This window comes from Suncus etruscus, chromosome 3 (genome assembly GCF_024139225.1).
Source record: "Suncus etruscus isolate mSunEtr1 chromosome 3, mSunEtr1.pri.cur, whole genome shotgun sequence".
NCBI classification, from domain to species: domain Eukaryota; kingdom Metazoa; phylum Chordata; class Mammalia; order Eulipotyphla; family Soricidae; genus Suncus; species Suncus etruscus.
Genome location: NC_064850.1, coordinates 114,464,018 through 114,585,903, shown reverse-complemented (window position 1 = coordinate 114,585,903; position 121,886 = coordinate 114,464,018). Strand labels below are relative to the sequence as shown.

At 43.4% G+C, this 121,886-nt stretch overlaps 3 protein-coding genes across 3 annotated transcripts; 1 reads left to right on the top strand and 2 right to left on the bottom strand.

Moving 5' to 3' along the window:
- The first annotated feature begins 47,940 nt into the window (after nt 1–47,940).
- On the top strand, nt 47,941–69,629 carry TMEM184C (transmembrane protein 184C). Its single transcript, XM_049770090.1, has 10 exons — nt 47,941–48,189; nt 53,833–53,963; nt 55,051–55,087; nt 56,216–56,421; nt 61,090–61,164; nt 62,419–62,512; nt 64,510–64,622; nt 68,052–68,151; nt 68,524–68,695; nt 68,874–69,629. The coding sequence occupies exons 1-10, from the start codon at nt 48,067–48,069 to the stop codon at nt 69,095–69,097; spliced, it is 1,275 nt and encodes a 424-aa protein (XP_049626047.1). The 5' UTR covers nt 47,941–48,066; the 3' UTR covers nt 69,098–69,629.
- A 4,672-nt stretch (nt 69,630–74,301) lies between these two features.
- Nucleotides 74,302–74,798, bottom strand: LOC126003814 (small ubiquitin-related modifier 1-like). Its single transcript, XM_049770167.1, has one exon. The coding sequence runs from the start codon at nt 74,675–74,677 to the stop codon at nt 74,309–74,311; it is 369 nt and encodes a 122-aa protein (XP_049626124.1). The 5' UTR covers nt 74,678–74,798; the 3' UTR covers nt 74,302–74,308.
- Nucleotides 74,799–74,931: 133 nt separating this feature from the next.
- Nucleotides 74,932–99,554, bottom strand: PRMT9 (protein arginine methyltransferase 9). Its single transcript, XM_049770030.1, has 12 exons — nt 99,366–99,554; nt 97,383–97,531; nt 96,593–96,829; nt 95,434–95,601; nt 92,737–92,839; nt 90,843–90,949; nt 89,335–89,527; nt 87,436–87,619; nt 84,694–85,333; nt 77,436–77,589; nt 75,434–75,556; nt 74,932–75,288 (listed from the first exon to the last, which is right to left on the bottom strand). The coding sequence occupies exons 1-12, from the start codon at nt 99,552–99,554 to the stop codon at nt 75,073–75,075; spliced, it is 2,463 nt and encodes an 820-aa protein (XP_049625987.1). The 3' UTR covers nt 74,932–75,072.
- Nucleotides 99,555–121,886: the final 22,332 nt, after the last annotated feature.

The following is a 121,886-nucleotide window of genomic DNA, read 5'->3' as shown; positions in this document are numbered from 1 at the left end:
CATGGTGAACTTGACACTTCCTGTCTCTGAATTTCCAATATCAACTTAGCCCCCTCACCCCTTCCCTGGTCACCATTTCAAAGGGCCCAAAATTACTTTCACTGGGCATTTTCCAAGATGTTTACAGACTGTGAGTACAGCAGCAAATTTTTACTGTGTGTATATAAATATATATAGAAACAATTGTACATTTCTTGTACCCAATTTTTCTGTGACTATCTCAATAGAATATATTTGTGTGATCTATGCTTATGTGTGGTGGTATCTATGACTTCATGCAATCTACTAATAATGCCCTGGAGCTGTTCCAAAACACACATTATGAGTGACATCTAGGTATCTGTTCTTCATCATAATGTACCTCAGTCACTTGGCATTGATGTGTTCATAAATTGTGTGGCTGTGTCACCATTACAAATGGAATTTTAAAGACAGCTTGAAAAATAAAAGAGAGAGACGTGTTGGCTCTAGGGTTGGGTGGGTAGATTGGTTGGTGGTTGGTTGGATAAAACAATATTCAGAGTTGTATTTTCTTCCCTGTACTGGAGCAAAAGTTGTTAAACTTTAAAGTATTGTGATATCCCAGTCCTCAGTTCATCACTCCATGTGCTAATGAGATGGACTTGTGGTCTGATGTTTCTTTTGTGGGTTTTTTTGTTTGTTTGTTTGGATTTTAGGGTTTTTTGGGTGTGTGTGTGTGTGTGTGTGTGTGTGTGTGTGTGTGTGTGTGTGTGTGTGTGTGTGTTTAGTTTTGTTTTGTTTTGTTTTGGTGGGGCCATAGCAGCAATACTCAGTGGTAACTGCTGGCTCTACACTGAAAAATTACTCCTGTGGGACTATATAGGATAGTGGGGATCAAACCTTGATTGGCCACATACAAGGCAAGTGCCCTAACTAGTGGTCTGATGTAATCAGATTGCTGGTGATAGTCAGCTAAGCTGATGTATTGGCAATAGTTTAGCAGTCTAGTATGAAATACCTGGTTTCCATTGTTCCAATTGTAAACTAAGAAATAATTCTCCTTTAAAAAAAAAGTCCAAAAGGGATAATACAGCAGGTACCACCCAGATAACAGTTCAGGCTAGATCCCCAGCATCCTTTATGATCACCTAAACCACCACAGTCATTCCTGAGTGCAGAGCTAGAAATAAGCCCTGATCATCATTGAATCTGCCCCCAAAATTAAAATCAAATAAGTCATAAATCCACACCATTCTGTTTAGACCTTGTCTTTTTTCTTAATGCTTTGTTTCTTGAATACCAAAAACACATGTTATAGTTCAGAACATCATAGATTTCTGAATAACCATACGACTTCCATGTACTTTGTTTCTGGACCTGTAAATCACTCTGATTCACTAGTGGGACTATTTACAGCTTCTAACTATGTCACAGCTTCCCAAATAAATCTGTAGAAATAAGCCTGAAGCCAAGGTCTTGCATTAGCAGTGGCCTCTGAGTATGAAATAAAAGTTTACAGAAGCATTCTGAGTGTCTCTTCATTTTCCTATAGTTCTTCATTTAAAAAAAAAAGTTGTTATAGGGTCAGAAAGATAGTACAGGGGTTAAGGACTTGTTCTGGATGCAGTCGACTGGGTTTTATCTCTAGCAACTCGTGAGCAACCCCCCCAAAAATGAAAAGTCTTTGGTGCATGATGTTTGCCACCAACCTTTCTCTCTGAAAGCAATTTTACTTTCAAAAAAAATTATTTGGGCCTGGTCAGTGCTTATTTCTGACTCTGTGCTCAGGGGATCATTTCTGGCAAGGTCAGGGGAACATGTACAGTACTGGGGATTGAACTGAGTTGGCCATATGCAAATTAAGTGCCCTATAGGCTTGTATTATCACTCCAGCCCCAAACAATGATTTCTTAATAGTGCTCTGTTCTCATCACACAGCACTCTTTTTGCTGAACTCTATATTGAGCAAAGTAGCCCCTGCGTACCTCAGGTATGGCTCAAACACCCTCACTCCAAGGAATCCTCCATGCCCTACATGCACCTAACATGATCGTTGCAGTTCCGCTGCCTCCTTCCAGTCACACCTTAGTCAAGTATGGATGCAACTTTTACTCATTATGAATTAACAACAATATGAATGAATCAATGGTGTAATTAATATTTATTCATAGAGTAAATAGATGAATGAATAGATAAAAGAATGATATTTGGATGAATAAATGGCTGAATGAGCAAATGAAAACAATGACTATTTGAATTAATGTACAAATAAATGAAAGGGCATTCACTTTATCTACATTTTTATGTTTTCTTTGGGATATGCTGGACTGAAAGGTGCCCACACACATTGGCCGGAGTTGTCTACTCTCTTTGGTCTACTGAAAAACATGTTCATTTCTTTCAAAATGGTCCACATAGACATGGTATGTGGTCCACCCAGAAATGGACAGTGGTCCACCCAGAAGTGATGCTGTATTTGCTCGTTTAGCCACCCTGAGTTCAGTCAAGTTGACATATAAAATGAATCATTGCTCAATTTTTTTCTCATTTTGCTTTTAGGGATTTGTTTGGTTTTGGTTTAGGACTATACTTTTATTGGCAAGATTCAGGGTCTACACCCCAGATCTGTGATTGAGAGTTAACTCCTGGCAGTGTTCAGGGAAATATACAGACCTAAGAATTGAAAATGGGCCTCCTGGGGCCGGTGAGGTGGCGCTAGAGATAAGGTGTCTGCCTTGCAAGTGCTAGCCAAGGAAGGACAGCGGTTCGATCCCCCGGCGTCCCATATGGTCCCCCCAAGCCAGGGGCAATTTCTGAGCGCTTAGCCAAGAGTAACCCCTGAGCATCAAACAGATGTGGCCCAGAAAGAAAATAAAAGAAAATGGGCCTCCTGCATGCAAAGTGGCCAAAGAGCCTGGTCCTATTTCTCTATCCCCTTGTCTGATTCTCCCTCTTCTTTTGTCAGCACCACAATCACCAGCCCTGAGAATCTGACTGGTTTCCTGTTCTGATCCTGCTCTGTGACTGCTATAGAGGAGTTTGCATTCCTCATCAAGGCATCTCAGGATCCTCTGCATGTTTTGCTAATGATATAACTTAAGGGGTCAGAGACCCCTTAAGAAAGATAGTACAGGGGTGAGCCCCTTGTCTTGCACATGGCTAACCCAGTTTTCATCCCTAATACTGTATATAATCCTTCACTACCAGGACTGTCAACACTGCCAGGATGACTTGATCCCTGAGCACAGAGTCAGGAGTAAATGCTAAAAACTGTGTAGATATGGATCAAACCCTAAAACCAAAAATAATAACAATAATAGTAACATTAAGAAATTGCCTTTCCAACTCTCATTCATTGCTGGTGGGAATGCTGTCTAGTCCAGCCATTATGGAAGACAATATGGAGATTCCTCAAAAAGCTGGACATTGAGCTTCCATTTGATCCAGCTATACCACCCCTAGGGATATACCCTAAAAACACAAAAATACAATACAAAAATCCCTTCCTCACACCTATAATCATTGCAGCACTATTTACAATAGCCCAACTCTGGAAACAACCAAGATGTCCTTCAACAGATGAATGGCTAAAGAAACTATGGTATATATACTCAATGGAATATTATGCAGCCATCAGAAGAGATGAAGTCTTGAAATTTTCCTATACATGGATGTACATGGAATCTATTAAGCTGAGTGAAATTAGTCAGAGGGAGAGAGAGTCTCAGAATAGTCTCACTCATCTATGGGTTTTAAGAAAAATTGAAGACATTGAAATAATTCCCAGAGATGAGTGCCAGAAGGACCAGCTCAAGATATGAAGCTCACCACAAAGAGTGGTGAGTGCAGTTAGAGAAATAACTACGCTAAGAACTATCATAACAATGTCAGTGAGGGAGGGATATAGAAAGCCTATCTCGAATACAGAAGGGGGTGGGGAGGGAAGAGATAAGGGCATTGGTGATGGGAAGGTTGCACGGTGAAGGGGGGTGTTCTAAAGGGGGGTGTGACTAAAACCCAACTACAATTATGTTTGTAATCATGATATTTTTTTTTTTTGGTTTTTGAGCCACACCCGTTTGACGCTCAGGGGTTACTCTTAGCTATGCGCTCAGAAATATGGCTTGGGGGGACCATATGGGATGCTGGGGGATCGAACTGCGGTCCATCCTACACTAGCTCTTGCAAGGCAGACACCTTCAGCGCCACCTTCCAGGCCCCATAATCATGGTATTTAAATAAAGAAATTATTTTTTAAAAAAATAATGAATTGCCCTTCCCGTGGGACAGGCCTGGGATGTTGAGAGCCTGGGCACTACTGCCCAACACGATTTGGAGCATATGAAGAAAGTCAAACTTGAGGGTCACATAGATGAAAAACCCAGTAATCCCAGAAGCAGCACCTGATGTGACCCCAAAACTAAGAAAGAAAGAAAGAAATAAAAAAAAAAAAACCATGTTCTCCCTTAAACATGTACCTCACTTGCCTGCCTCTGTATTTTCACTCTGGCTTGCCTGTATCCACTCTGGAGAAGCCCACGTTCTCCCTTGGACACATTTCATCTTTCCAAGCAACTATCATTCAATTAATAACTCTCATTGTCCCTATAGAAAAGCAAAATCAACTATGCAGCATTATCTTGAAGGGAAACTGAAGCTATTAAAAGAGGCCATGTTATTGGAGGTAGAAGTTGAAAGGTGTGAATGTTCCCACAACACCAAACCCTATCCCTAATTTTTTTACTTGTTAATTGTGCTTTAATTCTTGCAATCAGATATGATACAGTCAAAGACGAGTGTAAACTTTTCATGAAAAATAAAAAGTGGGGCCTGGAGAGATAGCACAGCGGCGTTTGCCTTGCAAGCAGCTGATCCAGGACCAAAGGTGGTTGGTTCGAATCCCGGTTTCCCATATGGTCCCCCATGCCTGCCAGGAGCTATTTCTGAGCAGACAGCCAGGAGTAACCCCTGAGCACTGCCGGGTGTGACCCAAAAACCAAAAAAATAAATAAATAAATAAAATAAAAAGCACATTAATACAGTTAGCCCAACAGCTTATTCCCTTTAAATAAAAGTCTTGAATGTGATTAAAGCTAATTTCTCTTCAGTGTAAAAACTTTGAGGTATGAACAAATGCAGGCAATCAGATACACGTTAATGTACAATTTCCAAACTTGCACAGTGCAGCATTTTAACAATGTCAATAGTCCCATTTCAGCTCTGAATCAAGCATAGTTCTCATATTGATTGTGAATAAAAATGTCACAATATAAAAAAAATATCTCTTGCTTCACAAAAATTATCTCCATCATCACGTAGTCCAGATCTGTTTGTGATATCTCTTCAGACTTCAAGCAAAGTTAAATCAGAGCATGAACCTGCCATTAAGAACAGATTGTTTCTCAAATTCCAGTTATCACTCCAATGGTTATACTCAGTTTCTTAATTTTCATATGAAAAGGTTGTTTCTCCTACATTACACTTGAAGCTCCTCTCATGTTTTCTTTCAAGAGCAACAGAGACAAGTCTATGTCTATATTTAGTCAATACTGATCCTCTGATTTTTCCTTCTAAAATTGAAAGAAGACAAAACACAATTCTTAGAACCAGGGAAAAAACAAGAATTGGGTACATTAAAAAATTGTAACTGCCAAGTCAGACTTTCCCCATAACCTGAGGAAACCAGAATCCTAATCTCCTAGTTTCCCAAGCCTTTCTCTCACTATGCTTCAGAAGGTCCCATATTTCTTCCTAGGGGATAAAAAGTTAGGACCAGCAAAAATCAAGTTTAGATATAATCAGACAAATCCTGAAATCTTCTTAAAGGTGGATGGCAAGTTCCATAATTTTTTTCTTTTTGGTCCTATACCACAATGCCCTTATCTAATTTATCTACATGGAACTTATTGTCTTATTATTCGAATCTGTGTCTGTGATAGTAGGTACAATGTATAACTGGGAAGCGTGAGAGATTCATTCCTGATGGAGGAAGTAATAGCCTGGGGCAGACTCTGAAGTATCACAGCAGACTCCAGGCACCTTCAGGGATCAACTCTAGCTTACTGTCTCCATTGGTCATGATATATATTTTTGTGTTTTCTTATTTACTTTAATAATATCTTTAATTAAGCAAGCATGATTGTAGTTGGGTTTCAGTCATAAAAAGAACACCCCCCCTTCACCAGTGCAACATTCCCGCCATCTCCCTCTCCCATACCTCCTGCCTATATTTTAGACAGGCATTCTACTTCTCTTACTCATTAACATTGTCATGATAGTTGTTAATGTAGTTATTTCTCTAACTGCTCCCACCACTCTGTGGTGAGCTTCATATCGTCAGCTGGTCCTTTTGGCCCTCATCTCTATTGTCTCTGGGTATTATTACAATAATGTCTTTTATTTTTCTTAAAACTCATAGATGAGTGAGACTATTCTGTGTCTATCTCTCTCCCTCTTACTTATTTCATTCAGCATAATAGATTTTTATAATGTTATTATGCTATGGAAATTGCTAACAGTTCGGGTCTTCAGAGTTCTCACCATAACTAAGCAACAGTAAATATATGTAAATATAAGCCATCACATTGTTTTATTATAATGTCTTTATTGGAGGGGGCTGTAGGTGTCGTGTGTCTCAGCTCTAGTGTCCCAGTCTAGTGGGGATAAAATCCTTCACGAAAAAGAAGTGGGTACACTAGTGGATGAATATGAAATATGAAATAATGAAACCACACAAAGTATGTGGGGCCAACACATCTTCTGGCAGGAGTATGACAAGCTTATTTTCTAAACAGGGGATTTGATAGGAGTAAGCCAGTCAAGGTGCAAAGTTTAATAATACTTAAGCATAAGGGAGTCAGCTATAAAAATTCTGAGTTGCAAAGGAAAAGGTCACACACAGGGCAGCTTTTAACAACCAACCTCAAATGCAAAAACAAGGGAAACTAAGAAGTACGAAAAAATCTAGGAATGTGGTCCCAAATAAGATGAACTCTATTGTTTTGTTTTGTTTTTTTTTGTTTTTTTTTGGGGGGGGTTTTTTTGGGTTGTTTTTTTTTTTTTTTTTTTTTTTTGGTTTTTCAGGCCACACCCGTTAGATGCTCAGGGGTTACTCCTGGCTACGCGCTCAGAAATTGCCCCTGGCTTGGGGGGACCATATGGGACCCCGGGGGATCGAACTGAACTCTATTGTTTTAGAGGTCAAGGAAGGGCTCCATTCCCCATTAACCGGTGGGTCTGGGTCCAGGAAAGTGACGGGTATTGAACTGCATCTTACTTCTTTCATCCATGTTAGCTCCAACCTCCATCCTGGAAAAAGACCAAAAAGACCCTAATTCTCTCTGGTCAAAGCCTTATCTAACCTTTCCAAGACTCCTCCCAGGAATGGGTGGGGTCTTGCAGGTAAGATCAAATTACCCAGTTAGAATGCTTCATTCGGCTTGGCTCAGCTCTGCTCTGCTCCAGTCTGGTAAAGCCACGTAAAAACAGCGGCATGGAAAAGGCAAAAGCGGAGAGCCTGGGATCCGCCCTCCAAATCAGGAGAATGAAACAGCTCAAGTTAACCTAGCTGAAACCCCATGGAAGAAAGCCACGTGGTGAGAGCAGCGTGGGACAAACCAGCGTCTGAACTTATGGTTTTAGGTAAAGAGTAGTCACATATTTTACACATAGTTGGTGATGGAATAAGTTTTAGTTAGTTAGTGGTTTAAACATTTTAGAAAAGGTTTTAGAAACATTTTAGAAAAAGCTTAGCCCATTTAAAGATCTTAAAAAATAACTGCCTGCATCTAACTTTAATCTAAGTCATGTTCTTGTCAATTTAATGTGCTTTATTGTTTTCCATAGTTAATGTTTCCATTGGTATAATGTTCTACTGTGTATTTTAATGTATTGAGCCTGTTTTTAAAATGTATGTTATGCATTTATGCTGTAGTATTTGTGTTTAGGAAGGTTAATAGGAACAAAAGTTCCCCCAAGGAATAGTTTATATAGTATTAAAAGTATAGGAACATGAAAGTTCCGGGATAGTGCTTGGTAAAAAGCATTAAGAAAATATTAAGTTACAGGTGTATGGTATATTTTGCAGAAATGTTATGTTTTTGAAAAGGGCTGGTATGTTAATTTTCACTTTATTACGTTGTTGCTTTGAAAATATTACCTGTCTTTGACTAAAGGCAGGGTAAGAATTACAAAAGTTCATTTATATTTCAGAGAAGGGGGAGATGTGACTCCACCCTGGATTTAGGTGTATCTACCTAAGACCCACCCATTCCTGGGAGGGGTCTTGGGAACCAGATATTACATGTAGCCTTACCTGCCAGACTGCTCCCATACCTGGGAGTGGTCTTGGGAAGATTATATAAGGCCTTTGACCCAGGGGATTAGGCCCTTTGGTCTTTTGCCAGGATGGAGGTTGGAGGTGACATGGATAAAAGAAGTAAGATGCAGGGCTAGCTAAGAATTGCATGCATAAATGATTGCAGCCACATCTGTTGGCCAGGGCAACTGTGAGTGAGTTCAATACCCGTCACTTTCCTGAACCCAGACCCGCCAGTTAATGGGGGATGGAGCCACGTGGCCGGGGTTTAAGAACAAAGTCCTCCATCTCCACCACCCAAGCCCATCATAAGGGCTGTTTCTTAAGGGCTGTTTCTCTACACACCAGCACTTTATTTTGGCCTGTCTAACTTTTCCAAAAGTGATAACAATAAATTAAATGAGGGTGTGATGGCAAACACCACTTTTGCAGTCTTAATTCCTCAAAAATTCATGGCTGTGGTTCCACTCAGGATGCGGCATTCCTGCTGACTTACTGTCTGCTGGGAAAAGCAATTTCAGGAATGATCAAATTTCATAAGTACACAGTTAAGTATTTAACCAACAAGTTCTTCCTATCATCATAATTCTTCCTCCGCAGGTCAGGGAAACTATGTGAGTACTCTTCCAGTTTCTAAGAATGTTCATCCCAATGAGTCATAAGGAGAACTGAGATCACAGGATAGGTCTATGACCCCCTGGAACATGGATCTGAGCCAGAACCCCTTTTGCCACCTGCATACCATATGTTTCCACTGTGAGCACAGAACAAGAAGGTTACTTCAAGTCTCTGATATGTATTTGTTCAGACTCTGCTTTTAAGAGTTCTCAAAAATTTTTTCTTTTACATAGTGTATAATTATGACTCTTATTTGTCACAATTCCCTTTAAGAGGGAGTTGGGAGCATACTTATTCTCTCAACTTGCAAGTGGAAATAAAAGTGCCTTTCTTTAAAGATCACAGATGCCCCTACAATTGTCTGACTGGGATATAAGAATTGACCAAGATCTGGAAACTGGATAAGAGCCAGTGATTTTCCAAAATGGCAGCTGATATCAGTGTTCTCAGCAACTATTCTCTTAATAATTTTTTTGGGTTTTTTTGGGGGGGCCACACCCGGCAGTGCTCAGGGGTTCCTCCTGGCTATCTGCTCAGGAATAGCTCCTGGCAGGCACGGGGGACCATATAGGACACCGGGATTTGAACCAACCATCTTTGGTCCTGGGACAGCTGCCTGCAAAGCAAATGCCACTGTGCTATCTTTCCGGCCCCTCTCTTAATAGTTTTGTTTGAATAAGTCAAGCAATGATCTGGCTCTGTCTTAGTTCCTTGGCCTCCAGGAAAACCATGATTCATTTGATGTTACATGTCTCCTGCCTTCATGTCTCCAAAACCTGGCTATAGCTCTAGTCTTTCTGCTTAGAATACGAGTTCTGTCCACTGTGCCTTTGAGCATTAAGTATCATCACTCACCTTCTGCTCTGTAGTCATGGTTAGTGACCTTCTGGAACCATGTTTATGCAGCATGAGCTTAGGAGCACTTCTACAACCTCCATTCAAATAGAGAAATTGCTCTCAAAATCAATTCTCAAACAATGTTTCAAACACTATATAACTGCCATGGGTTAACTGCCATCCACAGCTTCCTTAACTTGCAGACCTACAATAGAATTAATTCCAAGACCACATTCCCAGGCTCCTCCCAAAGATGAGCCATGGCTGAGTTTCTAGACTTGATTAATTCCTAAACACCATGGAATTTATCAACTAAAATATCTTTTCCCTGAGACTCCCTAGAAACCTAGCTCAGAATTTTTTCAAAGCTCTTAAGTAGTCGTGATGCTTCTACCAGCTGATATAAGGTCTTTGTTGTCATCTCTTGTCAAGTCACCAATCTTACGAAAGAAGCTCATGAGAGAGAAAAGAGAAAGACAGAGAGAAAGAGAAGAAAAGTTAAAAAAAAAAAAAAGTGCCTGACATAAGGACAGACTAAGGTAGGTGGGACAACAGGAAGTTAACAGGAAAAATTGGAAGTAGAAAATTTGTATTGGTAAAGGGATGAATATAGAAACATTGTGTGACCGAAACTTAACTAACAACAACTTTTTATCTCTGTATCTCATAGTGATTAAATTAAAAAATTAATTAAAATGTAAGGAAAAATGAAGCTTATTCTACTGTCTGCTTGCTAAAGCTATCTTCAGTATTCCTTATCTCAGACACATGTGGAGTGCGTAGGACATAGTTTATTGGAAAATTATCTCAGGATAAAGAGAAAGATAGGAAATGAAGGAGAGGGGGGAGTTGACTGAGAACAATTTTAGCTAGTAGGTAATCATTGCTCAGTCTCAGTGTAGATTCTCAGAGGAGTCATATAAATGCACCTAAGAAATATTCTCAAAAAAATTGCTAAAAAAAATGCTGAGACATACGTGTCTCAGCTCTTTTTCTGTTATTGCTTGAGAGTCAATCCCTTGGTGCTTATACTTCTGACTCTTAATAGGTTCCTTTGAACCTATTTTCAAGCTTGAAAAGTACATACCCCTTTTTTCTCTTTTTTGGAAAATAGTATTTTTAATGTATTTTACTATATTAAAAAATAAAAGGAGATAGTAGGATTTTTATAGAGATATAGACAAGCTTTTGATTAAATTTTATACTAAGTAATAATAAAACTTACTAAACTGGTAATAAAATAAAACTTTGGAAACTCAATAACAGTTAATAACACTGCTTTCTCCCCAAGACAGCCAAGAAGATGCCATCAAACACAATCTTCAGGGCCCAAACCCAGAGATCCATTATAAAAGACCTTGCTCCCTGTCTGTTTTTCTGCCCAAGACAGCCAAGACACCATCGAACATAATCTCAGGGCCCAAACCCAGTAAGGGCCCCACCCAATATGGTGGAGTCAGAAGAGCGCGGCCGCTCCGCTTAGCTCACTGGCTGCATGCATCTTCTTTTTTTTATAATTATCTTTATTTAAACACCATGATTACAAATATGATTATAGTTGTATAATTACAGTCATGTAAAGAACACCCCCCCTTCACCAGTGCAAATTCCCACCACCAATTTCCCAGATCTCCCTCCTCCCCACCCCCCCCACACCTGTACTCGAGACAGGCTTTCTATTTCCCTCATTCATTCACATTGTTATGATAGTTTTCAGTGTAGTCAGCTCTCCAACTGCACTCATCACTCTATGTGATGAGCTTCATGTCATGAGCTGCACCTATCAGCCCTCATTTCTCTTGTCTCTGAAATACTGTTAAAAATGTCTTTCATTAAACACCACAAAAGCACCACCGGGAGAGTAAATAACCCTGAACAGAGTCTATAGTTAATCCCATGACAATATACTCCAAGGACGGAGAAACCCCATATCTCTTAGGCCAAGTGAATTCCTTTTCAAATGACCCCAATATTTACTGTGCCAGGGCAGGAGGGAAAAAAAAGCAAAAAGCACAAAACATTGTTTATTTTTTATATATTATTTTTTATTTTCATCAATTATTATTATTTTTATTTACATATCTATTTTTGGTCGATTTCTTTGTTTGGGTGTGGTTATTGAAGTTGTTGTCCCCAGTTATACTTATTTTTTTTTCTTCTTTTCTTTCTTTATGTGCTACGCCATGTTTCTTTTTTTTTTTTTTTTTTTTTTTTTTTTTTTTTTTTTTGTGGTGCTTATCGTTATCCTCACTGGATATTTGACGCTTCTTTTTGTACTGGTGGAGTGTTTCACCTTCTTTTTCTCCTTCGTCTCTCAAATCTATGATGAGAACCTCTAGAAGGATTCTGCCCATTTTTGGCGTATTAGACTTTACCCCAGTTTATTACTTTTCTCTACTTCAAACAAAACCACATAACTTGAACTAGCTAGTCCTGCCTCACAGTTAGAGGGGGAAATAAGGGAGGCACCAGGACCAAACAGGTGCAAGACTACTAAGTAGTAGGCTAGGTACAGAGGGGACCACATATTCTAGCAGCCCTGGGGGTGAGGGAAGAGGATATGGGAGGTAGGACAAAAATGGAGGTGTTGCGAGGACAAATTGGTGATGGGAATCCCCCCTGATTGTATGTAAATATGTACCTAAAATGTTATTGCCAACAATATGTAAGCCACTATGATCAAAATAAAAATTATATTAAAAAATGTCTTTCATTTTTCTTAAAACCCATAGATGAGTGAAACCATTCTGTGTCTTTCTCTCTCCCTCTGACTTACTTCACTGAGCATAATAGATTCCATGTACATTCATGTATAGGAAAATTTCATGACTTCATTTCTCCTGACGGCTGCATAGTATTCCATTGTATATATGTACCACAGTTTCTTTAGCCACTCATCTGTTGAAGGGCATCTTGATTGTTTCCAGAGTCTGGCTATTATAAATAGTGCTGCAATGACTATAGGTGTGAGGAAGGGATTTTTGTATTGCATTTTTGTGTTCCTTAGGTATAATCCTAGGAGTGGTATAGCTGGATCATATGGAAGCTCAATTTCTAGTTTGTGGAAAAGTACATACCCTTTCAAAGTTACTTTGAACTCCTTATTTTGAGCTCTTCACTATCAAAACTAATCATAAAGAAGAGAAATGTGGCAAACACTGTCACCATGTCTACATTTGTCCAGCTCCATATACTCACTTTATTCTTAAAAGGATGTCTAATCATAAAAAATCATGGATATACTGGTCACACAGCAGAAAAATCAATCTCAAGAGGAGAGGATGAGCCAAGTCCCCACTCTGTCAATGCCACTCCAGCTATATCCATCACCCACAATCATTGCTTCTCCAATAGCCCTGCTTCACCACTCCTCAACAACTCTCTTCAGAGACACCAATCTGACCAACAATCTAGGTATGCTGGTATTCGAACTGACTTCACCAAGACTTTATTGGAAGGAGTGTGGGCACCCTCCCCCCCTAACTTCTCATATGACCTGAAGCCTGGCAACCAAAACAATACCTCATAAAAGCTACAGTGTCAGCAACAGTGCATTGAATTCCTGGACTTTATGACCACATCTGTGGCTTTGCGCAACAGCTCCATTTTTTTTTTAATACTGTCATCCCCGTAGAAACACACCAATTTAGATACCAACGTGTATCTGAAGCTACCTAATGTTCAGGGGTAAAATAAGCAACAGAAAAATCAGCTAGTAGCATGAACTTACCAACCTCCTGACAATGACTTAAGAACCTCATTACAAAATACAATAATTTTCACAAATATTTTGTTGCTATGCTTTTATCTGCTTGCTTTTCTTTCATTGTTAGTTTTTCTTATTTTATTTTTTCTAATAATTTTTCTTCAACTTACCTGGAAACAAACATATTATGATCAACAATTCTGTGATACATAGTCTTTATATATTTATATTTATATATAAATTTATTTAAATAAATAAATTATATTTATTATTATATTTAAAATTATAAATAATTTATATTTTTTTAAAAGAAGAGAAATGGCTACTTCTAGTAGGTGATTACACAATGGCACCAGAAAGTCTCCCAAACTAAACAGTGAACCCATCTCACAGCTTGAACTTGCCAGAAATGACCTTCACACAATGAAACTGGGACTCCAAATGCAAAACTCCTAAAAGAGGAAACAATCACACCCAACTCAAAACTTAAACAATTTGGAAGTTATCCTAATAGAGGACAGCAGAGAAAGTGCATGGGTGACACATTAGCTTCAGCTAAGGAGTGGAAGGAATCTCAGAGACCAGTAACTAGAAACTGGTAGTGGTTCCATATTAGTAAAATAAGGCTAATTTAATAAAAACAGTAAGTATGGTGATTTAAAACTACAAAAATGTTTGTTAATTGTCTTGCAAATCACAACTCAACTTAGGCCAGAATAGCTAATTTTTTCTAAAATCTGACCTGTGCCTCCTCCTAGCTTCCTGATGGTTGATAGCATTACTTGACTTGTCTGTCCACCACTTTACTGCTCTGACTTTACACAATGTTGTAGCCTTCTATCCATATTTCCCTTTTATGATAAAGACACTAGTGGCTGGGAATGGGTCCAACCTAACCCAGTATGACTTCATCCTAATGAAACTAAATCTTCAAAAATCTCCCTTCCACATAAGGCAACATGCTGAGGTTCCTGGTAGACATGGATTTGACAAACACAATCCATATTAATACTGTCTTCAAAGACAAATAACTAACCAATTTACTCTCTCCTTTAGGCCACATGGGTAAGTATCTTCAAAGTTCAACACTTCAGCTCTCATTGCAAGCTTATCATGGTTCATACATTAGATGACTAGTCAATCAAATCTTCCCCTACATAGCAAAGTATATGATAAACCATACTCAAAGGCATCTCTCATTCAATGCTTTCTAAACTCCTTTTTCAAATGAAAGTTATCTAGTTTTGTGTTCAGACACATAAAATGAATCAAAGACTATTCTGGTAGGAGGAGAATTGACTGAAAGAACTAGGGTCAGATTATAAGAAAAGAAGCTATGTATTACTGCATGTCTACTTTTATTTAGTTCATGAAATGGTTGTAAAGCCCAACTAACATAAAAAAACCTATATGCAGGAACTAAGAGAAGACATAGAGAAAAGATGATGAATTTAAGGTCTACAAAGGAAATGATTGTGACCATCTTTAACACAAAGGATACAAACAGAACAAAAGTCCCAAAATGACCCTTTCTGGCAAGCCCAGAAAACAGAATGAAAGATAAAGGGAAAAGAAAGGAAGAGCTGGACCAGAACAATAGCACAACAGGTAGGGTATTTGCCATGCATGTGGCTGACCTGGGTTCAATCCCTGGCATCTTATTTAGTTCCCTAGGCCTGTCAGGAGCAATTTCTGAGCATAAAGCCAGTAGTAATCCCCAAGTGCCGCCAGGTGTGGCCCAAAAAATAAAAAGGAAGAGCCTTATACACAGTGCTTCAGAGTAGCAGTTAGGGGTTTTTTTTGGTTCCTATTATGGATTCAGGGATGAAACTCTCTCATTTCCTGGGTCAAGCTTGAGGCAATTAGCTACAAAGGGCAGGCAAGTTTACAGTGAACAACTCCAAGATCTTCAGTTTCCCAAATAAGTAGATAAACAGAAGACTCCAGTCTCCAGACTCACGGATCTAATAGCTCCTATAAGCTCCCAGCATGTACTCAAGGCCAAATAAAAGCATTCAATATAAATAAATCAATAAAAATTTCATCTTTTGATCTTTAAAAAGAGAAATATTTATTTATGAAGAAAAATAAACAAAATGACATTTAAAGGAAGGACAACCATCCCTCCCACAAACAAGACTTTTTATATTTTTAAATGAAACATTAAGTCATTTAAAGCATCTTTCTGCTTTGCCAAATCAGGGAAATATCATTCAAGACTCCAAGAGAGGAACAGGAAGATGGTGGGTGTAAAGGGATAGTTTGTAACTAATGCATTTGGGAGGCCAGTGTTCTATCTTTGGCACCACATGATCCTGTTGCCTAGAATAACCCCTGAGCATCACCACTACATACACCCCTCAAAAAAATAAATAAATGACAATCACAATAATAAAATGTTCCAAGTTCCTCATATCAGAAGGTCGCCAAACAGCTCTGCAACAATTCTATGGCAGATATGCCGATAGGTATTTTGTTCAACCAACATCCACTCATGCACCTCTAGGGCTTGGTTTTCTCAGAGCACCAGACCCTCTTATGCAGGGGTGCTCTCTCCCATATGCTGTTAGATGACTTGCTCTCTATTGGCAAGGAAAGGCCAATCTACAATAAAAAAAGCTCTTTTGGGAAGGCTGTGAAGGTCAAGATGCAGGAGTTCATAAACTTGCTGTTGGATGAGGCTGTCTTGCCACAACCACCTTCCTGCTGTAGCCTCACAAGGGAGAGAGGGACAGGTTCTGGTTTCTTTTCTTACAAAGGGGCTAATTCCACTATGGGGCTTTTAGGACCCTCCTAATGGTCTCATCTCTTAATACCATCACAATGGTGCTGACATGAGAGCTTCCAAAGCTGAATTTGAGGATCAAGCAAACATTTAAACCTCAAGAGGGGTTTTTTATTGTTTGGTCATGGACCACTTGCAAAGTTTAATGAATAATATGATTACTTGCTTTCTTAGAGAATAATAACCAATTATCAGAAAACAGCATTATTATGGGCCTAGATAGAGATAAGGTGCTTGCCTTGCACACAGTTGACCCAGGTTTGGTTCCTGGCATTAAATATGGGTCCCCAAGTCCATTAGGAGTCACCTCTGAGCAAAGAGCCAGGAGGAAATTCTGAGAAGCAAAAGTGGCCCCAAAAACAGAAAAATGAAAAGACAAATCCGTGATAAGCTAATATATGGCTTCTGCAATAATACATTCAATAATAAGACCTAGAGCAGTTTATATTAAAACAATTATAAATATAGGCGATATTTTAAGAGGTTTACCAAAATGAGAAAATGTTGTCTTTATTGTAAATGATAGTAGTCATAGGTCCCTCTACCACCACTGTGATGTGTTGCTTCAATGAGTAAGGAAAAGCTCATTGTCAGATGGAAAAGTGGAATAAACATGCTTCTTTTCCGTCCACATACTCAAATTCCCCTGATGCAGAACTCCACAAGGAGTCTCATTTTGGCTCCCAAAGTTCACCTTTCCAAAAAACAGAAATAAAGCTTATTTTAAAGGGCACAATCCAGGGATCAGAGCTATTGTACAGCAGAAAGGATGTTTTCCTTGCTCTTAGATAACTCTGGGTTGATCCTTGGCACCCATATGGTCCCCTAGAGCCAGCCAGGAGTTATTCCTGAATGCAGACTAACCTCTGAGCACTTCCAGATATGGCCAAAAAACAAATAAGTAAATAAAGGGCACAATTTTTTCACACAATCTTTTCTTACATCACACAAAATTGCTACAGGGCTAACCCTTTGACCATTCCAAATCCCTTTCTTTATCTGATAGAAGATACTGTGGATCATTTGAGAACTAGGTGCCCAAGTACTTTGCAAATCATACAACTTTAAGCACTTTAAGCATGTTATTATTACTGTCATTCTATGTCACTGCTGTGATGATCATCAGAAATTTGGTGTAAAATAAACCATCTAAAATTACCAAAAACTCCTGAGTACCTAGAGTTCTATAATCACAAGAAAAAACAAAGATATTTATGTCACAGCAATATGAGGAAAATATACTCTGATTATTCCTGTAAAAGAGTAAGAGTAATAATTGCCTTATTACTTAAGAAAATTTGCTCTTCCTTAAGGAATGCAATTGCAAATAAAGTCTCACAAAATATAATTTCTTAAGAAGGGGCCGGAAAGATACCATGGAGATAAGGTGTTTGCCTTGCATGCAGAAGGACGGTGGTTTGAATCCCGGCATCCCATATGGTCTCCTGAGCCTGCCAGGAGCGATTACTGAACATAGAGCCAGAAGAAACCCCTGAGTGCTGCCGGCTGTGACCCAAAACCAAAAAAAAAAAAAAAAAATTCTTAAGAAATTATGTAAAAAGCAATAGTTATCAAAACAGCATGGTATTGGAATAAGGACAGGTCCTCAGATCAGTGGAATAGGCTTGAATACTCAGAAAATGTTCCCCAGACATACAATCACCTAATGTTTGATAAAGGAGCAAGAAATTCTAAATGGAGCAAAGAAAACCGCTTCAACAAGTGGTGTTGGCACAACTGGCTAGCCACTTACAAAAAATCGAACTTAGACCCCCAGCTAACATCATGTACAAAGGTAAAATCCAAATGGATTAAAGACCTCGATATCAGAACCAAAACCATAAGATATATAGAACAACACACAGGCAAAACACTCCAGGACATTGAGACTACAGGCATATTCAAGAAGAAAACTGCACTCTCCAAGCAAGTGAAAGCAGAGATTAACAGATGGGAATATATTAAGCTTCTGCATCTTAAAGGAAATAGCACCCAGGATACAAGAGCCACCCACTGAGTGGAAGAAACTATTCACCCAATACCCATCAGATAAGGGACTAATCTCCAAAATATACAAGGCACAGACAGAACTTTACAAGAAAAAAACATTTAATCCCATCAAAAAATGGGGAGAAGAAATGGACAGACACTTTGACAAAGAAGAAATATAAATGGCCAAAAGACACATGAAAAATGCTCCACAATCATCAGGGAGATGCAAATCAAAACAACTATGAAGTACCACCTCACACCACAGAGAATGGCACACATCACAAAGAATGAGAATAAACAGTGTTGGCAGGGATGTGGAGAGAAAGGAACTCTTATCCACTGCTGGTGGGAATGCCGTCTAGTTCAACCTTTATGGAAAGCAATATGGAGATTCCTCCAAAAACTGGAAATCGAGCTCCCATACGATCCAGCTATACCACTCCTAGGAATATACCCTAGGAACACAAAAATACAATACAAAAATCCCTTCCTTACACCTATATTCTTTGCAGCACTATTTACCATAGCAAGACTCTGGAAACAGGGGCTGGAGAGATAGCATGGAGGTAAGGCGTTTGCCTTTCATGCAAGAGGTCATCGGTTCGAATCCCAGCGTCCCATATGGTCCCCTGTGCCTGCCAGGAGCAATTTCTGAGCATGGAGCCAGGAGTAACCCCTGAGCACTGCCGGGTGTGACCCAAAAACCACAAAAAAAAAAAAAAAGACTCTGGAAACAACCAAGATGCCCTTCAACAGACGAATGGCTAAAGAAACTGTGGTACATATACACAATGGAATATTATGCAGCTGTCAGGAGAGATGAAGTCATGAAATTTTCCTATACATGGATGTACACGGAATTTATTATGCTAAGTGAAATAATTCAGAGAGAGAGAGAAACACAGAATGGTCTCACTCATCTATGGGTTTTAAGAAAAATGAAAGACATTCTTGCAATAGTAATTTTTAGACACAAAAGAGAAAAGAGCTGGAAGTTCCAGCTCACCTCAGGAAGCTCACCACAAAGAGTGATGAGTTTAATTAGAGAAATAACTACATTTTGAACTGTCCTAATAATGAGAATGTATGAGAGAAATGGAAAGCCTGTCTAGAGTACAGGCGGGGGTCGGTGGGGAGGAGGGAGATTTGGGACATTGGTGATGGGCACGTTGCACTGGTGATGGGTTGTTCTTTACATGACTGAAACCCAAACACAATCATGTATGTAATCAAGGTGTTTAAATAAAATATATTAAAAAAGAAAAAAAGAAATTATGTAAAGAAAAATAAGGAACAAAATTGATAGTGTTCCAAATGGGATCAGAAAGTCTCTTTTTTCTTGGTGGTGGTGTTCTTGTTTTTCTGGGGTTTGGAGTCACACCCTGCAGTGCTCAGGGGCTCAGTGCTCAGGGGTTGCTTCTGGCAATTGTAGATAATTGAACAAGGAATTCCCATGAACAAGCAAGTGCTCAGTCCTGAGATCCAACACTTCTCCCCCTGCCCAGGAAGTCTCTTCCCACACTAAGGTGAGCACTGGGGATTAAAGGGTGTCACTTCTTGGCATTGAGGCTCTGTGGAATGTCTGTGCATTCAACTTTCTCATCAAACTTGTTCTGGTTTCTTTCCCCAGAAATGGCTTCATCATACTCGTGTTCCCAGAAATGCTTTTGTTTAAAATGAAATGCTCTGTTTTGTACATTTTCATGTTCAAGTGTTTTTTCTATTTATATTGGTGAAGTCAGGTGGAGTAGGGAGGAGTGGGGTGGAGGGGAAATAAATGAAGATTTTGCTTATTATTTATATTTAACTTTCTCAACAAATCTTTATACTTTTCAATAAGCTCAATATGTTTCTTTGTTTTATTTATGTTTTGTTTTATTTTATTTTGGAGTCACACCTGGCTGTGCTCTGAGGCTATGCCCAGCTCTATGTCTGGATGACTTCCGGTGGTTCTTGGACCAATCAGTGCCAGGATGGTCCTGCCTGTTATCTAGATGTTCTACTCTCCATCTGAGGTCATTTCAGCATCCTCGTTCCCAGCCTGCACCTCAAAACTCTTCCCATCTAGGCCCATGACACAGTTCCAAAGCTGCACCCACTTTGTTTGGTCACTTGTCTCAATTGCAGCTCAACTGTGTGTGGGGGGGGGGGAGGGGGTAATTGGTCTCATTCTGGTTTTCCATAAAAGAACAGAAGATGGGGCTCGGAGAAATAGCACAGTAGTGTTTGCCTTGCAAGCAGCCAATCCAGGACCAAAGGTGGTTGGTTCGAATCCCGGTGTCCCATATGGTCCCCCGTGCCTGCCAGGAGCCATTTCTGAGCAGACAGCCAGGAGTAACCCCTGAGCACTGCCGGGTGTGGCCCAAAAACCAAAAAAAAAAAAAAAGAAAAGAAAAGAAAAAGAACAGAAGATGGCCGCTGAGTGAAGACAGATAATAGAGATAAAATAGGATGGAAGCGGCTAGATGCTCAAAGATAGGTGACAGAGGGACAAATTCTAGCTCACCGAGTCACAGGTAATGATAAAGATCGCCAGAGACTTAATTGAAGGAAATGAAATGATCCACTCAGTTTTGGAGGGTGAAAGCCCCCACTCCATCTTCATAAGGAAAAGTGAAGACTATTAATCAGGCCCTTCCTTCTCTCCTGAACTACCCCTTTCGTCCTTCCTTCCTGTTCAACCTCAGCCTCTCAACTCTACCCTGTAAAGAGTCTTCTTAAGGCATTGCAGCAATTGCCCCAAAATGACTGCAGGAATATTGGTGAGTAAAAGTGATTAAACAATGACTTTGCATCTCATCTGTCCTTTTCTTAGCCAAATTTATTATGTTAAACTAGAGCATACATTTTCAAGTATAACTTTTTGAAGTGTAGAAATTAGGGGCTGGAGAAATAAATAGCACAGTATAGGTAAGGCACTGGTCTTACACCTAGGATTGATCCCCAGCACCATATATGGTCCCCTGAACCCCACCAGGAGTAGGGAGTGCAGAGTCAGGAACTAGCCCAGAGCACTTCCCAGTGTGGCAAAAAAAAAAAAAAAAATTAAAAGTTAAAGGGGCTGGAGAGATAGAATGGAGGTAAGACATTTGCCTTTCATGCAGAAGGTCATTGGTTCAAATCCCAGCATCCCATATGGTCCCCTGTGCCTGTCAGGAGCAATGTCTGAGCGTGGAGCCAGGAGTAACCCCTGAGCACTGCCGGATGTGACCCAAAAACCAAAAAAGGGGGGGGGGGTCAGAAGGCTAAGTGAGTTTGGGAACCTACATCCTAGATAATCATATGGATATCTACCATAGAGGACAGTAATCAAAGTCCCCTTCGTCACAAGCACAAAGGTTTGGGCGAGCGCGGTGGCGCTAGAGGTAAGGTGTCTGCCTTGCCAGCACTAGCCTAGGACGGACCACGGTTCGATCCCCCGGCCTTCCATATGGTCCCCCAAGCAATCCCCTGGCGTCCCATATGGTCCCCGAAGCCAGAAACGACTTCTGAGCACATAGCTAGGAGTAACCCCGGAGTGTCACCAGGTGTGGCCCCAAAAACCAATAAATAAATAAATAAATAAATAAATAAATAAATAAAAATAAGGTGTAGAGTTTAAAGTATAAAGAATTTACACCCTTTTGTCTTGCTGAGTTATCACCACTATCTAGTCCCAGAACTTTTTCTATACCCCCAAACTGTACCCCAGACCCCTTAAGCAGTCAACTGTGGCAAGTACAAGGCAGAACCTGGGCAGAAAGGTAGATAATATGGCAGGGAGGGCACTTGCCTGGCAAGTGACTGGTCAAGGTTTGATTCCAGGTATCCTATATTGTTTCACCATAGGAACCCTTGACTTTCCTATTAGTGGCTGAACCAGGACCAGCATCTGTGATCCAGCTGCCTCAGACATTCAACTGCATTATTCTTTCTTTCCATGGAAATTTTAAGCAGTCCAACAGCAGCTGGCAGCCCAGGGTAGACAATAGGCAGCCCCTTTGGGGGGCACCCCCCAGGCCACAGCTGGAGGCCTTCTGGGGGGGGGTCACTGTGCTCCAGGACACTTGCATATGTTAGTCTTGATTGGAGGGGCTGGGGGTAGCCAGTTCTTCTCTGGGCTGCATCTCCATCCTTCCTGACCACTATTTTCAAAAGAGAAACCAATGGACCAGAGACAGCGCAATGGGTAAGGCACTTGCCTGCTAAATGGCCAACTCGAGTTTAATCCCTGGCACTCCTTCTTCTCCCCTGAGCCCCACCAGGAGTGATTTCTGAGTGCAAAGCCCATAGTTACCCCTGCGTATTGGTAGTTATGACCCTAAAACAAAATCAACAGAGGGAGGCCAGATTTAGCGAGTGTGGAAATGGGATCACTTCTCATGCCACGAGAAGATTATGTCTTGAACATCCATCTAAGTCACCGCATATTGCTGAGTCAGTCACACACCCAAAGCTGTAGAGACCCCCAGGGCCACTGGAAAAGCATCCTTTTAAGAGGGATAGAAAGGCTTTGGCCATCCCATCTGGGTCTACAGAGTCAGGGCTGGGGCTTAGGAGTGGCTGGAGCTGCCATCTAAGTTTTCAGCTAAATCTGAGATTTCTCAGGCTACTAACACCAATGCTGACTCTGTCTAAGAAATATCCTGAACACATTTGTGACTTTAATTTTCTTCTCAGCTCTTCCCTTCTCTTCACCATCTACCAATTTCCTCTTTTCCTGAGTAACCCAAGCTAAATAAGACTCTTATTTTACTATTTTCAATCCTTACTCCTGTCTGCTCCCATGTGTAGTTCACTGAGCTCTGATTCTGACGACACTGTCAAGTAGAGTCTCAGTGTTTTCCTGCTTCTGTTTCCAACTAGGGCCACGTTGCCTGTACAGTTGTGTTCTGTGATGACTCGCTGAGATTTAATCATACACACAAACACTTCAGTCATTCGCTAAACAATTCCATGTGAGGATGAAAGGCAGCTCTCAGGCCTGCAGGGAGCACAAAGGCCTGCGTATTTTTCTCATTTAGAAGCTTCTGGAATTGTAACAGAATACAATGCACTCTGGCTAGAACTCCACAGTGATACCTTTTGAAATAATAACAATTTTGTTTTTACAAGGCCCATCTGCCTCAAAGGTCCTTTCAGAATTTCAAAATGTCCTTTCGCTGACATTTCAAAGACAGTGAAGCTTGAGAGAGAGGATTGCAGGCTGGGTGCTCACCTCCCATGCAACCAACCCAGGTTTAACCCTCAGCCCACCAGGAGTGATCACTGAACACAGAGCCAGGAGTAAGCGCTGAGCACTGCTGGGTGTAGTTCAAACTAACTCTCCCAAAAGAAAAAAAAAAGTCATGATTTAGGGTCTAGGATAGTGGCTTGGTCAGAGAGGGCAGGCCCTGCATGAGTCACAGCCTGGATTCTGTCCCCAACACCTCGAAACCAAAAAGCTCAAGATCCTAGGGACAGTGATGGGATATTGGTACATTGGAAACACAATGCTGTTTCCTTAGATGAACACCACTCACAACCGTGTTACCCCAATAAAATACACACAAGGTGCTAATTATAATACCACAATAAAATATCTAAAGGCAAGCCCACCGGGTTTTAATAAATACATCTGAATTTTTCCATAGAAACGAATATTATCAGAAGGAGAAACACAGAAGGAACCACCCACATCAGGCAGTAGAGGTGTGGTATGTAAACATCTAAATCACAGAACCACAGAACCATCAGCAGGAATTCCAAGCAACAACAGTCAAACTTAAAAATGTGCCTGTAGAGGTTGGAGTGGATACTACAGCAGGGAAGGTGCTGGTGTTAGATTCAGGAATCCTATATGGTCCCGTGAACCCTGTCAGGAGTGTTCCCTGAGTGCAGAACCAGGTGTAAGCCCTGAGCACCAAAAGGTGTAGCCTGAGAGACAAAACAATAACAACAGCAACAACAAGATGTGCCTGCCAAGGAGGCATCGTAGGAGAAAATCTGGTGACATTGGAGCAGGAATCGATGCTGGACAGTGTATGCCTGAAATTTAGCTATTAAGATCTAAGTCAATTGTGATGTTGTAATTTTTTAATTTTAAAAACATTATTACAAAGATGGGACTGGGGCAATAAATAGTACAGTGGGGAGAGCGCTTGCCTTGCATGCAGACAACCCTGGTTCAGTCTCCGGCTCCTAATATGGTCCTCTGAGGATACCAGGACTGATCTCTGCATGCAAAACTAGAAATAGGTCCAGAGCACTGCCAGGTATGACCCAAAAATAAGAAGGAAGAAAACCTTAAACTATTTAGGACAAGACAAGTGGGGGTAGTTTCTAAAGTAGTATTCCTAAACTTCTAAAGAACTTTTAACCTGTATTTCCCATATGAACAACACTTTGGGGAGGGCACTTGAAACAATCCAGGGGGACAGTAATACCCTTGAATAAAGTTGGAGATTTCTTCTATTTCCTCACTGAAGAAGGTAGACCTCCAGAGGGCACTGAGAGATATTTTTTTTTTCTGAAAAGAAGGGGGTAGACTTAAGATATTTAAGAATCTTTGCTCTGGGCACTCAAAGCAAAGGACATTTTAGACTACAGAAAGGGACAGGGAAGGTGCCAGGTGATCTAGTTAGCATCATTGGTCCTTTTAGATCTCACCTGCTGAAGAGACCATCAAAACAGACAATGAGGCCACCAGAAAACAGCTCAGCTTCACCACTGCTCTGGGAGAGACTGGCAACTAAGTTATTCTAGGTAGGACCAGTCACTGGGGTCAGATCTCTGGAGCCCTGTAGGATAAAATCAGATGGGGTCCTTGCCTTGCTAATGACCTAGCGCTCCCCCAACTATGTTCAGGTTCTGCCACTGCCTCAAGGGAAATGGCCTAGCTTCACAACTGATCTAAGAGAGATGCTTGCAGTTTATTGACCCAGCTCCACAGTTTCTCCACAGCCACATAGGACACCTCCAAACTTCATAGAGCCGACAGCCAAGTAGAAGCACTGGGTTTAGCTGGCAGAATATGTAGAAGCTTACTAAGCTCAATGAGCAAAAAACAATAACCCAGAACTAGCACCTAAGTGCTCAATAAATCCTCAGACAATGTGTGTAATGACACCATTATAAGACATATGTTGTATTAAGCTATGTAAAGTAAATTATCTTTTGCTTGCTAAGAGAGCAGGCTTGGAGAGTGGGAGGAAAACTGGGGACATTGTGGAGGGAAGGTCACACTGATGGCGGGATTGGTGTTGGGACATTGAATACCTAAAACAGTATATGTTGTGAACAAGTTGGGAAATCACTGTTTAAATAAAGTTTCATACTGAAAAATAAAACATGAACAATGATATCTAGAAGGGGGCACGGCCTGGTAACTTGCTGTTGCTCACACACTTAATCATCTGACAGTTTCTCTTTGACCCCCAGCTGGTAGCTACCCAGAAAAGCAGCAATTATCAGAAAGTAGCAATTTGGCAGTTGGAGTACTAAGAAAAGCCAAAGGGGCAGAAAGCTGCTAAGCTAGGGGCCAGGAGAAAGTCTGGGGCCCCTAAAAACAAGCCTTAGCAATAGACCAGCAAGCAGAAGAAACAGAGCAGGAGAGACAAAACCAGTAGAGTAGAGAAGATGGACACAGGACCAAAGAGGGCTCAGGGTGGGGCCTGGACAGAGAACTAGTGATCCAAGGGCTGGAGCCATAGTTCAGTGGGGTAAGGGACCTGCCTTGCACACGACCTATCTAGGTTCAATCCCCAACCTCCAAGCACCTCTAGATGTGCTTCCTGAACACAGAGCCAGAAGTAAGCCCTCAACACCATGGGGTATGCCCCCATTTCCACCCCCAAAGAAAGCCCTGGGAGATTCAAAATTGCCTACTTAAGGCTGCTAACTAGAGTCCAAAGTGACAGCACAGCTTTGCCTTGCACATGACCAAACTGGATTTAATCTCCAGCATCCCATATGGTCCCCTGAGCCTACCAGGAGTGATTTCTGTGTGCCAAGCAAAGAGGAACTCCTGAGCACCCAAAAAAAAAAAATCCTTGAGCAGGTATGGCCCAAAACAGACAGACAAAATGCTGCTAAAGAAAAAACTTTATGAGCATCTTAGGTTTTGTGAGCTGATCTTTCTTTCACACACCACCCAAGAACCCACAGACTCAGAAACTACACCAGTTTGCAGTGGCAACACCTCTAAGAAAGCAACACCTCTAAGAAAAGAGAACTTTCATATGAATGTTTTGTTTTGTTTAGTTTTCAATTTTGTTTTCCATGGGGTCACTGCCAGCAGTGAATTTTGTTTGTTTGCAGAGAAAAAAAAATGTTATCCTCACTTAAATTTTTAATCCATGTTAGATTTTCATGGTTAATCCATGCTACTAGTGGCTGGATAATGCTGAGAAGGGAAACTGGGTACTTTTTATCTTGTTGTAGAAAAAATTTATTTAACAGGCTAGTGAAAGCTTAAAGGACTGAGCACATACTTTGCCTGCAGAAGGCCCAGATTTGAACCCTGGTATTACCTGATATGATGAACACTGTACACTTCCAGGAATGAACCCAGAGCACAGAACCAGGAGTAATTCCTAAGTACTGCCAAATTTGGCAACCCAAAAAACAGTTTTTAACAATGCTGGCTTTGTTAAAAAGTGAAAAAAATCTAAAACACTTTCACCAGTTCTCGTTTTTGTGATCTATTCCAAAAGACTTAAAACATTCCTATGAATACACACAATGTGGATGTAGTCTGGAAAGTCAAAGATAGGCTATGAACTTGGAGATTCATGAATATACACTGCACAGCAGATAAATGGTACACTAAGTGTTCACTTTATGGCCAGGGCCTTAGCACAGAGGGGAGGACATTTGCCTTACACATGGCTGACCTGGGTCCACTCTCCAGCATCCCATATGGTCCTCAAAGTACCACCAGCAGTGATTCCTGATCTCAGATCCAAGAGTGACCGTTGAGCACAACCACATGTGGCCCAAAACCAAATTAAAAAAAAATAATGTGCACTTAATATTAACAATATATAAAAATATAGACATCACAAAAGGACTTAGGGGAGAGTAAAAGAGCATGTATGGAGCCTGTAGTAATACCCATACAGTATACTTCAAGGGCGGAGAAACCCTGTATCTCTTAGGCCAGGGGAATTCTCTTTCTAATCTCCCCCAATTTTTACTGTGCCTATGCAAAAAAAAAAAAATAGCACAAATTAATTTTTTAATTGTTGTTACTTGTTTTTTCTTTTATTTTTCTTTCATTTTTTCTTTTTTATATTATTTTTATGTTTTCCTTCCTTTTTCCTTTTGTTTTCTTTTTTTTTTTTTTTTTTTTTTTTTGGTTTTGGTTTTGGTTTTGGTTTTTGGGTCTTATCAGGCAGTGCTCAGGGATTACTCCAGGCTCCATGCTCAGAAATCGTTTCTGGCAGGCTCGGGGGACCATATGGGACACCAGGATTCAAACCAATGACCTTCTGCATGAAAGGCAAATGCCTTCCCTCCATGCTATCTCTCCAGGCCCCCCTTTCTTTTCTTAAACTGATTTTTATAGTCTCTAGAAGGACTCCTCCCATTTTTTGCTTGTTTGAATTTTTGCCCCCCCCTTTTTTTTCTTTTTTTATTACCTTCAAACAGAACCACATAACTTGAGCCATCTTGTTCTGCCTCACAAATTGAGGGGGGAATAATAGAGGGCACCAAGACAAAACAGTCATATGACATTGAGTAGAAATAAAAAATGATCAGATTTAAACCCCAAATCTAAAGCCAACTACAACAGAATCGATACCCAATCTACAACAAGCTAGACACAGAAGAGACCACTTAGCAGCCAGGGGGTGGGGGAGGCAAAGGAGGGGCGATATGGGATGCATGCTGGGATCAGGGGTGGAGGGAGGACAACATTGGTGGTAGGAATGCCCGATTAAATGTCACTATGTACCTAAAATATTACTGTGAAAGATTTGTAATACACTTTGGTCAAAATAAAAATTATTAAAATAGGGGCCGAAGAGATAGCATGGAGGTAAGGCATTTGCCTTGCATGCAGAAGGTCAGTGGTTTGAATCCCGGCATCCCATATGGTCCCCGGAGCCTGCCAGGAGCGATTTCTGAACACAGAGCCAGGTATATAACCCTGAACGCCACCAGGTGTGGCCCCAAAACCAAAATAAATAAATAAATAAATAAATAAATAAATAAATTATTAAATATATATTTATAAAAATATAGTTTGAGGGGGCCAGAGCAGTGATGCAAGCGGTAAGGCATCTGCCTTGTCCCTGCTAGCCTAGGACAGACCTTGGTTCAATCCCCGGCATCCCATATGGTCCCCAAGGCAGGAGTGATTTCTGAGCACACAGCCAGGAGTGTCAGCCCTGAAGGTCACTGGGTGTGGCCCAAAAAAACAAAAAAACAAAAAAAAGAAAGAAAAGAAAAAAAAATATATATATATAGTTTGGGATTCAAAGTCTAGATTCCAAAGCTGATCTTATCAAGTATGTCACTGGCAGCGACGAAAATGGCCAGGAATGTCACCCACTGCAGACGTGGGAGTTAAATACCACAGAGTAGTTTCTTTTTTCCTTTTTTTTTTTTTTTATAATAATATCATTATTTAGGCACCATGATTACAAACATGCTTGTAGTTGGGTTTCAGTTATAGAAAAGAACACTCTCTTCACCAATGCAACCGTCCCACCACCAATGCCCCCAACTCCCTCATCCCCCACCCCCTGCTATTCTTTGAGACAAACATTCTATTTCCCTCTCTCACTACCATTGTCATATAGTTGTCAGTGTAGTTATTTCTCTAACTGCATTCACCACTTTTTATAGTGAGCTTCATATCATGGCTTGTCTTTCCAGTCCTCATCTCTATTGTCTCTGGGTATTATTACAATACTGTCTTTTATTTTTATTAAATCCCACAGATGAGTGAGAGACTATTCACCTCAGAGGAGTTTCTACTAAGGTGGACTTAGCTGTGTATAAACCTTGTCCCTGACCAAGGGCAAAAAGACATTGTCTACCCCACATGGATACTTGCTACACCCCCAACGCTAAACACAGTTTTCATTGAATTCTCCTCTACAGCTCTGAACTCAATATTTTCATTTTATTCATAGAAGGAGAAAAGGTTTCAGCCACTGGAAAGCTGGAGTGCAGGATTCCAGATAGGAAAATGCCAGCACTGCCATCAGGGACCCTGCCAAAGAGCCCCACACCCAGGACTTGTGTACACAGCATTAACATTCCCAGGTCTCATCCAGTTTGCATAGGACAAGGAAGCAAGGCCAGGGAGAAAAATGCACCTAAGATAAGTGACAGAACTGGGGCCCAAGGGTGCCAGGTCAAGAGTGCAGGGGAGGGGACGGGGATAAAAGGGAGGGGCTAGTCTGGGTGATAAAACAGCAAGGTGGTTGTATTGTTCAAAATCGTCTTAAGTCGGGCCCGGAGAGATAGCATAGCAGCGTTTGCCTTGCAATCAGCCGATCCAGGACCCTAGGTGGTTGGTTCGAATCCCAGTGTCCCATATGGTCCCCCATGCCTGCCAGGAGTAACCTGAGCAGACAGCCAGGAGTAACCCCTGAGCACTGCCGGGTGTGGCCCAAAAAACAAAAAAAACAAAAAAAATGGTCTTAAGTCAAAGAATGATGCAGTGCCGGCCATGTTCTGATATTCTGATGGTTCCTTTTTCCTCCCTCATTTCAATTTTCAGCATCTTATAGGCACAGGCACTCAGTGAAATTTAATCATCCTTCTCCCTATCCTCCTTCAGGCTTGGCGGCCCCCTAGGTGAGGGCCAGCCTTTATCTCTCCTCTAGTACACAGAGGATTCAAAGCCTAAATTCCAAAGCTGATCTTATCAAGCATGTCACTGGCAGAGGCAAGAATGGCACAGCCAGATACTCACCACCACTGCCTTGCTAACATTAGCTTTGAGGCATCTCAATTATTTGGCCTTTTCTGGAGGATAAGGGGAAAGATATTGTGCTACATCTGGTTGTATTCAGGGATTATTCCTGGTTCTGTGCTTAGGTGTTACCTCAATGGTACTCATATACAAGGATGAGGACTGAACAAGCATCAGCCAATAGGTTTTGCATGCAAGGAAAGTGCCTTTATCTCCTTCCAGTAAATATTTTCTCCAAGTCCTGTTTTTCATTTTTATCATTAAAATGTATTTTAAAAAGTAGAATTCAAGGGGTTATAGCAAATAGTATAGGGAAGCAAATAGTTATAGCAAATAGAGGGAAAGCATTTGCCTTGCACGAGGTCAACCCAGGTGAAATCTCTAGCATCCCTTATGGTTCCCCTCAAATCCGCCAGGAGTAATTCCTGAGCACAGAGCCAGGAGTAGGTCTAAGCATGGCTGGATGTGGCTAAAAGAAGTGAAATGAAATAAAATAAAACTTTAAAAGAATTCAAGTTTTTGGTTTGGTCTTGAAGCCCGTGTTTGGCCTTTAATATGGTCCACTTCCTTGTCTCTCTGTTTCTTTGCTGCCTGTTTTTGCTCTGAAATACATTTGCCCTCCTGCTCTTCTCTCACAGCTAAGTAAATTTCATTAAAAAAATTACCGTGCTTCACAAAAAAAAGAAAGGTAAAATAATCAAAGATTTGGGGATGTAAACAACAAGCCATTGGTACAGCTCTAGCAAATGAGAGACCTGCATTCAGAATGAATTGATTGCAGGCCGAGGGAAGCACACCACATATTGAAAAAATAAAATTAAAGTATCTTCCCACACAAAATTTCCCCCTTAAAGAATTTCTGATATGATCTTTTCCTATTTCTTTTTCTCATTAATCTCAATAATTCTTCTGTCATTTTTCACCTTCCAAAAAAAATAAATAAAATAAAATAGTGCAATTATCTCCCAATCTGGCAAAATAGAATAGCTTATGAATTTTTATCTTCTTATTTTTACAAAGGAGTCTGTGGATACCAGCTAAATGCCTGAAACAGTTAAGTGTATGGGTGGGTCCTATAAAAATAAAGCTAAATAAAGAACTGTTGATGGGAAAAGGGGGGGCAGGATCCTGAAAGTACTTAACTTAAGGGTACCGGGGTCCGTAACTATGGCAGGGTTGGGGAAAAGAAGCAGGTCGGGGATTTAAATTAAGAAAAGAATGAAAAGAATAAATTTAAAAAGTGAAGAGGGTTGGGAGAGGTCTCAAAGGGCTACGTACTTATAAAAGCTCTGGGTTTCAACCCTGGCACCTCATGGCTCCCCAGTACCCTGAGTATGCCCTCCCACCCCCAACAAAAACAAAAAAAAAAGAATAAAGAGAAGATTCAACACAAAAGACTCTTGAAATCAATTCTAGGTCATTTCATTTAACCTAACAGACATACTTGACTGGTGCTTTATTTTTTTTTTCCCCTTTTCTTGTTCTTAAACTTTTCAGAGCTTTTCTGATTATTTTTTCACTTGTAGGGTTTGTTTTTTTTTTTCAATTATAAGTGATCCCAATTTTTCAGTTTATCTCCTAGTAAATTCCACTTAGTAAAGTAAAACTTGTTTGTTGCTCAACTTCTATTTTCTCCATTAGCTACAAAAGACTGACCACTTCAAACGAAAAAGACTTTTTTAAAAAGATACCTGAACTGCACAGTGAAGTGTTTTCATCATTTGAGAGGAGACTATTTGGTTTTTCAGAATAAGTGGAAGCTCCCGAAGTTCCCAGGGTTTCTTGAGATGCTTTTTCTATTCCGCAGGGAGCGTCCGTCTCTCTGCTCTGGCTTCCACACTGGCCAAATGACCAGAACCCACATCCTCACAGGGAATAACCTAAAGCAGTGCTTCTCAAACAGTGCTTCCTCAAACAGCTCCTGGGGTGGGGGGTGGGGGGGAGGAGCAAGGATCCGTAAAGTGGGCACATTTGACCTCAGCAAACACTGTCATAACAAGCTAAGCCCTGTGTTTATGTCTCTGTATGTCTCTGGAGCTGATGTGTCCTGCTTCAAACCCCGCTTCGAACAGCTATGCATTGCAAAACGTGCTCATTGTAGCCATTAATCCAGACATCACCTCTGATTAAAAAATCAGATCAAATTATTTTATATATATTTTTTGCAGGTTAAAGTTTTTTTAATAAAGATACTATTTACAGTCTCGCGGTGGGGGGGGCGGCAAAAAATGTTTTCTTCTTCCTAGGGGAGCATGACAGAAAATAATTGAGAAGCACTGACCTAAAGAGACTGACATTTTGTCTGTGGTGTAGACCAGCTGGGTCTTACTGGAAAATGCATGCCAGTAAATATGTCCCAGGGACTCAATCTCAAAGCTTCAAATTGCTCATGTAAGCCCAGCTTTCCTGTTTGTCTTCTGCAACGCTGTGTCTGTTTTGACACCAATAGAGTAATCAGAAACAGCTACCACGATACTATCAAATAGAGGCTGTTGAAGGCAGAATTTTCTTCACTTCAAAGGACAGGTCACAGGGTGTAAGGACAGAGGGGGTAGGGTCCTGCCAGTCTGGTATAGAAATGGCCCCACTTCCACCCCAACTCTAGCCTCTTGCAACTCTAGGTAACATTTCCCACAACTCCAGTCATAAATACTGACTTTTGGGAAAAGCAAGAGCAGGAAAGAAAACTAGGCTTTATCAAAAAAAAAAAAAAAAAAAAAAAAAAGATTGTTTTTAAAGTTTCAATGTTTATATAGTTCCTAAACCCCAATCTCTAGTCATCCTAATTGCTCTGATTTTAAAATAAAAGGGAATCTCAGAAATCGTGGTGTTTTAAAAAATAATTTTATGGACATTGGGAAGGGCGAAACAATTAGACAACAACTAGAAAATATAAAAAACCGGGGCCGGAGAGATAGCATGGAGGTAAAGCATTTGCCTTGCATGCAGAAGGTCGGTGGTTCAAATCCTGGCATCCCATATGGTCCCCAGAGCCTGCCAGGAGTGATTTCTGAGCGTAGAGCCAGGAGTGGCCCCTGAGCGCAGCTGGGTGTGACCACAAAACCAAAAACCAAAAAAAAAAAAAAAAAGAAAATATAAAAAACCAAACTTTTTATGGTTTTGAAATGTTTGATTCTTGCTTTTTGTTTGTTTTGAGGGTTTTTGTTGTTATTGTTTTGGGGGGTTCAGGGTTTTGATTTTGTTTTTTGTTCGTTTGGGGGTTTTTTGGCCACCAAGGAAAGAGTTATAACTAAGAGGACTAAGTCAGATATAATTTTAAAAGAATGATAACAAGCCGTTTTTTGCTGGATATTATTTTTAAATCATCATGGATATGGAATTCTTTATTTTCAGCAAAAGAATTGTGTGTGTGTGTGTGTGTGTGTGTGTGTGTGTGTGTGTGTGTGTGTGTGTGTGTGTTAAAAAGAAGAAATGTTAATGATTAACTAAGGCTTTAACTGACTTTTCAAGGACCCGGCCCAGTGAGTTTCCATTGTGGATCTACAGCACACCCTGGTGGTAATGAGTTATTTCTGTCGTTGCAGGGGCTAAAGGTAGTAAGCTTATGGGGACACAATTTGAATATAAATGCCTTCAGAAAATAAACCAACAAGGTGGGGGGGTGGACTCGTTATTATAAATAATAAATATGGGTAGTTGTCATAGTTTTTAATGGCATACATTTTGATAATAGTTAGATAAAGTTACTGATGACATAAACTGATCTGATTACTCACGTATTTTTCACAATCATCCCCTAGTAATAAATTTTCAAATGATCCAAACAGCATTTCCAAAGGAGGGTGTTTAAAGGAGAAGATATCTTTCATAAATAGAAGGGCATAATTTTCTGAATCTGAATTCCCCTTTAGTGTGTTGAGTTCACAATAACAACCATTAAAAGTTCAAAATCACCATTAAAAGTTCAAAATGAAGGGCCGGTGAGGTGGCCCTAGAGGTAAGGTGTCTGCCTTGCAAGCGCTAGCCAAGGAAGGACTGTGGTTCGATCCCCCGGCGTCCCATATGGTCCCCTCAAGCCAAGAGCAATTTCTGAGCACTTAGCCAGGAGTAACCCCTGAGCATCAAACGGGTGTGGCCTGAAAAACCAAAAAACAAACAAAAAAAAAGTTCAAAATGAAGGCCTGAGAGATAGCACAGCAGTGGGGAAGGCTTCTTGACTTACATATGGACCAGAGTTTGATTGATCCTTGGCATCGCATATGGTCCCGAACCTGCCAGGAGTGACTTCTGAGTGCAGACCCAGGAGTAATCCCTGAGCACTGCCAGGTGTGGCCCAAAAATAAATAAACCAAAAAAAATGTTCAAAATGAAGGTGGGGCATTGGGTGGCTTAAAACTGGGGGGTCATGAAGAGGAGGCTTCTGGGGGGCTTCCAGCAACACTGAGCTGGCCCAGCCATGAGTGTTGCAGAGAGTGGCTAATGGTGTTACACACACACACACACACACACACACACACACACACACACACACACCAAAAGTAATTTTTAATTAAAGATCAAAAGGGAAAGCATTTGTCTTGAGACTTTCCATTTCTATTCCCATAAAAGAAGTCATTCTAAAACGAATTATGTGCACCAAAACTGATGTGCAAAGAAGTCTCTGCAAAACAACAAAGGGAAGGGAGGGGGAAATTATATTTATATATATATATATATATATATATATATATATATATATATATATATATGTACTTCTATGGCAATTGGGCTTGGGCATGCCTCTTGGATATGTCCCCTTGTCATACCAGTATAAAAAGAAAAAAATTTGAACTGTTGGGAGGGGACCAGAATAGTGACCAGCTCAGGCCTGCTGGCTGGAGGGGGAGGGAAGATTGAGATAAAGCATCGGAGAAATGCCGCCTCTTTACATCTATTTTCTATTCTATCTTCTCTCTTCTCTCTCTCATCTCTCTCTTATCTCTCTCTTCTCTCTTCTCTCTCTCCTCTCTCTCTTTCTCTCATCCCCAGGCTGCACAGTAGCAGCGGCAGCCTCAGATACCATGAGGAATTAAAAGTTTCTTTTTTCTTTCTCTCTCAGTCCCAGGCAGGCAGACCGTACATGTTGGTGTCCCTCGGTGCACAAAGCCCTACCCAGCAGCTGGGCCTCAAGGGCCCCTTTCAGCTTTCAGCAGCACCAGGCCCTGGCAGCTTTGGGGATCTGCAGCCTGAAGCCCTGCAACCCTGGCAGCCTTGGGCCTCTTGGCCTTCTGTTATATATTTATAATATGCTTCCATATATATTATATATACTTACACATACACAAACATACACACACACACACACACACACATCTCCAATGACCAGAGCTTATTCCTGGCTTTGTGCTCAGGAAACCCCCCAGTGTTACTCTGGGCACTAAATGTAGTATTGTGGATCAAACCAGGGTTTGTCTCCTGCAAGGCAAGAGCTTTAACCCCAGTACCATCTCTTTTTTCCAAAATGTATATTTAACAGTTTTCCCCTGAAAAATTGCAATGCTCAGGCTGGAGCAGTGGCGCAGCAGTAGGGCTCCCTTGAGAGCTGTTGACCAATTTCCCTGCATCCCATATGGTCCCCAAAGCCAGAAGTGGTTTCTGAGCTCATAACCAGGAGTAACCTCTGAGCGTCACAGAGTATGGCCCAAACCACCCCCAAAATTGCAATGCTATTAAGGGGATCATATGTCATGTCAGAAATTGAACCCAGGCTGGCCATGTGCAAGGTAAGCACTCCCCCTGAAGTATTGTTGCTCTGACCTCTGGTTCCAGAATGTTGACTAACAGTTATCACAATATATTATGGGCTTATAGCACTTTATATCCATTCTTTTCACTATTCCTTTCAACAATTCTATCAGAGAATTAGTGTAGCCATTTTACAGATTAAAAAACTAAAGCTGAAGGATCTGAGGTAACTTATTCATGGTCACTCTGCTGGTGAGTGAAAAAAGAAACTTAACCCTCCTCTGAAGTTCATGTTCAGAATCTGGGGTCACATCAGGACTCCATGGGAAAATATACTTGTAAGGATCATAAGAATGAGCTCACAGTAGACCCATGATCTTCCTTTCGTCATTTTCCCAGAAAGGTTTAAATGTGCTTTGACTTTTCTCTTGCTCATATCTGCTGTGTTCTTTTGAATACATCCCTGCTTCTAGAAAAGACCAAGAGGCAGGAACAAGATAGGAACATCTAGACCTTACTCTAGCAGGATATTTTTATAACTTTAATGTATAGATCCCTTTGGATATCTGGTGGAGCTTCTGGCAGTTTTCCAAAACAATATGTTTTAATATATTACAAAGTCAACTAGTGATTTTAAAATTTTTCAGGGGCCGGAGTGGTGGCGCTAGAGGTAAGGTGCCTGCCTTGCCTGCGCTAGCCTAGGACAGACCGCGGTTTGATCCCCCAGTGTCCCATATGGTCCCCCAAGCCAGGAGCAACTTCTGAGCACATAGCCAGGAGTAACCCCTGAGCGTTACCGGGTGTGGCCCCAAAACAAACAAAAACAAACAAACAAAAAAGTTTTCGAAATATTTTTTAAAAACTGATTTGTAATATGAACTCATTCATTCATGCATTAAATAATAAGTTCCAGAGTCTGACTTATGAACTTTTTGAAGTGGTAGTGAGTATAAAAATATTAATACATGGAACAGAAGACATAGTACAGTGGGTAGGGTTCTTGCCTTGCACATGGCCAACCCAGTTTCAATCATTGGTACCTCATGTGTTCCCCCAAGCACCACCAGAAGTGATTCCTTACCCCTGAACACCTCTGGACATGGTCCAAAAACTATATATATACTTCATTAATGCAGTCAAATATGTTAATACATGTAATATATAATTACATGTATTAACATATTTGACTGCATTAATGAAGTATATTGCCAAAACGAATGACATATGGCTTATTTTTATAATCAATGAAAATTTCAAAATCAATTTTATGTTGTTTCTGTTGAGTTTAGCAAAGACTTCTATTTTCATCTGTTCATATTCTTTGAGGATTTTTTCCGTTGTCTGATATCATTTGCTTTAAGGCTCTTTTCCAATCTCTTCTGTTATATGGAGTTGTGACGCATTTCATCTTCCAGCTCACTGATTCTGTCTTTAGCTGCTGTTACTGTTGGAGAGGCTTTCCATTGAGGTTTCAATTTTTCAGTCCTATTATTTCAGTCTGGAGTTTTCTAATTTTTATCTTCATATTCTCTTGATTTTTATTTGAGGTTCATTCAACTCAGTCCATGCTCTCTTTGATTTCCATGGGGATCCTCCTATTTCTTCCCCAAACTCCTTATCTGAGAGGCTAAATAGGTGATTGGCACTTTTCGGGTCATCAGAGCTGCCATCTTTATTCTCTATGCATGGTGTTGGCCTGCATTGTTTCTTCATTGTCACGCTTGTACTGTGGTGTTTCTCCATGTTATGATGGGGTTCATTGGCTAGAAGATATATGCAGCCACAAAACTGAGTGCTCCTCTCAGTTTTCGTGGGTACTTTGTGGGTAGGAGACAGCTCACCTCTGAAGAAATGACCTCAGGGAATGATCTGGGGGTGGAGGGTAGTTCAAGGTCCAGCACACGTCAGAGAAGAGAAGAGGCAGCTTACAATGTCTGCCATGTACCAAAGCACACAACAGGAATTAGGCTCTGCCCTTCGTGGGTGGAGATAGCTCATCTCTGAAGAAGTGCCCTCAGGGAATGATCTGGGCAGGATGATTCAAGGTCCAGGACACAGCAGAGAAGAAGTAGCTTACAATGTCTGCCATGTATACATCAATTTTAAATTTAAAAAAAAAAATATATATATATATATATCTTTTCATCCAAAATTATGCATTCTTCACTACCCTAAGTAGGCTTTGATTAAATGTGTTACTCAAATCTTTTCAAAATATAAGTCATTTTTACATATATGAAAGGGTTGGTTGGGAAGACAGCTCAAAGCACTGAAGGCAAGCCTTGCATGTGCAAAGTTCTGGGTTTGATTCCTGGTACCTCTGAGTACCAGAATCTCTGAGCATTACTAGCTGCAATCAGTCCCCCAAAAGTTTTTATGTTCAAAAAATTCTGACAACAAAGTGTATAGACATGGGGCCAGAGAGATAGCACAGCAGTAGGACATTTGCCTTGCATGTGGCCAACCCCTGACAGACCTGGGTTCGATCTCCAGGTTCCCCAAGCCTGCCAGGAGAGATTTCTGAGCACAGAGCCAGGAGAAACCCCTGAGCACAACCAGGTGTGACCCAAAAAAAAAACATATAGACATATATAACTGCATATGTATACATATGCATCCCTTTGATTAATTTGAGATCTCTGTTTTAATATAAATGGTCTGACATGAAAGGCATATTCAAAAATAAACATTATTTGGGGTAATGAGATGGCCCTGATTCATTGTATGTCTGAAACCCAACTATGAAGGATTTAGTAAATTTAAAAAATTAAAAATTAAAAAAAAAATTAAAAATAAACATTATTTGGGCCCTAGAATCTATTAAAATAGACCTGCTAAGTCTAGTGACATTAATCAACAGACAAATGTTTATCAATTTCAATGATATATCGTAAGATATTAAACATTTGACTATATCCAGAAAAGAGATTCTGTGCATTTTCAGAAATTCAATGACAAAGAGTTTTGTATTAATTTGCCTTGCATAACACTGTTCCTGGTTCAATTTTCCATCACTGTCTATAATCTACAGAACCCCACCAGGAGTGATCCCTGAGCACTGAGCGAGGAATAGCCTTTGAGCACTGCCAGGCATGGCCCCAAAAAATAATGACAATGACAGCAATCATAATAAACACACCATCCCTCTTTCAGCAAAACTAAACGAAAAGAAAACCCTCCTCTAAGACTGTCACTGGATGCTAATACACACAAAGACACAATATGCTGATTTAAAAAAGCAAAATAATCTGTTTCTGAAAGGATGGGAGATCCCCTCAAACATTTGAGCTCTTTAAGGCCCTGAGGGGAGGTGATGGTGAGGGAACAGCCACAAAACATAATGATTCTTGAATTAACTGTCATTGGAAAGAAAACAACTCCTTAGCTTCATTTTGGTAGTAGATAGTTTTGCTTAAAATTTTATTCTTCTGGGGTGGAGTGATAGCATAGCAAGGAGGGCATTTGCCTTGAACACAGCCAACTCAGATTTGATATCTGTCCTCCCATATGGTCCTGAGCCTGGCAGGAGTGATTTCTGAGCACAGAGCCAAGAGTGACCCCTGAACACTGCTGGATGTGGCTCACAAAAACAAACAAAAATTTTATTTATCTAAATGTACACTGCTAGGTATTGTACATTGTGACTGAAATTCAGCCATGAATAACTTTGTAATGGTGAAAAAATAAAAACTTAATTTACTATGAACAACCTTTAAACCATGGTGTTTAAATAAAACCTTATTTTTAATTTTCACTCATCTTCAGTTTCAAATTTTGTCCCTACCCTGCCTGTTTTTGCCTCTTTTGAAAAACACTTGTCTCGAATTTATGGGTGGATGACCAGTTTGAAGCTAATGCAGACCTCGGAAGTGGGTATCATCCTCCACTGAGGCTGGAAGATCATTTCAGGAGGCCTGTCCTGCTCTATTAGCTTTTCCAAATGTGGATGACAGGGGTGCTGAAGACAACAATGGAAAAGAATTGGAAGAGTCAGCATCTTTCCTGGCCACTGACTGGTGTAACTGTTGCTAGGAGGAACCATTCTGAACAGATGGTCAGGATTGAACCACTGCTACCTGTGCTTAAGCCCTGCAATATCAATGTAGAAGGTCACCAGATCCCTTCCACCCACAGTGATGAGACTCAAGCTTGAGAACATCTGAAATAATTGGGCCAAATCTGCACCCAATCAGTTATTCCAGAGAAGCAGAGAGCACCCTAGTCTCTGTGAGTGAAATTGGAGTGAGTCCCAGCCAATTTTTTAAAGAACTCTAGTAAGTAAAACGATGAAAAATATTAATATTTATATAGGGGCAGAAATAAATAGTACTGTTTGTCATATAAATTTAGGCATATTTATGTCCCACACACTTCATTTCCAGTTTATTTCCTCTTCTGGTCAAAAGCAAAAGTTAGACAGCAGTGGAAACATCAGGGGAATTAGCATATTTCAGGGAGAGTAATATTTTCAATACTGTGTTTCTCTTGGTTGGGATGGATTTCTTCCATGTGTCGCTCACTCTAAATCTATCCTCCATCCGTGTTTGTTGAATTCTGGTGTCTTGGACGCGATTTGTTGGGATTTGGGGTTCACACTGGTGATGATCAAGGCCTATTCCTGGTTCTATACTCAGGAATGAGCCCTGGCAGTGCTGGGGACCCATATGCAATGCCAGGGACTGAATCTGGTTATGCTGCATGGAAGGCAAGTGCCTCCCCTGCTGTACTAACTTTCCAGCCCTGTTTAGAGATTTGTCAATAGACTTTCCTTGGCCTCTGGTTTATGGTTGGGTTTGACCAATAGGAGGCATGAGTAAGAGAGCAGAGAAGTGTGATTGGGCCTAAGTGTTTATTGTGTCACCTGACCTGCCTGGTTTCTGCCCTCCATGAATCATTGCTCTTCTCCATTGGTCCACCCTATTTTCAGGCTTAGCTACCTACTTCCTCCTTTTGACCCTTCTCTGCTCCTTCCCAAGTGGTCTCCCTACTCCTTGCCCCAACCTTCCTACGTGTTCTCTTTAGCTCTTTTCAGACCTCCCAATATGACTGACTACATATAATCTTGGCTGAATTCTATCACCACCTGGTGGCTTGATTGAGCCTTACAATCATTATTGAGAACTCTGACAATTAATTATAATTCAAAGTGTTTGATAATGGCAAAATAACTTTTGATATGAAAAATAACAAAATGTTTTTCTCCCTTTATCTTATGCACATGTTCGTTTGTTTTGAATAAAATGAAGACAAGTTATCTAGAATGTGTCTTTTTTTTTTTTTTTTTGATTGTTTGGTTTTGGGCCACACCCCGTGACACTCAGGGGTTACTCCTGGCTTGTGCTCAGAAGTCACTCCTGGCAGGCTCTGGGGACCATAAAGGTTGCTGGGGGTTAAACCCAGATCCGTTCTGGGTCAGCAGTGTGCAAGGCAAATGCCCTACCGCTGTGCTATCACTCCGGCCCCTAGAATGTACCTTTAATATTTTCTGATGAGCCAGGAGTAAGCACTGAGAAAATCCAGCTAAGGTTCCAGAACTTAAAAAAAAAAAAAAAAAAAAAAAGGAAGGAAGAAAGAGTTGGAGACATAAGACAGGAAGTAAGGCACTTGCCTTGAATGCAGCTATTCTCTGGTACCGTGATAGTCCCCTGCAAACAGCAATGATCCCTAAGCACAGAGCAGGAATAAGCCATGAAAACAGCTGAGCGTGCTTAGGGCTTATTCTAAAAGCTCCCCCCAAAAAAGAATAGTGCCCCAAATTCTATCCTGAGCATAACATGATCCCCTGTGAACAGTCAGGAGTGACCTCCAAGCATTGAGTCAGAGCCAGGAGTCCTTGAGCATTGCAGATGTAACCACAAGCCACCTGCAAACAGCAACAGCAACTTGTGAGCTCCTCTAAGTGCTGATGGGGAAAATATCTGCTCTCAGGAGGAACAGAGAGTACAGGAGGCTGGAACACCACACCACACCACCACCACCACCAACACCCACACACACACACCCAAAACCTTCTCTTCTTTTCTGCCGTAACAAGACATAACTAGACACACAGACACCTTGGCTATGTGTCAGAAGCAGGCAACGCCAGAAGTGAATCCTGAGCTCAGAGTCAGAAGGAAGCAAAGTCCTGAGCACTTCTGGGTGTGGCTCTCCCTCCAAAAAAAATCCTTTTTAAGGGTTTTCTCCTGTTGTCTGATAGAACTGAATATCATCTAAATGAATCTGAAAATAAACCATCCCAAGAAACAAGAGGAACACTTCCCACCAGATGGGGCTACTGGAAAGATGTAATAATTCATAGAAAATTCATTTACTATTTACAACAAAGTTGTTTTCTGTCTTCACTGAAGCAGCTGCACTTGTGACCCGGGGCCTCACTTACCCCCCAAAAGATTATCTGGCAGCTGGAGAACATTTGGAACCTTTATCATAAGGAAATTAGAGCACTGCAGTCCTTTACAGATGTGAGGAGTTGAGGGAAAGCCAAACATCAAACGCTGTCATGATATAAGAAGCAATGATAGCCAAACATCAAATGCTGTCATAACGTAAGAAACACAACATGTAGGGCACTTACCTTGCACATTGCTGACCTGGGTTCAATTCCCAGTGTTGAGTCTGGAAAAGAGGTGACTTTTTGATTTGGGGTGTAACCTTTTAACTTTGGATTCCAGTGTGTAACTTTTGATATTTTTACATAGTATGTTCTCAGTTTTAATAGGAATAGTGTTCTCAGTTTTAATAGGAATAGTGATTTTTTTTAGTAATAAATGGGATTTCAACTTTAGTCATAGGCTGCAGTTTCAAGGTAAAACTAGGCCCAAGGAGACAGCTGATTCCTGAGATCAGGCTGTAAATCACAAAGGACATTCCAAGGAATATTCGCAAGGACATCTTATTTTCCACCAGATACCTTGAAGGGAGGGGAAACCAACTAATCATCTTACATTCCAACAGGAGAACACCTTGACCCTCGCAGAGGAGATCCCCAAAGAGGACAGATGGTCCTTGAAGATTAGGGAGGAATAATTGCACACAGTCACTAAAAAGGAATAACACGTAAGTATAGATAGGATAACACATAGGTATAGAATAAGGGTAAAATCTAATTTAATACTATTCTTGCTTCTGTCCCTGGCTTGCTTGATATAATGAACAAGGCTCCCTTCCCCTAATCGCTCAGGTCAGTACGCTGTCAGGAGAATATGTCCTCCACCTTGTGGATTGGGGGACCGCCCAAAGAGTTTAACACGTATCTCTGCATACCATCAGTCTGGGAGTTGGGGTAAAATGTCACGAAGGGGTCAAATAGACAGAAAATTGTGTCTTTTCTGTAAAAACTCATTGGATGATTCAAACTGTATAAACCTATGAAATGCTTTGACCTGTATGTTTATTATCATATAAATTTCCTTAAATGTTTGTAAATTTGGATATTTGGGATCTCACTGCAGACTGAATTCCCAGCTTGTGTTAACACCCCAGGATCCTGGAAAGGGAATAAACCTATGTGTGATTGCCTCTTCCAAGGTTTGTGTCTCCTCAATTAAGCAGTGGCCTTTCCTTGAACCTTGGCATCCTGAACTGGCCTCCCCGAGCTTGGCATCTCCAACCCCAGACCCCAATCTGGGTCCAGGCTAGTTTTGGTCATCTTTAACACCAGTACCCACTATGACTTCCTGAGAACTTCCAGGAGTAATTCCTGGGCACCTCTGGCCCCAAAACAGAAAAGCAAAAGAGAGTTTAACAACAGTTCAAAAGCTCTGGCAAGTTAAGCTGGACCAGGCTAAAGCACTGAGCATCAACTCAGGCTCACAAATCGGGGTCAAGCATCTCCTGTTTTTCTTTTATTCTTCACACTCAGCAGACCACCAGGGAAGTAGGATAGATGACACCTTACACAATTGTGTTCTGTCAAGATCTTCCAGGCCTTCCCCACATTCCTGCAAAGCTCCAATCTACAACTCACAGAACTGTGGTTAGCACAATTGTAGACCCCCTGAGAGCTAGATAGTAGGGCTAAAACCCATGCTTTGCATGCAGTCAACCACAGCTCAGTCCTGGCAATGCATAGACTCTCCACTCTTCAAAATATCACCAGGAATAAACTCTGATCAACATCTAAAGGGGCCCAAAAACCAGAAACAAAAAGGAGGAGAAAAGTATACAAAATTTTAACCCATGGTGTTTAAATAAAAATAAATAAATAAGAAATAAATATTTGTTTGTTTGTTGTTGTTTTGGGGGTCATACCCAGAGACACTCAGGAATTACTCCTAGCTATGTGCTCAGAAATCACCCTTGGCAAGCTCAGGGGACCATATGGGATGCCAGAAATTGAACCACCGTTGGCCCTGGGTCAGCCGCATGCAAGGCAAACCCCCTACCACTGTACTATCTCACTGGTCCCTATAAATAAAATTTAAAAACATAAAAAATAAGTAGAATGGAGGTAGCCATTATAGTAATGTAACCTTAGTAGGTATATAAGGTGGTTGTCTTGCATGCTACTGACCAGGAAGGGACCCATGTTCAATTCCCAGCATCCCATATGGTCCCCTGAGCCTGCTAGGAGCAATTTCTGAGTGCAGAGCCAGGAGTAACCCCTAAGCGCCTCCAGGTGTGGCCCCAAAACAAAACAAAACAGAAAAGTTCTGCATTAAGACCTCAGTCTTAGGAATTAATAGAAAGGGGAAAAATGTTTAACAGAAAGGAAAAGGCAAAAAAGTGTAGCAATTATTCATGACAGGATGAAGAAAAGGGAAGCATTTCATTAAAAAACAAAACCTTAGTCGTAGTTATCTGATAGTGTTAGTTATCTGATCACTGTAAGAACAGAGAATAAATGGACATAAAAGAATCAATTCATTATACTCACGAAGACTTTCTTGCTTTTAATGCCTTAACCTCATTACTGTCTCTCTGTCCCACCTGAAGATTCTTTCTTCCTGCTAGTGAACTTTCTATTAGCTTGGGCAGGTTTCTTGTTTGCTTGTTTGTTTGTTTTTTTGTTTGGGTGCCACACCTGGTGGCACTGAGGGGTTACTCTTGGCTCTGCACTTTGAAATCACGCTTGGCAGGCTTGGGAGACTATGTGGGATGCCAGGGATTGAACCCAGGTCAGCGGCATATAAGGTAAGAACCCCACCAGCTGTGCTATTGTGCTGGAGATGGTTTCTGTCCTACAGCCATCAGTGGGATTTCAATGAATCCACTTCAGGGAGAGTGGGTTGCATGGGCGGCAAAATATAAAATAATGAAACTACACACAGAGTATGTGGGGTCAACATATCTTCTGGCAGGAGTGTGACAAGTCTAATCTTTAAGCAGGGGGCTTTATAAGGGAAAAACCCAGTCATAGGTATAGAGAAGAATGTTTACAATCACAAAGTTTAACAGCAAACAATACTTGAACTATGGGTGTGAGCCATAAGGATTCTGAGTTACAAAAGAGATGGTTATAACTCAAGGCAGCTCTTTGCGAGCTTACTTCAAATGCAAAATCAGGGATTATTAGGAAGTAGAAAATATCTAGGAACATGGTCTTCATTGAGCTGGACTCTATTGTTTTAGAGATCAAGTAAAGGAAGGAACCAAATCCCCTAAAGTGTGGTTCCCTTTTTCTAAGAAGAGTCAATAGCCCAGGATCTGCATGCTGACTATGCCCTTGATTACCAGAAACTGCAGCTGCAGGGACATATTTGAAAAAGAGAAAAAAATATAATCATTGCTTTTAGGTGCTAAATACTATCCAGAAAAGGGGTTCTCATAGTAATCTTTGGTGCTGGAATTTCTGAGCCAAATTATTTGATAAAGGTCATAATTTTGCCTGAAATTTTACAAAGGAGAGATAGCCAAATAATGACAGAAAATGTAATACCAAGCATAGATTTATCTCTTCAGAAATTGCTCAACTATCCACGCAGTGGAAAAGGCGTCCACAGTGGGCCTTTTGAGGAACCCCGTGGAGGTTATTTCAGTTCTTCCCACCAAGAAAATCTGGGGATACATCTGATGGGCTGAGCTCCGCTAAAAGTTTATGCATGCCATGGCACTATTTCTCCACCCCATTGGGCAGAATTTCTTTGGGGGGGGCGTCACACCCGGCAGCGCTCAGGGGTTACTCTTGGTTCTACACTCAGAAATCGCTCCTGACAGTTTCAGGGAACCATATGGGATGCCGGGATTCGAACCGCCGTCCTTCTGCATGGAAGGCAAGGCAAATGTCTTAACAACATGCTATCTCTCCGGCCCCATGGACAGAATATTTTAACTGCCCTTAAAATCCTCTATCCTTTGTTTCTCCACCACTCCCTGGCAGCCAATGGCAGCCATTGACCTTTCAGAATCCCACTTCTGCCACTAACTAGCTCAATAAACTCAGGACATTACTTACTTTCATGAACCTGTTACATGTAAACCTATGTTCTTAATGGGATTTTTGTGCCTATCCAGTTCAGGGAAAAGACATGATGCAGGTCCTTTCCTTCTGGAAATGACATTGATAACACAGGACACAGTAAGGTATCTAGTTGAGAGGTAACTTTGGGGTGCGGGGAAGTACTACCCCCACTTCCTTTTACTTTTTCTACAGTTGGTTTAGGAAACTTTTAAAATTCTGTGTGCTGAGCATGTAGAATAGCTCAAGCGACCTGAGCACATGCTCTGCATCTAGGAGGCCTGGGTGTGAAACCCATATCACATGGGTCCCCCAATATCACAGGATGACTGTGAGTGGCTGCTTTAACCTCATTACTGTCTGTCCCACCTGAGGATTCTTTCTTCCTGCTGGTGAACTTTCTATTGGCTTGAACACTCCCTGACAGCCAATGGCAGCCATAGACCTTTCAGAATCCCAGTTCTGCCACTAACAAACTCAATAAACTCAGGACATTACTTACTTTCATGAATCTGTTACATGTAAACCTGTGTACCTTGTGGGATTTTGTGCACAACCAGATATAACCTCCCCCCACAAACTCATAACAACAAAAATACCCACAAAATATCAAATTTACTGTAGTATAGTTTTAATCGATAAAAATGGTAGTTGCAATGCCAAGTTTTTTTTAACTTAAAGGGTGTGCTTAGGACTTAACAGGTCCCTAGTGAGTGAATATCCAGTATTTGCAGCTGCTTCTTAAATTAAGCTCTCCTTAGCTTGAGCTGCCTGCAGCATCGAAAGTAACTAAAGGACCTCCCTCTAGAATCTAGCAATTGATATAAAATTAGGCTGGCAATTCCCTCTTTGCTTCAGTTTCCTTCATCCACCTCGTTCCCACTTCTACGCCGAGAAGAGAATAGCGAATCTTTTGTGCTGAAAAGGATTCGACTGGAAAGTGCCTTTCATGCAGGCTCTCTTAAAGCTGGATGACAACCAGAAGAGAACAACAAACACCCTTGGCATTCTGTTCTTCACCTAGTACCAAACAAGCCTGGCAACGTCCACGATCCTTCTTAGACCCCAGGGCAACAAGTAAGGCAAATAAGAGGGCATCAAGTCTAACCGTTTCTATCCACATTCCTTCATTTATTTATTCATTCATTTATTAAATTTCCCTCCCCTTGCTGTTGCTTTGGGCTTACTCCTGGTTCTGTATCCAGGGATCACTCCTGGCAGGGCTCAAGAGACCCTATCTATCTTGGAAGCACCCAGCAGGCGCCTGGGCAGGTAGGGTCTACCAGTAATCTTTCCAACTGCACAGATTCAATCACTGTCCAAGATACCCCGCCCCAGGCCCCGCCCCCCTTAGACCGGCCGGAAAAGGCGGGACCAGAGACCCTATCCACGAATCCCGAGCCAGGCCCTGGCGACGGGGGCGGAAGCGGAAGTGCAGGTTGGGCGTTGAGTTCCGCCGCCGGGATGTCCCTAGGGGGAGAGTGAGGCTGTGCCCGGGCCGGTACCTCCGCGTTTCCGCCTCTCTGGTCCTGTGCATCCGCAACTCCCAAGCTCGATCACCCCGAAAGGAGAGCTCGGGGGTAGGGAGGGAGCTGCGGGGCCCCCGGGACGCTGCTGTGCATCGGGCCATGGTGCAGGTGGAGCCCTGGGCGGTCCCCAGGTGAGAGATCTGGCCGAGCAGCGGACGGGATGCGGCCCGCGCGCGGCTCGGGTTCCTCCTAGAGCCCGCCCCCCTCCGCCCCCTCCCCGGCGCCCGTAGTATGTGCGAGCCCCGGACGGTTGCCGAGCGGAGCTGCGCCTGCCGGTCTGGGTCCGAGCCCCTTGGTTCGCGCTTTCTCCGCGCCCCCCGCTCGGCCACGCCGGCCCTCGCCGCACCATGCCGTGCACTTGCACCTGGAGGAACTGGCGCCAGTGGATCCGCCCGCTGGCCGTGGTCATCTACCTGGTGGCCATCGTCGTGGCCGTGCCTCTCTGCGTCTGGGAGTTGCAGAAACTGGAGGTAAGTTGGGGTTTCGGGGGGGGGGGGGTTGTGAGACACACATTCTCCGGTTTCTACCTTCCTGCCCAGTACAAGTCGCAAGTTGGGGTTTGGGTGTGTGTGTGTGTCCAGTAAAAATTGGAGGTAAGTTGGGGTTTGGGGGTGTGTGTGTCCAGTTTCTACCATCCTGTCCAGTATAAGTCGCAAGTTGGGGTGTGTGTGTGTGTGTGTGTGTGTGTGTGTGTGTGTGTGTGTGTGTGTGTTTATCGCAAGTTTGGGTGTGTGTGTGTCCCGTTTCTACCATCCTGCCCAATATAAGTTGCAAGTTGGGATTGGGGTGTGTGTGTGTATATCTGACACACACGCTCCGGTTTCCACCGTCCTGCCCCAGTATAAGTCGCCCACACCACTATGCTCGTCCCGGCTCTAGCCCAGACTCCAAGTCCTGTAAAAAGCCTCCACCTGGTAGTTAGCCCGTCTGAGGACACGCTTGCCTGGGTGGTTAGTCACCGTTTCTTGTTGGATGGGTGGGTGGGTTGGTTTTGTTTTAAGCGTGCGAGGAGTTTGGAATAGGTTCTGTTCAGGAAACTTCTAAAGAGGAGCATTGTTTCTGCAAGACTTCACTAGTTCCCCCCAAATCTAAGGTCATTTTAGTCGCCAAATCAGGTCGCTTCCCGTTTCTCTGCCTTACCTAGGTGGGGAAAACCATCTCAAAATCCATAGACGCTCCTAAGTAGCATCCTAGGTTAAAGGGAATCGGATTGGTTTAACTTCGTTCTTGATTTGGTTTTGAGTGCGTTGTTTGCTTTACAAATATATTCTTCATCCAAAAAGACTTTCCCCAAATTCCTTTCTTGTTACTGTTTTTAATGCCATGTTACTGTGACAGCAAAAATTACATAAATATATACAACAGGCTAAGAAAGGTAAATATTTTCGGTTGCATACTGAACTTTAAAATCAGAGTTAACAGGCAACCAAAACAGAAAGCAGGGCCAGATAGATAGTTCAGCGTATACAGCAGTGACCCTGCTGGCAGCCAACCCATCCAGAACCCACAGTTGCCCCATTTTACCCCACTCTGAGCCTCCTCAGTTTCTGGATTTGCTCAGATGTGGGCCACACTATAGCCTTTCTAAAGCCTTTGCGCTAAATATTTTACCTCCCTGCAGGTCATGTTCTCATTTCCTTCAAGTCTGCTTAAATATCACTCCACTAAGTGCCCAGTTTAAAATGACCGGTGGGGCTAGAGCAGTAGTACAGAGCAGGGAGGGCACTTGCTTTGCACGAATGACCTGTATTTCATCCCTAGCATCCCATAAGGTACCCCCCCTCCAGCACTGCCACAAGTAATTCCTGACTACAAAGCCACGAATAAACTCTGAGCATTGCTAGGTATGGCCCCAAAACAATACCAAAAAAAATTACCCACTTCTCTCATCCCTTCTCCACGCCTTCCCTGTCCTTTTCAGGACTGGCTGTCATCACCATCTAATATACAGATTGGTTATTTCTATTCCCATTGTCCAGCTACCTGACACTGGAGCTATAAAATGGCTAGCTAAATCCCCATGATAATATTTGGGCTGTGCTTTGTACGTTGGGGTAGACAGGGCACTCACTCTCACGGTGTTTCACAGAAACCAGTGAGTGATATAAAACCATATGCAGTGCTGTGGAGGAACTTAATGGCAGGACCATCTCTGGGGGCATCCAGAGGACTAGCTCTGGAAAATCCTGTGGGCACAAGGGAAGTTAGGGAACTCTTTTCACTTTACCCCAGGTTTTAGCTAAAACATTGATGACCTGAGTCTGGCTGGCAGATAAAGAAATACGAACGTGAACTGGGCAGGTCCTTCCTTGGCAGTGAAGAAGCAGCACTTGACTATGGAGTAAACTAGGTAGGAGCAGCATCCTGAGAAAGGGTGGTATCCAGGCCCATGGTGAGGGTCTGGGGTGCCAGTCCCTGGGGTGGTCAGTGTGCAGGGAGGGAGGGACACCTTGGAAACTTCTGTCCTGCCACTGATATGCAAACAGCCAAATCTGTAGGCCAGAAAGTTGTGCGACCTTTGTGGCCATAGGAATCGGTCTAAAAGAACTAGCAGGGCTAGAAACCATAACAGATAGTGGTGGCCACAAGAAGTAGAACACCCACGGAATGTTTTAGAAAGATGAAGAAGTGTAGGTCATTAGGTAAATGTGAGGTAAAGGAGAATCAGGGTTTGAGATCCATGTTCTGTTCATGTGTTGGGCTTGATTTGGGAGTTACCATACTCAGAGCAGTTGCATCTGGGCTAGAAGATGTGGAGTGAAGGGAGGATTTGGCCCTCGCATTTATTGTTTGGAAGACTAGAGGTACTAGGGTCACCATCTGTGCTAGTGATATACATTGTTTCTGCACCTCAGACCCCAGCCGTCTCTCCAGTGTCACAGTTCCACCACTGTCCTCTGTAATAGTTTTATTTCGTCCTACCCATGGTGGGTTGTCTGAGCAGCAGCCAAGGCTGAGGGTTGGTCTGTAAGCGCCACACTGTTCCTTACTCTTAACACTTAGTTTTGGGGACATAGCGACTGTACTTAAAGCTTATCTGGCTCTGCTCTCAGGGCTCTCTTGGGGGTGCTGGAGGACCCTGTGGGATTCCAAGGATCGAAGCTGCCTTTTCAGGTACAAGGCCAAGTGCCCTCCCGGACATACTATTCCTAGCCTTGTGCTCAGGTATTTTATTTAATCTTCTTAAAAACCCTGTGGCACAACTGAGACTTGATTTTTAGGTGTGAAACTGAGGCATAGAAATAAGCCATCCTCCCCACTGTCCAGCCAGTCTTGTATCCGCCTCTACAGAGGGTACCACTATGCCCTGTGCACTTTATAGTTGCTCAATTAACCCTGATTCCCACAGCTTGGCTGCTCTGGTACCCTGAGGCAGTAGCTTCTCTGCTGGCCTTAGGCTAAGCTTACTGCTTCTTCACTATTGCATGAAGTACTCCCACTGGATCAAGTAAGACATACTCAGACCAGTCGTTTTCTTATAGAAGAACACTGTCCTTTTCACCACTGGAATCCCAACCTGCCTGAGATGGTTGTGGGCAGGAATTTCAAAGAGCACAAGGGAAGGGGTGAGGACACTGTTGACACCTATTGTGATCAGGAGTCCAGCTCACACCTAGGACGGTCTGGCCAGGAAGGCAGAATGTCCTCCGACTTGGGGAGACTTCTTTCCTCCCCTTTCTGGCATTACTCTAGGAAATTCCATGGCGGTGCCTTCTCCCCTGGTTTCTGTGAGTAGGAGACAAGCCCCACACAGGGCTGATAGGTTTGAACCTGGTATCAATGAATGTAATCTTGTATCAGTTCTTGTCTGTATTCTAGAACAATGTGGATTCCATCCACATGAATAGAAAGTTCTGTAATGTCTGAGGATCCCTCGTGCTAACTTAAGTAGGTAACACAGACAATGGTCGCATTCCTGATCCACTAGCTTTTACGTTAGTTCAGGAATCAAAGCAATTCAAAAGCCAGTGGTTCAGGGGCAAGAGCAATAGCACAGCGGTAGGGCAATTGCCTTGCACACAACCAAACTAGTACAGACCCCGGTTCAATCCCTGGCATTCCATATGGTCCCCCCAAGCCTGCCAGGAGCGATTTTTTTTTTTTTTTTTTTTTTTTGTGATTTTTGGGTCACACCCGGCAGTGCTCAGGGATTACTCCTGGCTCCATGCTCAGAAATCGCTCCTGGCAAGCACAGGGGACCATATGGGATGCCGGGATTCAAACCGATGACCTTCTGCATGAAAGGCAAACGCCTTACCTCCATACTATCTCTCCAGCCCCCAGGAGTGATTTCTGAGGGCAGAGCCAGAAGTGACCCCTGAGCACCACCAAGTATGGCCCAACAAACAAAAAGATAAAATAAAAGCCAGTGGTTCAGATAAATGAGAGGTGGGGTGTCTGGAGACTACCCCTGGGCACTGATCAACATGACCCTCTCTGGGGTGCTGCTTGTTCTTTTTTAACTTGGTACCACTGTCCTGTGATGACTCAACTCTCTAGTCACTTGCTTTATGATTGTTTGGAGAACTTTCTTCCTTACCCAGGACGTTTGACCTTTGTGAGTCACCAGCACATCATTCCTGTCAAGTCCAGAACCAAGTTATGCTTGGGCCTTGAGCCAAATAATAAAAACAAATGTGGGCATAAAAATGACTTGGCAGTAGTGCCCAAAACTATCATGTTACACAAGAGAACGTCCTTTTAGTATTCTTTTAGGTTTTCATTAAAACAAGCACTCGGGCCAGAGCCATAGCACAGCAGATAAGGCACTTGCATGCAGCTGACCAGTTTCAGTTCCCTGGGTTCAATCCCTGGCATCCTATGTGGTCCCAAGCACTGCCAGAAGTAATTTCTGAGCATCTCTGGGTATGGCCCAATAAATAAAACCAATGCTCAGTTAGAAATGGACAGTAGATATCAAAGGGTATAGTAAGACTCTTTTTTTTTTTCTCTCTCACACACCACTTAGGCTCACTCCTGTAAGAAGAACACATTTGTCTTTCATACTTGTTTTCTGTTCTAATGTGTTGCCCATAGTTGCAATATTGTTCAAAGTACTAACTCTAGAAATTAACAGGCAAGGGGAGTATGTTTGGAATTACATCCGCAGTGCTCAGAGCTTATCATTGGCTCTGTGCTCAGGAATCACTTATGGCTGGCTTTGGGACCATGCAGTGCTGGGGATCGAACCCAAGACTCTAGTGTAAAGCATATACTCCAACCTTTAGAGCTAGTTCCCTGGTTCAGAGGAAAGCTTTTAAAAGACAAAATAGAAATCAGATACTGACCTAAAGAATAAATTAGATTTTGTTTGTTTCAGGGTCAGACTCAGGACCTCATGTGGTGCTGAGCTATATCCCTGGCTAGAATTAGAGATGTTTCCATTTATTGCTTTATACCATAGGGGTATTTAGAGATGAGGATCGAACCTGGAGCTTTAGCTTTCCATATGCAAGGTACTACCACTGCACTATATCCTCTGTCCGCCCATCAGAGGTCTTTTAAACGCTAATTTCCTGAGTTAGCATGGCTGTATAAAAGAGGGAGCATGTATTAATACTGGAGGTACTAAGATACTGAATAAGAAGAGTTGCAGGGGCTGGAGCGACAGTACAGTGGGGACAGCACTTGCCTTGATTATGGCCAACCCAGGTTCAGTCTAGGCATTAGGGTCCCCAGAACCAGCCAGGAGTAACCTCTGAGCATAGCCAGAGGTTGTATGGCAAAAAAAAAGATTTGCAGAAAAATAAAGGTTTTTGCCTTTCTAAACATAAAAACAAAAGAATAATCCATGAATGTATTTTGGGACTTAACGAATAGGAAATTTCAAAACTGCTGTATAGTTCCTCAAACAATATTCACCTACAAAGGTCAGTGTTCTTAGTGCCACTGTGGTACCTCAGGAGGGAGAGTTTACCCCACCTCCACCCCAGGACCCAGCTAGACTGTTTGCCCAAGAAAAACATGAAATGAAAATAGCAGCCAGTCCTTGGGGGCAGTATTTTGCCTCATTGCTAATCAAATAAATGAAAGTTAAGAAATAAAAGTGCTTGGTCTTGCTTTTCGGCCTTAATACCAGGGAATTGATGCTGAGCTGCGTTGTGCTCCTTCAGGTCGGTATTCACACCAAGGCATGGTTCATTGCTGGAATCTTCTTGCTCTTGACGATCCCTGTGTCACTTTGGGTCATCCTGCAGCACTTGGTACACTACACGCAGCCTGAGCTCCAGAAACCCATCATTAGGTAAGGCTGGGTCTTCACTGTCCCTGGGTTTGAGGCGCCATGACTTGCCCTACTGTTGGTGACAGGTGCATGTTTGTGTGTGCTTCCTTCCACTTATACCCAATCCCTAAACCCTCCCTCATCCCAGCCTGGTAAGCTTGATTCTTTTTTTTTTTTTTTTTTTTTTTAATAATATATTTAAGCACCATGATCACCATGACTACAAACATGTTTGTAGTTAGGTTTCAATCATTAAAAAAAAAATACCCCATCACCACTGCAACCTTCTCACCACCAATGCCCCCATCTCCCTCCATCCCCATCCCCTGCCTGTATTTGAGACAGGCATTTACTCTCACTCATTACCACTGTGATGGTAGTTGTTATTGTAGCTATTTCTCTAACTGTACTCACCACTCCTTGTGGTGACCTTCATATTGTGAGCTGGTCCTTCTGGCCCTCAACACTATTGTCTCTGGGCATTATCACAATAATGTCTTTTATTTTTCTTAAAACCCATAAATGAATGAGACTATTCTATGTATATCTCTCCCTCTGACATTTCACTCAGCATAATAGTTTCCAGGTGTATCCATGTATAGGAAAATTTTATTACTTCATCTCTCCTGACGGCTGCACAGTATTCCATTATGTATATGTACCACAGTTTCTTCAGTCACTCATCTTTTTTGTTGGATATCTTGGTTATCTCCAGATTCTGTCTTTTGTAAATAGTGTTACAATGAATATAGGCATGCAGAAGGCATTTTTATAAAGTGTTTTTGTGTTCCTAGGGTATATCCTAGGAGTGGTATAGCTAGATCATATGGAGCTCAATTTCCAGTTTTTTGAGGAATTTCCATATTGTTTTCCAGAAAAGCTGGACTAGACAGCATTCCCACCAGCAGTGAATGAGAGTTCCTTTCTCTCCACATCCCTGCCAGAACTGATTGTTCTTGTTCTTTGTGATGAATGCCAGTCTCTATGGCATGAAACGTTACCTCATTGATTCTTGACACTAAGATAAAGTTTCTATTTTGATTCTGCTCAGTGTGGTATTGGCTTCATGAATGTGGCATAAGTCTTTTGTGTTTTGTTTCCTAAATAGGATTCTCTGGATGGTGCCAATATACAGTTTGGATAGTGTAAGTATATTTCATTTTCTCTCCATGAGGACGCATTTGATAATCCTGCCTGTACTTTTCAAAAAGTTCTGAAAGTGGGTCATTTGATAGGGAGGTGTCAAAGTAAGAGAAAACATGGAAGGTTTTCACTTGTCATGTCGGTGGAAGTTTTCACTTGTCATGTACCAGTGGAAGATACAGAATTTTTCAGGCTTTTTTTTTTTTAATCTAGAGATGTTTTCTTTGATTATCTTTTAAGATTTCAGATGTGCAGGGTTTGAAAAATGGTCATTGGGCCCGGAAAGATAGCACAGCGGCGTTTGCCTTGCAAGCAGCCAATCCAGGACCAAAGGTGGTTGGTTCCAATCCCGGTGTCCCATATGGTCCCCATGCCTGCCAGGAGCTATTTCTGAGCAGACAGCCAGGAGTAACCCCTGAGCATCGCCCCCCCAAAAAAAGAAAAAGAAAAATGGTCACATTTGAAAAATTCCAGCCTTGATGCTGATAAGCAGTCTTTCTGATGTCATTCATCCTTTTTATTAACTTTTTGTTTGAATCATAATAACAACAGCGAGCTGGGGCCAGAACATGACCTTAGGAGGTTGGAGGATGTGTGAGCAGTACATGCAGGAGACCCAGCTTCCAGCCCCGGCACCCCTGGCTCCAACCACCAGGAGTGAGCCCTGAGCTCAGGGCAAAAAATAGCCCCTGCTGGGTGTTCCAAAACAAAACCCCTTCCCACGAGGATTCTAACACATGCCATACGTGTCGTATTTTTCTTAAGACATGATGGTATTTTTATTTTTTTCAGCCCAAACCTGGTGGCACTCAAGGGCTACTTAACATAGTGCTCAAGGATAACTGTAGTAATAATGAAGGTGAGGAGGAACAGTCCTGCCATCTGGTGATAGGGCTTGCACCCAGTCCTCCATCACACAGAGCATTGGTGCTGCCTTTCATGACAGTCAGAGGTGATTCCTTCACTTGTTTAAGTGTAAGAAAACTGGCTATCTTTCATCACTCTTGACCAGGAAATATCAAGGTACAATTCAGATTACGTGTAAGAACTCAAGTTCATACTGAATGTAGTTTCTCCATGTCCATGATTTGCTTCACCACCTTACTGCAGCCACTTGTGCTTTTTCACAGTGGGTAGCGCTTAAATATCCCAGCATTGCCATATACGTGGACACCTGCCGAGAATGTTACGAAGCTTATGTTATTTACAACTTCATGGTATTTCTCACCAACTATCTGACTAATCGGTACCCGAACCTGGTCCTAATCCTCGAAGCCAAAGAACAGCAGAGACATTTCCCTCCTCTATGCTGCTGTCCACCCTGGCCGATGGGAGAGTAAGTGGTACTTTGATTATAGTTGCGCATAGATTTATTTTAACCATCTACAAGATTTCTGCAGGCCTTGTGTGATGTCCAATGAGCAGGACAGTGAGTACAACCTAGAATTCCTACTCTAATATAGTTCACAGTCGTTGGAGGATTAACAAAAACACATTTTTATTATCTGCAGTCCTAAAACAGTCTTTGCCAAAAGGATTGTGGGTTTCTAAAAAGAAAAAAAATAAATCCTTAAAAATAGTTTTAGATTGGGCGCCATACCACACTTGCTGGTACTGGGGTACTTGGTAGTACTCACTGTTCATTGCTGTGGGACCTTGGGTGGTAGGGTTTTTGTTTTTAACTCTGGGACCATATAGGCAGTGCCGGGCTGACTACATGCAAGGCAAATACTTTATTTAACCTCTCCTAGTGCTAAGGATTGAACCTCCTAGGCGCAGAATATGCGTTACACCCCTAAGCATTAGTCAGTTTTCCATTAGGAAGTAGAGTCCATGGAAAGGAACTTGCCAAAGACCACAATGCTAATCAGTGGCAAAATCAGGTCTCAGACTCAGGGAGAAGATGGTCTGCCTGGGGAACAATAGAGTTGATTCTAATAGCATCTTCTAAGGGAGTTGGTCTCATCACATTCAGTAAAGTGGGACTAAACAGGAAAAGCCATTTGAAGTTAAGACTGCATCATTAAATGGACAAGGAAACATTCAAACAGTACTTTAGAGAATTGTTGTAGGGCTAGAAAGTGAACTTAGTGCACAGGAGCAGCAGCCTTGTTTATAGAGGCCCAGGTTCAGTTCCTGCACCACATGTACCCATGAGCACCAAATTAAGAGACAGCGGTGGTTCCAAGTCTATCCTGCTTCTTCTAGCTTGGCTTTGACCAGGGAGAATCTTGTTACAGAACCTGAAAAGAGACTCAGGTTGCCTTTCAGCCTGGCTGAGAGGGACTCAAACCCCAACAATTACTCATGTGGCTGACAGTCCTGTATTTCCCCACATTCTCCACATGTGCAGTTGACTTGTTCTCACTGCAGAATATCCCCTTCATCCCTGTTACATCTCTGGCTGGTTTTGCATTTGACCCCCAACCCCTCACCCAACTGACTACTGCATACATACCTTAGGCCAGCGCTAATTCTGTTGGATGAGCTTTGGAGCAACTCTTGGTGCAGCAACGCTGTTGCCTTAGGATGCTGCAGCATGATGCCTGATTTAACATGTGGTCTCCTGCATGGCATGCCAAGGTGTGCAGGAATTTAAGGGTCCCCAGGAGACAGCTGAGAGCGCTAGTGGGCATGCCTCGAATGTGAGAGCCCCAGGTTTGATCCCCAAGCACTTCGCAGCTCCCCACCAAAATAAAAATTGGCAGTCATTAGATGAAACGAAGTAAATAAATAAGCTCAGTACTGCAGTGAAAACAGTGATTTTTCTCTTACACAGTTCTGTGTGTATTAGTGAGTGGAGGGAAAGAACTTGGCATGTGACTTGATCCATCAACGAAGTGGAGGGTTTTGTGAACCAGCACTCACCCTGATTACTCATTCCTTTCCCCTCTTCCAAACTGTGAAGAGAATCTGCAGGGTTGAATCTGACACCGGAAGACTGCTTCAGGGCATATATGAGGCTTACACCACGTAGGGTTACACTGTGGAGTTACACTGAGTGTGGGTTACACTGGGTGCAGCAACTCCTCCCTGGACCTGTGAATGTGAACTCCTTTACGGCCACCTCCAGGGAGTCAGGTGGTACTCGCTGTGTTCTCCATTTGTTTCTCTGCTCTGCTGGCCTGAGGAGTTTTTTGGCCCATGAGCCCCAAAGTTAAGCTGAGGTGGCTTTGCTTCAGTTTTCCATTTTCTACTGGGCTGTTCTCCCCCCCCCCCCAACTCTCTCTCTCTCTCTTTCTCCTTTCCTCTCTCCTCGTTTAATGTGGTTGAAAGTCACTTTGACCATTTTCAGCGGTTGTCACTATATTAGCATTCGATAACTGGAAGTTTTCCAAATGATTTTCTGTTCCGATTTATTGATTTTGAGCAGTGCCGAAGATAGAACTCAGCATCTCAAACATGCGGAGCAAGCGCCTTGCTGCTGAGCTGTGTTCCCAGTGTTATTGCAATTGAACTTAGCAGTCCAATATCTATGGCCAGGACTCTTCAGTTTTGTTTAAAAATTCGCCTCCACAGGTGAGGACAAGATCCCAGGGTGAGGCATGTGCTCAGTAGGCAGAACCAGGGCACCAAGCTAGGAGGCCGGAAGTGCCAGAGAAAATCACTAAAGGAAGAGACTTTTGCTTGCCGATTCTCTCCTTAGTAGATTCATTTCTGTGGCACTAATTTCTAATTTTTCTTTAACTTCCTTTCTTCCATTTCTTCAGTTTCTTATGTTTATTTCCTAATGGTGGAAGTCTAAAAGAAGTGTTTAAATTATGCCACTGTTAATTCACTGCTTTGTCAGTTTCTGTCCTTTTTTGATTCCTACATTTTATGCTGTTTTAGGTGAGGTACATGCATGTGCAGTTTTGTGGCTCTTCCTGTGAATGTCTGCTGACATTCTATCCAGACCCTTTCTCTGCCATGTTCCATTTAGTCTTAAAATTTATTTTCTTGTTGACTGAGAACTCCTATTTCTTTGTGTAATACTTGCTTGGTCCCCCAAGCACAGGCAGGAGTAATTCCTAAGCAGAGTGGACTTAACCCTGAGCACCACCAGGTATGCCTTCCCCCCCCCCCCCCCCAAAAAAAAAAGATTCTTGACTTGGCCCTGTCAAGTCTATTCAGGCATTTTGCACATTTTATTCTGCCTAATTCTGATGGCACTCAATATCAGTTTTTTCCTCTTGTTGCTGCCTCGTGTGGCCTGTCACTACCTGCACTGAACATGCCTTTTTTGCATGTCTGCAGTTTCGCTCTCGAGAATCCGGTGGTTTTTCTTGTTTCTCCTATTTACTTACAAGCCCATCCACCTGTAGAGGCAGGTTTTTCATAGGTTTTGAATCGTTCTTTGCCGAGCTGTCTCTGGATTTTGCCTTTCCTCTGCGTGTATGTTCTGCAACATAAATGTATATTGATCAATATTGATCATCGATGATATATTCTGATTCTCTCCTTTGTAGTTCATGTTCCTCTTTGTCACAGCCTTTGCTATAGTCTGGGCAGTTTCTTCAGCTACAGCTTTCAAAGGGAAACTGGTGTACCAACTGATACTCAGTAGTTGCAGTTTGGTTTAAGCAGCTCAGAGAACCAGTTGGTGAAGTAGCCTCAGTGGTCTCTCTTTGGTTTATAGCTCATAATGCCTTGGAGGTATAGCTCAGGTTGAGTTTTTTTGTTCTTGTTATTGTTTTGGTTTTTGGGTCACACCCGGCAGCGCTCAGGGGTTCCTCCTGGCTCTGTGCTCAGAAATCGCTCCTGGCAGGCTCAGGGGACCATATGGGATGCCAGGATTAGGACCACCAACCTTCTGCATGCAAGGCAAACACTCTACCTCCATGCTATCTCTAGCCCAGGGGTCTCAAACTCAATTTACCTGGGGGCTGTAGGAGGCAAAGTCAGGGTGATCCTTGAGTGCAAAGTCAGTAGTAAGCCTTGAACATTGGGGGTTGTGACCCAAACAACTAAAACAAGACAAAACAAAAAAAGATTCCTCTAGGGCAGGGCCACAAAATGTTGTACGGAGGGAGTTTGAGACCCCTGCTCTAGCCCCTCAGGTTGAGCTTTAAGAGTAGACAACAGGGGATGGGGGTGGGGGGTCTAGTCAAGGTGTTTTCTGGTGAGTTTGTTCTCAAGTCCAAATACAGCTCCTAGGCCTACTCCACTGGTCATCTTCATTTGTGATTCAGCACCGTTATTCCAAAAGCAACCCTCAGGATCTGTCTGCCAGACCCACCCTCTGCTTGGTTTATGTGGCCTTGGATTAGGAGACTGAGCTGAAATCACACATAAGGTTCTGCTCATTCATTTCTGCCTGAGCCTCAGGACTTGTGCTGGACATTTACCCCTTCACCTAGCCAAGTATCTAGAACTGAGTTAGGCAAACTCTTCTTTTGTTCTTTAAGACTATCTTTTCAGTACTGCTCTCTGGAATGACATGAGTTCTAAGCTTGACACTAGAGACTGTTTTAGTAATTGTTGGTAGGGATACTTTCATAGAGACACATTTGTCATGCCTTCCTTCCTCACCCAGTTTTTCTTCTAGAAACACACTGACCACTTGGGTCTGTTTAATTCTGTTCCTTTGTTCGCACACTCTGGATCTTGAGATCACACAGAAAAAGAAAGTTCTTTGAGAAATTACCATCATGGAAGTAGTTCGAGGTTACGATAGAGAACAAGCCAGAGAAAAAGCTCAGATGTCTTGGTGCGTGCTTTGCTTGCAGGAGGCTGAACTCAGCCCCAGAAACACACGGTCCCCTAAGCACTGTCAGAAGCACCCCTTGAATACTGAGCTAGAAGTAACCCCTGCACACTGCCAGATGTGGCTTCCCAAAACCAAAAATACTAGTAATAGTCTTACTACTTCATTTGTTTGCTACAATTCACATTGTTCTCCCACTGTTAGCGAGAATGAATAACACAATTTCAAATGCTGTTATTTGAGTGATTGTAGTTTGGGAGTTCAGGGGAGACTTGATACCCTGTCCTGAGTAGCTAAAGTGTTCTCTCCCTTCTGCAGGGTATTGCTGTTCAGGTGCAAACTAGGTGTGCTACAGTACACAGTTGTCAGGCCCTTCACTACTATCATCGCATTGTGAGTACAAAGAATGTGCACTGTCCTATTCCTTTTCTGAGCCATGCACTGAATATGGAATCCACTGATTTCTTCATAAAGAGCATTAATGTCCTTGCTTACATATGTATATCTTGTCTGTTACTAATATTTTTTAAGCTATACAAAAACCCTCCTCTATTAATATCAATAATGCTACCATTTATGACAGAAAATCTCCAATTAGGGGTCGGAGACAGTGCAGAAAGTTAAGGGGCAGCCCTTGTATACAGCCAACTCACTTTCAAACCCCGATGTCACATGCCAGGCACATTGCCAGGCACAGTATTTCTGGGCTGGCTGGAGTCCTGGCACTATTGGGCCCAAGCCAGCCCCTCAGTCTCCAGACCAATTGAACAAGAATCAGTGGCTCCCGGACCCCTTGAGCACTGTGATAACCAGCAGAGTTCCTCTGAACCGCCTTCTCCTTAGTGTTTCTGGAAAGCATTTAAAATACTTTATCCAAATAATTAATCTACATAATAACTTCTTTACAGTTTTAATGACATGAAGTTAAAATTAGCAGCCTGATTGTATTTTAGTTTACTTTAAGTGCTGTATTTAGAGGAAGAAATCAGATTTTTCTTCTTTTTAAATCTAACTATAGCTTAGCATTTTAAGTAAAACCAAGATACCATTAAGTGGCATGATAAATCATTCCCTAAAAATGTAGGAAAAGTCAAGTCGCTTAAAGCCAAAAGTTGATGGTTGGGTTTTTTTTGTTGTTGGGTTTTTTTTTTTTTTGTTTTTGTTTTGTTATTGGTGGGGTTTTTTTTGTTTGTTTGTTTGTTTTTTGGTTTTTGGGTCACACCCGGCAGCGCTCAGAAATAGCTCCTGGCAGGCACAGGGGATCATATAGGATGCCAGGATTTGAACCATCGTCCTTCTGCAAGGCAAACGCCCTACCTCCATGCTATCTCTCCAGCCCCAGAAGTTGATGTTTTAATTTCTTTATTCTCTCTCCCTCCCCTTTTCTTTTACTGTTGGGGTCATGTGCATGTGTGGCTGTAGTAGACCCCCAAATCTCCCCGTCACCACTGCAGTGCCCACTGGGGTCACTCTGATCTCTGTCTTGTGAGCTCATGCATGGGGGCTTGCTATGTCTCTGAGGTCCCCCTACAGCTGGGCTGCTAGAATGTGACTCAGTACACTGGAGTTCCAACTCCAAACTCCCTGCTGCTCGTCCAGGCCCCTTAGAGTGACCCTGAATATTGTCTTCCATTTTATCTTTTTTAGAATCTGTGAGCTGCTTCATGTGTATGATGAAGGGAACTTCAGTTTCTCAAATGCTTGGACTTACTTGGTTATAATAAATAATATGTCACAATTGGTAAGTAATCATTTGCCTTTCTCTATACTGTCTGTTTGGGAGGTGCTGAGGGACCAGGCAGTGCCAGGGATTGAATCCCACATGCAGTGCTCTGCCCTCCAAACTCTCTCCAGCCAGTATTTGTTGGAATTGTACTAAATTAATACCTATACATTTCCGTAGCTTAAATTTCTTATAATAAAGTGTGTTAACTTTTTTAAATGGGACCAGAGAGATAGTAGGAGAGTTAAAAAAACCTGCCTTGCACACAGCTAATCCTGGTTCTGTTCTGGTAATCCACATGGTCCCCAAGCCCGGCCAGGAGTGGTCCCTGAGCACAGAGCCAGGAGTAAATCTTGAGCACCATCAAGTGTGCTCCCATCTCCCAGGACTTTAAAAATAACATTGTTACTTTTTTAATCTTGGAATTAATTTTATAGAAATTTTATAGAAATTAAAGTAACGTGAAAATACTGTCTTTTAACTTATGCTTTCTTGGTTTGGGACTTGGCCCCAGCTCTGGACACAGGGCTAATTGCTAATGGTACAGGGGGCAGTGAGGCTCAGGTCATGCACTCCACGCACTGAGCTGGTCCCGAACCTGATGTGGCCTTTGGTCTGTTGATTGTGTGTTCATTCAGTCTGGTTTTGGGAACGCCACTGTGTGGTGGTCATAAATAAATACAGTGAGAAATGAGAAGTTTCGGGAGACAAGGTGCTTGCTTTGCACGACCCTAAGTGCATCTGGGTGTGATTCTTGCTGTACTTTAAGTGGAAAAGAGTGGGGGCACGACCCTCTTAGTCGATAGCAGTGCAGAGCCACCTTACCTGTAGGAAACAGTGGTGGGGTTCTGGGATAGGAAATCAGGGCAGTAGGCTGGGCTGGGCAATTGGCACAAGCATCAGTGAGCACAGAACGTGCAGCCTGTGAGGGCCACAGAGAGGAACCTCCAGGTGTGGCCTTGGCAGCCAAGCGCTAACACATACCCAAGTGCTGTGGGGAGTGGCCCCTGCACAAAAGTTTCTAATTTAAATTGTAAAAAAAGAAGTAAATCCAGTTAGATTAACGAACTGGACCTAACAAAGATTCCTTTCCAATCAGCAGACTTCTTTTATACTTATATAATAATATGTAGTCTTAGGCAAAATAGACCTCAATAAGTCGTGGGTGTGGGTGTGGGTGTGGTTGTGGGTGGGAGGGGGGAGGGAGGGAGAGAGAGAGGAGAGGAGAGAGAGGGGGGGAGAGAGAGGAGAGAGAGAGAGGAGAGAGAGAGAGGAGAGAGAGACGAGAGAGAGGAGAGAGAGGGAGAGGGAGAGAGAGAGAGAGAGAGGGGGGGGGGAGAGAGAGAGAGAGAGAGAGAGAGAGAGAGAGAGAGAGAGAGAGAGAGAGAGAGAGAGAGAGAGAGAGAGTGCAATGAGTAGGGTGTTTGCATGCAGCCTACCCAAATTCAATCTCTGGCATTCCATGGTCCCTTGAGCCTGCCAGGAGTCATTACTGAGCATAGATAGAGCCAGGAATAATCCCAGGTGTAACCTCAGAAGTAACTTGCCAGATTTTGCCCAAAAACAAACAAAACAAAACAAAAAAGTATGTGTGCAAGCCATAAATAAGTAGGTGCTTTGATTTTACCTAAATACCCTTTCTTCCATTTTGGAGCTGTGGTTTGTACAACTTTCTTGCTGTTTTTTTCTTCTCCATTTTGGGGCCACACTTGGTAATGCTTTGGGGTTGTTCCTGCCAGGGGCCACGCTCCTTCCAACTATACAAGATCTTCCCATTCCTGGGGTGCAGTTCTTCAGAGGCTCTCATAAGAAAACACTTCAAATGCCTTTGGGATGACACTCGGCATCATCTCCTGCAACACTGTAGGAAGTCTTTCTCTAGTCACCATAAATGATGCAAGTTCATATCCAGCCTTAAGTTAGCCTCAAGTTCCTCTCTGCCACTTTAGAAGTTGAATCTTTCTGTTACACATTTATTCGCATTGGAAAAGTTTAATTGTCTATATTGTTTCTAGTTTGCCATGTATTGTCTTCTGCTGTTTTATCAAGTACTGAAGGAGGAACTGAGTCCAATCCAACCTGTGGGCAAATTTCTTTGTGTTAAGCTAGTGGTCTTTGTTTCTTTTTGGTAAGTATTGTTTTCTCTTCAATGTTTTTATCATGTCCTTAAGAGCAGTTAAACTGTTGAGCAAGGAGCAGTTTTAGAAGAGTCTTAGATTCAGAAATTTATTCAAATGTTTCTACTTCTAAAATGTTCCTCCTTAAATTTTAGAGCTTTTCTTGGTTTTTTTTTTTTTTTGTTTGTTTTTTTGTTTTTTTTTTAGCCCTCAAAAAATCATCCATTGGTCACTGTAATATTTACTAGAAGAAAAGCTTTCAAGGTAGGGGCCAGTGCAACAATACAGCTGGGAGAGCACTTGTTTTGCATGTGGCTCACCTGTATCCAATCCCCATCATCCCATATGATCCCCAAACTTCACCAGGAGTGATCCCTAAACAATAGTAGGTGGCCCAAAACCAAGAAATTCAAAAATTATTTGAAATGACCAAAAGTCTCAACACTAGAGGAAGTATTTAAGTAAATAATAGGTATCTCATACAAAGGGTATACAGTTTGGAGGATAAACATAATTTCTAAAATGTATACAAAACTATATTTAGAGTTGTATAATAGTGGGTAGGGAGCTTGCCTCTCCTGGCACTCCATGTGGTCCCCAAAATTCTATTGGATTGATCTCGAGCATCACCAGGTATGGCCCCAAAAAAAAGTTTGTCTGCTTTTGTAAAATTATATAGATGGTACTACCTCCATATTTCTTATTTAGGACCAAAACATTTTTTATACTTTTGGTATTAAATATATTAAAGGTATAAATAGTATATTTTTAGGGCTGGAGCTATGGTACAGCACTTGCATGTAGCTGACCCAGATTTGATCCCCTGTACCACATATGTTCCCGAGCACTATCAGAAGAAATTCTGTAGAGCCAGAAGTAAGACCTGAGTGCTGCTAGGTATAACTCAAAAACAAAGTATAGCTTGCAATAAGACACAGGTATATTTATATCTGATAAATTATTTAACTATATTGTTAAATATAGTGAAGATATAAATCTTATTGGTTTTGATATTAAAAGAGAAATAGATAAATCCTCAAAATCCTGTCGCGGGGGGGCTGGAATGATAGTACAATGGCTAGGGTGTTTTCCTTGCACACAGCTGGACCAAGGTTTGGCCCTTGGCATTCATATGGTCTCTCAAGCCCTCCAGGAGTGATTCTTCAGTGCAGAGCCAGGAGTAAGGCCTGAGCACAGCTGGATGTGGCCCTAAAATAAACGAATCCTGTGGCTCAGAAAGATCATGTTCTGTGTTACTGTACAGAAAGGGTTTCATACTGTAAAAATTCGTAAAAGTCGACCATATGTGTAATATATTGTGGTTTTAGTCTTTGTTGGTAAAGTATAAATATAATTTTGTCTTTGGATGTTTTCGTGTCGAAGGACTTCTTTCAAGCATTTTCTTGTTGATGTGTAGGTTTCTCCCCCCCCCCCCCCACTGTAAGCAGTATTGTGGGATACCATCACCCAGAAAAAGCAAGCAAAGACGACTGAAAGAAATGAAGGGCTTTAATATCAGAGAAATAAGTGAAGCTGAGAAGGAGGCCCTGCCTACATGACAGGAGAGCAGAGTCAGAGGGGCTGACAGAATGGCCTGTCCATATTCTAGTCGCCATCAAGAAACTGTGAGGGAGGATGGTGAACATGCATAATTGAGGGACATACAAAGAACAGACTTTGCACATGCAGGAATAGATAGAAACCTATTAGGAGAGAGTTTTATTCACATGATAAAGGCCCAGGTCTAGAGATTGAAGTAGGTGGGTTCTGTGCCACGACATCCACTGGCTGGAGTGGCCGGCACTGACCTGGGCCTGAGTCTGTATCTGTGCAAGTGTTTTGAGAAGCCCGTTTCAGCCTAATCAGAGCCAGAGTTCGAGCAGGGGTCCTCAAACTTTTTAAACAGGGGGCCAGTTCACTGTCCTCAGACCATTGGAGGGTCTGACTATAGTAAAAACAAAACTTATGAACGAATTCTTATGCACACTGCATATATCTTATTTTGCAATGAAGAAACAAAACAGATACAAATACAATATGTGGCCCGCGGGCCATAGTTTGAGGACCACTGTGTAGAGGAACAGATCGGCCACTTCACCTGGGAAGGACTCACAAGTCCATTTTAAGTGGTCCTGAACCCAGAGTCCTCCTGACTCTTCAGGGGATTGGGGAGGGGGTTTTAGAACTGCTTTGCATGTTAGGGGGCAGCACCACATGTCCCCCAGGGCCCTGCCAGGAGCATCTCCCAATCTATTGGAAAAATTGCCCCCCGCCCCAAGGTAAGACCCATGAGAGCTTGTAATTCAGACTGAACAAAGGCATATATAGCCCTGTATTTGCTGGAAATGCTTGTGTGATTTCAGCTTAAGAGTCTCTAATTTTATACTTCAAAAGAAACCTCTTAAAATAACTTAAACACATTTGAGAGCTGGATAGATCACTTGCTGAATCATGTTTCCTATATGGATGACCCAAGTTCAATTCCTGGCACAATATGGACCTCAAAACCAAAATTTGTAAACCAGTTTTAGTTTTGAAGCCATATCCAGCAGTGCTCAGGGTTACTCCTGGCTCTACACTCACAGATCACTCCTAGTGGTGCTCAGGGGATTATCTGGAATGCTGGAGATTGAAAACAGTGTCGGCCACATTACCCTACCCGCTGTACTATCTGACCCCTAGTACATGGATTTTAAGCATATTATGTTTATTTTTGGGTCTCTACACACATTTGGAACCTCAGCACACATCAGTGCTCAAGGGGTATGCCTGGCTCTGCACCTAGATATCACTCTTGACAGGCGTGGGGGATCATATGGGTGAAAGGAAAGAACCTAGGGTCGCTTCATACAAGGCAAGCTCCTTATCTGTTGTATTAACACTCCTGCCCACCTCTTTACTACATTTTAAATGCTGCAAAAGGTGGTGAGACATTGGCCATCTGTAGGGAGAACTGAAATCTATTGGTCTACCAGGGGTCCTCAAACTTTTTAAACAGGGGGCCAGTTCACTGTCCCTCAGACTATTGGAGGGTCTGATTATCGTAAAAACAAAACTTATGAACGAATTCTTATGCACACTGCATATATCTTATTTTGCAATAAAGAAACAAAACAGATACAAATACAATATGTGGCCCGCGGGCCATAGTTTGAGGACCACTGGTACACTTTCAAAACAAAGATGTACACACACACACTGACTTTTCAGAACTCATCACCAAATCAGGTAACAAGATGGTACTAGGCCACATAAGTTGATCATGTCCAGTGTCTTTGGGATATGCTACTGAAGGAAGAAGGGGATAGGGATAGTTGGGAGGGGGTCTACAGTTTGTGCTGGGGGTTAGCTTTAGTACAGTTTGTTTGGTTTTATTTAGACAAAAACTGCTCATTTGATGCTGTCTATAGACTTGGCATTTCCCTTTTTGTAATGCACAGGCAAGCCGTGGTGATTGCTCTGCTGGTGAAGGTGGGTGTCATCTCGGAAAAGCACACGTGGGAGTGGCAGACAGTAGAAGCTGTGGCCACAGGACTCCAAGTAAGCAGTGCCATCTCCACTCAACTCAAACTCTTGAGCTTTTTTATGTGTTCTCTCTGGGCTGACCTGTTCCTCCCTTGGTAGCTGAGGCAAGGGAATTTACAGAAACTAGCTACAGTTACTAATGGATTGTCGATCCTTAAGTCTTAGTCCATTTCTTGTTCTGCACATTATCCTCTGTCCTTAGGCAGTGGACCCACTTGGCTGGCAGTTAATAGAGGTGGGGCAAGAAGCATTTAAATGGGGACCTAAAAAAAAGATTCACTCATTCTTGCAATATGAAATAAATTCTTTTGAAAAAAAACGGCTATTGACTTGTGACCACACAAAGCTAAACTGGACCTCAAATGTACTGTTGTTGTCTCTGTGCAGGATTTTATCATCTGCATCGAAATGTTCCTTGCTGCTATTGCCCATCACTACACGTTTTCATATAGGCCCTACGTCCAAGAAGCAGAGGAGGGATCCTGCTTTGACTCCTTTCTTGCCATGTGGGATGTCTCAGATATCAGGGATGACATATCAGAACAAGTCAGACATGTCGGTAAGTACCAGCCTTTTGGATTTCTCCTACGCAGCAATTAAAGTAGTTTTCAGGAGATAATTCTTTTTTAAAGCCCTATCACTTCCACTTGTACTCTGTTTTTATTTGCCTTCGTTGGGGCGGGGAGGGAAGCATGCAGAATTTTTGGCTGATTTGGACATTTCTATTTTCTCTAAAGGAAGAACCGTCATGGGACAGCCTCGTAAGAAATTTTTTCCCGAGGATCAGGATCACAATGAACATACAAGCTTGTTGTCCTCATCTTCACAAGATGCGCTTTCCGTTGTCTCTGTGCCGCCATCCCCTGCCGGCCACTACCAGGGGTTTGGACATACTCTGACTCCTCAGACTACGCCTGGTATGGTTGGGGAGATCCCAGAGAGACCCGAAAGTCCAAACTAAGGACTTCCTGAATGCTGTGCTTGGACACGCCCTGAATAATGGAACTTTCAGTAGAAAGATCGGTGGCTGCAAGACGCACTCAGGGATCTAAGGATCCTAGAGCTTCTTCACCTGGTGGATCCCAATGCTCAGGACAATGTGCTGGGAGAAGCCATAAATGATAGGAAATCTTCAAACAACGTTAGGTGAGAACAAGGTACAGGTGTTGGACTTCTCTAGCTAAATTTTGTATCTCACAAATAATAGATCTATACACTCTAGATTTAGACTTGATTTCTTAACATCTGGCACATTATCACACAGTCCTCAAATGGCTAACATGTTCCCACGTATTACCTTGCTTTATCAAGGCAGACATTATTTTTTAAATAATGCTTCCTAGAACTGCATGAATATAAAGCTCTGGAAGTAGCAGAGAGTAAATGTGGAAATATGAACTAGTGGAACTTAATCATGATCATGTGCCATATATGGTTGCCTAACAATTTCTCTTTCTCAATTGGTTATCTTTCAATAAAGAATTTGTCATTTATTTTCTGCGACCTTTTTATATCTTTCTTTAAAAAGCACTTGATTAAGGGGCCAGAGTGGTGGCGCTAGCAGTAAAGCGTCTGCCTAGGACGGAACGTGGTTAGATCCCCTGGTGTCCCATATGGTCTCCCAAGCCAGGGATGATTTCTGAGCATATAGCAAGGAGTAGACCCTGAGCATCACCAAGTATGGGCTAAACTTCCCCCCCCCCCCAAAGAAAAAAAAAGTGCTTGAGGTACTGAAAAGGTCATGCCTGGCATCCCATTTTGTCCCCCGAGGCTGCCAGGAGCGTTTTCTGAGAGCAGAGCCAAAAGTACTCCTGAGTACTGCTGGATTGGATGTGAACCCAAAGCAAAACAAACCAAAAAAAAAAAAAAAAACTGAAAATAAGTCATGAAAATCAAGGGTTAAAAAAAAAAACATGACCACGGGGCCAGAGAGATAGCGCAGTGGTAGGACGTTTGCCTTAGACGTTGAAGGACGGTGGTTCGAATCCCGGCATCCCATATGGTCCTCTGAGCCTGCCAGGAGCAATTCCTTTTTTTTTTTTTTTTGGGTCACACCCGGCATTGCTCAGGGGTTACTCCTGGCTGTCTGCTCAGAAATAGCTCCTGGCAGGCACGGGGGACCATATGGGACACCGGGATTCGAACCAACCACCTTTGGTCCTGGATCAGCCATTTGCAAGGCAAATGCCGCTGTGCTATCTCTCCGGGCCCCAGGAGCAATTTCTGAGTGTAGAGCCAGGAGGAACCCCTGAGCGCTGCCGGGGGGTTAACATGACCATGGGGGCCAGATCACAATAGTACAGTGGGTAGGGTGCTTGCCTTGCATGCAACCAACCCTGGTTTAATCCCCGGAATCCCACATGGCCCCATCCCCCAAAAAAGCTGCCAGGAGTGACTCGGATAGTGCAGAACTATGAGTAATCCCTGACCACTGCTGGGTATGGCCTCAAAACAAAACACATGACCCCCCCAAAAAAATAATCCCATTATGACACATTACTTAGGACTTTATCTTCATCTTTGAGTTGTACAGCCTGAATTTCATATTTGTAGCACTACTAACAGGTTATCTGTGCTTTCAGAGGAAAGGAATAAACTGAGTGTAAGATTGGAAGAGCGGTGTCAGATAACGGAGAGTGCGTCTATGATGTTTTTGTTTTTGTTTGGTTTTTGGACCATACCCGGACGCTGGGGCTGCTCCTGGCTTGGGGAACCATATGGGACACCAGGGAATCGAACCACAGTCTTCCTAAATTATCACGTGCAAAGCCAACACCCTACAACTTGTACTACCACTCCAGGCCCCCTTCTATTTCGTTTCTGTGAACTTTTTCTGCGTTCTCAAACATGGTAGCAAACATAAACTGACTGAGTGGCTTTACCCAGCCTCAAAATACAAAGGAGGTGCTATGGAAGACTACTTTGCCAAAGAGAACCAGGAATAATCTTGCCTCCCATAAAGGGCCAGAGTAGTAGGTTGCAAATTTCAAGGTAAGAATTTTCTCAAAACCTTTGCTTGCTCTAGTGTTATATGCATACATATTAACCAGTTCAAAATAATTGCAAGGTCTCTGTTCACTATTACACACAAAATATTTCTACTGAAAGTAAAGGTAAAAGCCAGGGCCTTAGTACAATGGGTAGAGTGTTTGCCTTGTATACGCCAACTGAATTAGATCCAATTAGATCCCTGTATGATCCTTGCCAGAAGTGATCCTTGTACACAGACCTAAGAATAAGCCTTGATCACTGCTGGGTAGGGCCCTAAAATAAATAAGTGAGGACAAAGCGTGTAGGGTACCTATCTGAGACCCACCCATTTCTGGGAGGGGTCTTGGGAACCGGTTAATAGGTGTGACCTTACCTGCAAGACCCGGCCCATTCCTGGGAGGGGTCTTGGAATAGGTAGATAAACCCGGAAGCCAGGGGATTAAGGGCTTTTGCCTTTTGGCCCTGCTGGGCGCTCTGAGGAAGATGGCTGAAAGGGTTTAGACGCAGGGCTAGCCAAGAATGGCTGAATGCTTGAAAGGTTATGAGTAGGCCACACACACGTGGTGGCTAGGGCATGAATAAAGATAATGCTTCCTGAGGCCTGCCTGCTTGTGAGTCTGATTCCGCTGTTTGCCTAACCTGGGACCCGCCGGCTTCCTGGGGGTTGCTGAGCCACGTGGCCTGGAATGGCATCCATCACCATCCAGCCCCATCCAGCTCCATCCTTAATTATGTAATACAACAAACGTGGAAAGTACATTTTTATTTGTGGTTTTCAAAAAAATACACTATATCCTATTCAAAACTGGAAAATTAAGGATTTAAATTGAACTTTTGAGTATTTTTTATTTATTTGCCAGTTGAGTCCAGGAAAAACGTTGCCTCGTAAATATTTTATTTCCTAAATGTACAACCTAAACTATTCTTCTGCCAATACAGAGGGTGTGAGGTGTTTCCGAAGTATTTAAAAAAAGCAAACTTGCAAACAGTCAATCCTTCATCTTAGGTAGAAACCTAATTTTTGGTGCTTTCCCATTTATAAATCTGTATTTAAGAAAAAGGTAAAGATGCCTTAAATGAGGTTTGCTTTACAAGATTTTTTTTTTTACGGTTTTTACAAGTATTTATTTTAATGAAGCTGGTACAGACAATGTTCATTTAAATCCCTTTTCCCAGGCCAGAAAGTGTGGGCGACCAAGCACCCACCGTTTCTGTGAAGAAGCTTACACCCACCAGCCATCTTCTTGCTTTGCTGGCAGTTGCGGTTTTTTGCCCCTGAGCTAACAGGAAAAGCAGCATGTTTAAATTTGGCTCTTGCAACAGGAACTTGCTCAATGCATGTTCCATTTGTTATTTGCCCTGGGGACTTGAACCCTCTTCTACTTCTCAACAAAACATCTTTACAATGTATTGCTATGTTTCTCCACTCCCTCTTTGACCTTAAAATTGTTTAAATTACTGTCATGCTTGATGTATAACATTTGCCTTTTGAATCTAGTTCCTGTAACTGAAACCAGATGTCCTGCTTAGATAAGGAAGTCCTATGATCTGTTCCTCCCCCACTGTTGCAATCCAGCTTCCCGCCTTGTACCCCAGAAAAACAAGTTAGCCGTATTTGCCTTGTGAGGAAGAAATGTTATGATTGGATATTTTGTATGTACCTGGCCAAATGTGATTGGCTAAGTGATGCTTCCCGCTTTTCATGAAACCTCCCCTAATTGCTAGGGGATAAAAGACCCAGCTTTTTCCTGAATAAACGCTCTTGAATGGCAACTGTCATCTTGAGTCTTTCTTATTAACCTCTCCTAATTCGGTTTGTAGGTGCTGGGTGATTCAGGCCATTTGCAAATAATTTGGAGATGTCCTCTGGCTGTTCCCTGGGTTGAGAGAAACTGCTGGCCGGAATTCTCTCCCTTTAGGGGAAGCTTCCAAGGGCATTTTCAAGTGGCGCCCAACGCGAGTGTCTCGAACTATCATCCTTCACCGGTTGGCGGAGGTGGCGAGTCCGGAGCTTGCCCATAAGACGTCGAGTAAGACCCCATCAGGGTTGACGCTGGGTAGTAGTTAGCCTTCATTTGCACGTGCACATCAATTGCCGACCCATCAGCTCCTCAATTGGCCCTTGGAGCCCTATATATTCTCTAACTATGGGACAAGAATTAAGTACTGAAGCTAAATTCATCAAAGATATTCAGTCTGAGCTTAAGGCCAGACACATAGAAGTTTCCAAAAAAGATTTATGTGAATTTTTTGCGCTCCTCCACGACATATGTCCGTGGTTTACTATTACTGCCCCTCGCATCGCCAACTCCACTTGGTGTCAGATTGGCGATGAGCTTGAGGCGTTTTGTTACAAGCAACACGATGAACTCGTCATGCAATATTGGCAACTGCTTCAAGGCATTATTGTTGATGTCCCCTTCTCTCCTACTAGTCGCGCCGTTGTTTCCCAAGCTTTTAAGCTTGCTTTACAAGATTTTTTTTTTTTTACGGTTTTTACAAATATTTATTTTAATGAAGCTGGTACAGACAATGTTCATTTAAATCCCTTTTCCCAGGCCAGAAAGTACAAACAAAACCAAAAAGAGCAGTGTTCAATTGTATATACTTCTGTATGAATAGCTTTAACTGCTAATGAAAGAACTTTTCTGGGATCTTCTGACAAGCTTTTTTTTCTCATTAATCTTAAAATGCTTTCTCCAGTGAAGCCATCTTTGAAGTTAGTCATGACTCTCATCACAGCTGTCATTTATTTAGTTTCCAATCTGATCTTCTTCATCTTTTTTTTTTTTTTTTTGGTCCATACCCTCATATTTTAAACGTACCTTCAAGTTAAGGAAAGGTCATTTTCCACGGTTCAGTTCTGAAAACTTCCATCTCCCACTGAAAGTCATAGTCCAGGAGTGAAGCGATCATCACATCAGGGCCAATTGGAAAGTCATTACGGACACTCGCATTGGTTGGTCCTATTTATCACAAGTCTGAAAATGCACAGTCCCTGCAAAAGGTGGCCTCTCTGTGCACCGTCATTTCTAAAAGGAGGGCAATGTGAAGGGGCTGAGGTCTGATCACCAAAAATCAGCACAATGAAAACAAATGATAATAATAGGCACTAGAATTCAAATTACCAGATGTTTTAAAGAGACTGGGTGCCTGTTTGCAATTCTTTTTTGAAACCACATTATAAAAGAACTATTTTTAAAAATAAAAAAGGATTGAGCATAAAGAAAAAAATAAAAAGAATATCTAAATTTTTGAGTGACCCCGTTTGTTCCTGATAAACTTCAATCACATCTTCTTCCTCCATTCCCAGTTCTTTTGGAGTGTGATTATCAGCAATTCTCTGACCTTCAAAGAGAAACCTGAGTGAATTCACTGGAACTCCCTGTCTTTGACAGTAAGATTCTTTGAGAGTCTTAAGATGTGTGGTCATTCTCACTTTAAAGTGAATCGCACTGCTATCCTGTCCAATAACTTTGAGTTTTATGTGTTCTCCTTCCTTCTGATTTCCCAAGTCCTCAGTTGAAGGTTTTGCCTCCTGATCTGACATGGTGGTACTGATTCTTTACACTAATTTGGAAAATTAACAGAGTGTAAGAGTGTTTGGGTTTGGGGCCACACCCAGTCAGGGTCTAATCCCGTGACACTTTGGGAACCACATGTTGTGCCAGAATGCAACTGGGACAGCCACAGGCAGGGCATGCACCTTGCCCTGTCCATCTGCCCAGCCAATAGCTCCTCTGAAGCATATCTGCAGCAACAATTCTTAATGGCCCAATAATTTCAGGATTTTTGAAATACACTTTTATTCGTGTCAGTTCCAAGACCCAGGTATCTCTACCTAACTGGTGGGAAGAATTCCATCTTCATGTCCCTTCCAGGCTAGTCCACGGCACTTGGCCCAGCTACCTTGTCGCAGCTACCCCGCGGCCTTCTGGGAGGCAGTCACTGCTTCACTGAGATGGTGACGCTGCTCTTGTGATGCTGGACGCTGAGCACAAGCTCGTCCCCCATTTCCACCTGGATAGGATGATCCAGCACCGCTGCAGCCTGTTTCCAGTGGGAGGCCTCACTCGAAGTGTCCAACTTGATCTCATCATCAAGGTACATGTGATACCAAAAAGGGATGGCGGTGAGCTGTCCAGACTTACAAATGGGAACCTGCAGCAGGAAACCACAACAAGCCGTCAGGCAAAGGGGATGCTGGGTAGTCAGGCTCCAGGTTTCATAAACCTATTTAATAAACCAACTCAAAGAAGAATCAACAGACCAAAGGAGGAATTTCTACTTCCTGGGTCCGAGTTACCTTCACTTCCCGGCTAGATGTGTTTAAATACGGCGTCATCAGGTCCAGGCGCAGGAGCTCCACGGGCTCGCTCAGAGGCACGCAGGGCAAGGCGGACAGATCCAGGAACACGTGGACGGGGACCTGGAAAAGTGTTTATGCCTGAAGGTTCCCAAACATATAGCCCTATTTCCTTTCCTCAGTTGAGAGATTCATTTCCAAAGACCAAGCAAACCAAGGTTTCAACGGGTTAAATAATCTGCTATGGTTTCAGTTATCTAGAGTTTACCTGGATGAAAGCAAAGAGCTACTTAAGTGAAGGCATCCCAAACCTTGGGATAGGCTCCCAAACACAAGGATAGGTTTATGTGTGAAAAAGAATGTGATTAACAAAGTACAAAGTTTTACTTGTTCTTGGTCTGGGGTCACAGCTACTCAACTGCAATGAGTAACTCCCATGCTCAGACAGCCCCAGCCAAACCGGCCCAGGACTCCTGCCTCTCCCTAAAGCTGCACTTCAGGCTCAAAACACCTGTCACTGAGTCTGCTGTCTGGGCCTTCCAGTCTTGCCCTATTGTGCTTACCTACAAGAGCCATGCCCAGGGATGCTTGGAGGCTGTGCCAACTGGGATGGGCCCAGGGCCTTGTGCACCGTCCCTACCCATCTGCCCACCTTGTGCCCTATGAATAGAACTTAATGGGGTCAGAAATTTTTCAAGTTTCAAAGCCATATTCCTCAGACATCAAAGAGCATCTACACATACAGACAGAGTCAGCTGAGTGAATAAAAACATCAACTTCTTGGTAGTGATTTTGCCTCTAGTTCACTCAGCTTCTGTGTGACTAGCAGAGGAAAGACTGAGTGGCTCAGTCTGAGATATGAGCTGACTGAGAGGTAAGACTGTCACTGCCAGTGAAGCATTGGTGACACAGCAGAGAGCAGGACTGAACCATAGTGAGGTTTGTTTTCTCAGGGAGAGAAAGGAAAGGGTACATGGGCAAAAGCCCTGTAAGCTTCAACAAAGGAGGCTATGGCTGAATCCAGGATGCAGCAGCGAGGTAAGGCAGATTCTACTGCACGAAAACCAAGAGGGATGGTGGGAAGGTGTCTTCATTAAACTCCAAAAAGCAAGGGAGGAAACACCTGAAAAAGCATTTTCTCCACAACTGGCATCTGGAAGCTCTTACTCCCATGCTCCCATGGCTGCTGGGACATCTCCTTCCCTCATCCTGTGCTCAACGTCCCATGTCCCCCAACCCATTGGGCTCCCAACAGCTTGTCCATCTGCAGCTGTCCCAGCCCCTAATTTCCCCTGACCCTGACTCCCCAATCTCTCCCATAAGTTCGCTCCCTGCTCACCAACAGGCCCTGCCTGTACCTAATTCCCAAGGCACTTATACCTGCACCCTGCCAGCTAACTGCCACGATGTTAGCCCTTGGCCCAGGGTTGCAGAGCAATCCCAGAGTTGATTTGAGATATAGGGCCAGGTTGGAGTGTGTTCTGCATGTAGCACACCTGGGCCGGATCCTCAGCATGTCATGATTCCCTGAGCATCAAGCTCGGAGCAGCCCGAGCCCATGATGCTTCCAGATGCTGCTTTTACAGGAAGCAAGTTTTTCCCATGAAGCTGAAACAGGCTATTGTTCCCTTCTGGTGGATGAGAACTACACTGATTTTGTTATTAGTAAGATGGAATTCCTTGGCAATTTTCACCCCTCGTGGATTTAATTGTAGCTATGCCTGGCTCTGCTCAAGGCTTACTCCTAACTCTGTCCTAAAGTGTCACTCCTGAAAGAACTCAGGATCATATGTGGTGCCAAGGATTGAACCAATCAAGACTGGCTGCTTGTAAGGCAAGAGCCTTTGCCCCTGAACTATCTCTCTAGCTCCCCCAGTTGTTTCTAACCCACAACAGGCTCTGCTGCTTTGGGGAGCTGAGCGCACCTTAATCCACTGAGCCCGCAGTATCTAGCAGAAGCCACAGAGGGTCAGAGAAGAGGGGTCTGCAGACAGACACTGACCCGGAACTGGTTAATGAAGGGCGCGATGCTCCAACCCAGAGTGCGGTCCTGACCCTGCACAGCACTCTCCTCCAATAGCGTCTGGGACTCCACCAGCAGCCCCAGCATCAGCACGTACTGGGGGAAGATCTTGCCTCCAGACTGCAGCAAGCACCTAGGGAAGAAAGGAAGTTTGATTTTCATTCTTAATTTATTTAAAGAAGCATAATTTATAAAGATACTAAAAACTGGGCCCGGAGAGATAGCACAGCGGCATTTGCCTTGCAAGCAGCCGATCCAGGACCAAAGGTGGTTGGTTCGAATCCCGGTGTCCCATATGGTCCCCCGTGCCTGCCAGGAGCTATTTCTGAGCAGACAGCCAGGAGTAACCCCTGAGCACTGCCGGGTGTGGCCCAAAAACAAACAAAAAAAAAAGATACTAAAAACTGAGTTTTAGGAGTCAACACCAGGTCAACCCCATCACCAGCACTCCCACAGTCGGTAACCCACCACCACCTCCTGATACCTACAGGCACATTACAAAGTTAGGTGGCTGCCAAGTTAGACCTCAAGTTTCCAGTGTTGTTCAGTCAGTGTTTGGGGTTTACAGTTATACCTATCATTCTCCCATATCACCAGTACAAGTTTTTGAAGCCCGGACCCCTTGTTCCGTTTTTCATCTTCCTACCTTGATTTCTTTCCTTCTCTGTCCTTCCCTCTAAACTCTGGGGTGAAGGGTGATTGAGGCATCCCTCCTTGCTACATTTCTACATTTACTATTTTCTACATTTCCTCATTCAGATATTCTAAATAACACAGAAAAGTGAGATCAACCTGTGTTTGTCTTTCTTCTGGCTTCACTCAACATGGTATCTCCCAGTTCCAACCAGGTTGCAGCATAATTTTATCATGGGGAGGAAAGATGTTCCCAGCACATCCTGACTCCCTGTGTTTCACGAATACCATAAAGTAAATCAATGATTTATTTGGTGAATCCACAGTGTAAAGGATGTAAAGTAAAGTAGTAAAGAATGAGAAGCCACATGAACTAATTTTCCATCAAATTTAAAGAGACTGTTAAGCAAGGAATGACAAAAGTAAGCAGTCACCTGGCAGGTATAAATCTTTAGATTCTGGAAGATTCACTGATGAGAGTTGGATTAGTAAAAGAAGAGCTACATACTCTGATTCACCATTACAAATGACTTACTACAAAGGAAAATTATTCTATAGCTTAAGCCAAGTGACCTCAACTCCAGCAATGAGGTACTCTTCCTCAGAAACCAAAACAGCTCCAGAAGCTCAACTGTAAAGCAGTCTCAGACTCCTATAGTCAGTTTATGTTCCAAACCAGAATCATTCCTCCAGGACCAGAGCAATGAATTGTACAGTGCAAAGGTGTTTTCCTTGCATGTGACCAACCCATGTTTAATCCCATGTGGTCCTCTGAGCACTGCCAGGAGTAATTCCCAAGTGTAGAACAGGAGTAACCCCTGAGCATTACCAGGTGTGAATAAACTAAAATCTTCTCTCTAGAGTGTTTAAATTGTGAGCAGTATCAGATCAGTGGTCTTCAATCACTGGTCATGGATCACTGCTGGTGCACAGGTATAAAAAAGTTGAGAACCAATGGTCTACTGCAGCGGTTACATTTGCTCCCTATTCACCAACAGGCCTTGCCTGTACCTGATTCCCAGGGAGCAGGTGCAGAATAGTGTCAGTCAGCACATAGAAAAACACTAAATTAGAGGGGAATATTGGTAGGAGAACAGAGACAGGCAACCAATAAATACTTTATTAAATGCATTATGCTTTCCTATTACTAGTTTAGCATTTTAGGTCCTCTCAGGTAGAAATGGAATTCCATGACTAGTAGAAAAAAACAGCCTCATAATGAAACTACAACAATCTTTCTGGGTTTGTTTTTTTAGTTTTTTTGGGTTTCTTTTTTTTTTTTTTTGGTTTTTGGGTCACACTCGGCAGCGCTCAGGGGTTACTCCTGGCTCTATGCTCAGAAATCGCTCCTGACAGGCTCGGGGGATGCCGAGATTCGAACCACCGTCCTTCTGCATGCAAAGCAAATGCGCTAGCTCCATGCTATCTCTCTAGCCCCTAATTATAGCATATTCTTACACAACCAAAGAAAACCTTTTTTTAAACGAATTAAGTTTAATCCTGAAACCTTGGGTTACAAGACTCCTGATAAAATGCAGTGGTCTCGCTAACAGTGACCAGGCTTCACCAAGCAGGAAGACAGTCGGAGGCGGCAGAGCAGTTGTCTCTGACCTGTTCCCCAGAATCTCATGACCCTCCAGTATCACCGGTGGTGCCCCCACTAAAGAAAACCAAAGGTCTCCAAAGAGAGATAGACACCAGCTGCATTTCTGTTCCTGACTAATCCCCCATCACCACCCCATACACAGAAGGAGCCCACTGCCTGAAGTGAGAGCGCTGGCACTGAAAGGCAGTGGTTAATAGAATTCGACCTTCCAACCACACACTCCATGGGCAGCAGAACAGGGAGAAAAGGACCCTTAAAGCACCTGGGGAGCAGCCAGCAGTCAGGCAGAACCAAATATTCAGCAAGAATAGTGGGTTCAATTCCTAATGACAAGGCAGGCCGAAGACAGACAGTGGGTTCGAACCCTAACCACCAGACCAAAGAGCAGAGGCCACAATGATCTTTGTTCCCGGGATTTGTCCTGAGACTCTGCTGGAGACCACGCAGTGCTGGGATCAAATCAAGCTTTCTTCATTCAACAACACTTACAGCTTGTTGCGCTGTCTCTCTGGCCACTAAAAAAATGGAAGTGGGGGTAAGATCAGGATACATTTGTGGTACTCAGGGGTCCCTCCTAGCAGTGATTGTGTTGTGCCAGACTGAACCCAGGCCTTCTCCTATGTACAAGGTGCTCTGTCCTTTGAGCGCTCTCTAACCTACCTAAGTTCCTGTTGTTGTTGTGAGGGGGGGAAACCCAAAAGTGTGCAGGGTTTATCCCTGGCTTGGTGTCAGAGACGATATGGGGTTCAGAAGATCAAACCCAGGGAGGTCACATCCAAGGCCCTACCCACTGTACTATCTCTCTGGTCCCTAAGATTATTTTATATTTTTTAATAAATTTATCTTTATTTAAACACCGTAATTACAAATATGATTGTAGTTGTATGATTACAGTCATGTAAAGAACACCCCCCTTCACCAGTGCAAGATTCCCACCACCAATTTCCCTGATCTCCCTCCTCCCCACCCTACCCACACCTGTTACGAGACAGGCTTTCTATTTCCCTCATTCATTCACATTGTTATGATAGTTTTCAGTGTAGTTATTTCTCTAACTGCACTCATCACTCTATGTGATGTCATGAGCTGCACCTAAATGGGTAAATGGGGGGAAATAATGGTTGGGACTGAGGCAATAAAAGATTAGAAATGAGCTTTGTAGGGCAGTATCAAGGTCACACTGCAAGATGGATATTATGCATATATAAACTATATGCATATAATGCTATCAATATATATTGTACGCATGAGGGCACTAGCCCCGCGTGGTTTTTGAAATGGAGACCAAGGAGAAAAAAATTCCAGTGACTGTCCCAACATAAACTAGTGCTGCAACGGCCCACCCTCCTCCCAAAGCGCATTCCCATTAGTGTAGGGAGAGGTAGGGGGAAAGCCTGTTGACCCCTATAGAGTCCACCTGGACCAGCGCCCAGGGAAGGCCTGGAGTCCAGGGGTGAAAGAGGGGGACGGCTGGGGGCCTGCCAAGCCTTCCAGCACTCCCCTGGCTAGGGAGAAGGCTTCCGGCATGGGGCCTCCCCAAACCCCATACCTGGCAAGAGCTGGCCTCCAGAATCAAAGAGGAAACCCGGAGCCAGATATCTCTGCCCACCCTCCTCCCCATGCACCTTCCCCTGGGAGTACAGAAGAAGGGGGAAAACCTGAGGACCCCTAAGAGTCCACCTGAACCCACTTCTGGCCATCTGGGCCGGCACCCAGGGAGGGCCTGGAGTCCAGAGGAGAAAGAGGGGGATGGCTGGTGGCCTGCCAAGCCTCCAGCACTCCCCAGGCTACAGAGATGGCTTCCGGCATGGGGCCTCCCCAAACCCCATATCTGGCAAGAGCTGGCCTCCAGAATCAAAGAGAAAACCGGGAGCCAGATATCTGACCGCCCTCCTCCCCATGCACCTCCCTCCTGGAGTACGGATGAAGGGGGGGAGCCTGAGGAACCCTAAGAGTCTACCTGAACCCATTTCTGGCCATCTGGGCCAGCACCCAGGGAGAGCCTGGAGTCCAGGGAAGAAAGTGGGGGATGGCGGGGGGCCTGCCAAGCCTCCCAGCATTCCCCAGGCTAGGGAGAAGGCCTCTGGCATGGTGCCTCCCCAAACCCCATACCTAGCAAGAGCTGGACTCCAGAATCAAAGAGGAAACCCGGAGCCAGATATCTCTGCCCACCCTCCTCCCCATGCACCTCCCCCTGGGAGTACGGAAGAAGGGGGAAAGCCTGAGGACCCCTAAGAGCCCACCTGAACCCACTTCTGGCCATCTAGGCCGTAAAATTATTTTAAAAGGCTATGCTCAGGGGCCGGGCAGTGGTGCTAGAGGTAAGATGCCTGCCTTGCCTGCGCTAACCTTGGACGGACCCGGTTCGATCCCCCAGCGTCCCATATGGTTCCCCAAGCCAGGAGCAACTTCTGAGCATGTAGCCAGGAGTAACCCCTGAGCGTCACCGGGTGTGGCCCAAAAACCAAAAAAAAACAAAGGGCTATGCTCACCATAAACTAAGCTAAAATCTTTTTTTTTTACTAAGCTAAAATCTTATTAATATCCTTAACCTCACATCACTAACAAAACTGTATTTTGCTTTAGATACAAAAAGAAACTATACTATGAACTACACGGCACCAAGGAAGCTGCCAGATATCACTGGAATCACAAATGCGGAAAGTGGAGATGCTCCTCAGACCACCTGTGCCTCCTGCAGTGAAAAACATGTTTCACAGAGACAATTCTGAACAATTCTGAAGAGAAGAACTTCAGTTTCCTCATAATTTACTAAGATTTTAATTTTCTACTGTATTTTCACCAAAAAGCTTAAAAATTCTTAGAAGTGGGCCCAGAGAGATAGCACAGCGGCGTTTGCCTTGCAAGCAGCCGATCCAGGACCAAAGGTGGTTGGTTCGAATCCCGGTGTCCCATATGGTCCCCCGTGCCTGCCAGGAGCTATTTCTGAGCAGACAGCCAGGAGTAACCCCTGAACACCGCCGGGTGTGACCCAAAAAACAAACAAACAAACAAACAAAAAAATTCTTAGAAGTGGAGCCGGAGTGGTGGCGCTAGAGATAAGCCTTGCAAGCTACAGCCTAAGATGGACTGTGGTTCGATCCCCGGCGTCCCATATGGTCCCATATGGTCCCCCCAAGCCAGGAGCGATTTCTGAGCAGACAGCCAGGAGTAACCCCAGAGTCACCAGGTGTGGCCCAAAAAAACAAATGAACAAAATTCTTAGAAGTAAACATCAAAGAGCAAAGCTTTATGAGGTTGACAGTAATTTGTATAAGACAAAAATGATGCAAAAAACTTCTGCACACCCAAAATCACAGTCCTCATCACATTAACAGTTAAATGGGAAAGTGCCCATTAACAGATGGAAAGAAAAGCAAAATGGCATCTATAGGCACAGTGAAGCATTAAGTTCACCTGCAGGTAATGGAATTCTGGGGCAGGAGAAAGGGCACAGGGAGGCCACCAGAGAGGGCTTGATCCCTGGCAAGTGGTTCATGATATCTCCAGACCTAGTCTGCAGGACCCAACACGAATCCTTCATTGAGGTTCACTAACCCCAGTCCTGGACCACCTGCCCCCTGGTGAGAAATTAGCCCTCCACTCACCCAAGGGAATTCGGGCATGTGCTACATGCAAATGAACATGAGGACAATACATTCAGTGAAGTCAAGTCACAGGGCTTGGAGGTCACTCAAAGGGTTGGAACCCCAAGGTCAACACCAGCATCACATGGTCCACACAGTCAAGAACCGCCACAGTGAACCCCAGCACCAAACTGAGAGTAGGCCCCAGCACCATAGGGTTTGGCCAAACAAGCAAAACAACACATGCCAAAACAACAAAATATTGTGCAATTCTTATATGAGGCAAAAACTAGCAGAGTATAAGGAGGGGTTTTGTTTGATGGGTCATTTGGATTTGACTTGAGGAGAAGAGTAAGGGCAGACAATGCTGCATAGCATTATGAAAGCATCTAATACCACTGCAGGGAAGTCTTAACACAGCTTCCATGGTACTTCAGAACTTGAATTGAGAAAAATAAAAACCAGGGGTCGGGGAGATAGCAAAGTGGTTGGGCGTTTGCCTTGCACACAGCTGATCCAGGACAAATGGTGGTTCGAATCCCAGCAACCCAGATGGTCACCTGAGCCTACTAGGAGTAATTTCTGAGCTGTCGGGTGTGATTCCCTCCCCCCCAAAAAAAGAAAAACCTGGGCTGGAGTGATGGCACAGCAGTAGGGTATTTGCCTTGCACACTGCTGACCCAAGATGGACCCTAAATCGATTCCTGACATCTCATATGGTCCCCGAGCCTGCCAGGAATGATTTCTGAGCCCAGAGCCAGGAGTAAACCCTGAGCACAGCCAGGTTTTACAAGGTAAATGCCGTTGTTGTTGTTGTTGTTGTTGGGCCACACCCAGAGGCACTCAGGGATTACTCCTGGCTCTGTGCTCAGAAATCACACCTGGCAGGCTCGGGGGACCAAATGGGATGCCAGGGATCGGCCACGTGCAAGACAAACGCCCTTTCTCTGGCCTCTACAAGTTGATTTCTATCAATTCCGTCAAACCTCATCTGTTAGAAATTCAGAGAACTGAAATGCATTCCACATAGCCCTCCTTTTAGAGAGGAAACCAAATTTCAATGAGTTCGGGAACTCAGTGACAAGTCTGAGCTTAGAACTGGACCCTCTCTGCTCCCTGTGTTAAAATTTACCAAAGTGCTCAATAGTGTGTTGATAAACATTCCCAAAGCAGCTCCCCTTCATGGAACAATGTGGGGCTTCCCTTAGCAAGACAAGGGGCCAGGTAAGAGCTCAGAGGACTAAAGCACATGTTCGATACACAACCTCCAAAGGAACTCTGAGCACCAAGCCAGGAGCAGTCCCCAAGCACCACTGGGCATTGCACCAGAATCAACTAAAAAGCTTAAAAAGAAAAAGTGCATGCAAACAATATACAGTGGACTCGGTGTCTCCTCTCCACAAAGTCCTACCTGGATATGGCCGCCTTCTCCATGATCTCCTGCTGCAGGAGCCCCGACGGCTCCACCACATCCAGTATGATGATGCTCCACAGCTTGTCGGATCTGGGCCGCTGCAGCACAGCTGACTCATCCTCCACGTGCCTCAGCCAGAACTCCAGGGTCTCTTTGGGAAAGCGGTTGGCCTCAGAGATGAGGTCGAGAGTGAGGCGGTGCTGGTCCTTCTCCACAGAGCTGTAAGACTTCACCTGGCCCAGGGAGCCGGCAATGAGGGGCAGGAGAGAGAAGCCTTCAGACACATCCAGCACGTAGAAAGGCTCAGGGACACAGGCTGCAGGACTCTCCTGAGGTTTCTCTGGGCTGAGTGAAGAGAACACTCTGCTCATGGCCCGTTTAAAGGCTTCATGATACAGGGTGTTATTAAGCAGAGCGATCTCTGTGGACTCCAGCATGCAGGTGTGCTCCCCAATGCCAGGCCCATGAGTTTGCAAGTTTGCCAGGGCACTGCAGAGTTCAGCCTCGGGAGCGCTGGGACTCCTCCCCATCTCCATCTCGGTCTCTGAGCGGCACACACAGAAGCTCTGGATCCGTAAGTAGCAATCCTGACACGACGCCTCCATCATCACGCGGTCCCCAGGCTTGACCCGGTGGTCTTCATTCCATGGCAAGAAAGGGAAATGAGAACCGGTGAGCTCAAGTGCTGGAAGCCTGGGGACCTCACCCAGTCACTCCCGGTTCAGCTTCTCCATAACCCTTCTATCCCATCTCAGGAACAGCACAGCGAGTGAGCCTCAGAATTGAGTGTGCTCGAGTTTTTGTTTCAAGATGGAGGGAATACAAAACCACCATTCCTTCAGCTTGACTTAAAAAAAGAGAAGTTAGACAATCCAGTAAGTCAAGAGCTTAATGAAGAGAAGCCAGGAGCCACACTAGGCACCCCACAGGTACATCACAGACCTTGTGGGGCAGTCACCAAGAAGGGCTGTGTCCCCCAATTGCAAGAGGGGTCCCTTGGGTATGGGACACAAGAACAATGAAGCAAACTGAAGTTCTTCTGGCGCCTCAGGGCTGGGGCCAGTGCTCCACAGACCATCTGCACACAGCTCTGCATTCAAATCCCTGCACAACAGCTCTATTCACCACTACCAAGAGCAACCCCTAAATAATGCCAAGTAATACCCAAAACTACAAAATGCAGAAATCGATGTGAAACTCAATTTATTGTAATAGGAAAATGTTTAAGAGAAATTATTCCTAAAGAACACAACAGCATGGACCAGAGCAGTAGTACAACAGGGAGGACATTGCACATGGTTGACTTGACTGGGTTCAATCCCCAAGACCACCAAGAATAATTCCCCAAGTGCAGAGTCTGGAGTAAGCTCTGAGCACCACCAGTGTGCCCTGCCCAATTGCACTCCCACCCCACCCAGAAAAAGAATGTAGAAACAGGCCAGAAATGTAGTTTAGCAATAAGGTAACCAACTGCCTTGTCTGTATCAAGTTCCAGGTTCTATCTCCAGCCCCAAAAACACATCACAGAAATACTCAATAGAATCCTGGGCTTAACATTCCAAATGTTGAGTACTCAGACCTTCTTCCATGCTAGGAATTTAGAAACCTGAGGAAGACCACATCCAACAATTATAAAGCTCTGAGCATAACCAGTAAAGCAGGTCAGGAATGACAAGGAACAAAGTTGAGAACCCAAATCTCCAGCTGACTTCAAAGCACCATCCAGGCCCAAGACAACAGAGATTCTGGGGCTCGGAGGTCTGTCAGTGAGAGCCTAATGAGATGGACATCCATCCCTCCATCGTTCCCTTTCTCCCTCCACTCAAGCCATTCCAACAACACTCAGTTCTGAAGGGCACGCTGAATTGTTCAGTGCTTGGCCTGACAATGGCTTGCTGCTCAGATCCTGCAGTGCTGGGAATCATCAGGGCCACCAAGGCTATATCCAACTTGTGCCCATGAAGCCACAGTGCCAGAGATAGAATTCAGGGATTCCAGACACCAGGCCTTTGAGCTCTCCTCCACAGTAGATAGTTGATCAATGACTAGCCAGTGGTCCTCAAACTATGGCCTGTGGGCCACATATTATATTTGTATCTGTTTTGTTTCTTCATTGCAAAATAAGATACATGCAGTGTGCATAAGAATTCGTTCATAAGTTTTGTTTTTACTATAGTCAGACCCTCCAATGGTCTGAGGGACAGTGAACTGGCCCCCTGTTTAAAAAGTTTGAGGACCCCTGGACTAGACCATCTTGGAATAGACCATCTTTTTCTTTCATGCCTACTGGAACTGCTGTGAATTCCTTAGCAGCATAATAGATCACTAGTAAAAGCATGTGTCTACCAACAAATGACTTTTAGTACAAAACTTCGCAAAGGAAGCACCGAGACTACTGAGCTCTGTGAAACTGCAGTCTTGGATATATATGAGCTGTGAATCCCAGGGGCTCCAGGAAGCTCCAGATAGTGGTCATTGGGACTCCTACACAATGATGCAGACAAGAGACAGACTTTCTTTCACCTGTTGATAATCAATACAAGAAATGACCTAATGGTACTTTGGGGCAGGATACAGCAGAGCTGAGTTTGGTCTCTCTCCAACACACAATAACTCTCTGAAATAGCCCTTCAGAAGGAAAAAGCCATTCTGAAGGGTTCCTACCATCTCCCATGGCTGGATCCTTCCCACCCAAATCAAAGTAAGATTCAACAATTGCCTGCACCAGGTGAAACCCACCTGTAAGGTCCAGTACCGGGTAAACAGCTTGTTCCCAGCACGTCTCCTCACTAGGACTCGTGGACAAACTGTGCTCATCATCAAGGTGGAGGACGAACCAAACCACAATGGCATCCAGGAGGCCCCTGTTCACCACAGGAATGTCCAATTTACATGGGGGTTTGGTCGCAAGACTTTTGAGTTCCTAGAACATACATGAGAGTGAGAGGATTTTTTTATGTGAATGGAAACAAATTCCAGTCTCATCTCACCCCCCTTACTCAGAGTTATCAATCCTGCCAGTGTCCTGAAGGGAACACTGAAGATGCCACCAAGGCAACGAAGCTCTTCGTGAAAAGCCCGGCAGCCATTAAAAATGAGGCACATGGGCCGGAGAGATAGCACAGCAGTAGAGCGTTTGCACTGCACGCAGCCAATCCAGGACCAACAGTGGTTGGAATCCCAGCATCCCATATGGTCCCCCGTACCTGCCAGGATCAATTTCTGAGCACAGAGCCAGGAATAACCCCTGAGAACCACCGGGTATGACCCAAAAACCCAAAATAAATAAAATAAATAAATAAAAATGAGGCACAGGCTGGGGAGACAATACATGGATTGACGCATGCCTTGTACACAACCAAGCCGGGTTCGATTCCCAGCACCTCGTATCATCCCCGTCCTTCCAAGTGACCCAAGTATAGAGCCAGGAGAAAGCCTTGAGCACCACTGGGTGCAAAACAAAACAAATAGAAAAACCCACACTTACTCTTTGACACAATTTCTGGCATATTCTTGAAGAAATTTGAGTGCCAAAGTAATAGGTAACTGTTTTACAGGGTGAGTGTGAAATATTTTTGAAGTCTGTGTGTTCTTGTTGAAGATGAATGCCAAATTTTTTTTTAAAATATGTGTGTTCGCACACGCGCTATTGTTGAAGAAATATGAGTGCCAAAGCAACTGCGTTCCATTTGGTCCTCAAGTGCCCATCAGGAGTCCTTACTGAGCATGGGAATCAGCCCAGAGCATAACTGTATGTGGCCCAAAATAACAAAACAAAAATTGTAAACAAACCAAAACAACCTACCCAGGAGCAATGAGCAGGTACTCTTCAACCTGGCCATTTTCAGAGAGGAATGGTGTGGACCCTTCTCAGCTGATACCCCAGCAACTGTACACAGCAAGCCCTAAGGTTTACAGTCTCCTGAAGCTTGATCCACAGATACACACAAAATCACAGGGTTTGCCTGCCTGATCATTCAACGTGGCATCAGGGCAGAAACATCAGAGGGCAGGCACTTCTCTGAAGCCACATGCCACACAATGCCTGGACAGGAAGTCCTGGCCCCCCCAAGGGCACTGCAGTAGCCACAACCAAATCCTCCCCCTCCCCCCCCAATGTACAGGGAACTTCCTAACACACCTTGGGGAATTTTTTCTTAGTTTTTTAAGTAAATAATTTCAGGAAAAAATTCTACTGTCTAATCACTTACTTTATATTCAGTAAGTGGAAGCCCCAAGCAAACTCATAAGTGCCTTATGCATTATTTTAGGCAATGCATTAAAAAAAAAATTTTTTTTTTTTTTTTTTTGGTTTTTGGGCCACACCCGGCGTTGCTCAGGCATTACTCCTGGCTGTCTGCTCAGAAATAGCTCCTGGCAGGCACGGAGACCATATGGGACACCAGGATTCGAACCAACCACCTTTGGTCCTGGATCGGCTGCTTGCATGGCAAACGCCGCCGTGCTATCTCTCCGGGCCCAATGCATTAAATTTAATGCTAAAAATATCTACTGAGGAGCCAGAGATGGTACGGCAGGCAGGGTGCTTGCCCAGCACATGGTGTGCCCTGGCTTGATTCCCCCAATATCATGTCTGATCCCCAAAACTCTCTGAGAGTAAGCTGTGCTCCACTTCACCTGCAGATTGTTGAAGTTGATATGGAGGATCTCAAAGTGCTCTGTCAGTGCCAAGTAGCCCCCAGGGACCTGGCTCATCTTCTCAGTCGTGTATGGTTCGACTGTCTCCTCAGTCTCGGTAGCTGTGTAGGATGGACTCCGAAACTTCACATTTTCAGGCAGACAGACACCAGCTAGGTCCTTGCTCCTTACTCTGGCGAGAGGGGAAAGAGAAAGACTCAACTGATACCATCTAAGATTGAATCCTGAAGAAGTAAATAGAACACTGCACTGACAAATCTTCAAAACACAACTACAAAACAAAATCAATAACTATGAGAGAAGGAACAGAGGGAGGGAAGGAGGGAGGGAGAGTGGAAGAGGGAGAGAAAGAGAGAGAGAGTGAATGAGAGAGAGAGAGAGAGAGAGAGAGAGAAGGGAGGAGGGGGGGAGAGAAAGAGAATGCCAGGAGAAATAAAGCTAAAATTGTCACACAGAAAATGTTTCATCTAAAATTCAGTCCGACTTAACAGTTTTCTGTATGACTCTATCACACATCCAAAGAATACGCTGTGTCAAAAGTAATCATCAACTGAAAAATAAAATACTAGTTTCAAATCAAAGTTCTGGGTTTAGAGTGATAGCTTAGTGCAGAAGGTAGGGCATTTGACCAACATATGGCTGACCCAGGTTCCAAGTTCAGCTCCCCCATAAAATCCCGAGCCTGATAGAAGTGATCTCAAGCATAGAGCCAAAAGCCCTGGTGGGCCGGAGAGATAGCATGGAGGTGGGGCGTTTGCCTTGCATGCAGAAAGTCGGTGGTTCGAATCCCAGCATCCCATGTGGTCCCCTTAGCCTGCCAGGAGCGATTTCTGAGCATAGAGCCAGGAGTAACCCCTGAGCACTGCCGAGTGTGACCCAAAAACCAAAAAAAAAAAAAAAAAAAGGCAAGCCCTGAGTACCTCCATGTGTGACACCCACCAAAAAAAAAAAAAATCCAGAGAAAAGGAAAGAGGGAGGGAGGGAGAGAAAAGAAGGGAAGTGGGGGAAGGAGGGAGGGAGGGAGGGAGGAAGGGAAGAGAAGGAAAGGAAGGGAGAGAGGGAAAAGGAGGAAAGGGAGGGAGGAAGAGAAAAGAAGGGAGGGAAGAGAAGGGAGAGAGAAAGGGAGAAAGGGAGGAAGAAGGAAGGAAGGGAGGGAAGGAAGGAGAGGAAGGGAGGGAGGGAGGAGAAGGGAGGGAGAGAGGGAGGGAGGGAGGGAAGAAGGAAGGAAGGAAGGAAGGAAGGAAGGAAGGAAGGAAGGAAGGAAGGAAGGAAGGAAGGAAGGAAGGAAGGAAGGAAGGAAGGAAGGAAGGAAGGGAGGAAGGGAGGGAGGGAGGGAGAAAGGGAGGGAGAAAGGGAGGGAGGGAGGGAGGGATCATGCATTTACAGATCAAGATACCAAAAATTCTCATCTAAATAAGTACTTTACTAAGTAGCCTATAAACCGTTAGTCTACTACTTATAATTGCTATTTTTAAACAATATCCTACCTATGGTGTCTTCTTATCTCTGTACATTCAACTGCCATGCCAAGCATAACAGCACTTGCTGGTATAACTTTTCCAAATTTTTCACAATCATCATGACCACCTATGGTCTAAAAACATAATAAAAATAATGATTATATGCAAAAATATGCATGTGATGAAAATACTAAAATGCTTTAACAATAGTGCAGTGGAAGCTGGTTAAGAATTCTTTTTCTTTAAAGTTTCTTTTGTTGTCATAGAGATAGTAAAGGAGCACATAAGGTCTCCAAAGCTCCACAAGAGGTTAACTCCTGAACATGGAGCTAGGAACAGCCTTGAGCACACTGCCAGGTGTGGTCCAAAACAACAACAATAGTAATAACAACAATAATAAAGATAAATTTTAATTAGGCTTGAGTTGAGTCTTGTCTTACAAATTACACTGTATTACACTGTACACCTGAAACTAAATTGTATAGCAATATACCTCAAAAATATTTGTTTTTATTTATATAGTTTGTACACGCACACACATATATATATGCATTCATATAGATACACATATCTAAAAAGGCAGACTTTCATTTCCCAGTACAAATATGGAGATGGGGTAAAGACGAAAGACTACAGAAATCACTACTTATTGAGGGAGATTTTAATAGGTAAGCCCAATTCACCATTACGTATTTGAAAATAAAAACTACTTTTTGATCTTTGATTAATTTTTGTTTTGGTTTAGTTTTTGGGTCACATCCGGCAGGGGTTATTCCTGGCTCTGCACTCAGAAATCGCTCCTGACAGGCTCAGTGGACCATATGGGATGTTGGGAATTAAACCAGAATCCTTCCTGTGTTGGCCATGTGCAAGGCAAACACCCTACCACTGTGCTATCACTCCGGCCCTGATTAGATATTTTAAAGCCAAATCACTATGATAGCTGGTTTTCACTTTATGTTCAAATCCTTTCATTCAGAATATGTATGAATAAAACGAATCTTCAACTTGTGAGATACAGTAGAGAATTTTAACACAAAATATAACTTGACACCAAGAGTTCTACCCAATCAATATACTGCTTGAGTTCCCTGACACTTCACTCCCTCTTAGTAAATTGCCAAAACATTTAGCAATGGCTGGAGTAATAGTTCAACGAGTAGGGTGCTTGCTCTAAAGCGGCCAACCTAGGTTCAATCCCCTCACTGGGTGTGGCCCAACACCACAACAACAAAAATTCAAGCAGTGGGCTAAGGAGACCGCTCAAAGGGCTGGATTGTGTCCTCTGCATGCAGGAATCTCAGGTCTGAGTCCTACATCACAGGGTTCCACAAGCACAAGTTGTCCCTGAGCACTAGTGAGTGTGGCCCAAACACAATAGATATAGGAATGTGGGTGCCACCCTTTCTCAGTACTAGGAAAGAATTCTAGGGAGTTCCTCCACAGAGGGACCTTACTCTTAATTTTCAGTTCTCCCACAGAAGAGTTTTGCCTGTTGGCCTAATCCAGCACATGAGCATACAATACAGCATGTTACTGATTGTTTCCTATTTCTTTCCAACTACTCAGTACACTTTTTTGTGGGAGTGCTGGAGATAGAATTCAGGACCCGTACACATACAAAGCAAGCGCTCTACCACCGAGCTACATCCCAACCCAAATCTAGCCCCCAGTGCCCGGAGTGACCATCCTGACAGTGGGACGCATTTCCTGATACTCTGCAAAGACAGGCACTCAATAAACAGTTCTTGAGGCCTAGAGAGAAGAGAGCGTAAAAGTGCCAGCCTTGCATGCAGCTGATTCCTATTTAATATGAGCACCACCAGGTGGTGGTCCTAACACACACACACCCCCAAATTCCCCTTCAATAAACAGCTATGGAAATTATGAACCAAATATAAGGGCTTTTGTGCTGGCTTACCTTGGATGGCAAAAGTAAATGTTCCCATGCATGAATCAAACTCTCCACAATTCCTTCTCCAAATAAACCTGCATCGACAGTTTCTGTTACAACTAGGGACACTCTATAGAATGATTGTTTAAAGATACAGATGTAAGTAAGATATCATGTTGCTCATACTGCTGTCAAAGCTGAGAAGGAAGAGGATGTTATAACACAGTGCGCACAGCAAAGGGACCATCTGCATGAGGGACCCCTGGGAACCCAAGAGGCTCAACTCCAAGTGCTGCTCCTCTCCTTCTACAGGCATTCAGGAGAACAGCTTCTCTCCCAAGGATTGAATCCTATGCAAGCTCCCTCCTTAAGACTGACTGACTGGACATCTAATGCCAACGCTGTACAACAGCCAGGTCCTTAGCAAGTTGAATCCTATTTCTCAATTTTCCTTTCCTTTGAAATAGCAGATCCTAAGTAAGAAGGCCTCCTTCTCAGATTTCCTTTACTACTCTCCAAGATTCCCCTTTGCTGATTTTGCTTTTCACAAGAGACTCATCCAAAGAGCTCTGGTCTGTCCTTTTCTAAACTATTTTGATCAAAAATACACTAAATTTCACCCTTCTCGAAATCTCATCAGCACTTACTGCTGGCATCACCGTGTGGTTAGAAAATAAAGGTCGGGTTCGTGTGTGTGTGTGTGTGTGTGTGTGTGTGTGTGTGTGTGTGTGTACACATATGCATATATATACACACATTATACATATAAAATATATATATTACTTTACTTCCTATAATTGTAGGTCCCTTGAGGATAGAAACAAACTGGTATTCCCCACAATGTCAATACCAAATACAGACACAAAATGTCCGCTATTTCCAATTGCATACATTTATAACATGGATGGGATTTTAAATCATCTGGTTCAGCATCATGGAGTCTCTAGAGTAACTTCTAAAGGTCAAACTAAATTAAAAACCACAACTGTATTACATTCTTTTGTACTACACTTCTGATTCAAAATCTACCTTTGATTCATGCTAGTTCACAAAACATGAAGTTTGTGTCCCATCAAAATCACATGCTAAAGCCCTAAGCCCAGTGTACCTATTTGGAGATGGAGGTCTTCAGGGTATAATGGGGGTAAAAAGGTTTTAAAATGGTTCTAAAATAGGTTCTAAAGATGAAGGCCTCATCCACTGTCAGTGTGTCCCCAAATGAAGAGACACAGAGAGTCTCTCCCCTCACATGTACAGGGCTACTTCAGAATATCGTTCTCACATCAAAGATAATCTGACTCCCAATAGCAAACTCAATTATTACCTAATGTCCCATCCAGATTTTGGACTTGTCTACTGAAGTGATAAATCAAAGTGCTCTACATATCGTTTTTTACTTCCTGACAGGCTCATAATCTTGGTTTCCTCACACACACACACACACACACACACACACACACACACACACACACACACACTCACACACAGGGATGTAGTCAGTGGTGCCAGGGAATGATCAATGACCTAGGGAGAGAGAAAAGGACCAATAACCTACGAGGAGGTAGGGAACTAACTCCAGAGAGTAGAGTGCTAGCACCCGGGGGTGAGGGCCTCTCATCCACATGTCGGAGAGCGATATCCCTTTGTGTGTGGGACTTTGTTGTGGTAGCCAGAAGACTGGGTCAGGCCCTGCCTTGAGAATATAGTGGGATGGCTTTCAAAGAACAAATACAGAGGTCACTAAAGACCTAAGTTGGACACACACACATACAACGTAAGAGGTTGACAGTACAAAAAGCACCTCTCTCGATCTGAACTGAATTTAAATAAGAGAAAACAGACTCACAAGAGGTGAGTCTAACATTGCACAGGAAATTCTACCTCTAAATTGACAATTGAGTCGAGTCAGACCATCTTTTCCTACAGGGGCCAAACCTAGTGGTGTGGGGTCACAGGGGTGCCATACAATGTTGGGTACTGAATTCAAACCCCTCCCAAGAAGATTTTTAAATCCCTTCAAGCTCTAAAACTTTATCATCCTTGTGATATCTCTCAAAGAAAACATTAAAAATTAAGATTTATGAGACAATATTGAAAGCATTTTGAGTATTTGAAAGCCCAGATCAAAATTCATTGATAACCAAAATTCCCAAAATTTGCCCAAGTTTATTAGCACAAAACGAGGTAAGTTCATCAAGTTACTCGAGCTTTATTTCCAGGACCTTTTTTTTTTTCCATAAATATTGACCACACAGGAGAAATTAACGAAGGTCAAATAACTTGATAAAAATCAGATTTATCTCTTAAATTCATTGCCAAAATTATTTTCAAAATCTTTCATTTTCAGAGGTAGTAGAGGGTAGGGCACTTGCTTTGCAGAGGGCCAACCCAGGTTTAATCCCCAGAATCCCATATGGTCCCTCCAACACTGCCAAGTGCAATTTCTGAATGCAGTGCCAGGAGTAAACCCTGAGCGTCACCAAGTGTAGTCCAAAATCAAAAGCAAAAAGAAACCTTGAATTTTGTACTTGATAATGGCCTTATTATGAAAACCACACTTAAGCTAACCTCCTCCATATCTCCATTTTCACAAAGAAAATCTGTTTTATGCTAAATTATTCTATAGTTTAGAAAAATTTTAGTATTTTTTTGTCTAAAATATAAAATATACTAATTTAAAAATGAAACAGTGGTATATAATGCTGAGATCAGAATACATAATACCTTTCAGGAATGTGTTTTGGAATTTCTATGTCCAGCGACTTCATATGCAAGAGTTTGATATCTGCTTCCATCTTATTGGCTGCCACAACATCACATGCAAGTTCATACATGGTCTTAGATAACTCACAAGCATACACAGAGTGTGCACCGGCGTTTTTAGCAAACATGCTACAAGGGACAAAAAAAATGTTTCATCAAGAAAAAATAATCCACATATTTTCCCCAAATTTTATGGTGTATTACAATACTTAAATGTGGAGGTTTTCTTTAGTCATTTAACACAATCCTTGTTTATTCTACATTATACAAAATGAATCAGTAGTCTAATGTTGAAATAAATCATATAATAAAATGGCATCCACCCCATTAAGAACTCAAAATTGTCATGAAGAACACTTTTTTTACTTTTGGTATTTGGGCCACACCCAGCAGCGCTCAGGGGTTTCTCCTGGGGCTCTACGCTGCTCTACACTCCAAAAATCGCTCCTGGCAGGCACAGGGGACCGTATGGGATGCCGGGATTTGAACCATCTTTGGTCCTGGGTCAGTCGCTTGCAAGGCAAAAGCCCTACCACTGTGCTATGTCTCTGGCCCCATGAAGAACACTTTTTTTTTTTTTTTTTGGTTTTTGGGCCACACCGGTAACGCTCAGGGGCTACTCCTGGCTATGCGCTCAGAAGTTGCTCCTGGCTTGGGGACCATATGGGACGCCGGAGGATCGAACCGCAGTCCTTCCAAGGCTGGCGCAGGCAAGGCAGACACCTTACCTCTAGCGCCACCGCCCGGCCACCCCATGAAGAACACTTTAACTGAAACAAAATGCTGAGACAAGCATTCAGCCAGAAAAGTAATAAAAAAAAAAAAACCCTGGAAATTCAGTGTTCAAGATTTCAATAATATCTTAGTAGTTATTCACTTTGTGTGAACTAAGAGTCAATGGAAAATACAGTACCACTTGTGAGCTGAGAAAATATAGTTCAGCACTAGAGCATTTGGCCTGCATGTGTGAGGGGCATGGGTTTAACGTTTTATTAAATGGCAACTGACAACAACAAAAAAAAAACAGTAATTATGACAAAATAAGATAGTAACTTTAACATTTCACTGTTTAACATTTGCTTATAGCTACATAAATAAATAAAACAAAGGAACAGCAAACCTTAATATTCCAGTTCCTGTTCCAATGTCCAGAACACTTTTTGCCCCCAAGTCCACTGCCTTTCGGATCGCTGCATTATAAACTGTATTCCTCTTGGTGTCGTTCAGCATGATGAAGTGCCAGCGTTCCACCAACCAGTTGGCAACACGGTAAAAATTCTCCTTTGCGTCAGTGAAATCAGGATTCAGCTTCACTGCTTTATGAAAATACCCAGCTGCTTCATCTCTAAAACCCATCCTAGAGTAAAAAACATAAACAAAGTATTCCTCACTGGACCCCAATCTTAGTCAGAAATAATCTCTGCCAATAAGTCCCTTGTTAAGGTTTTGATCTTTCATCTTATTTTCCTGAATACAGCTGACTGCAGCAATAAAAGTAGGAAAGAAAAACTATCCAACCCTCCAGAACAGTACTTCTTTGCTTCTCAACTACAATCATCAGTGCTCAGGGCTTACTCCCAGTGGTTCAGGAAATAGAACCAAGGTCAGCACTATACAAGACTAGGCATCTTAGTCCTCTCCTTCTCTCTCTCCTCCCTCACTTACATTTTGTTTCCTCAACAAAATGTAATCAATCCCAAAGTCTAACACATTCAAGGATAATATCCTACTACTAAGCTACATGTCGACCTGCTATCCCTGTGGCAGGGATAAACTCTCCTCACTAGTCAATCCCTCCTTACTCTGATCCCTTTAGGTCATACATAGTTCATGAATTTTCCCTTTCAAATTAAGAATATGACCCTAATCAATTGAAGATTATTTTTGACAATACTGAATACGCTCCTAACCTGAAGAGATGCTCGCCCATACTATTGCAGATGACTTCATCTTCGGGAAACAGTTCGAAGGCCTGCTCGTAGCAGCTGAGTAAGTCCTGTGTGCGATTGAGAGCATCGAGCTCCTCGGCCCATCTGAAGAGCGTGTACTGAAAGGTCTCCTGGACAGAGAGAACAGACACTAGTCAGGAATATCAGTGTCGAAGACAAGGCAACACTGGCTGAAAATTCCACAAAGGAAATGCATCCCAAAAGCATTTAATTGTATTTCGCGTTAACTGGCCCTGTTACTAACAAATGCCAACAAATGCACAGTGAATTAAAACTATCATCTCTAGAGCCAGAACTCTCAACATCTGAAGGTCAGTCCACTCAAAACAACCTCCATCTTGTGCTGCCAGTTGACAAGGTCTGCCCCCTCCTTTCCCATGGGCTGTTCAGTTTGAAAGTTTGTTCTCTTTCCTCATTCATCTCCAACACAGGATTGCAGTCCTCCAAAACAAAGGATTTCCCACCCAAAACATCAACAGTGATGAGGCTAAGAAACCCAGGGTAAATGAACTGGTGTGGAGAGAAGCCCCAACACTTGCAGATGTGACCCTCAAACAAAAAATAATGCATGAGGGAGAAATAAGGCAGGTTGGGGTGGGGGGTGGGGTTCTCTAGCTTTGGGCAAATGAGTGAAGCGAGGCCCAGGGTAAGGGGCAAGTAGTTGCTCCTGAGCAATAGTACAGTGGGCAGAGTGCTTGTCTTCCATGCGGCCAACCAGGTTCGATCCCTGGAACCACACGGATAGGTGTCTATAAAAAAAAAAAAAAAAAAAACCATGGAGCCGGGAGAGATGACACAGTGAGTAGGTAGCCAACAATGCGGGTTCGATCCTCAGAATCCCATACTGTCCCACAGGTATAACCGGGAAGGAGTAACCGCCTGAACACTGCCGGATGCATTCCAAAAAAAAAAAGTCCCCTCCCCAAAATATTAAGCTGTAGGGGCCGGAGAGATATAGTACAGTGGTAAGGCGTTTGTTTGCCTTGCACGCAGCTGATTCGAATAGACAGTGGTTCGAATCCCGGCATCCTGGAGTCACTTCTGAGTACAGAGCCAGGAGTAAGCCCTGAGCGCCGCTGGGTGTGACCCAAAAACCAAACCGTTAAGCAGTAAAACTGAATATATTTTCTTTATTTTTAATTTTTTATTATTTATTATGGAAACAAAGATGCAAAGAAAGAGGCCAAGGTAAAGTTACAGTGGGAAGACAATTACCCATCAACAGAATTCTCGGAAGAAATCCCCTTGCTGACACCTTAATTTTGAACTTTCAGCCGGAGAACATTAAGAAAAATAAAACAGAACCCATGCACAATTACGTTGCCCCTCAAGTCCCCAGATTGTAGTACATTACTGTATAACATTTCTTAGAAAACTGAATATTTTAGGCCCGGAGAGATAGCACAGCGGCGTTTGCCTTGCAAGCAGCAGATCCAGGACCAAAGGTGGTTGGTTCGAATCCCGGTGTCCCATATGGTCCCCCGTGCCTGCCAGGAGCTATTTCTGAGCAGACAGCCAGGAGTAACCCCTGAGCACCGCCGGGTGTGGCCCAAAAAACAAAAAAAGAAAAAGAAAATAATGAAAAGAAAACTGAATATTTTTTCAAAGACCCAAGTCACTGGGTGTGTTTTGCATCTGCAGGGGCCACAACCGGCTGTGCTAGGAAATCAGTCCTAGTGGGACTCGGTGGGGGGGGGGTTAGGGGGGGCCTAGCCCGATAGAACCCAGCTCGGCTGCGTCCAAAGCATGCAAGCGCCCACCAGGGCTGCACAGCCCCTCCAGCCACCGCAGGGCGTCCCGATCGGAGATCAGAGATCGTCCGGGGGGGCGTCACCCAGATAAGGGTCCCAGACGGGCTGGAGAGGGAAGACCCTCCCGGACCGCCTCTCTCTCTCTCTCCCTCCCTCCCTCCGTTCACGGCGTCTCTCCCGGGACGGCAATCACCTTCACGCCCTCCTTGAGCTCGGGCGCCAGGCTGAGCACCAGCAGGTAGTGGGCGTAGGCGGTGCCGAAGTCCTGCGCGCCCAGGCAGTGCTCGGCGCTCTGCAGGGACCGCGACACCAGCTCCTCGCGCCCGGACGCCCCGCCCCCGCGCCCGCCGCCCCGCCGGGGCCCGGGCCGCGAGTTGGGCATGGCAGCCAGCGCCGCACGCCCGCGCTGGGAGACGGGCCGACGGAAGGAGAAAACCGTCTCGACGGCGGCCCTCGTCCCGCCAGCCGCGTGGGCGAGACAGCCGATACCGGAAGGTTCAGCCCGCCCGGGTAGCGGAGAGAGAACGCGTCCGTCGCAGGCAAGCGGAAGACCCGCCCACGGCGCTCCGTGACTTCCGGCGCGTTCTGATGACGTAAGCCCCGGTCGTTTGCGTACCGACGTCACAACCCTCCTCGTTCTGGACTGGAGGCTCACGGACGGTGGTTCGAATCCCGGCATCCCAACTGATGCTCTGAGCCTGCCTGGGGTGATTTCTGAGCACAGAGCCAGAAGTAACCCCTGAGGGCCGCCGGGTAAAAACAGAAAGAAAGGGGAAAAGTCTGCGGCTGGCAACTAAAAGAGGAGGGACGTAGAAATTACTGCTGAAAAAAGGAAGCTTTTTGACAATGACTTTTGCAGACAACTATAAAACTTGGGAGTTCTCCAATTTATCATCACGGGAAATGGTCCCAGTGAACACTGGTGGACGGATATTGGCTCTCAGGTGATGAGTAGGACAACACTAGCCCTAAAATATACAAATATTTAACACTCTTGTAAGCCAGCAGTTACCACCATTTTAATAAAAGGGGGGAGAGCCAGAGAGATAATCCAGAGGTTAAGGCTTTTGCCTGGCAAATGGGCCTCCCCTCTCCCCATTCCATCCCCTGCACCACCACATAAATCCTGAGCACCATCAGGTTGGCTCCAAAGGCTCTCCACAAAAGGAGTGTGCCAGGGAATAGTGCAGAAGTTAAAGCACATGCCTGGCAAGAACTGACCCGTGCATTTACTAGAGCCACCCTGCCTTCCACCCAGATCCCCAGCAAGGTCGAGTGATCAGAATATCCCCAGTACTGTAGAGCAGATGTGCAGATGTTGTTAGACTTCTACACTGACCCTCTGGCCATGACTTGGAGTGTACCTGAAACCTCTGAACACAGCTTAAGAGTCATTTCCCAAACACACTCCGTAAAAAAGAAAAAAGGTTTGTGATGTTTGTCTTACCTCCTCACCTTTTTTTTTAATGTCCCCCCCCCCCCCCGTCCATTAGAGTCAAACCCAGAGCCTCAAATGTAACACAAATGCCCCACTTATCAGAGCCCGTGCTTGCACTTTTAATCTGATTATCAAAGGACCTTGAAGCACAGAACCTGCCTAAATCCTAATCAGTTTTTAAGAATCTAGCGCCCTAGATTTTGACCTGCTCCTCTCTTCAGCAAGACACTTAAGCAGGCAGAATTTATTCTGAACCAGTTCTGGGACCTTAAGGTGGCACAATAGACTGTTTTTTATTTTCTATTCAGCTATTTTCTATTTTTTAGTGGAAAATACTGTCTCTCCCCATAAAAATGTTTTTAAGATTTTTTTTTTTGAAACTCTGAAGAATTTTTTTACTTAACCTTTCCACCATCTGAAGTTCTTCTCTGCATACTTTGGGGGAAGGTGTTACAACCTGCCATTCTTGTTCTTTGCTACTTTGTATAAGGAACAATTTGTATTTATTTGATTTGGGGGGTGGCCACACCTGGCAGTGTTCAGGGTTTTCTCCTGTCTCTGCACTTAAGGATCACTTTTAACGGGTTCTGGGACCTTATGCGATGCCAGGGATCGAACCCCAGTCTGCCATTTGCAAGGCAGGCACCCTTCCCATTATACTAAGTGCTCTGGCCCCTCTATACAAGAACAATTTAAGGCTTAACTATCTAGGTTTACAAATCTTGCACAGCTTAAGAGCCCTGCAACCTGGTTGTGATGAGCTCAGGACTAAAACATACCAGTGAGGATAGCCAGCATCTTAACAAATGACATTGAAGGGGAAGAGAGAACCTAAACTTGGAAAAATGCAATAGCAATGTGGCATTTCCCTGAGAAAACTGAAACATTAAAACCCCTTCGTAGGATGTACTGGAATATTTTGTAAAATTTGCTTGTTTCCTGGAACAGCATTTCACACAGGTAAAATGCACAAATTTACATTTAGTACTATGCTTTTTTACTATTTATAGTAGTTTAAAACATGTCTAGGTTATTAGAATTAAAGTGAGTTCAAACTACCTTTAAGCATTTTTTGTTTTGTTTTGTTTTTGGGCCACACCTGGTGACGCTCAGGAGTTACTCCTGACTCTGTGCTCAGAATTCGCTTCTGGCAGGCTCGGGGGACCATATGGGATGCCTGGAATCAGGTTTTGTCCCAGGTTGGCCTTGTCCAAGGCAAACACCCTACTGCTGTGCTATCACTCTGGCCCTACCTTTAAACATTTGATTAAAAAGAAGGTATATCAACTCCTTTTAGAGGAAACTAAAATACAGGAGCTTTCTGATCTTTCTAGAACTTAAGAGACTGGATTTATAAGGAAGTTCTTTACTCCTGTTTGACCCCTGTAATTGTCTGGTTCTGCTGAATTCACATTTTACTTTTGTAGTCCTGAGCCTGTTTCCCCATTCCATGGGGCCAGGGCTTCTTTCTTCTTGTGTTTTGGTCTATCTGGTTATTGCAATAACTGAAGAACCTCAAACATGTAGACTGCAGGAAGCTTAAGCTGAACATATTACCAAACCTATGAAGATAAGCCCAGAGGAGGAGAATGACTTGGCAGGAAGTGAAGAGGAAACCAAGAAGAAGTGAAAGTGGATCTCCATAGTCTCAACTTCACCAGCTCCATCACCCTGCTGCAGGCAGTATCTGCTAAGGAAGTGAGAGGGGGATACTGCTTCCCATCCTCATGGAATACTTTAGTTCTGAGCTACACAGTCTCCACCAAAATGTGATCATCAACCTAGATGGAGACATCAAGTTACTGGCAATTCTTTGTAGTTTATCCTCTAGGAATGCCACCAGTTAAGTCATTTGAAAAATAGGAACTGGGCCAGAGCAATAGCACAGCAAGGGAGAAAACTTAGCTTGTATGCACCCAACCTGATTATGAACCTCAGCATCTCATATCATCTCCCAAGCATTGCCAGGAGTTTTTTCTGAATGCAAAACCAGGAGCAAGCCCTGGGCACCACTAGGTGTGGCTGCCCCCCAAAAAGAAATTGTATTACTGCTTTCTCTTTCATTCCCGATTGAGTTACTCACTTAGCCATAGAGAAGATAAGTGTTCTTAATGTAATGATCTTTCTGTAGTTCTGAAAGTCTCTTTTTTCCATCAGAAAGAACTCACAAGCATGAGTGCATGCTTTGCCATCAGGGGGTCTGGGGTCCATCCCTTGGAACACGTGGTACCCCAAAGCAAGAAACTGATAGTAGCCTTTAAGGACTGCAAATTATGGCCTTAGAAAATGAATAGGAGGAAAAATTAAAACTTGTGTAGATTTTACTTTGTGTGTGTGTGTGTGTGTGTGTGTGTGTGTGTGTGTGTGTGTGTGTGATGTGTATGTGAGGTGCTTACACCCAGTGGTGCTCAGGAGTTAATCCTGGCAGTGCTCAGAAGATCATGCAATGTTGGGGATCTGACGCAGAGCTCTTTCAGATTTTACTTCTTGGTCCTTATTCTAAGATTTCCTCGCAGTATTCAAGGGGACTGGGAGGTTGAAAACATTGGCCTTGCAGGTATATGCTCAAGAGCCCAAGTCCCTGGTGCTCCACATGTGTTGCCTGCAATTTGAGAGGTTTGTTTGGGCCTGGCACCTTCACTGTCTGCGATCCCCAGTACCGTAAGCACTTTGCAATTGCTGTCAGATGTGTGTGAGCACTACAGGGATGGGTGTAGTCTCCAACAAGCACCTGAACAAAAAAGATAAGCAAATGCCACAGCTAGAAGTGCAGCCCCTGGTGAGAACACACACATCCCCAAGCAACTCATGCATCTCTCCACACGTGTGCAAACACCGAAGTAGAGAGTGAAGCTCAGTGAGCACCATGCTGGGTGTGTAAGCCCCAGTCGGCTCAGCAATGGCAGCAAACAGTGGAGGTGGGAAAGGGTGGTAAAAATAAAATTTGAGTCCAGAGCAACAGTACTGCAATGGGTAAGGTACTTGCATTGTAAGCACCTTTTATGGTCTCCACAGTACCACCAGGAATGATCCCTGAGCACATTGCTCAACACCAACAAATAAGGAATTTTTAAAGTCTTTTAAAATAAATTGAATAAAAATAAAATAAAATAGAGGCCCAAGTGATAGCACAGTGGGTAAGGTGTTTGCCTTGCATGTGGTTGACCCATGTTTGATCCTCAGCATCCCATATGGTCTGCTGAACCTGCCAGGAGTAATTTCTGAGTACAACGTCACCCTGTGCACCACCCACCGGGCATGACCCAAAAATAATCAACAAATTTAAGACAGGGGCCTAGAAGATGGCCCCATGCTTAAAAGCGCTTGTTTAGCAAAATGAGACCACAAATCCAAACCCCATTATGACCCCAGGTGATGCTGGTAGGTCTGTTATTTGTGAGCCAGCAGCAAGAAGTTGCCTTTGTAGCTTAACAAGAATCAAGAGTGAATAGTTTTTCCCACTTCATGGGCTATCTTTGTATCTAAGTCACCATTTCCTTTAAGGTGCAGAAGTTTCTTAGTTTAATGTTTATCTTTTGTTTATCATTTGTTTATCTTTGCTTCCACTTGCTTGGTCAGTGGTGTTTCCCCCCAAACCGTGAGCAATCTAAGTGTTTCTATTTCCTTGTGTCCTCTTTTATTTCATAAAGCAATGTTTTATAGTTTTCTTTATATGTCTTTCACCTCTTTAGTTAAGTTGATTCTGAGGCACAACTGTGAATGGGATTGTTTAGAAGAAATGCAGATAGCCAAAAGGCACAGGAAAAATATCTTTCACATCTTCAGTCATCAGGGAGATACAAATCAAAACAACAATGAGATATCATCTCCCACCACAGAGACTGGCGTACATCACAAAGAACAAGAGCAACCAGTGCTTGTGCAGATGAGGATAGAAAGAAACTCTCATTGTCTTTTGCTGAGAATGTTGACTAGTCCAGTTTTGGGTTTTTTTTTTTGGGGGGGGGGATATGATATTCCTCAAAAAATAAAAATTGAGCTTCCATATGACCCAGAAATACCACTTAAGACTACAGTGACCAAAAGGAGGAGAGAGAGAAAAAAATGTCTACCACAGAGGCAGGCAGGGGAGAGGTTGGGGGGGGGGGGAGAAGAGAAACTGGGGACATTGTTGACAGGATATATGCACTGGTGAAAGGTGTTGTATATTGTATGACTGGAACTCAATCTAAACAACTTTGTAACTGTGAAATAAAAAATATCATGAACAGCCTTGTAAACCACAGTATTTAAATTAAGTAATTTTTAAAAATCTAAAAAAATAACATCAAGAACAAATGTTTAGCCCTGAGTTTGATGCCTGTCTGTTAGTCAATGTCATCACTCCACACCAACCCCTTCCCACGAATCCCCAGTAAAAGAAGGGAGTAAAGAGAGAAGCATTGCTCCTCTGTTGCCAGGAGACAACAATGGCACTTGCCTTCCTCACAACCAAAACTAGGCAGTTTCTTTAGTTCTGTATTCCACCCACTATACCTTGTGGGGTTGACTGCGGAGGAAATTGTTGCAGATGTCAAGGCAGGCTTAATTGGGGTGTCTTAATTGCCTGGGCAGCTTATCAACAAGCCAAGCTTGCCAAAGAGAGAAGCTCAACCAACAGCAAGGCTCTCGGGTTGGCTTGTGTAAAAGCTGAAAGTGTGTGGGGTGTGGGGAAGAGGGGGAGACATCAGATGCTCATTAGTGAGAGGTAAAGCGATTATCCTGCTGGACACAGGGCTTACTATGTTTATGCTGTCTGTGGAAATGCATACCTTGTTGTGTGGTCTAGTTTTTATTTTGTGGTACAAAACCTTATTATCAAACCTTGTGAGTTTTGATATAATTTGAGAAGCTTTAAAACACTAAATAATATTGGACTCATCCAGATATTTTTGAGTTAATTGGCCTGGCATGGGTTCAGGGGGTTCTTGTCTGTGCATGAAGGTCTTTAAAGAGAGTTCTGGATACACTACTGTTTATGTTGAGTTGGGCTGGTAGGGAGCAGGCCTCAGTGATACCTGATATCTGAGGAATGGAGGGTATGTAGCAAGAAGCTTTAGACTGTAGGCCATGGGGATGGGGTTGGGGGAGCTTGCCTTGCACACAGCCAACCAGGGTTTAACCCCTGGCATCCTATATGTATATGGTCCCTTGAACACCATCAGGAATAATTCCTGAGTGCAGATCCAAGAGTAACCTCTGAGCATTTACAGATATGGCCCAAAAACAAACCAAGAGTGTAATGAAAATTTACTCCTAGGAGTCAGACAGAACTTAAAGAGCTCTTTGCATATTCTGTGTGCAGGAGGCCTAGATTTCCTTCCCAGCACCACATGTTCCCCAGAGCACTGTCAGAAGAGACTGCAAGCACTATTGGGTGTCCCCAAAGGACACAAATGAAATGTGTTCATGGCTTAAGAATTGCAAAGAGGGGCCAGAATGATAGAACAGCAGTAGGATTTTTGCCTTGCACACTGTTGACCCAGGAAAGACCCGGTTCGATCCCCAACATCCCATATGGTCCCTTGAGCCTGCCAGGAGCAATTTCTAAGTGCAGAGCCAGGAGTAACCCCTGAGCACAACAGGGTGTGGCCCAACCCCCCCAAATATAATTTCAAAGAGAAGTTGGAGTAATAGCACATCTGGTAGGGTATTTGCCTTGTATGTGGCTTACATGGGTTCTATCCCCAGCATCCCCATATGGTCCCCCGAGCCTGCCAGGAGTAATTTCTAAATGTAGAGCCAGGAGTAAACCCCTCAGTGCTGCCAGGTGTGGCCCAAAAACATTATAATAGAAAATTTATATTGTACTACAAGCTAGATTGTTTCTGCAGTATTCCTTATCTTTTGTTCCACATCCATTTCAAAATCTAGCACTCAAAGTTAAATATAAAACTAATATCATTAAATTAATGCTATATTCAGAACTGTGTACAAGCAGCTATAATAATGTGGCAACAGTTCAGTGACAATGTAAGAAAATTTATTTACTGAGGCCTCCTCTGTACTTAGTTCTGCACAATCTGGTTTACTCCCATGCTGCAGTGCCTAGTGAGGTATAGGTGCCTGAAAGAGATGACAAGGAATCAGCACTGACTGTGTCTTCATGGAGCACTGAAGAACATGCTAAAAATTCATCTGGAAGCCAAGAATCTAAACTGTAGTTATCTTAGCGCTTGTTCAATCACTACTACTCAATTCCTTGCAGGGAAAAAGCTCAAAGGATCTACTTCAATGGAGCTTAACCATAGGACTACATACAGAAGTGAGGAAGGTTAAGGCAGTAAATAAAGCTTTGGAGGCACTAGAAACTAGCAACATCTGGAACCTTTACCCTCTCCTGCCCCAAAAGGACCAGAAGGAAGGGCTAAGAAATAGTACAAGAGCTAAAGAGATTTCCTTGTACATTGTCACCCTCCAATTCTTTAAGAGCAGAGGAATGAATAAGGAAGCTCCAGAAAAATACTATGAAGCTAACCTGGGGCACATGGAGGCAAGCTCATACTTGTGGTGAAATCGGTGTCCAAGCACTGTTCCCCTGAAACTCTACTATGAACTTTTTATATCACAGTGTCTTATCCAAAACTCAGAAGAGGGGGCAGAGCGATAGCCATGCTCTGACTCCACTAGAAGTAATTTCTGTGCACAGAGCCAGGAATAACCTCTGAGTACCACTAGGTATGGCCCCCAAACAAACAAACAAAAAAAATTTTTATATTTTATTTAAACACCTTGATTACATACATGATTATGTTTGGGTTTTAGTCATGTAAAGAACACCACCCATCACCAGTGCAACATTCCCATCACCAATGTCCCAAATCCCCCTCCTCCCCACCTGACCCCCACCTGTACTCTAGACAGGCTTTCCATTTCCCTCATACATTCTCATTATTAGGACAGTTTAAAATGTAGTTATTTCTCTAACTAAACTCATCACTCTTTGTGGTGAGCTTCCTGAGGTGAGCTGGAACTTCCAGCTCTTTTCTCTTTTGTGTTTGAAAATTATTATTGCAAGAATGTCTTTCATTTTTTTAAAACCCATAGATGAGTGAGACCATTCTGCGTTTCTCTCTCTCTCTCTCTCTCTCTCTCTCTCTCTCTCTCTCTCTCTCTCTGACTTATTTCACTCAGCATAATAGACTCCGTGTATATCCATGTATAGGAAAATTTCATGACTTCATCTCTCCTGACAGCTGCATAATATTCCATTGTGTATATGTACCACAGTTTCTTTAGCCATTCGTCTGTTGAAGGGCATCTTGGTTGTTTCCAGAGTCTTGCTATGGTAAATAGTGCTGCAATGAATATAGGTGTAAGGAAGGGAAAACCCCAAAATTTTAGGAGAGGTGATGTGTAGCAACTCCACCCTCAGTGATCCCACTGCAGGGAAAATGGTTCTGGAGTAGAAATTTCTACAGGAAATAATCCAAACCAGGCTAAGAGGGCAAATAACATATGATCAGGTAGCTTTCTGCATCGTTGGGCAAGAGAGAGCTGCCTGCCTGAAGTACAGTTTTTATTGAGTACAGAGACCATCTCTGGACAGGAGAGTAAGCATAAGAGGTCTATCTTGAGCCAGTTCCGCCTAGCTATGCTTGAGGCATGTAAAATGAGATGGTAAGTAGGGAAATTTCTGTTTTGGTTGAAACCAAGTTGTAAACAAACATACAAAGAAACCAGGGATGATCTTTGTTTTGGGTGAAACCAAGTTGTAAATTGTGAACCAATAGAGATGAACAGATATTCTCACAAAGAGAACTTAAAGATGGCCAACAGGCACATGTTGAAGAGAATAGAGGAAAGAAAAAAATTTAAAGCTGGTAGAAGTGGGTTCTTGGTTGTATATATGTGTATATATATATATATATATATATATATAAGCCAATCCTGTAATATAAAAGGCAAAGCCAAGCAATAATTACTTCAGTAGCAAAGAGTGGTTTAAATGACTGAAACCAATCATAATGAAGATCTAGCTCAAAAGCACTGATCATCATGACTTCACTCAACAGAGGATGTTCTAAATACAGCCATAAGAGAAAAGAAATTGCGATGGAGCATTTGCATCCCTGGAGGGGGAATGAATGGTGAGCTTCAGAAAAGGTTCAGTGAGCAGGTCATGTAGCTACATGAATCCAGGCCTCACCTTTGTTCCAAACATCTATGGTCCCTGGGAATCAACCTCAGTCTACTCTGCTCCTGCTCAATAAATACAAAAGCATATGCTGGCTATCAACTCATTTTTTTCCAACAGGTTTGCTAACTATTTGAAGCATGCTTTTGAGATCTACAGTGGGTAAATGATTTATTATTTTCACTGGCACTGGCAAAATACAACAGACTAGGTGAAAGACTGGAATAAGATACTTGAAGCCAGTAACACAAAAAAAGATAGAAATTGGCACTACTAGGTTTTACAAAAGTTTATATACACAATGCAGTACTAATTGGGCCCCAGGCAAAATATGAAATTATTCTTTTTGTGAAGACATGGAACCTGAAGACATGGAACTTGGAAGACATGTGAAGGCATGGAACTTGAAGTGATTATTCCTTTTGATTTTTTTTTTTTTTGTTGTTGTTGTTTCTGGGGGCCACACCAGGAGTACTCAGGAATCACTCCTGGCTCTGCACTCAGAAATCGCTCCTGGCAGGCTGTGTGCATGTGTGTGTGCGGGGGGGGGGGGGGGAGTGATCATATGGGATGCCAGGGATTGAACCCTGGTCCATCCCAGGTCATCTGCTTGCAAGGCAAACACCCTACCTCTGTGCTATTGCTCCTTGAGATGATTATTCTAAGCAAAGCCAGTCAGAAATGAAAGATGGTTACAAAATAGTTTCACTGATGTGGAATATAAATACATAAAGCAAACTATCAAGGTACAAGAATACCACCTAACTAAAAATTATTGTGTTGACTAGAGGGAATGGAAGTAATGGGTATAAGGAATCATTTATTTTGGGGGGTGTGTGTGTGTGTGTGTGTTTGCAGTGCTTGGAACTGAGCATGCAAGATGAATGCTTTACAGCTTACAGTGCTCTCCAGCCATCGAAGCGTGTCATTGTTTTGGTGCTTGAATGGTACTGGAATGTTGGCTGTGAAGATGGTGAGATTGACACACAAAGACGTGTGAAGCTGTACTCCTGAAATGTTTCTTGAACAAGTGATAAACAATATAGTTTGATGAAAGCAAAGGAAGTGGTTCTTTTTTCCTTTTTAATTTTTTTTTTTTTTTTTTTTTTTTTTTGGTTTTTGGGCCACACCCGGTAACGCTCAGGGGTTACTCCTGGCTATGCGCTCAGAAGTCGCTCCTGGCTTGGGGGACCATATGGGACGCCGGGGGATCGAACCGCGGTCCGTCTCCTAGGCTAGCGCAGGTAAGGCAGGCACCTTACCTCCAGCGCCACCGCCCGGCCCCTCCTTTTTAATTTTTTTAATTGAATTTCAGCTCTACAATGTCCTAATACCCATCCCTTCACCAGTGCACACAGGAAGTGGTTTCTTTTTTTTCTTTTGTTTTTTGGCCACACCCAGTGACACTCAGGGTGGGGTGGGGTGGTTTACTCCTGGCAGGTTCAGGGGACTGACCATATGTTATGCCAGAGATCAACCCAGTCTGCCTCGTGCAAGGCAAGCCCCACTGTGCTATTACTCCAGCCTAGGAAGTGATTTGTTTTTGTTTTGTTTTGTTTTTTTGGCCATTTTTCTCTCCAGAAGGAGGTCTCATTACCAGTATCTTTTGTTTTTCTGTTTTTGGTTTTTGGGCCACACTTGGCTGTGCTCAGGGATTACTCCTGGCTCTGCGCTCAGAAATCGCTCCGGGCAGGCTCAGGGAACCCTATGGGATGCCGGGTCGGCAGCATGCAAGGTAAATGCCCTACCTCTGTGCTATCACTCCAGCCCAGGAAGTGATTCCTTTAGACAGCTCCTGTGCTCCTGATGAAGATGCTGTGAACATTGTTAAAAAAAAAAAAAACAAAAAAAAACAAAAAAAACAGGGGCCAGCACAACAGTAGGGCATTTGCCTTGCAAGCGGCTGACCTAGGATGGACCACAATTTAATCCCCCGGCATCCCATATGGTCCCCCAAGCCAGGAGTGATTTCTGAGCACATAGCTAGGAGTTACCCCTGAACATCACAGGGTGTGCCCCCCCCCCCAAAAAAATTGACAAATGTTTAGTTGATAAAAACCTTATTCAGTAGCAGCTGGTTCTGCAGAGAAATTTTTCCTGAAAGGAAGGGCCCATCCCTGTAATAAAGTCATGACTTTCTTCTTTTAAGAAAGTGCTGACTGCAGCTGACTCTGATAGTCCTTACCTTTACCAGTATCAAGACAAACCCATCCAGTGGCCAAAAAATAATTTAGAAAGAGAAAGAAAGATAGATTAAAATCTTTTTTTTGTTTGTTTGTTTGTTTGCTTTTGGGCTACACCTGTTGACACTCGGGGGTTTCTCCTGACGATGTGCTCAAAAATCGCTACTGACTTGGGGGACCATATGGAACACTGGGGAATCAAATCCAGGTCTGTTCTGGGTCAGCCTCTTGCAAGGCAAATGCTCTACCACTCTGCTACCACTACGGCTCCTCATTTTTTCTTTCTTTTTTTTTTTGTTTTTGTTTTTGTTTTTGGGCTACACCTGGCGTTGCTCAGGCGTTACTCCTGGCTGTCTGCTCAGAAATAGCTCCTGGCAGGCACGGGGGACCATATGGGACACCGGGATTCGAACCAACCACCTTTGATCCTGGATCAGCTGCTTGCAAGGCAAACACCGCTGTGTATCTCTTCGGGCCCCTTATTATTTTCTTAATGCAAAAACAATGGATAGCAGCTTTTAGGAATAGGTAAAATAGGTATTGGTGGGTCATTTATTTTGTTGTTTTACTATAATATTTCATTCAATAATTCATTTCATTCACTAAAAGGGACTGATTTTTTGATCCCCTAGATTTATTTTGGGACAGGGTTGTGAGTCATGCCTAGTGTTAGGGTCCAGAATCTAAGGATGAGACCACACAGAGTAAAGCTAAACAAAACTTTATTCCATCAGCCACAAGCCCTAAACTTGAGAGAAATGACTTTCTCTCAAAGGAGACAACCCCTGCCAAAGTTACAAGCCAGTTTATATAAGGAGGGGAAAAGGAGGTTCTAGTCTCTCATGGCAGGCTAGGGGAACCATATGGGATGCCGGGATTTGAACCACCATCCTTCTGCATGCAAGACAAATGCCCTACCACTGTGCTATCTCTCTGCCCCCCTCCTCATGTTCTTTAAGATGATTTGTGGGGAGAGAGGCTAGGAAATAAGGGTATTTCTGTGCTATTGCTCCAGTCCCTCAATCAGCATTTTTAAGCAATGAGCCACATGTATATGTCATTGTCCAGTTAATTTCCAGAGTTATCTGGCATTCTGTTCCAGATATGTACAACTCTGCCACCATGACTCGCTATTAAGCAGAACACAGGCACTGTGGCCACTATTACTGTGGCCTGCCTTTTACACCTAGTAGGAGCAGCTACTGGAGCAGCAGCCCTTGGTACCCAGCATGCAGCCATTGCAGCGATGAGACTACAAATTGACCAGGATTTGGCTGAAATTGGCAACTCCATCAGATACCTGCAGACTTCCCTATGTTCTCTGACCAAGTTGGTGTTGCAAAATTGATGAGGCCTGGACAGACTTCCTGAAAGAGGGTAGCCTTTGTGTTGCCCTAAATGAGGAGTCCTACATCAATAATGACCATACTGGACTGGCTGAGGACTCAATATCAATAAATTGTAAGTGGGAATTGAACAAAGAAAAAGAGAGTGGAAGGCGGGATCATCTTGGTATCAAAATTGCTTTAATTTTTTCCCCTTGGCTTATTACCCTACTATTTGCATTGGCAGGACCATTAATTTATTATTATTTTTACTTTTGGACCTGCATTTTAATTTTTGTTTTTGTTTTTGGGTCACACTGGCAGTGCTTAGGGGTTACTCCTGGCTCTATGCTCAGAAATTGCTCCTGGCAGGCTCAGGGGACCATATGGGATGCCGGGATTCGAACCATCATCCTTCTGCATGCAAGACAAACTCACTATCTTCATGCTATCTCTCCGGCCCCGGACCTTGCACTTTAAATCATCTGATGGCCATGTTTTGGACCTGTTTTCATACAGTTGCAGTGCTTGCTAGTGTAGTAAATGAGTTAACAATAAAAACTGGAAACAGAGAGGCTGCAGTGTATGTTATGTTAGCAGAAACCCATGACCTATAGACTGGTTTGGTAGTCAATGATGGGTAAGATTCTGGGACATCCTTTAGATGTCACCAGGACAACCTAAGGCAGGCACAAACCCCATAGGTCCCCAGTATCTCCTAGAGAACTCACTTGGTTCTTAGAAAGTAAAAAGATGGAGATGTGGGGAGAGAGGTGGGAAATAAGAGGATTTCCGCAAGCTGGCCTTGAATATAAAAGAAAGTCTCTCTGGGCCCGGAGAGATAGCACAGCGGCGTTTGCCTTGCAAACAGCTGATCCAGGACCAAAGGTGGTTGGTTCGAATCCCGGTGTCCCATATGGTCCCCCGTGCCTGCCAGGAGCTATTTCTGAGCAGACAGCCAGGAGTAACCCCTGAGCACTGCTGGGTGTGGCCCAAAAACCAAAAAAAAAAAAAAGTCTCTGTTTAGAGATTTGTGTCCCTGCTGTTATGAGTGCAGAATGAGCTAAGGAGAAATCATCCAGGACAATCTGTCTTTACAACCTGTCTAGGCTAATAGTGCCAAAGCATTGCAACTGCTATCTTTACTTACCTTCTGATTTAATGATGGCATGAGCATTGCAACTGCTATCTTTACATACTTCCTAATTTTATGATGCCATGGGCATTGTAACCACTATCTTTGCATACCATCCAAATCAATGATGCCACATACCTTGTGACTGTTGTCTTCACATACCATATTGTTGCTGTAATGCCTAAGTTGTATTATCCACAAACTGTTTCCCGCCTAAAGTTTGCCCTTAAAAGCTTTGTCTCTACCTTCAATAAATGAAGTCTATTGCTCTAACAATGCTTCCCTGCGAGCGGTCTGTGGCTCACAGTCTTCCCTCCTTCTCCCAAGTCCGGCTTCAAAGGCTACAAACTGGAAGAGACCCTTACCCACCCCTGCACTGGCCTCGTCGGGGGACCTGGCGCCAGAGCATGACAATGATTAACTATTGTCTAGGCGGGTATCTTCCTGCCATTCCCTTGTGTCCTTTTTAGATAGGCTACCTGGTATGGTCAAATAGCTCAGGGCGGTATTAATGGACATGGGCTTGAGAATGCCTATCATGTGGCTTATAATATGTAGTCCTTACAAAACCTCCTTGTTTAGAACCTAGGCCCCACACCTAGCAGTGCTCCAAATAATGTGCTCAGAAGTGACTGCTAATGGGAATCTGAGGACCATCCATGTGCTGTGGATTGAACCCAGGTTGGGCAAGTGCAAGGTAAGAATCACTGTGCAATCTCTTTGGCCCCCTAATATTTTTAAATTATGTACTTTGGGGGCCGGAGAGATAGCACAGTAGCAAGGCATTTTCCTTGCATGCAGCTGAACAGGGACAGACCCGGATTCAATTCTTGGTATCCCATATGGCCCCATGAGCCTGCCAGGAGCAATTTCTGAGCACAGAGCCAGGAATAACCCCTGAGTACTACCAGATGTGACCCACAAACCAAAAAAAAAATGAGATGTGCTTTTATACATTAATATATATGCAGACTAGGGACTGAAGAGATAGCACAGCGGTAAGGCATTTGCCTTGCATGCAGGATGGTGGTTCAAATCCCGGCATCTCATATGGTCCCCCAAACCAGCCAGGAGTGATTTCTGAGCATAGAGCCAGGAGTAACCCCTGAGCGTGACTGTGTGTGACCCAAAATCCAAATATATATATATATATATATATATATATATATATATATATATATATATATATATATATATATATATGCAGACTAGAGTGTAAAAGTGATGCCAGTGTATCAGTCAGCCAAGGCAAATCCTCATGACTTGCTCTGGATAGGAGGAACCCAGCACCTCAGGTGCCTTAAGTCACTTCCTTTATTTTCTTTGTTTTCTTCTTCTTGACTGTTTTGAGCTACACCCTTCAATGCTCAGTGATTACTTCTGGCTCTATACTCAGGAATCATTCCTGGTGGTACTGGAAGACTATATGGACACAAGGGATAAAACCAGGGTGGGCCTCTTACAAAGCTAACACCTTACGGGCTGTACTATCCTCCATCCCCAATGTTTTTAAACTTACCCTCTACTTGGGGCCGGAACGGTGGTGAAAGTGGTAGTCATTTGACTTGCATGTGCTGACCTAAGACTGATTTGTGGTTCAATCCCCCAGCATCCCATATATGGTCCCCCAAGCCAGGAGCGATTTCTGAGCGCATTGCCAGGAGTCCTGAGACTGACCTGAGAATCATCGGGTGTGGCCCAAAAAAGAAAAACAAAAAAAACAAAAACAAAAAAACTTTCCCTCTCCTTGAGGTGGAGTGTTAGTATAGTGATTGGTGCATATGCTTTGCACACAGTCAACCTGGTTTGATCCCTGGCACCCACTATGGTACCCAGAGTGTTCCAGTGATTCCTGAGCACAGAACCAGGATAAGCTGAGCACTGCTGGGTGTGGCCCCAAAACAAACATAAACCCCTTTCCTTTTCTTCTCCATGCTGTGACAACTGGCTGTGATTTTACTCTTTTACCTTCTCTGCTACAGCAGCCTTGCTCCCATCTATTATCCCATCATGTGCCCCATCCATCCATTCATCCATCCTACACTCTAAGGCTAGAACTACTAGAATGACCTAGAAAACAAGCTCCCCATTTCCTGGTTCTCCTGTACCCATAGCTGTTTGCCCAGAACCTTAGGTGTTGGTGTTGAGAAGTCATTAATCAAAGCATTATCCCCCAAAAGAGAAAATAGTTGCTATGCTGAGTGTGGTTTGGTTAAATGCACTAGCTGAGTCAAGGAACTAAAGATACTGAGGTTCCTTGAAGCTAAAAACCGCAGGAATACTAAGTGGGAGAGTCTTCCCTGCTGAGATGAGATCAGAGGGTTAGTCACTTGGATATGATCTTTAGACATCAGTGAACTATGGTGGGCATAAGCCTTGCCTGCGTCATTGATTAACCTGGAGGAATTGGGCCATTAAGATGCAACTTTTGTGGCTGGTGGAGAGGAGATAGTTTGGCATCAGAAAGATATGTTCATGGCTAGACTTTTATTTTTTTGTCTTTTGGGCCACGCCCAATGGTGCTCAGGGGTTACTTCCATGTTCTTCATTCAGGAATCACTCATGACAGGCATGAAAGATCATATAGAATGCTGGGGATCAGGGCCTGGAGAGATAGCACAGCGTTGTTTGCCTTGCAAGCAGCCAATCCAGGACCTAAGGTGGTTGGTTTGAATCCCGGTGTCCCATATGGTCCCCCGTGCCTGCCAGGAGCTATTTCTGAGCAGACAGCCAGGAGTAACCCCTGAGCAACGCTGGGTGTGGCCCAAAAACAAAAACAAAACCAAAAGAATGCTGGGGATCAAACTCAGGTTGGCCACGTGCAAGGCAAGCACCCTAATAAATATTTTATTGCTCCAGACCCACAACTAGACTTTCTGAGACTGGCATAACCAGCACACTTTGGTTAAGGTCCTGTTCCTGTTTTTGAGATCAGACCCCAAAGGGGAGCTGTTTGGATTTCAGCCCTAGCCCTGCCACTCACCACTGAGGTAGAGTTTTCAAATGGTGGATTTGATGTCATGTAAATAAAGTTCATGCTTAAAAGGTGCAATAAAGCTAAAATTTTCAGCCAGAAAGTTCAGGGTACTCCAAGGAGGCTGATGTGAGACCTAAGAGGTTTTCATTTCGGGCCCGGAGAGATAGCACAGCGGTGTTTGCCTTGCAAGCAGCCAATCCAGGACCAAAGGTGGTTGGTTCGAATCCCGGTGTCCCATATGGTCCCCCGCGCCTGCCAGGAGCTATTTCTGAGCAGACAGCCAGGAATAACCCCTGAGCACTGCTGGGTGTGGCCCAAAAACCAAAAAAAAAGAGGTTTTCATTTCAAAGATTAAAAAAAGTATGTAGGGGCCGGCGAGGTGGCGCTAGAGGTAAGGTGTCTGCCTTGCAAGCGCTAGCCAAGGAAAGGACCATGGTTCGATCCCCCGGCGTCCCATATGGTCCCCCCAAGCCAGGGGCAATTTCTGAGCTCATAGCCAGGAGTAACCCCTGAGCATCTAACGGGTGTGGCCCGAAAAAAAAAAAGTATGTAGAAATGAATTTCTGGAAAATTCCTTGATCAAGGACCAAGTATAAAGGAAACACCAGGAAAACAAGGAAATTGAGAGAAACAGTGGAAATTGGGAGAAGTGGTCAACTTCCAGACATGCAGCCAGTCAGCAAACCAAACCTCATTTAGTTTGAAGGGAATGTAAGTTTAGAATCAACTGCTGCTGTTTTGCTTTTGTAACCTAGCTTTGCTTCAGACATAAAGAGCTATGACAGGCTGAAACTGCAGAGGACAGGGACTAGGTCTAGAACAGCCAGTTTCTAGGAACTTCAAGGGCACATACCAGGATAGCTAGATAAACTAGCAACATTGGGGACTTGCGGGCAATAAACCTTCTGTAACTTCTCACCAAGGTCACCCAAGCCCCTCATCTGCTACTCCAGCCAACCAATTTAAATCTGGCTGATGCAACATGTACTAAGAACCTATATTTTTACCCCTAGCTTGAAGCCCTAGTGACCCTATAAAATGACTTGTCAGCTTGCCTCAGGGTTGTCAATCACAAGGGGAGCAGCCCCAGCATGCTAGTAATTGAATAAACTCTCTTGCTTTTGCATTACTGCCATCTCTGCTGGACTTTGTGGGTCTAATCTCAAGCCTGGAGCTAACAAATTAAATATTAGGACTGGGGCTAAATAGCTGTGCGTCGTTGGCACAGCAGTGGGCATTAAAGCCAGGAATAGTCTTTCCTCAAAGGAATCTGTAACTTTGTGGCAGGACTTGGGTCTCATCCTGACACTGCAGTGACTACAGGAGAGAAAGGAACATCTGGGCCCTCAGCAGACTGACCCTTGTGCTTCCCTTGCCTCTTGGGTGAAGAAAGAAAAAGCAGGCACTCTGTACAGGATTTCTGAGTCATCGTGTGTGGGGTGGTAGAGCCACTTTTTTTTTTTTTGGTCACACCCATTTGAGGCTCAGGGGTTACTCCTGGCTATGCTCTCAGAAATCGCTCCTGGCTTGGGGAGACTATCTGGGGCACCAGGGGATCAAACCGTGATTCATCCTAGGCTAGCACTTGCAAGGCAGACGCCTTACAGCTTGTGCCACTGCTCCAGCCCCTAGAGCCACTTTTGATAGAGGAAGTATGCAGAGAGGTTGTCTTTGGGTGTGTGGGTGTGCTGTAATGGACAAGGGCTCACTGCCAGCTTGCAGATGACACCTTCTTTGCCCCATGTGCCTTTTGCATGGCTGTGTGCCCAGAAAGAAGTGACCTTTCCCTCTCTGCTCTCACAAGTTATTTTGGTGGGGTCATACCCAGTAGTGCTCAGAGGCTACATTCACCTTAGTATTCAGGGGACACATCTAGTGTTTCTTGGGCCTAAGGATGACACCCAGGGGTCCAGTGTGACCCTAAGGATGACACCCAGGGATCTAGTGTGCTGAAGTTGTGCCCAGCCTTGCGAGCCATCATCCTTCCTCTGGACCCTTCAATTTCCTAAAGGTGTCAACTATGTTACAACTTTTTTTTTCTATCACCTTCCTAGAAATTAAAGAGGTGTTTTCCCCCTTCCTTTGGTTGTTGTGATCAGGGGTCACACACACAGATGGAATGCTCATCAGGGGTCACACAGAGGATTGGGGTGCTCACCTGGGGTCACACATAGTTGGGATTGTCACCAGGGGCTCCACACTGTGGGTTGGGACACACATTGGTTGGATTCACACACTCTTGTTTGAGGTACTAACCAAGGTTGATGCTGCAGTGCTGGGCTCAGCATGCAGATGGCTCTGGTGTCAGACACTCAGCTGCTCGGTTGCTAAAGAACATTTCTGCTGAGTCATTACCGATCCTCAAAAAAGTATTTGTGGGGGTCAGAGCGATAGAACAGCAGTAGGGTGTTTGCCTTGCACGAGGCTAACCCAAAACGGACCTCGGTTTGAGTCCCATCATCCCACATGGTCCCCCAAGCCTGCCGGCAGCGATTTCTGAGTGCAGAGCAAGGAATAACCCCTAAGAGCCACTGGGTGGGATTCTCCCCAAAAAAGAAGAAAAGAGGAAAAAAATAAAAAAGTATTTGTGAAGCTTATTTGTTCATTGACTATAACTGTGAACCAAAAACACAAAGTACAAACATCAATGAACAGTGCCAGATACAAAAATGGTTGTATTTTTATGAAAATGGTTACATTTTTAATAAATATATTATTTTGTTTGTTTGTTTTTTGTCTTTTGGGTCACACCTGGCAGCGCTCAGGGGTTACTCCTGGCTCTATGCTCAGAAATCGGCCCTGGCAGGCATGGGGGACCATATGGGATGCCGGGATTCCAACCACCATCCTTCTGCATGGAAGGCAAACGCCTTACCTTCATGCTATCTTGCTGGCCCCAAATGGTTACACTTTTTAACACAAAAATTTATAGTTATAAAAATCAACATTTTAGGTTTTCTGTTTTGTTTAGAGGGGTTGAGATTGTACTACACGACAGTTTTTGGAGGTTACTTCCAGGGCTTGGAGCTCAAAGGTTACTTCCAGTGCTGGCGTGAGACCATGTGGGCCTTGAACCTGGCCTTCACCATGCTGAGTGCCCTTTGCACTTTGAGCATCTCTTTAACAATGTCACATCTTTAAATCTCATCAGCATCTATGGGACCCAACAGTACAGTGGGAGGGCTCTTGCCTTGCATGTGGCCATCCCAGATTTGATCCCTGAGCTCACCAAGAATGATCCCTAAGTGCAGAGCTAGTTTTAATCTCTAAAAACCAGTAGATGTGGCCCAAAAAATAGAAACAAAAACAAAATCTCTAAAGCCTCTAAATTAAGGGAGTTTTATCATTTTATCTGCTTCTCATTCCCTCAGTGTAATTTTAGTTGAAAATTTTAAAGAAAATATAGCCTGCCATATATGTGCAGCTGTTTTGTTAGTTTGTTGTCAGTTTGGGAGCCATACTCAGGGGCCTGAGAATCAAAGTTTGCATGACCCAGTCTACTTTCTGGGGTGTTCAGGGAAGCTAGTCATCCAGGGATCAAACAACCTTTCTGCATGTGAAGTCCCTGATGCAGCCCTTTGAGCTGCCTCACAGCCCAGACAAACAGTTGTCATTTTCTGAGTATTCCAATAGCACTTGGGGAACATATTTTTCTCTTATGCAGTGCTCAATATACACTAGTTTCTCTTTTTTTAAAGGGAAGTCCACACCTGGCAATGCTCAAGATTTACTCCTGGCTCTGCACTCGGGAATTATTCCTGGTTGTGCTTGAGGGGACCATATGGAATGCTACAGATTTGACCTGGGTCAAGCACATACAAAGCAAACACCCTCCCTTCTGTACTATCTCTTTGGCTCTCATAATAGTTTTTGTTTCTGTTTGGTTTTTGAGTCACACCCGGCAGCGCTCAGAGGTTACTCCTGGCTAGACGCTCAGAGATCACTCCTGGCAGGCTCAGGCGACCATATGGGATGCCGGGATTTGAACCACCATCGTTCTGCATGCAAGGCAAGCACCCTGCCTCCATACTATCTCTCCAGCCCCTCATAATAGTTTCTTAAAGAATAATTAAATGTGGAACCTAAAAGTATCAATAAACTACTTCTTTTGGGTGTGCTCTTGTCTGGTGGTGCTCAGGGTTATTCTTGGCTCTGCACTCTGGGATCACTTCTGGTGGGAGGACCATTAGGAGTATCTTGGATCAAATCTGAGTTAGTTAGATGCAAAGCAAATGCCTTACCACTGCTCTATCTCTCTTACCCTTCAATGAACTTTTCACACTGTGATATTAAAATTTACTGGTATCTCTTCACTTTCCAACAATCTTCCCACACACATAAAATCATGTGTTGGTTATTTGGAAAATAAGTCATTGACTCATACAGATCTAAGTACTGGCACATTTCATTATCTAAAAAAAAATCACATTTTGTTAATATTGTTTCTAATCTGAACAGAAATTTCTGAGGGAGTTGTTGAGCGAACAATATTGGAAACAACTATCAAAACTCCTAAATTTTACTTTAAAGGTCAAATCATATCATTGGCAACAATTATAGGGTTATTTTTTTAGGTTAACTTCTTCCTGAAACACAGTGCTCGAAACCAGTGTTTACCTCCCAGAGGTTCTTTCAAGCGAGGAGGAGTTTTCATTTCCCCAGTGGCCATGGGCTGTGGCCATGGGCTGGACACAGGTCAGTGACTGGAGCTTTGCCATTATGAGGTCATGAGTTCCATTCCTGGTGCTCCAACATGATGCCAGTAAAAGCCTCTTCCCTGACGCCATGACAAATTTTTAGGGGCAGCCCCCAGACAGGTATGAAGTTAGGTCCTGACCTTGCAACTGCAAGGGGCAAGCCCAGTGAGCCCAGCTAACGTTCTTGGCCCTGTAGTGTGCCCAGAATGTGCACAGGTTCCAACCATGAAAGGAGAGAAGCTCTTGGTGCGCTCCACTGCTGAGTGTCTGGGCATTTGGCTCTGATGGTTGAGCATGGCTTGGTGCCACCAAGCACAAGTCCAGCTCTTGGAGTGGTAATAACGGCAGCAAAGGCAGGCACAGGGTACAGGGTGCAGGGCAGGGTCCCTGGTACCATGTGATGGTGTCATCAGTGTGTGCTGCCCAGCCTGCCCATCACTTCTTGCTGGTTTGCTTTTGCATCTCACAGTATTGAGAAGATGCATGCTCTTAGAACCCATTTTGTGTTCATTTTTGAAATGTATTAGCCAGCAGGTAGGGCTTTTGCTTTGCACGTGCCTAACCTTGGTTTGATTCCTGGAATTTTTTATGGTCTTCTGAGCTTTGCCAGGAGTGATCACTGAGTAAAAGAACCAGGGATCAGCTCAAAACAAGCAAAAAAGAAAACTGTATTAGGATAGAATAAATTGCACAATTCAGTTTTCAAATTTATAGCCCTACAAAAAAAATAAGATGGTTCTTTAAAAAAATTTTAATTTAAAAATAATAGTTAATTTTGGGCCAGAAAGATAGTACAGTAGTAGGGCATTTGCCTTGCAAATG

What these genes read in the sequence shown, in the direction of transcription:
- TMEM184C (XM_049770090.1), top strand. Translation starts at nt 48,067, where the DNA reads ATGCCGTGCACTTGCACCTGGAGGAACTGGCGCCAGTGGATCCGCCCG. An exon ending in TTCACTACTATCATCGCATT is followed by an intron (nt 61,165 to 62,418) that starts GTGAGTACAAAG and finishes TATCTTTTTTAG; the next exon opens with AATCTGTGAGCTGCTTCATG. An exon ending in CTGTGGCCACAGGACTCCAA is followed by an intron (nt 68,152 to 68,523) that starts GTAAGCAGTGCC and finishes GTCTCTGTGCAG; the next exon opens with GATTTTATCATCTGCATCGA.
- LOC126003814 (XM_049770167.1), bottom strand. Translation starts at nt 74,677, where the DNA reads ATGTCAGATCAGGAGGCAAAACCTTCAACTGAGGACTTGGGAAATCAG.
- PRMT9 (XM_049770030.1), bottom strand. Translation starts at nt 99,554, where the DNA reads ATGCCCAACTCGCGGCCCGGGCCCCGGCGGGGCGGCGGGCGCGGGGGC. An exon ending in CCAAAACACATTCCTGAAAG is followed by an intron (nt 92,840 to 95,433) that starts GTATTATGTATT and finishes ATCATTCTATAG; the next exon opens with AGTGTCCCTAGTTGTAACAG. An exon ending in TCAACTTCAACAATCTGCAG is followed by an intron (nt 87,620 to 89,334) that starts GTGAAGTGGAGC and finishes TGTATGTTCTAG; the next exon opens with GAACTCAAAAGTCTTGCGAC.